The 144179-nt window shown below is 37.9% G+C and overlaps 3 protein-coding genes across 8 annotated transcripts; all 3 read right to left on the bottom strand.

The window, feature by feature from the left end:
* Positions 1-300: 300 nt before the first annotated feature.
* Positions 301-15627, bottom strand: myzap (myocardial zonula adherens protein). 2 transcript variants are annotated; one of them, XM_030129870.1, is made up of 14 exons: positions 15197-15627; positions 14395-14475; positions 10188-10280; positions 8961-9125; positions 8749-8841; positions 8557-8670; positions 8316-8468; positions 6235-6360; positions 5859-5987; positions 5685-5779; positions 5477-5582; positions 2618-2701; positions 2352-2458; positions 301-1928 (listed from the first exon to the last, which is right to left on the bottom strand). In XM_030129870.1, exons 1-14 carry the CDS (start codon positions 15272-15274, stop codon positions 1394-1396), a joined length of 1959 nt encoding a protein of 652 aa, XP_029985730.1. In that variant the 5' UTR covers positions 15275-15627; the 3' UTR covers positions 301-1393. The 2 variants fall into 2 exon arrangements, with proteins under 2 accessions (XP_029985730.1, XP_029985738.1); XM_030129878.1 differs by having other exon boundaries at positions 2352-2413.
* Positions 15628-20885: 5258 nt separating this feature from the next.
* Positions 20886-51924, bottom strand: cgnl1 (cingulin-like 1). 2 transcript variants are annotated; one of them, XM_030126441.1, is made up of 19 exons: positions 51792-51924; positions 47477-49178; positions 47150-47244; positions 45517-45622; positions 44975-45076; positions 44307-44443; positions 43073-43211; positions 42293-42505; positions 31548-31754; positions 31320-31424; positions 31082-31234; positions 30310-30480; positions 27769-27930; positions 26851-26940; positions 24330-24413; positions 23971-24095; positions 22766-22874; positions 22480-22643; positions 22215-22365 (listed from the first exon to the last, which is right to left on the bottom strand). In XM_030126441.1, exons 2-19 carry the CDS (start codon positions 49124-49126, stop codon positions 22215-22217), a joined length of 3963 nt encoding a protein of 1320 aa, XP_029982301.1. In that variant the 5' UTR covers positions 49127-49178; positions 51792-51924. The 2 variants fall into 2 exon arrangements, with proteins under 2 accessions (XP_029982310.1, XP_029982301.1); XM_030126450.1 differs by lacking the exon at positions 51792-51924 and having other exon boundaries at positions 20886-22365; positions 47477-49126.
* Positions 51925-56259: 4335 nt separating this feature from the next.
* Positions 56260-135300, bottom strand: tcf12 (transcription factor 12). Of its 4 annotated transcripts, none has more exons than XM_030162387.1 (21): positions 135129-135300; positions 134290-134378; positions 133996-134068; positions 123687-123760; positions 118292-118394; positions 98779-98840; positions 96747-96879; positions 96267-96319; positions 76348-76447; positions 75696-75835; positions 75107-75248; positions 74846-74916; positions 71580-71724; positions 67062-67132; positions 64408-64479; positions 63735-63926; positions 60767-60881; positions 60519-60684; positions 59665-59894; positions 58868-59021; positions 56260-58757 (listed from the first exon to the last, which is right to left on the bottom strand). In XM_030162387.1, exons 2-20 carry the CDS (start codon positions 134359-134361, stop codon positions 58879-58881), a joined length of 2157 nt encoding a protein of 718 aa, XP_030018247.1. In that variant the 5' UTR covers positions 134362-134378; positions 135129-135300; the 3' UTR covers positions 56260-58757; positions 58868-58878. The 4 variants fall into 4 exon arrangements, with proteins under 4 accessions (XP_030018247.1, XP_030018264.1, XP_030018255.1 ...); XM_030162404.1 differs by having other exon boundaries at positions 60519-60681; positions 60767-60878; XM_030162395.1 differs by having other exon boundaries at positions 60519-60681; positions 135129-135299.
* Between the last annotated feature and the right edge of the window lie 8879 nt (positions 135301-144179).

The raw sequence follows: 144179 nt of genomic DNA, 5'->3' as shown, positions 1-144179 counted from the left end.
AGTAAAGTAAAATAAATGTACCTCAAACAGCTGATTTTCCATCCTGATGTTTTCCAGCCAGTTCCATTTATCACTCAGCTCAAATATGACCCAACTCATCAGGCGGTTACAGCTGTGTGTCCCCTCATTCACCTCTCAGAGTTTAAGTCTGTCTGTTTATTCATTGTAATGAGGCATAAAACTTCCCAAAATTTCTGTTTTTTCATCTTTGGTCAATAATAACATCATTGTGTTGGCTTCAGTATATAATGCATGTATTGTATTTTGTGTGTAAAACAGAACATAAAAGACACTGAAGCATTCATGGCTTTCCTTTATTTAGCTCTTTTCTCCACTTGTTCTTTCGTCACTTCCTCTTATCAAATCACAATAAACTAGTCTGAAACTCGTATCTTTCTGTGATATAACATCTGTTTTCCATTGTGCACTTCAAAGTACAACCATCTGAAGGATCTTCTTCATGAATTTTAACAAAAAAAAAAAACTACGGTTCTAAAAATATCTGCACAGGATCCAGAAAACAGCTCCCCAGAATATACTCACTGGCATGACCTTTTGCATATGTATTTAGAGTTATCTGGGGTTTAAGCAAAACTATGAAATTGATATGAAACAGAAGGAATACAAACCAGTGATTGTTTCTTATCGGCTACTAGAAGCTCAAACACAGTAATCCACTGTTTCATAAATGAACAATGACGCACTCATGCATAGGCTTCAGGCTTTGGTAAATTCCTGGTTGTACGGGAGCGCTGGTGTCAATTGACCCAGTCGATGTAGTTTTGTTTTCTTTTTTTTTTTTTTTTTTTTTGCACAGTATATTCTTTATTTTGCAAAAACAGACTGGCCTTATGTCATTAGTTACAGTGTGATATGTAAGGTGTAGGAGAAGGCACATCATCAGGCTGTTTCTGTTACAAACACAGTTCTGGCAGTGCAGGCTCAAAATGGATAATAATACTCGCGCCTGTGGCTCAGGAATGGCAGTCACCTCAGTAATTCAGAAGTTTCATCATTAACATAGAAATTTACTTCATAGCTTACCCTGTTGCCAATTTAAGACATTTATCCCCACCACCAGCACCAGAGTTGATAGCTGTTCACAAAGGCACAAAGCATGTTAATAAATATTTTACAAATAATATGACAATAACAAAATAATATTCATTTAATTTGTACAGAGGCGATATAAAACTATAGGAAAAATACACACTTAAACCTTATAAACCTTCATTTAGTGCTCACATACACTGTAAACAAAACAAATCCTTCTGACATTATTTACAAGATTATTGGATTATTTACATCCTACAGTTTGCAACACTGTGTTATCATTAATAGTGCCATGTGCAGACATACACTGAGAACCTGCAGAAGACGTTTTAAGAACACATCACTCTATGTTCATCTTCGCTGTCATCTCCATCAGCTTCATAAACGGAGTATAAACTCGAGGTGATCTTGTCGGTGAGGATGATGAAGGTGAGGTCGCCGCGTCTCGACTCTTGTTTGTTTGTGCATCGACCTCGTCTCTGCCGGACCGCGGCGGACTCAGCGGGGGTTCAGACTCAGTCGGACGTGTTCGTGACAGCATCTCACCCGGGAAGCTGGACTGCAGGATGCGGCTGTACTGAACAGGAGTGTATCTTAGTAAACTGGTCTCCAACCTGCTGGGTGGAGGGTTGTTAGAGCTGAACGTCCGTGGTTTGGCTGGTGATGTCAGGTAGAGGGATGGGTGCTGGAGGGGGGGTGTGGGTGATGGAGGCTGTGTGGAGGATGAAGAAGGCTGGATGGGGGAGGAAGGCTGGGTGGGTGATGAGGGTTTAGTGGGAGATGGAGGTTGTGCAGGAGGTGGGGGTTGTTTGAGATGAAGAGGATGTAGTTCAGACTGAACAGAGGGTTCAACATCATGCCCTTTAACGTCACCTCTGTGAATGTACAGTGAATGTCAGTGTGAGACTCCAACCAAATGACACAACAAATATAACATGATGCTTCTACACATGACTGAGCAATACAATTATAATTATAGCAAAATAAATGCATTACTCTTTTCTTTTTTCTCGTTTATCTTGAGGATTTCATTTTTAGCTAAAATACATAGAAAACATTTCATTATCTAAGAGTATTTGACTTATTTCTTCCTCTAGATTTGTAAAATGTTCTTAAATAGCTGTCATGTTCTGAACATAAAGAATAATTTAAAACCCATTTCTTCAATTTTCAACCTCCTTTAAACTTAAAAGAAATAATAGTCTGACAGTTATCATGATGGTTATTGTTACCAACTGATTTTCATCCACATTGCCCAGCCCAGTTCATACACACCAATCATAAATGTTCATTCTTACCTGGGGAGCAGATCACAGCCTACTCCAATCTCCCTGGTTTCCAAAACCTCCCGTGGCCTATTCTGTGTGGACATAAAATACTTGAGCTTGTCTTCTAACTCATTATTCTAGGAAAAGGAAGACAGGAAACAGCAGTCATGCAAAGGGCTTAAGTCACGTGGTGAAATGTAAAGTGCAGTGACACAGAACTGACAGAGCACAGCAGCCCAGGCTGTAGCAATGCAGAAGATGAACACCGCACACCCAAACAAAAACACCCGACTTACCTCGCACTCCACGATCGCTATTCTGTCCAGAAGCTCCGAGATGAACATATCCTTCTGAGCAACCTGAGCTCGAAGTGATTCAACCTAAGTCATTTCAAAAACATAATTATTATTAAAGAAGAGATTTATTAACCCATAGAGATCCAAACGTCCACCATTGACCAAAACCATCTACTGATCTAAACTGTTTAATAACTGCTGATCCACTAATCCTATCAATACATGTAAATAATTTGTGTAAATACAGTTTGTCATCTTTTCATGGTCATCAGATATGACCCATTTGGATGTTCAGAGGCTCCGTAGTTACCATGGAAACACAGTCATCTTCTACAACATTGATTCACCAGTAAAACCGATGGAGCTGAATCAGTGACAGTGGATGGACACACTTGGTTTATGTTCAGTTAATGAGAGATTTTGCTGAAAAAGTCAGTTTTTCTTCAGTTTTCTCTGTTTCTGACATAATAACTGTTGAATTTATTATGAGCTTTTTTGGAACATCTACATGACCAGTAAATTAAATATAGAAAAATATTTGAGTTTTGCTAAAAAAAAAAAAAAGGAGGAAAATATTACAATAAATGGTGATAAGTCACTTAGGAAAGGTTAAATATAGAGGAAAAATTCACTTGGGAACTGCCACAAAAGTCACACTGGGTCTTTATGGGTTAATGCAATGAATGATGTTTTGTCATACACTCTCCTACATACACACATGCAGAACAACACACTATCTTTCTGTACATCAACTGTTTAAAATCCTCTGGTTTCCTGACTGTGATGTTTGAGCCCCAAATTGTTCCTACTGTGTATCTCTGTGCTCAACATTTTACATGGATCTGCCAACAACTACTGATGGGACATTGTAAAATACTGACTGCAAGTGCAAAATGTACATGTTGAAATGTGTACGCACATGTCTGATGTCCTTGTATGAGCTATTAAACTGACATAAAGTATAAGTTATTTTTAAAAAGAGAGAGAGATTTATTTAATACTTAAGTCTAATCTTCACTCTAAATGTAAAGAGTCCAGTTATACATCAAAAATCTATGATGTGTAATGCTGTTTAATCACTAAATCTTTCGGTGTTTGGATCATTTTTAGCCTTTATTAAACATGTCACAGAACAAACACAATCAACAGATTAATGATGGAATGGAACTGAGTATTTATTCTTAAGTACTGTGCTGATGTCCAAAGTAGTACTTACTTTGCTAAAGTATTTCCATTTTATGAAACTTTATATTTCTACCAGACATTATGAACTATTACTCTTTTCACTCATTCATCTTCATTTGTCTGATAGCTTTAGTTCCTTTTCAGTTTACCATTTTTTGTACCCTGTGTAAACCATGTGTCTACAAATGTGTTGAATCAATGTTGGTGATAAACGTTTTAGAATTTTTGGAGATACGTTTACAGGGTATCATCAATGTAAACATATACTGATCTTAAAGTGTGATTTTGCTGTAGATTAAAATAACTAACAGCCTCCAAAATAGTCTTTAAACTTCTACATGTTGATGCATAATTGATATAATATTTACCTGTTTTATTTAGGTTTCTGATACACAACTTGTACTTAAAGTGAAGGGTTTTCAGCTTTTACACAAGTATCTGAATACTTCCTCCATCACTGCAGGACATAATAAGACCTAAAAGGATGTGAAACCCAATAAAGGACTGGTCTTAAACTGGGAATGCTGTGGTTAGGTCATGGTATGTGTCCTAACCACAAAGCTGGAGAGATGCTCCACCCTTTATTTACTCTGGGTTACAGTAAGCTTCATATGTGCTCTCATTTGCATTGTGTTCATCCAGACTCTGAAGAGCAAACACTCCTCCACTACTGTTTCTGACGTGTGTATCTCCTCTCCACCCGTTATCAAAACACGAGTGGAGACTGAAAACCTTAATGCATGTGACTGTACAGACAAACAAACACCCTTCACATCATTAAATGTATGGTTGAAATGGGGAAAACGGGTGTGAACATTTCAGAGGAGGATCAGTCACATATTTGCAGAAGGCTTCACAGTGTCTTCACATACTTGGACAGACCACTATGGAAGAATTTTTAATGGATTCGTTACATTAAGAGCATTGGGGCGATGATACAGGGCGAAACAGAGGTCATTCTGATGTGTGTAGTTGTAGGATTGTTCATGTATGGGGAAATGTTATGATTATTAGTAAACGTCTGGGCTCTGATATACACTATTAAGATATAGCATTAATAAAAGAGAATAAAAAATAAAGAATGACATTTCAAAGAGATAACAGAAGGCAGCAGCAACACAAAATACAAAATGTGAATAGAAGAAGGGATTTGGAGCAAATAACTCAGAGAACAAGAGCTCAAATAAATAGATAGATAGAGATAAACTACTGTATGTCATTACAAAGAACATGTTCTACAGACATTATGCGTTTCCTATTTATATGTGAATATATGAAATACAACTATTCAAAAAAAAAAAAAAATCAAATTGTAAAATATTCAAATAGTGAAATACAACTATTCAAAAAAAATATTCAACTATAAAAAATTCAAATTACAAAATACGACTTTTCAAAAAAAAAATTCTTTCGAAATACAACTATTCAATATCTGATGGCACACGTTTCCTTCCATAATATGCAAAATTTGTGTGTAAGATGCTGTGATTGAGTTTGTATTTTTTTACAGTCTGATTTTATTTATGTAGTTGAGTTTTATATACTTAAAAAAAATCAGCTAAAAGCAGACATTGCATATGATCTTTGCTTTGGGCTCTGGCAATAATCTATGCATCTGACTTGCCCTGTACGAAAAAACACAACAATAAAATAAAATAAAAATAAAGTCCTCACCTCTTCGATCATTCCTTTTACTTTCCTTTGCTGACAGAACACCATGTCGTTGAGGTGTTTGATTCTTTCTCTGAGATCCACGGCTTCACCTTCCAGCTGTTTGGACCTAAAACCACAGAGTTAAACCAAAATATTCACACAAACTCATTACACTTGTGTCTCACCAAAACATATTACTTTGGTTTCTTTTGTTTATCTGAGCTTGTACCTTTTAGTGACGGTTGCATCAGTCGTGTCTGTCAGCTCCGTCAGCCGGAGGCGCTGCTCACATTCGTGGAGTTTCTTTTGCAGGTGACTCTTCTCCTATCGTAATAAAATCATGAGGTGTTTAATACCTGCTTGTAGTATGGATAGAATGGTAGTTTTTGGAATGACGTTGTACCTTGCCCATACAGTCCAGGAGTCGCTCCACCTCGCTGATCCTCTGGTCCCTCTCAGCAATCTTGGCCTCTGCTGTCCTGATGTTTCTCTCTGCTTCCTCAAGTCGTCTGATGTACTCGTCAATCTGAGCCTGAGTTTACACAAAAACAGGTTAAGTATGATGAACAGCTTTCAAAACATCCCATCAAATAAGAATTAAATGACCAAACATTTACAAATGAAAATAATATGACTTTCAATGAGCCGTTACAATCGCTCCGTATCATGTTTCACTTTATTCCCTGACATATCTTTTGGTTTCTGTTGGCAACAGATAAAGCTCATGGTATGTGGTTACAAGAACTAGAGTTAATGAATAAGAAGTAAAATATGCAGACCTGTAGGTTTTCAATCTCCTCCCTGTGCCTCTGTTGTTCCTCCTGCAGCTTTTCCTCATACTCTCTCTGTAGTTTTGCTGAGATCTCCTGCAGCGCCTGACTGTTGGCTTCCCGTGAAGACTCCACCTGGACGATTCACAGCACAGCAGAAATGACGACTGAGCCAGAGGATGATTAGTCCATATTGACACCGGTACATGAGATGCAGCTGATGCATTACCGCATCACAGAGAGACACTTTATTCAGCTCATCCACGATGCTTTTCATATTCCATATTAAATAAATTATGCCTATTTTGTCTGCATTGGAAGGTGAGGATTCTATGATGTTGTAGATAGTTTGAGCGCTAAAATGATTTGTATCTGTTTTCACAAACACTTATGGCAAAAACTTTTTCTGCATGAAGAAAGAACAGATGATGATGTTTCCTAAACCTTTTTGTTTTTTCTATCCTTTTTAAAAATGACATAAAATCATGATCCATTACCCGATAGCCTTCAAAAAACATGCACAAATCAAGATTCCTCATCATGTCTACATCCCATCTTATTCAAACATTGGTAAGATGGTAAACATAACCTCATGCATGTTATTGAAACATACAGTAAACTATATTAAGAGTAATATTCACAAATTCATTCATTCAATCCTTTTCTGAACCACTTCATCCTTAACCCATAAAGACCCAAACACCCACCGTCAACCAGAACCATCTACTGATGTAAACTGTTTAATAACTTCTGGATGACTAATCCTATCAATCCATGTAAATAATTAGCGCAAAATATAGTTTGTCATCTTTTCATGGTCATCAGATATGACCCATTTGGGCGTTCTGAGGCTCTGTAGAGAACATGGGAACACCGTCATCCTCTACAACATAGATTCACCAGTAAAACCCATGGAGTTGGATCAGTGACAGTGAATGCAGATGCTTGTTTTATGTTGTTGATATCTTTGCTGAAAAACTCACTTTTTCCTCAGTTTTCTCTGTTTGATATAAAAACCTTAATTTTAGTCCAAGGCTTTATGAACAGCTACATGATCAGTGAATTAAATATAGTAAACTAGAAGCACTCGGAGAGCGCAGACCTCAGCCAAGGCTGATCAGTGCCCCCCCCTGTGGGCCCCCCCACCCCCGATCACCACCAAAATGTAATCATTTCTTCCTTATCCCATTTCCAACAAACCCTGAAAAATTTCATCCAAATCTGTCCATAACTTTTTGAGTTATGTTGCACACTAACGATCAGTGGCCCCCCCCGTGGGCCCCCCCACCCCCGATCACCACCAAAATTTAATCATTTCTTCCTTATCCCATTTCCAACAAACCCTGAAAATTTCATCCAAATCTGTCCATAACTTTTTGAGTTATGTTGCACACTAACGGACAGACAAACAAACAAACAGACAGACAAACAAACAAACAAACCCTGGCAAAAACATAACATCCTTGGCGGAGGTAATTACCTGATTTCCACCGACAAAATGCAAACTAAAGAAGATAACATATCAATAAATGATGATAAATCACTTATGAAAGGTTAAATACAGAGAAAATAATAACAATTTGGGAGCTGCCACAAAAGTCGCACTGGGTTTTTAGGAGTTAAGATGGTTGGAGGGATGAGGGGCCTGGGCATGTTGTCAGTTCATCACAGAGCTGATAAACAGACAAACGACCTTTCACTGTCACAGTCACACCTATGGGGGATTTAGATTGACCAACTAACCAATAAGGTACATGTCTTTCAACACTGAGCTGCTCCACTAATAGTCACATTACTAATTATGAATACTTTACTTTACTTAGATAAATAAGAATGTACACTATCCTTTCATACAAATTTAATGTTATGAGTACAGTTATTAGAACTATATGAGTTCTCAGCATCATTAAAATACACTTTATTGAAATCTTTTTTTTTAGTGACCAAAATACTATCTCCTGTGGTCTTGCCTTCATGAGTAACTGGACTAGATGGTCAAAAAAAGTTTTCTGTTTTTGTGTTTCACTGGAACTTCCACAACAATGTTTTGTTTTGTAGATATATGAGGGTTTGTGTTGATGTGTGATTACCTGAAGCCTCAGAGTTTGGTTTTCGGCCTGTGCTGCTGCAAGCTCCTTCTCTGTCTCCTTAAGCTTCTCTTGTGTTTTTTCACAGGTGCTCCGCAGACTCTTCACCTCATCTCTCATGTCCACTCTGTTCTGACAGTTCTCTAGCAGTGATTTCTGCAAAAGACACTTCTTTTATTGTTCCGGCTAACAGCGTGACAGTATGCAGCTGTCTGTCATAGGCTCGGTTCCATTGATTTGTTACCTGCAGGCTGAGGTTTGCAGATATAAGCGAGCTGTTCATCTGATCAAAGCTCTCCATTGCTGTCGTCCGGATCCTCACCTCTGACTCCAGACTCCTGCGATGTGAGTTGGCAGTCTGCAACACATGGTACACAGATTTATTCACAGCTCCACAGCCTGGAGATCTATCACATGGTGTTGTGTCAGTCTTTACCCTGATTTCTTGTGTGAGCTTCTGCATTGACTGCTGCATTCCTCCAAACTGGCCGTACATCCGCTCCCTCACCTTCTCCAAAGAATCTCTCACCTGGAGGAAAAGCCAGATTTCATCCACAATAAACGTGTACTGATGATTCACTGCCTAAACAATGTGTGTATACCTGACAGGTTGTTTCTGTTCAGTCTGGATGTGTTTGTTCTACTCACCTCTCTGATGTATCTCATCTCATCCTGAAGGTGACTGACTGTCCACTCCCTCGCCATCACTTCCTGCTGTCTGTCCGAGCCCGTCCTCTGCACTACGCCGTACACTTTAGGCCCATGATGCTGCAGTGAGGTCTCTGGCACCCCATTGGCCCTGTCTCCGAGGTGCTGAGGGAGACAGGATCACACCGGTCAGGTTTCTGCAGCCACCCACCACTAAGGCTGCAATAAACTGTCATTGTGTTTGTGGATTTGTTTTCTCCCCTGTGTGCACACAGGCATGCGCGAAGGTGTTTGTGCATCACATGTGTTCATATGTTTGTATGGATGCACATGCCTGCATATGTGTGATCAGATATTTACAGCACTTCTGCTGAGCACTGGAAACAGGAGGATGGGAAACAGAAAAAGTGCAGGGAGTATTGAAGGTGTCATGTTTCTGCAACCCAGTACATGAGCTGCTATCGTTTCTGCCCATTGTGCCACTAGCAACCAGGCACCCACTGAAAACAGATGCACCCCAGCACGGAGCATTGTTTGACAATAACTAAAGAAATAATGACAATTATTATAGTTGGCCCTTACACATTACAGCTTAGAGTTTCAGTTTCAATGAGAACTATATTTCCTACACATTTGCCTCTGGACATTTTCATTTGTATTTATATATTTAAGAAAATAAGTTAAGAAAATATTTAGATATACATCACCTGATCCAATGCACAGAATAGAACAGAAACTTTATTCATCCTTAAAGTAAATTTATTTAATTACAACAGCCCTATTCATAGTCAAGACAACAAAAGCAGGACTGTAAATACATCTATAGACACATGTATATACATCGAAACATGTCTAGATAAAAATGTATCTATATATAAACATATATACATCAACATATACAAGTGTAAATTGTATTGCATAATAAATATTTGTTATGCTTACAAAAATACAAATAAACCTAATAATTACATCTGTGAATTAAACTTTTGTTGCATAATGGAGTAAGGGATAAATATATTCTGTTGTAACTGAAACATAAACACCTGAGACACTGTATTTGTTCCCGTCCTCCTCAACCATCTACTCTACCTGATATTATTAATGACAGCCTGAAAAATTCATGTACTGTGTAGAAACCTGCTTTACAGAGGATGTCTTTGACACACACTAAACCCCAGAGTGTGTATGTACAAATACACACTTCAGTGTCATGTCTATAACTCATACCTGCTGAGGTGACTCTCTGCCAGCTGGCCTCTCTCTTTGGATCAGCCCATTCTTCTTCTTCCATGTCTCATTGACATCTTTTTCTTTCTCGCTCTGTGAGTAAAAACAAACAAACAAACATTCAAGATTGCAGTGGTGATAATGCTTCCTTCCAGGTTAGGTCATTGCAAACTTGAAGGAATGTTTTCACAAAACCTTAACCCTAACCCTTCCTTCTAATGATCAGATAATTCAGTGGTTCCAATTTGTTATTATTTTCTGCTTAAATATAAAGATTGTGGTCTGAATTTTAGATGGTGGTCAGCTCCAACAGAAAGAGTCAATACATACATTTCTTCTACACAAGATAATTTGGATAGAGTAGATAGTGGGATGTTGGTGGTGTTTTGTCAGATCTTGCCAGAGGTCTTTACTGAACAGCGTCTCAGACATGGTTCAAAGCTGAGCCTCACGCTCAACATTCACCAGAGATGCACTGCCAGAGAAAGAGGCGTCATTCTCCACATCTAGCAAAGATAAGAGTGAGGAGGGCCTAGAACAAAGACACCAGTGTTGTCTCATGCACAAAGCCAAGCCTCACATTTCTTCTGCTTAATCTACAGAGAACATGCTGTTGAGAAATGCTGAAGGGCTGCTAATAGGCGGATGTGAATTCCAGCAGTTGAGGGAAGAACAGCCATCTTCATGCTTTAACTACACCACAGCCCATCTCTAATCAAATGCTGGGTGTCTATGTGTCTGTGACAATATTTGACAACACTGGTAGATGATGTTTGCCTGGTTCTTGTAGATGAAACTGCAGCCATGTCATTATGGTTGAAGGAAATGTGTGGAGGGCAAACAGGGTTTTCTTTTGTTGTTGCCATAAAGGACTTGACCTGCTCACTGCTGCCGCTGGCTACCTGAATTATGTAAGCATGTAAAACTACTTAAACAGTCCTCTTTGAGACACTTGTATGTCCACACATGGTCAAATACTATACTGTGTCTTTTGTTTGCCACACATGAACTGTCTGCTCTATCATATGACTGCATTGTGAACGATTTGACTCATTGGATTAGAATCTCATTTCCGACACAAACAAAAACATTATATTTGAAGTCACAACACAAAAAACATCTCATGTAGCTCATTGGCCTGAATCATGCTCACTTTAAAAAGGACTTTCAGCTATTGTGGCAATGAAATCCAACGCTGTAGGTATAGAAACATCCATATCTAACAACTGTGCATCTCAGTCCTGTATGTGTGTGTCATGGTGCAGATGTATTACATCTCAACTAGGCCGCTTGGATTGTGTCCATGATGTGTCAGGTTGCCGGACACACCCTTTCTAATTTTATCATGAATAATCACTTTAGGTTTAGCGTTCTTTCGGGTTCCTACTGAAACACGATCCATCTCTGGATATCACTCAGAGGATGTTGTGGTCACTTCCTTCCTTCTTGATTAACTGCATATTTTCCTTTTCCTTCTTTAATCACAAAATGTGAAAAATACACATGACCTTTACTTCACCTTCCTTACAGATTAAAGATCTAAAACTGACCTGCAGTGACTTAACAAAGGCAATGGGGGCTCCATGTGTAAATAATTGGAATAAAAAAGGTTCAGCTCTGTGCAAAAACTTGAAGTGGATGTTATTTGTAACAACAGACTTGGAGCGACAGCAGCACCTGAACTCAGGTCTGAGCTCAGCACTGAATACTTAATGAGCTGAGCAGGACAACACAGGCAGGTGAGTTCTTAAATTCTTGAACCCTCACATCCCCTCTTATTTGAAACAGGTCTGAAAGCAGGTTTTTCCACATTGTATCTCAATGCAACACTGAGTATGTAAAGAATGTGCCTTGTGAGAGTATTTTAAGTTGTTTTTAACTTTCAGAGTCATTCTTTACTGAGTTTCTAGTGGGTTATTGGCAGGTTGATGTGCTTCAAACAGTGGTTCTTTCTATTCAGAACAGTTTTGTACATCACACCTCTGGGAGCTGGGAGGCTCTAATACCTGCAACATATTATTGTCCACTGTGCTGATCTGCTGTCACAGAGGAATAAGCTGAACAGCTGCAGAGGTTTTGTGTCTTGTGAAACATGATTATTGTGTTTTCAGGTTTAAAAAAATCCTTTATTAATGTTGTTGAGTATAACAGTACATCATCTGTTTTCACTTTTCAATTTCAAAATGATTAATAAATTCCCCCTATATTTTTAAAGAGGTCCTCATTTTCGCTTCGATAGCACAATTCTGTTAAGTTTCAGGTATCTCATTGCTCCACAGTGCAGAGTTCAGACTGAATTGAGCACAAAATTTCATAAAATGTGTTTTATAAAATATATGCAAACACAAATCCATTGACAGACACCAAAACACACATACAGAGGGGCTCTCAATAACAGAATCTGCATAAAGTTATTGATTGGATTTTTATAGTATGTAGGAAAAAATGTGATCCAGACTAGGGATATGCGCAAATAATCGATGAGTCGATTAGTGAAAATGCTGAGCACAGTCGGCTTGGTTTTTTTTGAAGAGTTGACTGAGTTTTGTTTGGCGTGGAGGTGGGAGGAGCATTCTGTATATGTCACATAAAGTTGGAAAAAGTGTTTAAAATGTTATTTGTACTAAGTATAAGTACTAAGTATAGAAAATTATAGAGTATATTTGTGTCAAGGTTTGTCTGGGCATTTGGAATCCTTCATGGACTCTTTTCTTACTTAAATACTAAAAATGCAACCTGTTTGCCTCTTGTAATGTATTAATCAAAATCAGCTTTGTTGGCCAAGTTAGTGCACACAAACAAGGAATCTGACTCCAGTTTAATCTTTGCTCACACATGTTGTAGAATAAATATATGTACAAAAATATAGAATTAAGGATACAAATTTTTCACAAAAAACTGTACAAGTAGCGTGAGACAAAACAGTAAACAGAACAATAATACAAGTATAAAAACCAATAGTGCAGTACACGAGGACTGTTAAAGTGTTTCTCCACTCATATACCACACAGATTTTGAAAGGTAAGAGTTGTCTTTGATCCTGTTTTTTAAAATAATAAATCATCCATAGCATTGAAAAAGAAACAAGATCATTCTCAGATGATCCAATTCTACATCCAGTTAATCTTTTTATTTGCACCTGACTGTCTGAATCCACAGAAAAATGCCAGAGGAATAATATTAATATAATGACACAGTTTGTACATCCTTTTCCAGAGCTGTCACTTCACTGAACACACACAGAGGAGTGTGTCATATGTGAGCACATGTGAGTTACTTTGCACTGTGTATTACTCTAACTCTTGACCAGACTGTCCTCTGTCATCAGTCAATAGTTGCAGTCACACCCTCCCAAAGGGAAGCACATACACAGATTACGCCGTCGTGTTATCAGTGGAGTGTGTGGACCCATGTGTGAGGGGATGAAACATCAGACTCCCAGGCCAAGGTTCAGATACAACCTGCACCTACAATGATTTATTCCACACTACATTACGTTTGACACACAGATCTCTCAGTGTGAGTCTTGCATCAGTCTCTGGTCCTCAGATCCTGAACACAAACAAAAGGCAGGGGCAGAGCCTCCTACAGCAAACACCCACACAGCCTGCAGCGTGTACTCACAATCAGAATTCACACGGGTACAATGTGCAAAAACAGACATCGACACCGTTCAGAGCGTATTCCAGCACTGCCAAAAATAAACGCTGATCTACTGACTAATGCTTTTATAGTTGCAGTGTTTATTTTAAAACTCAATGAAACTAATAAAGCGCTGAGGTGTCAGCTCTCAGTGAGGGGTGGAGATATCAGATGTATTGTCTGTTCAGCAAAAGCACTTTAAATATTTTCTATTGCATAGAAGATATTTACATGAGAGTCTGAGTGGAGCTTTGAAGTAAATGTGAAACAGCTGTGTAGGCATTATCACATGCACACACCCTCCTGTCATGATTGTGTAACTTGTCCAGATGATAAAAACCACATAAATCTTCTCATTTGCTCTATATGATGAACCTTTTAATGCCTGTATGGCTGCACATTTCAATCCACACAGAGAGTTTCAGTTGGACTTAATGACATTTGGGTTAATTTAAGGCTATTCATTACACTCTCAACTATCTAAATGAGGCTGTCCAACACGATTTATTGGCTGGATGTACAATGGTTAATTGTAAAATTTCAGCCAAGGAGATAAAGGACTTACTTTGTCTGGGTTTGCATTTTGCACCTCATTTTTTCCTTTATCTCCTGCATGTAGAGTTAACCGGAGGCGTCTGATTCTCCTCTGAAAAAAAAAAAGTAGACAAAAGATAAATGAGTGATTAGTGCAAACAGAGTGTGTTTTGTGTTCTGTCACTGTGAGAACATCTGGAGGAACTTACATTAAACAACGAAGTAGTAAAAAATTCATCTTTATTGAATCTCACATTGACAGTGCCCACTAGTTTATTTATTTATAGACAATTGCAGCAGAACTGCAAACAAACTTTATGTAAATGTGAGCCTGGTTACAGGTACACAGACCTAATGTTTACAGTACATTGGGTGCTTTGTTCCGGTGTAACAAAGTACAAACACTACACTGAAATAATAAGTTAAAGAACAATATGTTTCCTAAATTTAATAGCGGATTTCTCTGATAACAAACAGAAGAAATATGTAATAATAAGGCCAGTTTAGAACAAAGGTCTGTTTTATCAGAGAGCTGTTCAAATAAACATGACAGCCCGCCTCCTGCACACTCAGCTCCCATTACATACAAGTGTAAGTGAACACATCCTTTAATAACAACACAGACTGGTTAACTGGTATATATGCATACAGATGGAAAAAAATGAATGTCTACGCTGTGTTAATGTACACAGACAAAAAAGAACTATCCACAGAGCTCAAAGCAACAGGAGACAAACAGAAGAGGGAGGAAAAAAACACTGGAGTGTTTGCAAAACACAGAGAAAAAAAGGGAGAGACTGAGTGAGAGTCAGAGTTTTCCCTGGACTTCTTACCTCACTTAGAGACTCTGGAGAGTCCTCTGTGGTGGTGGTGGTGGTGGAAACTGTTCGTCCTGATCCGTAGCGAAGCATGTCTCCTCTTGTGTCCACTCCACGGTTCTCTTCCTCTCCCTGTCCGACCCTCCCACCCTTCCTCTCCTCTCACTCTCCTTCCTGAGTTCTGCTCAGACTCTCAGAGACCATCTGCCCTCGGCCCCGGCCTGGGAACAACAACAAGAGGAGGGGGATTCCACTCTGTCACACAGCAATGGAGTCGTGGGAGTGGGAGTGGGGTGTCCACAGTGGCTGAGGTCCTGTCTGTTTGAGTGGATGACCAGGTTCAACACTGCAGTCTCTATGTCATTGTGTGACTCCTGTGGATCCACTTCGGTCTGCGTGTGTGTGTGACTCCCATTGGACCTGTCGGGCCACATTTCACCTGCTCCTGTGTGGACTCAGCCTCTTACCTGCAGGGCGTGTCCTCCTGCCGGGACAGGTGGGGCACTCCGTATCCACAGGGAGGAGCTACTCATATTTATATACCTCACATTCAGGTTATGTAATGACTTCCTTTCATTTATCAGCAGAATGACTAAATAGTCACAAAAGAGAGTAAAAGTAATGCATGTGTGGAAACATAAGAGCAAAACAGATTATATCCATAACAATTCATTCATTCGTTATAGTCAGGAAAATAGGAATTGTTATGTGTTTTTATGTGTTTTTATCTACAGTGAAGCAGGTCGCCTCCACAGAGTGTTTGTGGAGGCGAGTGTTTTCCATGTTTAAGGAAAATAAAAAATAAGAATAAAAAAAAAAAAAAGAAAGAAAATAATCAACAAAATGCACAAAAATTAAGAAAATAATCAACTAATTTAATAAAAATGGAGAATATAATTAACAAAATCCACAAAAATTAAGAAAATAATCAACTAATATAACAAAAATGGAGAATGTAATTAACAAATTGCACAAAAATTAAGAAAATAATCAACTAATTTAATAAATATTGAGAATATAATCAACAAAATGCACAAAAAAAAAATCAACTCATTTAACAAAAATGGAGAATATAATCAACAAAATGCACAAAAATTAAAGAAATAATCAACTCATTTAACAAAAATGGAGAATATAATCAAGAGATGTAAGACAATGATCAAGAAAATTAACAAAAACTGAAAAAATAATCTACAAAACTAACAAAAGTGAACAAAATAAACACCTTTAAAAAAAATGGACAATATAGTTAAGAAATTTTAAGAAAATAATAAAGAAAATTATATATATATTAAAAAAAATGACAAAATGATAAAGAAAATGAACAAAATAATCAGAAACATGAACAAAAATGAACAAAACTATTAAAAAAGGAAATATTACTGGAAAACAAATCAAGAACATGAACAAAAATGAAGGAAGTAGTCAAGAAAATTAGCATAAATGAACACAATAATCAGGAGCAACAAAAATCAAGGAAATAATCAAGAAAATGAACAAAAATGAAGAATGCCAAAATTGAAACAAAAGTCACAAAACAATAAACAAATTGGCAGCTTGAAAAAAAGGCACCACAACCTTTTCTGGGTCCTCACCTTAAGTCTGCAGAAGACGGTTCTGCAGCAATCTGAATGGACTTCCTTTTTTTTTTTTTTTTTTTTTTTTTTTTACATTTTATAACAAATAACATCCAGTGTTTAAGGCGCATTACTTACGCCTACTACTGTACATTTGAGTGTAGACCTTTAACTAAACAGCCCATAACAGAGAAAACAAATCACCTCTACCCTTTGGATTTTTAACCCACTGAAGGTGCAACTTCATAATTTGGAATCACTAAATATGTATTATTTGGCATAATGAAGCAAATTCATCAAAACAAATGGATCCTGAAATTATTTTGCACTTTCTTTAACATCTAAAACCCTCAAGCTATCAGAGAACCAAAACCTAACACATATATTTTTTATATGTATAATATCCTGTTATACATGTATGAATCTATGTCATCAGCCAGCAGCCAAATAATGGCTCAGACCTCTGTCAGAAAAACCATAAAACAGAGTTCCTAATTTATGGTTTGTTTGTAGTTCAATATTATTGTGGTACAGTAGGAGGAATGGATTGTTGCCTTGCCTTAGCTTTTATTTCAACTGTCAAGTCATTAAGAGCAACTTCTTATTTACACTGATGGCCTGGCAATGAGAAAACACTCATATGGGGAAAGGAAATGAGGAAAGAAAAACAATGGACAATAGTACAACATGGCAACACAATCATTCATCACACACGAGTAAAACATTTGCTTGTAACATTAAATATATTCATAGCAGTGATCAATGCAATTTTTTTTCATTTTTAGTGTCAAATTCCACTCATTAGCAGCAAAAACTGGAATCACAACAGGTCAAATGATGTGTTTTGAGCCTTAAAACTGGTTTATAATAAGTGCCAAATATACTTATACTTGATGAAACTGTTTGCTTTTATTGTACTCATGAGGAAAATAAACACCAAAACTATGTTTGCATCTCTTCTGTCCACTGTTTGGATGACCACAGTGTAAGTGAAAAGCATTTAATACATTTATCCTGCAGGTACACTAGGAGCCATATGTAAAACAGCAGTCACAGAAGCTGATAAATTATTGATACAGTTGATAGTGGATAGTGATGAAAAGGAGGCAGCGCAGTAACATGATTTTTTAATGTTTTTGTCACCTTATATCATGCTCAGCTTTACCTTTACGCTGCCTCACATGATGATAGGAAGTCATACTTATGTGTTTACACTGAACATACCAGCTCGTCCTGTCAAATATCTTTAAGGAACAGACACACAATCATCCCGACAGGCAGATCACATTCCTCATATGAATGGACTACAGTCACTCCCTTTTAAAAGAAACTGGAGACACTGACAAATAGAGACGTTTACAACAATACTGTACGTTGTTTAGCAATAGCCTACATTATTCTTCAGTACACATTTTGTTTGCTAATGTCAAAATATATCAGTAAATATGAAAAGAAAGTTCTCTGGACAATATAAGGTATTTCTACAGGGTCTAAGTGGTTAATTAGTAACCAGACATCAAACAAATGGTGTTTCTTTACTTCTGCAATCACTGAGCTGGGCCTCTATCCAAATCATGTGGAAATCCACGTGGAAATCGTCTCCCATAAACCTCTGATGTGTCTGATATGTTAGTTCCTGCTGTGATTATTTTTCACATCAGATCCTAAAATAGTGTTATACTAATTCCACTGTTTCTGGATTCCATTCAGCTACAAGATACTAGAATAAAAACTAATATGACAACTTACTTACCTCCAAGACACTGTGTTTATGCACAAAGATCACCAGGACTTCAGTGTGTCTCAGTGCATGTATTGTTTATGTGTGTAGTTTCCAGGACTTTGTCTTAGCAGGATTTTGTTGTTGCAACCAACAATGAGAGAGGTTGTCTGTGACACTGAAATTCAGCTTGACCTGTGTTTTAGTTATTGCTTGACAGAAGAGCACCATGACAGCTGCTGACAGATAAATGAGCTTTGTTTCACAATGCTGCACTGTTTTCAGAAATGTGTGTCAACCTTATGAAACCAAGTAAAGCCTTTCAACTATAAGGAACCTGCAAACAAGTCTCATCAGAAACTACATATCAGATTGGATTTACTGTAACATTTATGAAGGTCATTTAAAATAAAATTCTCTTTCATATTTATTAATTGATTTTAACATTTACTTTAAATAAATGCAGGTAAAATAAAGAAATATTAACTGATGATCATAAAAAGAAATCCCTAAGACTCTTAAAAAACAAACCCAAAAAGCAGGTTTGTCCTGCTTCGCTGACACCTCCACCGGGTGGATACTTTTTGTCCAGAACCTGAATCAAGGTGTTAGTTATGTTCAAAACAATGAACCTCCTGGGTGTTGGCCCTGAAGATAACCCTATGATCAAATCTCAGGCCGAAGCATTTAATGGTCCTCTAAGTGTAGAATGTGCTATTTAATAAACCTGCAATCCCCCACCTCACTCCAACCCAAGTATTCACTATCAGGACAGTTGTTATTTTGAGATAAATGGGCTGATAGAGCAGGAGAGACTCCCTTTTAGTCCCTGTGAGTCTGCTGAGGTTTGACAGCTGATGAAGACCAGAACACCCCCTCAAATGGTACTCTGATACCCCTTCAACATTAATTCATGTCTGTAGAAATATACACAAAAGGAAATTACCCATAAAGACCTAGTGCTACTTTGGTGGCACTTCCAAAATTATTTTTTCTCTATATTTTACTTTCTTAAGTAATTTATCACCATTTATTATAATATTATCCTCTGTATTTTAAGTTTTCTCAGTGTAAATCATATATTTTCCTATATTTAATTTACTGATCGTGTAGATGTTCATAGAAGCTCAGATTAAAGTTGAGTATTATATTTAAAAAAAACAGAGAAAACTGAAGAAAAAGTGACTTTTTCAGTAAAATCTATCATTAACTGAAAATAAACCAAGTGTCTCCATCCACTGTCATTGATCCAACTCCATGTGTTTTACTGGTGAGTCAATGTAGAAGATCATGGTGTTTCCACGTTCACTATGGCGCCTCTGAACGTCCAAATGGGTCATATCTGATGACCGTGAAAAGATGAATAATTGTATTCTACACCAATTTACATGTATTGATAGAATTAGTGGATCAACAGGTATTAAACAATTACATCAGTAGATGGTTTAAGTCAATGGTGGATGTTTGGGTCTTTATGGGTTAAAAATGTCTCTAGTCATACACATTAGCAGACTTTAAAACATTTTATTAAAAAGTAAACACCTTTATGTAATGTGTGTTTACCAAATAAAAATAAAATCCAGTATATTATTGATACACATTTGCTACTGTATTTATGATCTATCTTCTCCTTTTTTTAATGACAAAGCAAGGGTCTATGCCCTCACTACAGCTAGGGGGCAGCAAGGCACTGCGAGCATTTTTACAGATACCAACACAAGTTTGCTTTTTTTCTTTCTTTCTTTTTTCCTCCAGGAGTTGTTTCTGTATCAGTAGGACCTGTAAAACTTGTATGTTTTCTATTTGAAACTGTAAAATAGTGGGGTTCTGTGAAGAATCTGATGGTACTCTAAACTTCTCTCTAAACATCCACATCCAAGATCCCTTGAGGACCACTTTCCCAGCTGTCTCACCTTTTTATTTCCCAGCGGACCTTGCGGTTGAAGTCACTCAAGCACATGAAGGAATCTCAAGAATGATCACCTTGTTAAGCGTACACAAAGTTTCCTTCTTAAGCCGTGTGGGCTGCAGCCCCTATTAGTTTACTGCTTGGCTTGACACAGAAGACAGATAATACTGTGGCACTTCAGAGGTTGATTTGTTTGTTGCACACAGAAAAGCAGCAAATGAAGGTCATGACCCTGCAACAAAGCCAGTCAGTAGTCCTTTCTGTGGCAATAAGAAAGACCAGTCTACTTAACTTGAGATTTATTTGCAAAGCGTCATTAGTTAGATGAGTCACATAAACACTTCAAGACTGAAGTCAGACCCAAAAACAGGACACACACATCTCATATATTCTAGAAGATAAAGGTGACTATTGATACAGCTGCAGATCTTATGTATAGCAACTGTATCTTAATATTTGTCCACAAATCCTGAAGAATCAGTCATCATGCGCGCAAGATTGACAGGAAGTAACTTTATTTTAGTCTCAGCAGGATTTCTGAAAATAAAAATGTATACAGAGAGGTAGTGGCAGCCATTCATCTCGATCCACTCTCCCTCCACAAGCATCAGGACGTATTCAGCACGGAGGCGACAGAGAGTGCAAATCATCACATTGTAGCAAAACATCGATTGTCAAATTCCCTCATTATAAGTACATGTTCAGAAAATTAACAGGCGGCCCATACATGTCATTACAAAGTAAATGCATGGCCATATGTACACAGTGATACAGTTCAAACACACATGCATCAGGTCAAGGAAAGAGGCATTCATTAATTCATGTTTCTGGTATAAAAATAACATAAGAGATGAAATGGTACTGATATCTGCTGCTTTGTTTCATGACTGTAACTAACTGTATCTAAAAGTCTGATTCAGAATCAAGCCACACAAAGGAAGACACATTTAGGCACTGTTGTATTAAGAGCACATCTTCCCAGTAAAATATTGGGATGTCGCTATTACTGTCAGAAAGTATTAGAAAATGTCTTTATTATTAGTTATCAAACTGTATAAAAACATGTAGTGTACAAAGTCCCTCACTTATTGGTCCCTAAAATCCTCACTGAGCCAATATTTCATTAACCATGAATAAATACATGTTTTTTTTCCCCACTCTTGCTTCATGTATTCGGATTTAAGCTTCATTCTTTGAAAAGGGTAAATATAGTTTCTTTAAATGCGCAATACAAAATTCATGTAAAGATAATAAAAGCAGACAAGTGATACTGCACTTAAATGTAACATATATGACAGGAGTAAAAAGAAACAGGGGTTAATAACTTCATATAGGTCACAAAGGCAGTACAGGTTGTGTTACTTTACAGTGCATTTAAGAGTGTTTTCAAGTTCACTAAAGCTAAAATAATCATGAACAAACATGAGTAATCCATTTGCAAACATCAGAGAATCCACTCAGAACAACAATAAATGAGAAAGTTCAGACTTTGTGAGGGAATGTGGACTAATTTCAACAAAAAGGGACGGGTTACAGCATGAAAACTTTTAGAAAGTGGTCCAATAAACCCAAAACATTTCAAGTAATACTGAGCACATTTCACAAAGAGATTGTTCTCCAGGATAATTATGTGAGTCTGTTTGGATTTTCACTTATTACACAATTAATATTTAGGCTGGTAAGTCCCTGAATTCTCACACAGCTGTTTCAGTGTAAAATCCCCAGTATTTAGTGATCACATGAAACGACTGTGTTAATTTCGGAGGGAAACTGTTTGGTCCGACAGTGATTCATACAAAGCAGCTTTACTCTCAGCCTAAGTATCATTTACAGAGTGAATGTGGATAACATGTTGTCCTGACTTGAGGAGCGCTTGTATCCTGAGGATGAGCTGAAGTAGGTCTCTCCGTCAGTGCTGATGTCGTCATCGTCATCGTCATCCAGGGTATTGAGAAGAGGAGCAGAAGAACTCTTGCGTCTGTGAGACATAGATTACTCCTATTAAACACATTCTGATAACGCCAGTGTGATCTTTAAGCCTGTTTCTGTATATTGTGTATCTACAGGAGGACGTACAGTCTGATGTGTTTACCTCATCTCACTCCGCAGGGCTTTGATTTGACTCTGGAGCTGCTCGTTGGCCTCCTGTTGCTCATCCAGGTCTCTCTGCATCTTCTTCTTGCTGTGTTCCAGTCGGTCGATCTCCTCCTCAGCCTCATCCATCTGACGCTTCAACGCTTTAAGGCGTAGGTTCAACTGAAAAGTGACACAAATATTTTCATCATGTGTGTGAAAAAAGGATGTAACTACATTTCTGAGGGTATAGAGTCTTGATGATTGTTATGCATCTATTAGTTAGAGTTTATAAATGTACATACTTGGTCCTTCTGGTCTTGCATCGTGTTATGTTCTTCTTCGACTTGCATCATCATTTCTTTTACTTTCCTCTCCAGCCTGCGATTCACAAGCTGCAGATTTGCACGATCCCTGCAATACATGAATAAGGATATATCATCATACCTTCATCATTATCGTCATCATACTGGAATTAAGCATTTAAATGAACATCTAGACTCCACTATTACTCGTATTTTGATACAGGCCACGTAAACAGCATATTGTGTTGGGAGGTGTCGGGAAACCCACAAAAATTTGACAGTATATGGAAGCCCATCTTGGAGCACCTACAACTTTAGATGACCCCCAATAAGCACCTACTCTTTTGTGACTGGCATGTTTTGGTGGACATTTAACTGTAACACTAATAGCCTCATTGTTTGTATTTGTATGTATTTTACTTTGTGTGATGAAGTTTTGTGTGTGGGTTTTTTTTTTTTTTTTCTTTTTTAAAGTGTGTGTTCATGTTTATCTTTGGACTCTATAAGTACTTTGTATAAACCTTGTGTTAGTTTTTTTAATGCTAGTTTGTTTTATGCATTTTTGTCTTACTGTGTGATATGTAAAATGCTAAAATTTAGAAATAAAGTTAAAAAACAGAACAAAAAAAAATAAACGCATGTTGTGTTCGGACATTCCAGATTTGATTTTACATGTCATTTTCTGGTTAAGGGGGGTAAAAGCTGAGAATTTCCCAGTTTGAACACTATTGAGAGAACATGTGTTTCAGTGGGTTTAACATGGTTTTTGAAGGATGGCCTGTTCCCTGTTGGGAAAATAGAAATCTAGGTGTTAACTTTAAGACCAACTCCAACACACTTAGACAATATTTACATTTTCAGAATAATAATAAAGAGAAGATTTAAAGTAAAACTATGAGTAAAATTCTGGTTGCTGTCTCTTCGAGGTCCATCAACAACTGAAAATATCTATTTACTCAAACTTTAGATTAAATCCAGAATTGTATGAGCTTTAAAAATGTCTGTTCCTCCGTTAAAAGAACAATGTTTGCAGCATAAATGCAGCTGTGTCTCGGTAGAAGCTAACTTTAACCTTTGAAGTCTCTGATGAGCTGTTGTACAAACTTCTCTACACTTTAGTCAACATCTCCCCTAAAAGCTTCCTCCTCCATCACTCTTCCCACTGCACATCTCATCTCTATTCCTGGTCCATGTGTTCAGCTCACCTTTCCTCCCCCTCGAGCCGCTCCTCCAGCTCCTGGATGCGACCCTCCAGCTGAGATATCAGGCCCTCTTTGTTGGACTTCTGGGAGCCCTCTAAATGAGACACTCTGCTTTTCAGGTCTTTGTTCTGAAGGTCAGAGAGAGAAAAGTAGTGAAATGCTTTATTGCACATCATAAGCATAACTCTGAACCAGCAAAACAAAGTCAAATGTTTATAGGGCTGGATAAAACTGACTGAGAAGAAGAATGATGATGATGATGATGATGATGAAGAGACATATGGATGAAATGAGCTGATGCTTGTGTGTGTTTGTGGAGTAACTCTGTGTAGCTGGTTTCCTCCAGACAGGAGAGTGTGTACCTGTCTCTCCAGAGCCATCTTGTCACACTCCAGGTCCTGTCTGCTAGCCCTCTCCTGCAGGAGTTCATTCCTCATCTGCTCCACCTGTCAAGCCGAGTCCAGACACTGTCATCTCTACTGTCCCACACAGTCTGATGACAATTATTATCGCTCACAACAGAAACCACTGTAGCCACAGTGAGTCAAAGTGCTAAACAATAGAAGACTTAGTACTGAAAGGACAGGAGTTCATTTAAAAGCTGGTTTTTCTTGTAGGGCTTCATTCCAGTTTTGGTTTCCACGTTCATACAACATCTCAATGAGACAAGATTATAGTAAAAAATGACACCAGTTTCTGTGAAAATAATATAGCTGGTGGCTTGCACTGGGCTGAATTTCCTATCATGGTAAAGGTATACTGTTCTGTTAATCCGCTGAAGAATGGTTAAAATAACCCTACTGTACTTCAGTAAATCAGAGTAGATTTTGTTCTCAATTTTGAAAACAGAAGAGGCAACAGTAGAGTTAAAAACAAAAGACTACAGACAGTAATCATTTAAGTTTAACAGGTGCAAATAAATACCTGACATCAGTCAGTGCAAAAGAAAAAAAAAAAAAAAATCACACATCTGTACACTTCAGTTTACCAAAAGACAAGACAACTTCTCTTTCATTTTAAAAGCTGATAAACTCGATTTTTGGTTTCACTATTCTCTTCTGTGTTTTCTTGTCACTCATTTTTCTGGTGCAGTTGGCCAACCAACTGGGGGGTGCATAAATGTCACCAACAAGCAGCGCTGCCAAATCACACTACCTTGTGAGGCAGCAGATTTGTCAAATCAAGCAGCCCCAGCAGTAGAAACTGCAAAGCACAATCTATATTTCTATTGTCACAATTTACACCATCACATCATCCAAGTGTAGAAATGTGATTAAACAACATTTACATTCAACTCACATCAAACCAAACCAAACACTACATGAACATGACTGTTCAGCCAAGTTCAAAGGAAGGGAAGATGAAAACTAATCGATAGACCAGTGATGGTTCTTTCTTTGTGAAAGGAGCTAAGAATTGGTGATATTTTATGCCAATTAGTGGGTGACAGTGGGCTGCTCTGATGAACGATGGCCCCTATAACTTGTGCACCCAGCACAGTGCTTGAGGGAGCTGAATCAGCAGACTGGAACATACAGCGAAACTAATCTGCTTTGTGAGAGACGGCAGGAGAGGAGAGGGGAGATTACTCTCATTTAGACAGGAGAGGAGCACCTGGTGCCAGGAGAGACGCAGGTGTTCTTCCTGCTGCCTCTGCTGCAACTCCACCACCCCACCCCACCCCCATAGCCATACACCCCACCCCTTCCCCACAGACAGTAAAATGCACACACACATACCCACATGCATGTCTGTGTGTACTCACACACCAACAGCACTACTCCATTCTGACGGCACAGAGCTCGAATGTTACCAAGACAACCGACCTCAGCCTCATGCTGAACCAATGGCACTTTGTCACAACGCCACTTTTTTTTTCCTCTGCCAGAAATTCTTTAAAAGGGAAACCATTTAAGGAGATTTAAATACTTGACTCAAGCACAATAAGCCTCTCTTCACGTCTCTATGACATTTACAAAAAAATATCGGTCATTTCCTTTGAATACGTGTCAGATCCAGAGTGAGAGGAGCCTGTTCCAAGGCCAAATCTTGCAGGCCTTTCTTTAATTAATTTAATCCAAGTACCATGAGTCTGACTAATGATGATATTTAACACTACGTACGTACAAACCCTTTGGGTGGCTATACATCAGCATTATTTTTAAAAATTTCAAACATCCTCCCTCTGTGATTAGTCAGCCCTCTCCAGTGAACAAACAGTACTAAAAGCACATGTACTTTATCTAAATCTGTGTTCACAGTGCCTCCGTTAGCAGCTTTATCAGAGGAAGGAAAACTGGAGCATTTGCTTTTGCAAACTGAGATTGTGCACAAGAGCTGGATTTGTTCTCAAGATGATGTTACTGAGAATAATTTCCAAGTGAACTCCACAACCTGAACACTTGAGACATTTGGCAGTGTGCATATTTTGGCTCAGGCAGTGCATTAAGAAGGGTCTTTTGTGACTGACGCATGAAAATTGGATAGGTGCTCTTAAACCATGCTGGCAGAGTGCCAGTCTGAATGATTATGCAAGATCATCTTACTCAGTAATAACTTGTACACTTTATCCACATTAGAAATAAACTGGGAGTGTTGATATTATATGTAAAGATATACATAAAACTCAGGGTAAACCAGGATCAAAGCATAGTTACAACACATAAACCATCATATGAATCATGTGAACTGTTTAGGTCCTCTCATTTAGAGATTAGTGGTTGCAGTCATGATGTTAGAGGTGGAAGACAAAGCAACAGGAGTTCTGGATATCATTTACAAGTTGAAATGAAACAGAGACACATCTGTGTGGACTAAAGTGAACATGGACAGATCACTGACACAGGTGAGCGCTGATAATGAGAATGTGTTGAGCGTGTGTACCTGCTCTCTTCCTCGGTCTATCCTGTCCATCAGCTGGTCTCCACTCTGACGCTCCTCATCCAGGTCCAACTCCAGCTGGGCAACCCGGTCCTGAACAACACAGCAGTAAGACCCATGAGCCTGATCCCTAACTGAGGTCTAATCAACGAATACAGTCTTTACACATCCCTGTAATAATGTAAAATGTAAATACACAGTATTATGTAATAACTTAACAGAATGTCATAAATATTCACTTATCCATTAACACTTATATTGTGTACCCTATTTTGTAACATTGTGCAATGAATTCCTACTTTTGTAGTTGTTTTTGCGAATTATAAGTATACCAAGTGTTGTGTTTATTAAGATGCATGCAGCCTTACCAGTGTGGCCGCTGTGGAAGTTTTTTTTTTTTTAATTTAATTTTTAAATTTAATGTAATCTATTGGGTGCCTTGCTCTTCAACGGATATGCATTGGCCATTGAAAACCCTGTATAAGTCAGCCATCTCTGCACTTTCAGCAGCTGCATTCTGAATATTCTGAAGCTTTTTGGTGGTCTCTTTGGGTGTCTTGTCAAAAGGCAATTGCAGTTAAAGTTCAGTAGTCTCTGAATCTGGCTATGTTTGTAAGATTATGACAAAAGCTGTGACGGCTGTGGTCAGGCATTTAGACTGTGGCAGAGTCAACTATAAAAAGGTAGAATTATGGCATCTATTTTGGCTGATTATTACAAAATGCAACATATTAAATTTTCATCCTAAAAATGTGTAAAATGCAATAATGTCTTAACAACTGTACAAGATTATTTCAAAATGAATTTTCATAATGCTTAGTTTTAATTCTGAATATCACACTATGCTATTTTTTGCAATGATTCCAGTTGTCCCCCTGTCACTAACATTTACTGATAACAGTATTTTACTTGTCAGTTTACCTCCATAAGTTTAATATGCCGGGACTTTTCCTCTTTAGTGCTGGTGTACGTCTGAGCTTCCACCTCCAGATCATGAACCTTCATCTCCAGTGACTTCTGCTTGAGCACAGCCTCGTCTCGTTCCCTCTGACACTGACGCAGGTCTTCCTCCCGATGTGACAACTACAAGAGACGACCAAATCCATCAACACAAAGTATCTCAACACCTGAGCATTGTTGCCAAGGTTATATAACGTTATATAAATAATTCATTAAGATCATTAAATTCAGTGTAGCAGGAGATCAGAGGCTTACTAATAAGGGATGTTAAAAATACTTCCTCATCTGCTTCTTATGTAAATATTATTGTTGTACCAATGACCAACAGTTTGGTGGCTGCTTATGGAAATGATTATTAATTCCCTTGTGTGACTAATGAAGCCACGCAGCTAGTGTTTCCCTTGTGTTCATTCAGCAGCCGTGCCCCTCACAGCTGGAAAACTGCCCCCACTGCTTAAAGCTAAGATCAAATTTATCATCTGCCCTTATTTCACACCTAGAACAAATATTTGGCCATTAGTGTGAAATTATTCCATATTTTATCAGGTAAACACCTAAGTAAGACCTAATTTAAATCTTGAAATTAATACTGTTCATGCAAACACTTAATAAGTGTAATGGGATAATCGTCCATCCTCTGTCAAGCCCTGACATCCCTGACTGTTTAAATTAATTAGTGCTATGGAATGAAAACAGCAGTGATTATTGCTGGTTTTATACTTGGAAAAATGCATTGATTAGATGTCAACTATTAATTTACCAACTATTCCTCAACTACTTTATTAATGTATTAACTGGTTTTAGGATTTCTTTTAAGAAAGAAAACTCAAAATACTCTGGTTCCACCTTCTTAATTTTGAATATTTTCTGGTTCTGGTTACATTTATGCTGTGGACCAAACAAGGCATTTGTTGTTTTCTTAGACTTTGGGAAACACTAACACTGGCCTTTTTTCAAATTTGTCTGATATTTTGTAGACCAAACAACAAATTGATGAAGAAAATAATAGAAAATTAATGAAGAAGAATAATAATCATTAGTTTAATCCTTAAAATTACACATCTGGCTAAACATAGTACAAATATGGTTATATTAAAAGAAGAAGATGAATGTACGCAGTTGTAATTTCAGGGAAGGCCTGCTAAACCCATATGGGTGGGGGCTGAAGGGGCATTTGAGAGTAGTTGGAAAACTGGAGTCACTAGGCCCAGTCCACAGAAACAAGTTCCTCTGGAGAAGTGGAGGAGGAGGATGTGAATCCAGCCAGCGCAGCTTTCACAACAATGATATCACAGCACCGACATCCTCCTCTTCCTGCGCACCAGCTGCACAAAGAAACATCAGCATGGATGTCGACAGAAAGAAGGAACTACCTGGACAATGACCTTGTCTTTACATGTGCACTTACTGCTTGGTAGCATGTTTTACTTAGAACTATTGTATTAAGATGAAAAGACAAGTTTTTAGCCCAAAGAAGGATTTACCAGAACTGTTTCTTTATTCATACTCATGAGGTAAAAATCAAAGAAGTGCATTCCTAAACCTTTTAAAAGGTACCAGTGAAGTTTTCATGATAAACAGACATGTTTTTATTTACTGGATTAGAGTCAGGGTACATTTTGTGAATCCTTGAGGCCTAAACATGCTGAATGCATTTGCTATAACAGAAAACATTTGCAAAGCGAATTTAAGTGTTTTGAAATCTGCATTGTACTGTATCTATTAACTTCTTTTTTATTTCTCCTTTGGGTAAAACAAAGTGAAGCCAAGATTCTTCTCCTACACATGCTGCCTCCTGACTCCAACTAGAAATTACACCCATTATAGTCCATTTCTTCCTTTTCTTTCTAATGCAATCTTTTCAATAAATGGTAAAATGGTTTTGGTTTCTGTAAATGTGTTCTGAGCTGCTTTACTAGGTTAAATAAACAAAGCAAAAAAGCTAAAAAAAAAAACAAAAAAAAAAAACACCCTTTTCAAAAATAAATTATTCACATCAGTCTATACCTACTTTCAATGAAAACATTCCTAACATTCCAAAGTGCTGAGGAGAGTAAATTGCAAACAAATGCACACAATGCAGAGTGGTCAAAGGTTATTAAAACACATGAACAGATTATAGAACTGATCATGTCTCTCTTTTAATTGTAACACTGATGTTTAAACTCTAAGCATGCACTTTAAGAAGGAGCAGATGTTTTTATGGTATTGCTCAACTCTGCATCTTCACTTTGATACTGCACATTCAGTTTAAAGGAGCAGCGGGGAGCAGAGATGCCTAAGTGATGACATAGCTCTGTGAGAGGGGAGGATGATGTTCATGGGAGGGGTCAAACTGGTTGAGTCAGAACAATGGCTCATCATCTGCTGTTCTGCATGGGAGAGCTCAGTTGGCCTGACTAATGATGGCCCTGATTTGACCACTCACCACGAAAGCAGGGTCAGCACTCAAATCTGTCTCTCCTCAGACAACCTAACCACATTAGAGGAGACACACTGTACCTCTTCTTGAAGGGTTTTTGTCGTCAGGAGGTATTTATCCAGCTCTTGTCCACGCTCCTTCAGAAGCCTCTGCAGCTCAGTCAGCTCCCGACGGTTCTTCTCTTTATAAATATCAATCTGCTCCTGCAGCTCCCGCGTGGATGTCTGGGACGCCTCGACTATATCATTCATCTGCAGGCAGAGTTAAAGACAAGAAAATGTGAAGAAGAGTAGAGGTCAAGGCTGCATGGGAAGAATTTTGAGATGATATCATATTTATCTGAATACCTAAATGAACTGAATACCTCATTTTGCCTTTTTATTAAATCTGAATGAACAATTTAGATTACCCCTTTCACAGTTACTATGAGTATTAATGCAACTATTGTTTTTTAACTTTCCTTCTAATCGTATTTATTGTACCCTGCCTGTAGCACTTCGAGGTTTTTAGCTAAAAATGTAAAGTGCATTATAAATAAAATGTATTATTATTGTTATAGGTAACTTATTAACAGATGAGTGTGAACAATTGAGTTGATGTTACCTAATTTCAAAGGATGAACAATAAAAACTTTGGAGTGATTTGTGAATAATTTTGGCAGTGCATTCAATTTATTTATTCATATCATCATTAAGAGCACCTTAAGGCTCCCTGAACACTTAATTCATACTATGACTGTAGTCTTACAATACTGTAGTATTTAAGACACTTGGAAAAAAAAAAAGACTCAAACCCTGCTCTGAACTCATGAGGTTTCTGCTGATATTGTTCCTCAGGCTGAAGTGTACTCACCTCCTTCTGAAGTTTCTCTACTGTACGGTCCAGCAGCCGCCTCTCATCCTCTATGTCGTTCTTCATGTTCTTGAACTGTTCCTTTTGGTTCCGCTCTTCTTGTAACCTCTCCTCCAGGTCCTTGTGTTCACTGCTCAGTTTTGCCAAGTTCCTCTGTAGAGGGACACAGCAGGGGTCAAAAGAAATACTTTTAAAAGAAATCTAAAATTGTCTCAGTTTGCAGTGTTCTAATCCTTACTTGTACATCTTCAAGCCGAATGGTTAATGCTCGGTTTGCACGTGACATCTCCTCTTCTTGCTCCTTAATTTCAGCCAAAGACTCATCCAACTGCTTCTTTTCTCTCTGTTAAGTGACATGATAATGTATAAGACTTTCATACAGTATAATATGCTACCGTGGCAGTGTGGAAAAAACACAGTTCTGTGATTAAGTCAGACTCTCCCTTCATGTATTTTCACATCTCACCTCCAGTCGACTGGCTCTGTCCCCTAGCCTGCTCTCTTGCAGCTTGGCCTCATCGATGATGCGGTTCAGTTTAGCCACCTCATTTTCCAGCTCCTGTGCCCGCCTGCGCAGCCGATCGGACTCCTGAGTCAGACGGCCTGCTTGGCCTTCCACTGCGCCTTTAGCTGCCTCCACCTCAGCCTTCTCACGGACCACAGCTGCACTGCTCTGGTGATCAGGAGAAAGCACAACACTTTAGAACAAACTAAGCAACAGTATGTGATGGATGAATAATGAACATTTCAAACTTATCCAGCAAAAGGCTCATGTAGGACTTAATGTTTCACTTTTTTTTTTGCTGTGGAATAAAAAAGTGATATTCTGCTCTTAGCACCTAATGAACCTTCAGACAAATCAAAAAGAATTTTCATTTAACTGATGACTAAGGCCCACGTTTCATTACATGAAAATGGGCTGAGTAAGACAGACCCACTAGTCTACAATCAGAGTTGTTTTATTTGATTCATATCTACTTTCGTGTGAAAAGTCCTCTAAGTACAGATTCAATAGATTAGATTCAACTTGACTAACCCAAGACAAGTACAACTACACAGACCATGAAATCCATCCATTCTGTAACATGCAAATAGTAAAAGGCAGTAGTGTAAGGAGTGAAAAAGCATAATAGAAAACGTTTGTGAGGAGGGCTCTAAACTCTTCCTCTAGCCACATTTATGAATGAAGAGTCTGCTTGGCTGATGTTTCAGGGTGGAGTACTGCATAACCGAGAAAGAGCGGGAAACTGACAGAAATGGGTTTGTGTTGACGCAGACAAAGAACTCCGTCAACAACTACACAGTTCAACTGGCATGACAGATAATAGGTTTCAACTGTGTTGACATCCTTCCAGAGTGACAGCTTCCGCAGACAGCAGATTTGACAAAGTTTGTTTGGCATGAAGTTGGAATGTCAGTAAACAGGTTTCACAGTTATTCTTTATCTCAACACAGTGCACCAGAGGTGCAGATGGATGACAAGCTGAAGGAAACCCCGACAGAAAGTGTCTTCTTCTGTATGTATGTGGACACGCTGATCCTAGAAGAGACCATTCCCATCAGGTTTTAATTTAATTTGTCACCTGTTTGTCTGCCCAAGTACCTGTAAACACACAATCTACAGTTACTGTTTCACTATATAAGAGAGCTGAAGCAAGCTATTTTCTGTACAGGCAGGTCGGTTACACTGTGGTGACATCCTAGCACGTCACTCCATGTGCGAGTGCACAAAAGCATCAAAGCAGACACACACCCATCTGTCTTGATGAAACAAATCACTCATTTGTAACATATGTGTTGAAAGGTGGCACCACGCATCAACACAAACAGTGGAAATAAAATGACTTTGACATTATGTTAAAGTATTGCAAGAATCCCTAGAAAGGAAACAATAAAATACAGGAGCTGTGAATAAGCCTGGTGAATACTGCACAATTCATACACAGGAAACTAGTAATAATGGATTAAACAAAACTTCACTTATTAAATTAAAACTGCAGCTGGTGTCACTTGGCATCATAGTTGTTAATTAGTAACTCACTCATTTACAAAAACAAAAGGTTAGTTTTTGATGGAATCCAAAGTCTAATTTTTGTGTTATTACTCTGAAAGGCTCAGCTCTTCTTGCTGTCATTGTGTGTGAACAGTGGCACCTCCTGTACTTGAAAGGTGATGGTGCCTCCCTGCTTCAGTGTGGGCAGGCCAGTCAGACCTGTTTCCCATGTCACTGCAGAGTCACCCACATCGCTGCTTCACTGGAATAGTTTAGAGTTTGGTCACAGTAACGAGGAGCCCTGTACATGTGAGGTCAACACCAACAGCAGAACTCAAATCATGAGCTGCAAATATTTCTACTAGTAATAATGGTCTGCTTGGTTCCATCCATCCACTCACAAAAAGACTACATTTTAAAATGAGCACTTACATGTACAATTTTATTACCCATGATCTATTTTTATCACCTGTGTTTTTATTATTTATTTATTGACCATTTAATGTATTATTCATGGTCCTTGTTAGTCTACATTAATGTCTTTCTATGAACGGAAACACACAAAAATGACAAATGAAAGCAATTTGAAAAGTGGGTCATAACACAGTTAGATTTCAACTTTTGACCCTTTTGGTCTACGGTGATAAACTTCTATATTTCAGATATCCAACAAAAATAGACAAGACTGCTACCTACAATATATTAAATAATTCTGCAGATTAGGTTCACTGGATTCTTTCATACAACAGCTATATTTTGAAATAAAAAAATACAAAAGGACAACTATAAACAACTATAAAATACGCACCAGTATTCGTGTTTTATTTTCATTTTTATGATCTCTATCATCCAAACATTCTGCTCACTGCACTGCTTTGCTTATTTTGCTTGTGGAAGCTGATGAGAGAGTCTAGGGTTGGGGGTTGTAACACAGCTTTCACTACAATAATAAAGCTTTAATGATGTGTGTTTTGTCAGTGCTCCCCACACACCACAAGTTCAGGCTTCACACTTCTCTGCTTGTCCCACTTCCCACACTGGGTCACAGGAGTTAAAAACATGGGCAAAACCACCCAGTCAGGGAAAGAGAGAAACACTGCTGCTGTCTGGGAAGGAAAGGAAAGGAAAGCAGGTGGGACACACTGACACGAGGCTCATGTTTGATATGTTATTGTCAGAACTCAAGCTATGCAAGATGGGTTTTTTCAGCAATGTCTGCAAAGTATTAATAAAACTACTCTTAAGATCATGTCTTTTGCAACTGAAAGCCTTTTCTTTGGTTCTGCAACAAAGATCTGCATGTTAGATTAAGGCTCATGGTAAGCTTTAGTTTTAGCAGTTAGCCAAATACTGTCTTTTTGCATTTTTATTCCATTTTTTAAAAGGCACAACTCACTTCATTTTGTTGTCATCTACTACTCCAGTGTGTTAATAATTTATTTCAAGTGTTAAAATTTAATTAAAGTTCACCTAATAATCACTCAGGAATAGAAGCTTACAGGTCAGTTTTTCAGATTTGTTTACTTTGTCAATAGTGTCACCTTTTCAACACGCAACAAATAATTGCAGTGTATTAATACAATATCACAGAACATAATGTGACAACATTGTACCACTGACATTTTTTCTCCTCCTTAGAAAGTTTGACGTTTAGACCTTTTATGTACTCACACTGTTTGTCTAAAGTTGCACATTAACTAACTTTGAGCAGTCTTTGAAGCATGACACAAATGTTGCACTGAATTATATGTCCCATATCGTGTGCTGAGGTGAAATCTTGACTCTCCAATTTATTTTTACAAAATTAGATTGCACCAAAACAAAAGAGCTGATGTTTCAAGATAAAAGCTGCTCCAACAGAAATGTGCACATCAGCAGAGAATTGGCCGCCTTTCTGTAGTTGTTTATAAAACATCTCTGAGAACACAGACATCTAACACAAAGAGAGTTCTCTTCTGAAAACATGAGGTCAAAGGAAAAGTGAGAATTAAACACTCAATTTCAATGTCCTGTAAACAAACATTTTCCTTTAAATTAAGACATTGTTCATAAATGTAGCTGCCAATGTGTTGTCATTTCCCCCTTCCCATTTCCTGATGCTGCCAAGCCTGTCTTCTTTTGTGAAGAAACATTTTCCCATATGTTTTTCACACAGTTCACCATCTGGCCAACACTGACAACATTTGTTTCTCAAAACCAAACAAATGGATTAAACCTGTACTGCATGTTCCATTGTCCCTATTAATGCTTCCATTCAAGGTTTTTACTTAATTTCAAATGAAAGTGATGCTAAAAAACTACATATAATACTTGTTAAGGTAAAATGTATTATATTTACTATTTACCAACAAATATCTTTCAACAATTATAAATTCATTAGACATCTCTTTTCATTTATACCCCAAATGCCACATGCTGCTGGACATGTAAAAATGTGTTATATTCTGTGATAGACTGCCGAATGTCAAATTATGATAAGCGTTTTCCCGTGCGCTCAGCTGCAGGTAGTCCGGCCAGGATACACAGTGAAACACATCATTTCCTTTCACCACAGCTGTAAAAATATGCTTACTGAGCTTTCACTCACACAGAATGATCCACTACACCGACTAACAAAGATACGATACCTTTAAGACAAATAACACTTCTGTAAAACTCCACAAGGAAGACATTGTCTCTTGCGCTTCCTCTTTGTTGTGCTATGCTACTGAACCTCTTCCTGTAGTAAATCAACACTTAATTTCCCTCTGAGTCAATTCCACTCCCCTCTGCTGTCATTCATAAATTGTGTGTCATTAAAACTATTAACATGCCTTCTTCCCACATTCTGTAAACCAATCATTAATTCTTTTTTTTTTTTTTCCAGGCCTAATACTTTGTTAAAATTCGACAACACCCAATATCTCCTGACATATTACACATCATCTTAAGCATTGTGTGCTCTCTCTGTACAAGTATTTATATGCAACAATGAGATCTTATTCTTATGTAGCAAAGATGTTACATACAATGTTAACATTTTTTAAACATATGTATTTGTAACTCATATTTCATGGAAATAAATAAATATTACTTCATGCCCTAACAACTTCAAAAGTTTTATAAGCAAGCATGTTGGGCAGATTATAATATAAGTAACCTTACCTGGAAATTCACAAAAACATGTAAGCACTGATAAAAAAATATATAGTGTTTAACAGGCCAGTCAGCTGACTTTTGACATATTATAGATTTTAGCATGCTGCTGTGTTATGTACTGAAAAATTACTGGCTCAAATATAAAAAAGGTAAGAAATTGTTAAATAAGTAGCTGGATCTGTATCCCAACAGCTCTGATACAGTATAAGTACAGTACAACTAATTTTCTTCATGGTATCACAACTATCTAGATTTCATGTTTATTTTAAGTAAAGAAGTAAGACACACACTTCACTGGCAAATGTACAGCAGCAGCCTTGATTTGCTTTGCCAGCACGAAGTGTGTGTTACAAATAGTTCAGGATCCATCGAAAGAAGGCCTCCCCGACCTGAGGTTAACTGGAACAGAGGGCCTGTCATGGAGTGAAAGGAAGGACGGAGGGAGAAATTAAAATGTAACAGCTAAGACGCACTGGCATCTCTTTGGTGAAATGAGGAAAGTAATCAAATCGTGTCTCGTCTTTGGAGAAACAGAAACTTACACCGTCTTAAAAAAGGAGCCTCTGTGCTGAGATACAGTAGACAGGGTTTTAGGGCATAAAATGCAATTACAGAGACCAGACCAGTTCAAGAGCAACCAAACAACACACTGATGTTTTAATGGGCACGAGTGAACTTATCACATTAACGAGAAACAATGTGAAACATAAAAATGCAATAAAAAATATTAATTAATTGGAAAAGTGGACGCCTAAACTAAACTTAAGCCTAAACCAGAGACTATGACACCCAAACTGACTAGTGAAGTAGATAATCTCTGTGGTAATAAAAGGTACTGAGGAAAATGGAATGTCAGTATAGTGACTTAGTGCGACCTCATTAAACATGGCAGGGTCACATCTATCACCACAACTGTATTTAAAGTGACATTTCAGTTTTAGAATTTATAATTCTTTGTTTAACACTTCAGTTTACAGTATTTAAAATACAAATCTGGATGTCCTGTGTTAAAACCAATTACAAGCAACAAAATTAAGAATATTAGTTAAGTGTGATTCAGACTGTGAATCACAAGCCTTGTACTGCCAGTTTAATCACGCACCACCACCTCAGCCAAGACAGAATCAAAGTCTCTGCAAAAAGACAAAGAGGGGAGAAAACATCATGTTCCAGTTTTCCAGGCCAAAGGCCAAAAAAGACACGGTTTGAATAAACCTATGTGCAAAGGAAGAGGAACGCCCAAAATCCACATCCCACAATAGTCCAAGTCACAAGACTCAAAGATGCAGATGTCAACTCACATTTATAAGTAGGTAGTGATCTAAACCAGTCAGCATGAGAACAAAAAAAAGATGAAAATTGGTTTTTAAGATGCTAATAGATTCAAATTCTACTATAGCTGCAAAAGAAAACACACTGACTGTCTTCAAAAGCACTGCATGATAAATGTAAACCCAATAGTCTCAAATCTTCTGGGTCATCTCAACAGGAGGTGTATTTAATTCCTCCAAGCTGTTTTGGCAGGTTTGGCTCTGACCACAGCAGCTCAAACAGGCAGCGAAGTCAAAAAAAAAACAAAAAACAAGGAACATAAAAATCCTCACACTATGTTCACATGGATCTAGACCTTTACAACTGTTCAGCTACATTTCCTAAACTGAATCTTTCTTAACTGAATAACTGAGAATTTGGAGTTAATGTTATCCGTCTATAAAGTAATCGTGAAAACTATTTATAGCCCTAGAAGATGTGATATTCCTACAGGTATAAACAGTTAATTCCTTGACGTCTCTGTCAAGATCCAGAAATGCTCCATCATTTCCTTCCTCACTCTTCTTTCTAGCATCCTGCTAAATCAGCTCCTAAAGCTATGCCAGGAAATATTCTGCTATCATCAAACACACAGACTCATGCAGGAGTCTTTACCTTCAAAACAAGCCTAAGGGGGAACTCTTCTCCGGGCTACGTAAGTTTGATGATCAGACAGTAAGGCTTCAGTTCACACACCAACAGATTACTTAAGAGGAGGGTGGAGATAGGGAGAATGGCACAGGCCTAAAAATGAACTGCATTTAGCTGAGCAGGAGATCACTGCAGAGGCTTGTGTGGAAACTGTGGAGTTTGGAAATTAAAAAATACAGCATTCGGGATTGAGGTTACAGATGAGAGTGTGATAACAATGTGGCTGTGTTACATACTGAGACTCAGGGGTGTAGGTGAAACTTAACATGAGCTGGAAATGGTGTGATAAGCACAACGCTCTGTCTTTACAGTTAGAAAGGCAGAGTATGGCTGAGACCTATTAAAGACACTAACACTGAGAATCCAGTGTGCTGCAGAGAGAGAGAGATGCAACTGCAGCACCCTGAAGAGGAATAAATGAAAAGATCTGAGCCTTTTCTGCAGGTTGGAGCGGCTCCACTGTAACAGAGCTGCAGCTGAGTTGAGAGGAGGGCTTGTGGGGTGTGCATTCTCCACCCTGACCCCGACATTCCTGGAAACAAACACTTCTCTTTTCTCGCTGCACCTCATCTTTCCACATTTTTTGCATACCAGCACATGCTGACATGAAAGATCAAATCTACGCCTAAATCTGCAGCCGCCTTTTGTTACAGAACATTTAGAACAAAAACAACTAACATAAGCACATTTTTTTATCTTGTCAACAAAGTATGACCAGGACTTCTGATGAAATGCTGCCGATTTCAGCTCATTGAAAACACAATGCAGCTTTCAATTTAAGACACAAAACAGGCCCCTCGCTTCTTTCAGGGGTCAGCAGCGCATCCCCTTTTCTACAGCATACTGACCCACTTATTCAGCATGTCCCAACCCCCGCTGCTATTATTGTGTGAAACAAACTCATCATTCATCACCAACTGAGGTCCACATTTACCCCTGCTCTTTCAGTCCACAGAAAGAAGAGGGGAGACGATGCAACTTAGGCACTGCAGCTCATTAGATTAGTGATGGCTTGCCACTGCAATTAACTAGTATACAGAGCAATTTAGTGCTCCAGTTTCCAGCATTCTTCTCTGCATGAGCCGCTCTATGTCGCAGCAAACATCAGGGCCACACAAAGGAGGAAGCAGGGCAGGGTGGAAAAATAAAACGATGCACAGTTTTGCTCGAAATCTACTCTTTCTCTCCAACACCTTCAAACAAAGTAGACATACACACAAGATCATGAGCAGTCTGTTCTAATATTTGTGTTTGTCCTAACCAGTAGTTCTGGCACATGCTGTGAACATTTGAACTTAAACAGGTTGTGGTTTAAGTGATGAAAGGAGGACATAAAGGAAAGCTTGACAAGTACTTTTTTATCTTAGGAGAAACAAACAATGACTTCATAATGCCATGTGTTTACAAAACACAGATGACATACTCCCTCAGGGGAGCAGTACCTCTGTTCCACAAAAGGAAATGCACTCCTACTGCTGTGGACCCCAACAGGCCTGCAGGAAGCCAAGAACAAGGACAACTTCCACTCTTTGAGACAAACAGGACACATGTGAGTCACACAGAGACCTACTGAACAATATGACCTTAGTTCTTTCAGCGTGCTGCCTTCCTCCATGCACTGCTGTTCATCTCCACCTAAAGCATCATCCTCTATTTTGGAAAGCTGATGTAGTAATGTGCAAAAACCACACCACACAAACCAGCTAAGCAGTGGAGCTGGAAATGTAGCTGTTTCTTTCTTGCACTTAATTGTTTTGCAAATACTACGGCTGGGTACTAACTAGAATCTGGTAATAAAATACTTATCATGAGGAGGAAGATGATTCAATATATGGTAATATATCGCAATGCTGCAAGCAAGACCATATATTCTGTTCAATGTAATTTCAAGAAAACTGTCACAGCATAAAGAACAATCTGCCATTTGCATAAAATCTGACTGAAAACAGAGTATGTTTTTGTAATCAGAGCTGTCTACACTTGCCTTTATAACTGTCTCTGTAACATCTAACATCAAAGACAACACAAACTGACAAGGGACAGACAGACCACCACACAAGGTCAATAGTCCACTCTTCTTTTTATGTCACAATATTCTTTAAGCTTAAGCACAAACAAACCACAAATTATGACCCAGGTTTTCCTGCTTTTTGTTGGTTTGTACAACCAACAATGTTCTAACTAAAGAGGGAAGATTCTAATCATTAGGTATAAACACATCACGTCTTTGGAGTCTTTAAACGTTACCAGAGGTTTTTCTGTGTGAGTGGAGTCGTATGGGAGAAGTGGATCAGGACCCTGAACAAACTCCTATTTTGTGACAGCAGGTTTCATAACAATCAGATGACCTCTGTGATGATCTTTAACATCTTGTCCATAGACTAGCAAATTATGACTCTACTTGATAAGATCTTTTAGATAAGATCTTAATTTAGTGGCAGGTTAACCCTTTATGTTTTCATCAGTGGTGAAATGGCTGAGAGTGGAATCTTTCCTCTTTAACGTAACAATCATTTTGTTCACTTTAGGTCTTATCATATCATATTATCTTATCTTGTCTTTGGATAAATGGATAAGATGTTAAAGACCATCACAAAGGCTATGTGATTGTTATGAAACCAATTCTTCCTCACAATATAGAGATTGTTAAGGGTCTGGCCCCACTTCTCCCAAACAGGACAGCCTCTGGTCTCCCTTCAAAGACTGGAATATCCCCTCTTTGATTAAAGAAAAATACATCTGACTCAATGCATAAGGGGTTCATCCTTGGCTTGTACTCTAAGTTTCAAGAAAAATGTTTTTTTTTGTTCATCTTACCCACAGGCAGAAGTAATCATAAAGCCACATGGGAGTGGTAGTGAATCATGAACCACAAATCTTTGCAAGTAAACTGTTACTTAAAATTTGATACAGTCTGTCTGAGAATCAATTTAGTACCATAAAACAGAATACTTTGTCACAGTCTTACAGTAAATGCTAAACTTCTGCTCATTTAGTTGTTTCTTACTGACCAACGATAAGCTACAACGGTGACCTTGCCAGTAAACTTTTAAAACACACTCACAGAAATGTGTCATTTCTACAGTAAATGTCATCCATTGCTATTCTCATAAAATGTTTCTCCCAATGGAAAAACGCTTAGATAAGAACACACCTCCACAGTTAACTGCCTAAAAAGGCTTACTATGAAAAGTGATGAGGAACTAACTTTAAAAAGTTACACTGTGTTTCATTTTCATTTTATCAGTTTGTTGACACAGCTGAAGTGTGTGAACTCAAGCTGTGTTCAATTTACACTTATGTAAAAAAGCTAAAACAACTTCTCCCTGCTGTAAATGAATATCCTATCCTGCTGATTTAGCATATTTAAATTAGTTTGTTTAGGCAGTGCTATTCAATCATCATTAAAACCTAGGGTGTTAAAGCTCTTAATCATGAGCATTTCTCTGTCAACCAGCAAACACAAAGGATATCAATAATCAAAAACCAACACTGCAGGGATCAACAAAACCTTTTGCATCTGCTCATATCACCAAAATGGATTTATGTATGCAAAATTATAACCAGACTGAAGGGTTAAAGTGTGGGGAACATGTATTGAAGGTTTTAGAAGTACTACAGGAGCATCTAATATGATGAGAAAGCCATCATCCATCTGTCCATCCATCTTTTTTGTAGCTTGTTGATAAAAATGTTTTACCAACAAGTAACAAAAACTACCCAGTAAACATCTTCCTCCTCTTCTCCCTGCATTACCTTTGCTATGAAATAGACTCGCTGACATAATTCAAGATGACAATCCTTTATGTATATGTCCCCTTGTGACACTCAGTGCCACAGCTGTGAAAGTAGAGGAAAGGTGTAAATAACATCACTTCAAAGCAGCGCCTCAACCTCTAAAGTCCAACATATGGTTCAACTTGCAATGCAAAACAGACACATGCATAAACAGAGTTACAGCTCCCCTGATGTGCTGCTTATCTCCACACTGCTCTCTGTCCGGGTGTGTTTCTGGACTGGGGGAGGTAAAGAGATGAGGAGGAGGGGATGCAGGGAGAGTCAAACTGAAGGAGAGTGGGAGGAAGAGGAGGAGGGGTGACAAAGGGAAGGCTGATTACCTGCTTGGCCTCCTCCAAAGCTGTCTGCAGTCTGCTTATCTCCTTCTCATACTGCTCCCTCATCTTGTCCACCTCCTGATCATGAGCGGCCACTTCCTCCTTCAGGGCTCCTTTCAGAGCCGTCAGCTCCCTCTCTCGTCTCCTCAGCACATCCTCCTGCTCCTCCTTCGCCAGCAGGACCTCCTGCATCTCCACCTTCAGCTGCATCATGTCCTGCAGGAAAACATGAGTATTTATTCATAGCATATAATTAATTATATCACAGAATATCAAACTCACACTGAAGTTGACATGTCAAGTGTATCCATGATCTTCACTGTTGACTGATTTTACTCGTACACTATTATGTGACACAAGAAGTTTATCATAAAAAACAAACAGATTCTAACCAAGCAATGAAAATATCTTCTGTATCAAAACATGAAGAGCAAAAACAACAATGTTATTGCAAATTTCATTTAAAATTATGTTCTTCTATTGTATACATAAGTCCTACCCAGACCTCTGAAAGCTCCTGTTGTTTTTTTCTTTACAGTTTTAGTTTTAAAATACTGCACACTTATTTGACTGCTTTAAAAACAAAAATGTGAAGCAGTAAAGTTAAACATGAAAAAAAGATTGCTCACTCAGTGTAAATATTTTACTTGCATGCTTGTGCAAAATAATTTATACCTTGTGGAACAGCCCTAAATGTTATGGAGCATTTAGGGTTTTAATCTTGATTGTAAAAATAGACATCTTTTTCTCTTTTCTCTTAGAATAATAAATATTATGCTCTACCGCCATAATCATGTCTTTCTCGCTGTCAGCAGCTGACTTCTTAGCCGTGTCAAGCTCATCATGCATCTCTGACAGCTGGTCCTGCAGGTCTCTGATCTCTGTCTGGTACTGCTCTCTCTCCATCTTCACCTGGAACAGCCTGACAGACCACACCACATGTCAAAACACAGAGCCAATACTCTGCATAATGTGTGAGTGCACATGCACACCTGCATCTCAATTCGCACATACAAATGGTAACACCTGTACTGGGTCTGAATATGTGGCCTACAGAGCACCGGGGTTAAAACCAATAGCTGAACCTTGACAGTAATATCTAAACTGCCTCCACATGGCAACACTGAGGGGAGGGTGATAAGTGATGTGAGGCACCTTAAACAAACCACCGCAGTCATGTAGAGAAGAGCTACATGACCTCTGTAAGGAAAGACTTAGGAGATTAGAGATCTATGGAATTACACTGAAAGAAATACAGTGAAGCTCAAACAACAAGTGACAGCTAAGGAATGAAACTTCTATTAAAACTGATTAAAGGAAAAAAAAAAAAATCCAACACAGAGAAATAGGATGAAACAAGCATTGAGATTCACAATTTACTTTCAAAACGTAAAACCTTATAGCTTCAATAAAATACATTCCAAATAAAAGTACAATAGGGATAATGACAGATTTAGATTTTTTATGTTTTAAGCAAATGAATTTGTTATGAGAATGGAAGGAAATAAAGGTGGATAATTTACGGTCAAAACAAATTCTAAATTGGTCTCCCAACAAACAGTAAAATATAGAGCTAAAATAAATCTAACCAATGGAGGAAATGCAAAAGAGATCATATAGTACAAGATGTTTAAAAATGACATGGTAACGTAACTCAACTGTGAGTGGTTTAATCAGCAGATATCCTACACTGGTATCAGTATGACAGTACATAGAAACCATTCTGCAAAGCAACAGGTGATAAATACCTTGTGAAGCTAATTATTATTGTCTTGTTCTCATTCACTTTATACTGTACATCCCCCTCTGCAAGACAGCCAACCAAATAAATGAAGTAAACAGTGACCCAACTGTTTGACTGATAGACAAATAAAAGTACTCACAAACAGGAGTATAACCCAGATACACCTGTAAATTTGATGTAAGAATCTCAGCATTTACAAATAAGATGATTAACCGAGACTTTGTGATCCATTCTGCTCAGTGACGTCCTCCGGTCATGTTACTGTACACTTACTCTTCCACTGTGGTCTGGAGCTCAGCCTCGGTTTTGGACAGTTTCTCTTTCAGACGTCTGCATTCCTCCATGCTTTTCTCCAGCTCCTGCTGTAGTTCCTTGAGACCTGCTATGGTTTTCTTTTCAGCCTGGTTTTTCTGATAATGAAAACAATAATGAAAAAAAAAAAAAAATTAAATTAAAAATAATTTATATTTTCATTGGTTTATTTTTTAATGAAAAGCTAAAAAAAATAGTAAAGGACTTGATTTCCGCATGTAACAATGTGTATATTGTTTAAAAATGACATTTATAAAAAAAAAAAAAAAGTGCACCCAATTATTAAAGTTGTTGTGCAAAAACAAATGCAACAATTTTTCAAATCCGACTTAACTTATGTAGACATCACTACATGGTGCAATTACAGGTTTTCAACAAAGTTGCTCATAGCGCTCTGTTTACATTACTACTCCATTCAAAAAAGTGTCCCTTTGTTTTGAGCTTAGACAAGCTTATACTCAAACAATAACTTTCTTTAAATGTTCAATTTAATAAGTTTAACTATAAACACTTGGTTCTCTTTTCCAACAAAATCCTTCATTAAAAGATATTGTAAAACAACAACAAGCTCAACAGATCATCATATATAATGTGGTATAAAGTCACAGCTGAGTTTATATTGTGTTTACCATAGTTTGTTCATCAACTTGTTTCTTCAGTTTGGTGATTTCTTTCTCAAGCTCAGCATTCTGCCCCTGCAACTCTTTAGTCTGTGCAGCAAAGTCCACAGACTGACAAAAGAACACAAACTTTTCAGATTTAATCATGTCCTACCAATCTATTATGAGTAAATGTACAACAAACATTTTAACAACTGTTTAAGTTTCTAACACTTCATGATAGCTGACACGTGAGTTTCACATCTGATCTTAACCATCTTCTTTCTATTTAACAAAAGAGTACATATTCATAGTCAAAGTGTCTGCCCGGCAAAAAAAAAAACAGCCAAAGCGCTGTTGAAAAGCTGAGTAAAAACTAATGAAACATTAGACTGCACATTAGGAGCATAATATACAGGGCAAGCTTTCATTTGTTCTGCTGGATGGCAGTAAAATTATACTTTTATGTACAAAATATATCAGTGGATGAGCTGATAACACAAATATAATTTTAATCTCATGTGACCTTCAGTCGGTTGTGGTGCAGTTACAATGATACAACAATGTCTCACTTTGTTGTCGCCTTGAGCTCCTGCTGTGGCCCGTGACTTTAACGTCTGAATCTTCTCAAAGACGAGGTTGACCTTTCTTTTAGTAGTTTCATCATTATCGCTGCTTCTGCAGACATATACACACATAACACAACACATAAGAAAAGTTTACAGTTGATTACTAAAGGTTAAAAACTCAGCATTTAGGGGATTGGGAAGTAATTTCCAACTGTTCTAGGAGTGGAACTCATTCCCAGCTTAGAGAGGGTCAGGAAAGATCATGCTGCTTTGATGTGTCACCTCACAGAATGAACAGTTTCAACCGGTCAACCATGAGGAACATGTGCCAAAGAACAAAACACACAGCTTGTATAACTGCTGTTCAGCCCTGTTTAAAAACCCAATGAAATCACAAGGTAAAAATGCAAAAAACACATATTAAATAGAATCTTGATATGTTATATACAGCAAATATTAATATTTGGGGATTTTTTTTCATATAATCTTAGGAATTTACTTCTTCTAATTTTCAACTAACTCATAAAAACTGGGAGAGGAAACATTATAATATATATATATATATATATATATATATATATATATATGATTGATGAAACACAAGTAGTATTGTTCTGACCAAAATCATTGTTTTTTCAGTGTTTTTTTCCTAAACTTCTAGTTGTCAGGAGCTGAGAAAAGTAGCTTTGGTGTTACCCACTGAGTATTTAAGTTTGAAAGCCCAAAGATGGTTGGATTTTCTCAGCCTAGAAGAACACAAAATCCCCAGTAAAAGTGAAAACATTAGAATCAACAATGACAACAGTGATATATTATTTCAGTAAATTACAAGGCTGACACAGAGAGCCAAACCCCCTAATCTCCCTTCTTCTCGTGCAGATGATATTCATTAAACCTTTATAAACTCTGTTGGTGAATGTTTGTCTTCTAGGCCTTGGGAATGTAGCTCAGTTTCAGCCTCAACACTTCCATCTGGGTTTCCTTTCCTTTGTCCTGTGACTCCTGACCTGTAGCCCGACACACCCAAACAGTTTCCTGTTCTATTTCTACATTAGCCTGCAGAAGCCTAAAAACGCTGCCTCCTGATGAAATCACACACAACTCAAGCAACTGCTGCAGATGACAGTCGATATAGAAGCAGTGCTATATTTTCTAAAAACAGTCACGGAATTGCTCCTGTAAACATTAAACTCCACTTAGCCTTTTAATCCAACTTGCTTTTTCTATGACAGTCAGTATCTGATTACACAAACAATAAGAATGTTTTCTCCTCATTTCACACCACAGCTAAGAGAGAGCAGTGAGGGAGGGAGTGAGATTTAGCAAGAAAATAAACTCCAGACAGCAGGATTTTTTGCAGTCTGATGGGAGGGTAAGAGGAGCACATTCCTTCACTTTTATCACAAACAGTCCAACTCTGATAAAAACCATTTATGTGCTCCCACAGCACAGTTTCTCCTTTCATGGTACATTACTCTATGGTGTAACATGGATGAGGCTTTATGTTTAGTTTATGATTCAACTAAACACTACAACTTCTTCACAACTTATGATGTTTTTTGTCATTTTTATAATATTAATAATATGTAGGTGGTATAAAACACTGATAAAGAACACAAAATTACACATAACTCACCCATCCTTAAGGTAATTAAACAAAATTTGTTTTGCTGTCTCTTCATGTGTTTGTTGTGAAAGCTCTTGTTGACCTTTCAGAAGATCAGGTGTCACCTGGAAATGACAGGAAATGAAAAATCTTTATTAAACCGTGAGGACCTTTAATGTAGCAGTGGGGATTGGGAAGTATGTGTCTCACGGAGCCTCAATACAACAAAACTCACTGAGCACCATTTGTTGAATAATAGGCTAATATTTGCAGGAGAAAAGTCCACAATCAATTCAGGTTTCTGTCATAAGATCCTATTTTGGCACCACTTAGAGGAAGACAAAGTTGACTTCTCACCTGAACGTCGGCTTCTGTGCTTGTTTTTTTGTCTGCAGTTGAAGAGGGTTTGGGTAGTGATGTTGACAGTGATGTTGCTGAAGGCTTTGTAGCTGAAGAGGAGCGGTCTTCACTCTCTTTACTCTTAAATATTAGCGAAGAGGTGTGGGTCTGTGAAGTTTTGTATCCCTTGATGGAGCCCACACTTTTAGAGATGGTGTTCTGGGGGGAACAGGGTTCACTGGTGGCACATGAAGCCCTGGAATCCACTTTTCCATCTACAACAGTGAGCCAGGAGTCCTGACCACTGGCTGCTCTCTGCAGTCGCAGCTGTGATGGTCGCAGGACATGCTCCATCGATGTGCCCCGAGTGCGACTAAACTCACTCATATAGCTAGATCCATCTCGAAGGCCAAGGGCACTATCCACACTGCGTGAGCGTTTCCTGTCCTCTGGATTGATCCTGTTCCTACGCCCAGCTCGACCCCTCCTCTGATGGCTGCCATCTTTGCCATCAAATTTTTCAATGAGCTCATCGACACCAGGAATAGAACCAGTGTCAATGTCTCTGCCTGAACCTGGGAGAAAAGGAATGTAGCGGCGGTTCTCATGACGGTTGATCGTGTCTGCATAAAGGGCCTCCATCTGTTCATCCACCAGAGCCTTTGATGTGTTGGTAGAAGAGGAAGAAGAGTGGCGGGAGCGGGAAGAGGACTGAAGAACGGGCCCACTGGAGTCCGTTCTGCGTAGAGGAAGAACATCAGGCTCACGATGTGTGCGTTCAAGGCTGGAGTTGGTGCTGCTCATGGTGCTGGGGGATCTGCATGAGGTCTTGCTTTGTTCACTTGTTGGACTTGAGACAGAGAAGGACTGAGGCAGGGATGAAGGCAGTGGTTGGTGCTGAGTTTTAGAGGAGTACTTGGTCTGCATTGGATTCAGGTTTGTGAGGTGTGGTTTGGACTGAGGCTGAGCCATTTGTGGTTGAGCCTTTGTCTGAGGATGAGCAGGCTGGGTTGAAGGCAGAGACTTAGACTTAGCTGCCTCCACTGTGCTCTGGGACTGAAGCTGCCTTTTGTCTTGCTGTGCAGGAGCTGCATTTTGGTCCAGGCTTGATGACTCGGCATGTGACACTGCAGGTACAGCAGGTTTGGGGGAAGAACTCTGACGGCGTTTTCCAGTCTCAGGGAGAGACAGAGGCCTGGACGGCAGGCTGTGAAAGCCTTCAAGGTTCAGGGAGTTGGTCTCTGGGTCATACGGCTGCAGTATCTCAGGGTGCTTCTGAAAGTTCAGAAGGCTCGATGCCTTCTTTCCTTGTGAATCTGTGACACCATTGTGAGAACCAGAATAATGCATCATCTTCTGAGATCTGTACTCCATGAAGGGGCTGTTGGAGCCAGCCTCTTTGCCTCCTCTAAAATCATACTCATGGTAGTTCTCAATAAATGAGCCATCTGTATCAATATACCCGTTGCTGTTAGGGTCAGTATAGGACTGAGGACCACTGTCCTGGTTGTTAAGCACTACGTAGGGGTGCCCATCTATGCCCTGGACACGAATGCTAAGACCATAAGAACCAGCACCATTACTGTTAGACCTGGAAGAACGGGATGGCTGAGTGTAGCCCCGCTGTGATCCACTGTTAGGAATGCCAGTAACTCTGTACGACTCCATCAGGAATGCATAAGGAAAATAAATCCCTCTCCTTGGATCCGGTGGCCCACCTCTGCAAACAAAGATTCAGACAAGCTGTGTAAGTCAGAAAAGAGACGCTAATAATTCAACAATGTCACTAAAGGGTTTTTATCTAATTATCTAATTGAATCATTCTTGATACTTCGGAAATATTTAAAATATGCAAACAATGACTCATAAAGGGAAGTTAAAAGTTTATCATGGCCACCCTCAACTTCTAACTAAACATTTATCCTCCTTTTTTAACAGGATGAGCTGCTTTCATTTTCTCTTTTGCACATTAACAAATGCATCTGCTTGTATTACACATTAACACCATTACCAAGTGAAAAGTAAGACAATAAGCTCCTCAAACACCTCAGAACCAACACTATCCATGAAAATCTGAGCCAGCATCAACCACTTTTGTGTGACGTTTAAATATGATCCGGTGCTATTTAAAGAGGCCTTACAGGTGTGTGACTAACAGCTATGGCATAACAAAATGACTGTTTACACTGCGTGACGAAGGATAGGATAAGTTAAACTGGTTAAAAGAACATTAACAGAAAGAAAAACACCCAAACATGAGTCACTCAGACCTGGGAAAAGTTTGAGAGCTCTGTCATCTCTACATAACTTTGGAGAGTGTTGGACTTGGTGTGTATATGAAGGATAAATTTGATCCTTGTAAATCACATTGTAATTTATAGCCTGCTCTCATGGGGAAAACAAGAAAAAACAATTTTGTCAGTTTTACAATAACGTCAGCAGGGTTGTCAAAGCTGACAGATTTGCAGCATGAGAACGCAGCTGGCAATAAATACGAAACTGTGTACAAATATTAAAGTAAGCCATGCAGAGTTCTTCAGACACATTTACGCCTGGGAAGCCAGTGAAGACAAAGCCATCAGCAGCCACCATGTGTTTCACTGGACAATAGGCTTTTAACCTTTAACAGGTTCCTGTTTGCCTTGCTGACAGTGTCCCATTCTACAAGACAAAGACAGATGAGATGAGCCTGAAAGAGCGACGCAGATAACACGGACAACAAATGCTCAAGCAGGATATACAGTATCACAATCAACACAATTGAAGAAGAGGAGGATGAAAGGCTCCCATGGAGGGCACAGTGTAGGCGCTATTAGTGAGGTAATATGACTACGTGTGCTTAGAGAAGATTACGAGACACCTCAGATTTACCCATACCAGTTTAAATCAGTGAGCAAGACACCTTGATGGTAATGCTGGGTGTTTTTTTTCCCCATTCTTACAAATAAATAAATTATTTATGCATCATACAGCCAAAATAGAGATTCTTGTGTATTTCATCCATAAAATTTTGCTGTACTAATTTTCCAGGAAATGCCTCAGAAAAGTGTGTAAATCCTACTGATATCACAGTATCATGTTGCAAGATCCATAATAACAGACTTCCAGATTTGTTTATCTGAGATGGTATGCCACCCATATCCTGAAGAATCTTGTCTCATGAACAAATTCTGTTACACTTACAAAATCATTGAAATTAGCTGCATATTAAAGCATAAAAGGTGTTGTAACAGAGACTATGATCAAATGGATTTGTCCATTTTAGCCACTGTTGGCACCACATGAGGAACAGAATGATAATGTGACATAAATTAGTCCGCTTCACTCTTTGGCACCTGTGAAGAAGGCATGAATGACTAAGCCAAGGTAGAGTGTCCCATCTTGGACAAGCTAATACTAAAGGCAACACAATAGACTCTTTCATGCTGCTGTCACATGTATCCGACACACAAGTACTCCAAGTGTGCAACCTTTTTCCTCTCTCATTGTATTTTTCTCTGCATAAGGGGAAATCCTCACTGTGTTGGCCCACTGTCTTTCATAGTGGTCATGCTGCCTTCACTGACCCCTGTGTTGCAGTGGAGGGGTCAGGACCGAGCACAGGTTAGGATGTCAAGGCCCAGGCTTTGATCTGTGCAGAGGGGCGAAGAAAAGACTGCAAAGACTTAACAAAGCTGATTTTATCTCCTCTTGTGGACTCATTAGTTTTCTGTGTCAGACAGGGAATCCCTCCCGACAGTGTGTCTGCAGATGTAATACCTCACATGACCACAGGAAACGAACAAATCAGTAAAGATCGGACAAACCTTAAAAAGTTCAAGTAAAAGTTAACTGTGTCGCTCAAACAGCAAAGAATTAAATATTGAAAACAAGAGCTGTGGGAAAAACTGTAGTTACGCAATGTGAATGGGGCCGCAAAGAGAGCGTCAGGTAAACGAGACATGATGGGATTACAGAGTTTATTTGCAAACAAAAAGGTACTTTTTACTATAAATGCCGGGATTATAAACTCCAAACCCAGCTTCTGAGTAAATCTTGAAGTGAGTAAATTGCGGCAGGTTTATTTGACGCAGTTTCATCGCTGCTCAGAGCAACAGGTGTCATCAAACACACCACCAAGATTTACAGAACACAAACACGGAGACTTTCTTATTAACTTTTTTTTTTTTAATCAATTTAGTGAAAAAACACTTTTAGGTCAAGATAACATCAGCACATATTAAGTGCTTTTTGGTGATAAATGTTGCGCCTTTTCTGTTTTTGCGTGTAGCGGCTGTTTTAACGTTTGCGCATTCATTAACTGTCAACAATGAAAACTCTTTGCGTTACTCACCAGCGTCGTTTCTCTGTTGTTCAGTTACCGCAGATTTATGGGGTTTCAGGGCTGTTTTTTTAAGGAGATATACAGTAGAACAAGGGCCCCTCGCCACAGTTTACTAAGTTATTGAGAGCTGTGTTGTTTTCTGAGGCAGACTAGGACACTTTAGGAAGGACGTCCGACCCTCCGGGCAGCTCCGCCCACTCCGACACTCCTGACCCCGCCCACCCGCTCAAGACCCGCCGCAGGTCCAAGATCCCGCGTCCAGACCCACTTAAACCTGATAAGACCTCTAGCACAACCACGGATCAGCTGCGTACGAACTTCAAAGTTGACACTGATTAAAATAAATGATACTAATATTTAATCTCATTCTAAAGTTGAAGTGATTTTTACTCTAGGTGACAGATAAATAAAAACAGTACAGAGTGTACTCTTATTTGGCTGCATAACAAACCTTATTACGAACAGATTATCTGAGTTCATCAAGTTTGGGCTGTGACTCACTTCGTTCATGTGAAAAAGTACATGGGTGGACCGAATAGTTGTAAATCTCAGAAATGTCAGGGGAAAACTCCCTATTTCCAAAGGGAAGAATCAAAATAAAGAGTTGCACAAAGTGCTTTATGAGGCCTAACTAATTTAAACTCATCATCAAATCCTCTTTTTTAATGTTCGAAGAAAATAACGTGTCCTCTCGGTTGAAGTTGTTAAAACTTCACTTATTTGCACTTTGCATGCATGCAATTTGCAGCTGCATGTCTTTAAAAACCGAGAGCGTCATCTAGTGGAAAGTGAGCTGATCTGAATGCACTGAGTTAATGAGAGTGTCCTGGTGGCACTGATGGAGCAGACAGAGTGGAGTTGAACACCTTCACACCTAGGGTCAAGGTGAGATCTGAGATGGGGAGAGCTCACCACTGCATTATGGGAACATAACATGAAGCAGGTATAATTCAAGTGGGGTGAAAAACGAGGGAGTGCATATTATTTCTGTAAAGTGTCTAGTGTAAGAACTGCAAGACTAAGCAAACAACAGTAAGCAGTGATGAATTATACCTACGATGGACTAAAAAAGGACCACAGTGGTGTGATCCTCTACATTTTATAAATTTTATTTTGGAAGAAACCACACAGGTCAGAATAGTGATACAGTAGTTTATGCCAGTTTTTAATATAACAATTTCAGATGTGTCAAGTAAAAAAGTACAAATACTTTACTTACGTAGAAATTTTGGTTATCTATACTTCACTGGAGTAATTATTTTTCAGCTGACTTTTTACTTCTACTCCTTACACTTTCACCCAATTACCTGTACTTTCTACTCCTTACATTTTAAAAATTGCCTCATTACTCCTTATTTCATTTCAGTTTGTTTTCATTCTGGCGTGTTCAAATTTAAAAAAAACAAAACAAAACACACACACACAAAAAAACAACTATCCAAATAAATCGTGCCATCCGGATAGAGTGAATTTGATTGTGGTTGGATGAGAAATATAAACATATACCATTCCAACACTCTATTGGTTTGTACCTGCACATGATACAAATCATGTCACACTCCATCAAGGGCATAGGTAGTGAACTATAGGCCCCTGCAGCATGGCCTAAGCTTTTGTCCTATTGGGTTTTTTTTGTTTTTGTTTTTTTTAAATTTCTCCTTACATTTATTTTATACTTTAAGTAGTTTTGAAACCAGTACATTTACTCTTTTAATGAGTAAAAAGCTTGAGTTGATACTTCAACTTTTACAGAAGACTTTTTAAACCCCAGTATCTGTACTTCTGAGTAATAAATGTGAATACTTTTGACACCTGAACAATTTCTTGTTGATATCATTTATTATTAATCTATTATTAATTGTTCTTCGTTATAAAATATAACTAAGTGTACCAAGTTTTTTAGTCTTTCATCAGTATAATCAAATGAGCACAGGTGATCATACAAATATGAAAAAAATCCCCAACTTTCATACAACATAGCAGGTTAACACTGGCCACATCCATTTATGAAATGATTAAAATCTAATAGCTGATGTCAGTTATTAAGGCTGATCCAGTTGTTCTATGCTTCCATATAAAACAAACTGACAGTTGCTTTTCCAGCTACTCCATTGAGTCATAGTATATTTAACCCATAAAGACCCAAACCTCTGCCGTTGACCAAAACCATCTACTGATCCATAATGTTTAATAATTGCTGATCCTCTAATCTTATGAAAACACGTCAGTAATTAGTGTAAAATACAGTTTGTCATCTTTTCATGGTCATCAGATTTCACCCATTTGGACATTCAGAGGCTCCGTAGTTACCGTGGAAACAGTCACCTTCTACAACATTGATTCACCAGTAAAACCCATGGAGTTGGACCGATGACAATGGATGGACACACTGGGTTTGTGTTCTGTTAATGATATCTTTGCTGAAAAAGTCAACTTTACTCTGTGCTTTAATGAACATCTACAGGTTCAGTGTATTAAATATAGGAAAATACATGATTTACACTTAAAAAAAATGCATAAAGAAAAAAAGAAAGTTAATATTACAATCAATGGTAATAAATCACTTAAGAAAGGTTAAATATAGAGAAAAAAAATCATTAGGGAACTGGCACAAAAATAGCACTGGGTCTTTATGGGTTAAACAAATCACAAGTTCACTTTTCTGGTCATTCAGTACATGATACTCAAAGGTATTTTGACAACCACTGGAAAAAAATATCTCATATAATCCTCACTATGAATCACTTAAGTGGACATTATAAACATAATTCTTTATGCACGGTAAAGTTTGCCACTGCAGTGTAAACAGCAGTGTAGTGGAGGCCTAGTTGCCCCTTTGCCTTTGGAGTGGCCCACTGTTTTTGTTTGTGTACGCAGAGAGACTGTGCAGCAGCAGAGCCTTTAATCTGAGCTCTGTGCCACTGTGTTGGGTTACAGCAGCACACAATAAGAGCTCTGTTCTCTGTTGAGGTGCCACAGCTGGGACCTCTGGGCATGCTCAGTACACAGCTCCGTCTTGTCCTGATTAAGAGTGACTGCAGGCTTTCCAGTGGCAAATCAACCTAATTGACATGTACCAGAGATGCCAGAGCAGCACACACTTAGCTCCTTTGATTTCATCTTTTCCATTGTTGAGATTTTTGACAGAAAACACGCTGCAAAACCTTCAAGGAACCTAATTATCTGTACAGCAAAGTGATGAGCAGAAACTACCATGACGACAACCTGGTGAGGATCTGAGATGAGGCACCCAAAGTGAAGAAAACAAACTCGTTTCAGTGCAGCATGTGTGCAGAAAGTTGAAGGCAGATGATGGAACTGAAGAAGCAGGAGGAGCAGCAGGCTTTTTGGTCAGGCTTCAAGGGTGTGAGCCAAGGACTGTCAGCTGGCCCAGCAGCCATAACAGGAAGTCAGCCTTCAGTCATGGTGGTCCCACTCCTACAGAAAGCATGAACATCCACCATCACCACCAGCCCAATACACTTATATTTTCCCTCTTCAGAGAATATTGAAAGATGACAGCCATGATTTAGGTTGCATCACTGAGCTCACCGCAGACCGAACAGCAGTCAGCACTTTTCCTCAGAGTGTCACCTCCGTCAGAAAAACTGAAATGGGATTAGACCTCTCAGGATGTGATGAGTACTCTCATGCTCACATCTGCAGTGGGATAATTTTGTGCAGATGTACTGGGCCTAAGATTTACAGCCCAACAGTCCTCCAGGTTTAGAGCAGCATTTTCACAGCACTATTGGGATTCATTAACTTCAGTCACAGCACAAGTAGCAGATTGAGTACCGCAGCCGACAGCATTCATGAGAAAATACAGTTCAGGCTGGTACTCCTTTCCTCACAATGGTTGTATCCATTTATCTTCACTTCATCGGTTTTTAGATTAATTTCATACAGTTGGACTTACTGTGCACACAAATAGCAAGTGAAATCATCAATAAGTAAAATAACATTAAATTAAAAAAAAAAATCCTGGTATTTATTATTTCTTTTTGGCGACAATCACTTTCACACACAATTGCCGCCTCCTTTTTCTTAATTCTGCATACATGTTAATATCTGAAATGGGAAAAAATAGGATCACAGCACATGTACGGTACGCTGCTATCACACTTTATTAAAAAATAGAAACATATATTCATAATACTTTTCATACAGACTACAATGGTCCACTGGTATTACTTTCAAAAATGAGTTACATACTATAAAACACTCATTTGGCCTAAATCCACTGTAGAAATGTCTCAGAACACAAAAAATTATAAACAATAGGATTAACCTAAATGAAGCCCCCTGTCTCAGAGCTCATCCTGCTTGACTCTTCCTCTGTCCTATATTCTCTCTTTTTTTTTTTTTTTTTAATATAAAACAAAAACTGCATGGAGAGGAGAAAATGTGAATATGGAGAAGAAACAGAAACAAATGTCTTTGCTCAGTGAGAGAAATAAATGCACATACAATTGAGTTTAAAAAAAGATGGCACATTTATTGCAACATAAATGTTATATACATTGTTTTTTTTTCTGTTGAAAAAGACAGAAAATTCAAATTCTCGTTGCCGCTTTTTTTGATGTGCATCGACAATACCTTTTGACACAAGAACAAATCTGTTATCAATCAACAACGGAGACTGAAGAATTATGGAGGTCGCACTTTTAGGAATCTGGAGCTCGTACAAAGCCTTTTAAATACTAGACTACGAGCAACAATTGATCTATGTTCTTGAGATACCCTTTGTAAATTTCTGGTAATAATGGACAGGTCATGGTAAATAACCGTACATTTTACTATCTAATATAGTAAAATAAAGTAAGAAACTTTTTACTCAAAACTTTTGCTTTCAAAAATCTAGAAAGAGTAATATTTAGACTTCAAGAAATATTCTTACAGTATTATTGTATAAAAGACTAACTACAGTGAAAAATAAGCCAAATGTTTTTTTTTTCCTTTTGATTTTCTTTTTTTTCATATACTATACAAGGGAAAGCATCTGGGAATACAGCAAAGTCTAACTTGGCAAACAGAGGAGCAAAGAAATATAGGAGGAAGAGGAAATAACAAAAAAGAAGGGAAGAGAGCAGGAAGTGACATACGTTATAGCCTCAATCAAAGTCTGCCACATGAATACAAGTTTATGAATACTGAAATGAAGAACAAGGCCACATTCAGTCAGAGAATACACAAAAACTGTTTGGATTTCTTCACTAAAAGATATCAAATTGTATTTTTTTTAATGTAAACTCTTGGTGTGGCATCCATAATTCTAACTGGATTCCCTTTTTGTACAGAATACTCATTCTGAATGTGGCAGCCTTGTTTAAGGTGTAGATTATGATAGAAGACAATATACAAAGAAATAAATGGAATATAAAGCAAGTCTTAAGACCAAAGACTTAATAAAGGAGAAAATGTAAAGCATGCACACTGATATGGAAAACAAAATAAAGCCATGATCATGTCTTTAAACATAAACGAGAAATCTGTTAACTGCTTTTGTTCATTACTGTGCTACACTTCAACCAATCCAACTATTTTTGATATCCAACAAAATCCATGAAATATCTGTACTGAGTAAATCACTGCTTGGATCGTTGAAAAATAACTTAGATGCTCTCTGTGCTAATTCAAAATGGACATTTATCTGCTGGAAGCCAAGAGAAAAAAATGACTTGTTACGACACAAATAAGCATAACTAAATTTTACTCAGAATAACTGCTTTTGAAATTTAATATTTTGAGAGAGTAACAGAAATATATGTGATATGTTCATCAGGCCAGGAGAAAGTGTGGTCGTCGTTTATACTACTTCTTCATTAAGCAATCTCTGATTAGCTGGTGGCGGAAAATGACAAAAACAAGCCACTTCTGCGCTGATATCAGGAGCATGTAATTGTCAGGCTAAACATAGACAAGAATCTGCAAAAATATGTCACTGCTTACATTAAACACTATATGGCAAAGGAACTGAAGGGCAGTGAAGTCCCCTTTTCCTCAGTTAAGACACTAAAATATGCAGGGAATGCTAAGGTTTGCAAATAGTTTGCTCTCTGTATTATCTCTGCTCACTACTGAGGAAAAAAACAACTAAATTTGAGCTTTCAGTAAAACTAGAGTTTGCCATTCACCTTTGTAGACAGCATATTTCAAACTAATGCAGTCGGGTCTATTATGTCGCTGCAGAACGTAAAAAATAAACTTGTGTGATTTCAGTCAGTAGCACAGAAACTGGTCTAAACTACAAAGAAAAAAACATAGGTAGTTTTGGTTACAGATGCGGCCAGTGGCAGAATTAATAAAATATAAATATAAATAATATATCTTTTCTTAAAATGGGGCGCTAGTGTGAATTTTCAGTTTGGTATAAATATGACTCTAAACTGGCCAATAAATTAATCTCAGTCTTTCCTTCTTAGTGCCCAAATATTTGTTCCCCTCATCGTGGACTTACCAGACTTGCCAGGGTGGAGTGCTCATTTTTAATGGTGACACTGGCAAACTATAGGTCAACTGAAAAGCTGCATACTTCTCTTTGAAATTACTTAACTTTCCCTTTAGACATACACTTTATCGCTCAATAACATAATAAATAGAAAAAAAAAGAAACAAACAAAAACAATTGCTGTTACAATGCATTCGTCAATTCAGTTTAGGCACAAGGCAATTTCCACATACAGTTGGAGGAGATTGCGAAGTCTCTGATTGTTCAGAAGCGACACACTTCTTGCAGACAGTGATATGTGCTTAAGATTTTTCTGTGGGGAAAAATTTGCAGATGGAAACTGATCACAGGGAGCTGGACTCTAGGCTCATCTTCAATCTTAGGATTGGATTGTGTTAGTCTTGTAGTTTTGCTTCAAGTGGTCTGTCTCCTCCAATTGGTGTCACAAACTGTGAGTCCTGTCTGTCACTGGGAAGCAAGGTCACCGACTCAAACCGGACAGAAATTATCTGCATCATTTTGATCTGAAGAGAGGAACAGAGAAATGCACTGATAAGACATGAGCACAAAGTAACAGAGCTTTAATTGTGTTTATTTAACTGCGTGTTGTCCACATTGCAGTGGGTGGGTGTACCTGTCTGCTGCTCAGAGGTGGCCCATGGGATTAGATGTGTCAGTCAGACCTGGATGGACCCCTGCGTGGGCTTGTTGAGCTTCACCGGAGCCTCCGGACACTTTTTCTTCCTCCCTTCTCTTAAGGCAGGCTGCTTTGGGGTTCAAATTCCTTTCTGTTGTTCCAGGGAGACAAAAAAAACACCTTTCATCAATTTTAACAAAAATAAACAGTCTTGACCATGTTTGTTTTTAAGACAAAAGTGAAAGAAGAACATAGTTTTCAATATTATTAAGTTTGTGAGCAAAACACACAGGAAAATCATCAGCTAGTCCATCAGTGCAATGCATTTAAATAGCTTCTAAACAGGTAAGGGTAGGCAAACCTGATCATTTTATGTCATAATTAACATCTTTTATATTCGTAGATTGTAGAGATTGTGATCTTTTTTACTGTCCTAGTCCGCTTTCCAAACTTCAGATGCTTTTAAGTATATATAGTGGAAATAGTTTGCATATGTGGATGACTGTGATTAAAATCATTGTGATCTGATCTTCTGGTCAGATCACCCACAATAACCCAAAGGCTTTTCATATTCTGGCTGAATGTTCATGATTGTCTGCTCCATTAGTTAATCTATTTGCTATAATTTCAAGTGCAACTCTCTTTACAACAGTTTTCTGATTTTAACAATATGCAAGTCAAATATATATATTTAAACTGTAAGACGACACCAATCAAAATTAATAAAGGATTAATACTGATGTAGCACTGACATTTCAGTCATGTAATGCTCACATAACATCACTGACACTGACCTCTAACTTGCTGCTCCAAGCTAAGTATGACAGCCACTGCCTGATGGAGGATGAGCAGCTTAGTCTGGGGCTTCTCGCTTTTCAGGTGCAGCTGGCACATGCGACCGAGCTCCTTGAAGGCCTCGTTGATGTCTCGCACCCTTAGGCGCTCACGGGCGTTGTTGGCCATCCTTCTCTCACGCTCGCGCTCAGCCTTCTGCTCTGGATTCAGATCCTCATCTTCAGTCATACTGAGGGAGAAAAAGGAAACACAACGGAGGTCAAGACTGTATTTGATGCAAGTATAAGTAAAATCCCCAAAAGCATTAAAAAAAGAGCGAATCTTCATCTTTAATATGTACGTACTAATAAAAGAAACTTCTTGGACTCTTGAATGACATTAGTCAAATAAAATTACAGCGTGTTGTTGGATGCAGGCCTGGCAGGTAATTTGGCAGGTTCATTTGTAATTATCTCATTAGGTACTGTGGATGTTGTTACACCTGGAAACTAATATTGTCTAAGAGTATTATATTGTTTTTTTTAATGGCGTTAATTCACACATTGTTGAGTTGATTTATGTGCTTTAAATGTGTTTATTAAGTTTTTATCTTTACAGTGCCCACATCATTTTTGTGATAATAACTTTCTGAAGTACCTCACATTCTGTGCAGCATATAAAACATGCTACGTAAGTTGTAACATTTTTGCTTTTTTTTTTTTTTTTTTACTATTAATAACATTTATTTGGGCATGTGAGATCATTTTCAGTACAAATAATAATTTTTCTCACATCTTACCACACCATTAGTTAAACCCAACTTTTCTCACCTCTGGTAAAAATTATCTTTGTGTGATTGTGTGTGTGTCCTTACCTTGTGCGTGTGCCTGGTCGAGGTGTCTTCATATCTCTTCTATCACTTTCATCATCTGATTTATCGTCGTTGGAAAGACTATCGTGCATGTCGTCCTTGTCCTGTTTTTCCACTTTTAGCTCCAGAGTGGGGGGAACCTGTCCACTCAGGGCTGCAGTAAGACCTGGTAGAGACAGTGGAAACGTTAAGCAAGATGCGACAATGACATATCAGCCATTTAATTTACACAATAAAAAGGTGCATCACACCTCTGAATGTTTCCACTTGGTGGTTGAGTTCTGTGCTTGATGTGGAGCCAGCACTGGGAAGGCCTCCGTGGCTGTTGTTCAGACTGGCAGCATCGTCAGCGTGGGCACCACCCTGCTGCAACACACATGGAGAGGACACTGTTAGATAATAAAGTAAAAAAGTTCAGTCTCTGTGTGTAAAACCGGACAAAACATCTAAATAAGACAAGAGCACTTGGCCAGTCCCATGTGTTTCAAACAAAAACAATAACCTGAGTATCTATAACTGTCAGTACACAAAGACAGTTTGATGGTAAATAAATTAGGGTTTATTTATTTTCATTTGTAAATCCCAAGTAATATTTCTGCGCACAGATGGAGATCTAAGTGTGTTTTGATGATTTAACTCACAGGTGCATGTTACATGGCTATATTTATCACTTTTAGAGGTTTTTTTTTACACAATTACTAAGATATATGTAATGATGACCATCAGCACAAACACAGCTTTATTTTTTGACAAGCTGTCATAAATCTGACAAACCAAGTGGTCCAATATAAAACATCTTGTCCCTTCCAGAGTGATAGGTTTAGTGTCATCAGAATGAGTGAACATGGTTTGAAACAGATGACTTGTGTCTTTGTTTTAAATGATGGATGTTTAGTTTTCATGTGTGAAGTCCAGACCGCCTCCACTTTTAATGTTAGGGTAGATCCAAATGTCTAGAGGTCACGTACATTTATAAAAGTAATACCAATTATTACAAATCAAAAAATTAATATTAACTGATTCAAAAGATGAATTTCACAATATCAACCAATTTTTTAAAACTGTATTTACAGTATTTTTGAAATTCTAATGATTGAGTTTTAGTCTATTTAAAAACCTGCAGAAACCCTATGTTCCAAATAATCACAATAACACAAAACAAAACTCAAAAAATGCATGTCTGTAACAACAACTATATTTAAAAAACATTCCAAAAAACTTTGAGAGCCCTCTTTATTTGTGATCCATTATGATTCACTGCTAACCACTGTGACATTCTCAGGCCTGGCTCTGTTAACCACAACTAAAACCATGTCTGCTTTTCGTGTTTTAAATAAGATAAAACCTTCTGTGTTCTGTTCCAAAAGATGTTGAGGTAAACCCACTCCACAGTCTGGCCATTTCCTTGTTATTTTGCCCATATTCATGTCGGAAAAAACGGCAAACTCCCACCGTGTTGTACCGCTAAGTCCCTCCTCACCACATGTTTTGAAGTTATTTGATTTGCCTTCTGAGAAGTAGGGAAAAGGCGGGGACGTCGTCACTGAGAGTTGAGGGTATCTCCCCCTTTTCTCATGGAATGTGATCCCCAGTCACTGTTGGCCTCTGTTAACCCCACCGCCCCAGGACCCTCCCCTTCCTCAGCACTACGCTAATCTTTGCTGTGCTCTCAACAGGTGTCCAAACAAGTCTTTGTCTGAAGGAGGAGGAGGGAGTCCAGAGCTCTGGCAAGAAAAGAACGCTGCCATTTTCATGGCTGGGCCTGATTACCATACAGCTGAGGAGCTCTATTTGGGTGGAGGCCGTGGGTTCAGACACACGTTTCCAACGATTCAGATTTCCTGGGTTGTTAAAAAGAAGTGATGAAAAGGGGTGGAAGGGGGTAGAGGGTGGGGCGTCAGCCAGAGTAAAAGCCTGTGGCTGTGCTGTGCTGAGGCTGGTGAGTCTGTCTGAGGGGACCTCTTCCCACACAGGAAGTACTGTGTTAGTGCAGACACAGTATGCTCTATCTCAGTCGCAGTCGGTCAACATCACTGCTACAACCCAGCTCTCTGTAACAAATACATCACACTGAACTCTTCTGACAACCAAAAACAGTCTTTTCAAAGGACAAAACAGCCTCGCTTTCAAGATCCAACAGCTACAGCATCAGTACAACATAACAGAGCCTTGTTACAAAGCTACAAATCTGAACAGCAAACTTATCCTCAGAAAAAGAGACTCAAGACCACAGAGCAGACAGTGACATAACGAGTCCTGATAAATGGCAGGAATAAAATACCGAGTAGCTGTGATGATCAAAGCAGCTAAATGTTTGTCTCTAAATTAAGTTCTCTGCGGCCCAAGTAAATATACAAACATCAGCACTAATGAAAACATTAAACAAATCAGACTTTTCTCCGTTTCCAAAACAACTGGACAGGATAATCTTTTTCAATGAAATGCAAATTTGTTTAATTATAGAGTTTCTCTCGTAAAGATAAACCAAGATCCATCTCAGGTCTGTATCTGATAGTAAAATCTTTCAGATGTTGATTATAGGGGACTACCTTGTTTCTGAACTTGGTTGAATACAGTATTTTTCCAAAATAAACCCAACTTTGCACCCGCATCAGAACCAATTCAACATGGATTTGTCCTGTTTTTATTCTTTTTGTTTTGTGACCCAAAGTATTTTTAAACACCTATGGATTGCAGTTGGATGAGCCACACCATTTTAATTTGCACTGCAGATGTGTTCAAATCTCTTGGCGCTTAAAAATGAAATACCTTGGATGGAGGATGGGTGAACACATCATGATTTATACTCAGACCTGCATTCCCCCATTTCTCAAGAGACTTCAACTTTAACTCTAACAGGACTGCAACACACACAAACATGTCCTACACCAAAGCACAACTCCACTCCATTAGGCCTGTTTTTCTCATTCCTCTTTCACTCTTGTGTATACAGCCGCTCTCCAGAGGAGGGTGAGCCTTCAGCCAGCCATTATACTTTTGGAAAATATGTCAGGAAAACTGTTAACTATTCTTCATGGAAAATGTCCAGCTTTTACATATGGCAGCTAACACATTTTGAACAGGTGGCCAAGATCCCAAAAGTTTGAAAAAGACATTAAAAAACTATGTAAATAGTGTATGTTTTGCTTCCCTTACATTCCGAATACCTTTTACCAAATCTTAAAAGCTACAAAAATTAAGATAGTTCTGTGGATTTACCATCGCTGCTGTCCGACTTGGAACCAACGCAGAGGCGGGGAAGTTTGCGCCAATAGCTGCTATTGGCCCATTTTGCGCCTGTCCCAGCAGACTGTGTATGTCGCTGGGCAGATTGGCGGTGGAGCCCACTGCATGGTTCCTCAGAACAAGGATTGCATCATCCAGTCTGTCCAGACGATCCTCCATTCGAGACTGAGAGGACCAGAGGGATTGGAGAGTGAGGGGTTAGGGAAAGACAGGAGAGAAGAAAAGAAGGACAGAGCAGCTTAGTATAAGCACATTAGGCCAAAATCTGAAAACACTGATTGTATGGTGTGGACTTAAAAAGAAAAAAAATCATCTTGAACATAAGATTAAGGCAATTCAAATGCAAGACCAACAGAGCCATTTCAGCTTGAGTTTTAAAAGTCAACAAATGCCTTCATTTGTGTTCAACAGTCAGATGAACTACAACCACTTGGAGCACTTCAACAATAAATTTTTGCATTTATGCCGATAACTACAAGCTGGAGTGGATAAAAAAAAAAAAATGACATGACAATATGGCAATAAATGCAAGAAAATCAAACATATTCCACTGTGAGGAATATCACTGCAAAGCTCATGAAAAAAGGAATGCAAAGATGCATGAGACACATAATGGATAAAGATGATATCTGAAGGGAAGGAGTACCTCGCAGACATCCTTTAAGAAAGACATGGCATCCTGGAGATGCTCATGTAACTGCTGATGAACTCTGTTTTTCTGGCAAAGTCAAATAAGAATAAGACAGGATTAAGAAAAAAGATCAGTATCTAAGAATACCAGAAACACACAATGAATAGAGAATGTTTATAAAAAGGCACAGAAGAAGGGCAGGATTTAGAGGAAAGCACACAGCTGCTGACTATTCACTTTGAAAAGATGAAAATGTGGTGTTGTTTGCACAATTAATAACCCCTGCTTCAAAACTGGTCTTTTCCCCCCAACTTTTGGTGTTAATGTTGTCTATATTTACCACAACGCACAAACTTTTTTTTAGATTTTTTACTCCAAATTCAGTGTTAATTACAATTTGATTAATTCTTTCAGCTTTGGTTGACCTTTCTCAGGCTTACAGGAATGTTTTATAGATTGTAAAAGTTTTTCGTTTTGCAGAAATGGAAAAAGAAAAATTAGACTAATGGAGATAAACGACTGCTGTTGATAACCCAAATAACCATATAAGTAATTTCATTTGCAACCTTGTTTTCTACAAACTCATGGGACTACAAAGTAGTCTCTGACTCATTCATAAAATCTAAGACTTTGTTAAATGAAAACTGAAAACAATGACCCACAGTCATCTGCGGTTCAGACTGAACATTAAGAGTTACTCATCTTTTCCACTGTGGCCCCCTGACTCTGAAACAGCCAGCCAAATGACATCAGACTGAGTAAATCAATATCCTCCTTTACCTTTGTCACCCCTGCATAAAACTCTCAACATACTGAAAGTATCACATCAAAAACTAAGAGCCTATTGTAACAATTAACACTGAAGACCTTAGTGTTTTTAGCTTACCGGCCGACAGGCCATAAGCTATTGTTGTCATGCGGCGTCCGTCGTTGTCGTCTGTTGTCGTCTGTTACAGAATTTTCAATCGTCTTCTTCTCTGAAACTACAACTCTGATTGACTTCAAACTTGGTATACAGCTTCTTTATGATCATGTCAACAAAAGTTAGTGAAATTATTTGGATCTGGATCTCATTCTGGATTTGGTGCGACTTTAAAAAATTTCCCCATTATAAGAGATAGGAAGTGAATCGATGCAATAACTCAGTAAATATAAATAATATCAACTTGAAATTTCTACAGTCCAGCCCTGATGGGGAGATGACCAAAACATAATGGCCACATGCTGATCAGGATCTTCTTCTGGATCCGGGAATTTATGGAAAATTTAACATGGGCTCTTATAGGGAAACATTTCAATCGTCTTCTTCTCCCAAACTACAGTTCTGATTGACTTCAAACTTGGTATACAGCTTCTTTATGATGATGTCAACACAAGGTATTGAAATTATTTCGATCCGTATCTGATTCTGGATTTGGTGCAACTTTGAAAAATTTACCCTTTCTAAGATAAAGGAAGTGGACTGATCCAATAAATCAGTAAGTATCAATGATGTCAACTTGGAATTTTAATTTTTTACAGACCTCATTGGAATATGACCAAAACATGGGCTATTTCTGTAATATAATACATACACATAACTGGGTGATAATAAATGGCATCTGGATACATTTCCCAAAGCTTTTAATTTGGCCAGTAAGCTACAGGGCCATTGGTCCTATTTTTCATTTATGTACCAGGTTATCTTTTATTTCAAAATTCAAACCTTTTCCTCAAATTTCTAGAATTCCCTGTATATCTGATGTCCACAAATAAATAGATAGGTGTTTATTATTTAAATAAATGGTTTGAAATCCATCTGTCATGATCTGAATATAACTTATATATCATATGTTACATTCTGACGATGTATACTATTGTACTGGCAAATAAGAACGTTGTTGCTACTGTAGCTTATGCAAGTCAATTAACACTGAACTGGATGACATACCAGGCATAGCAAATGCTTACAGTCACACTATGCCATACCTTCTTCCTTGCTCACTGTAACCCATGCTCTGCTACACTGTTATGAACATTTCTCTGCTTGCTCCAAACACAATGAAAACTGATTACATGATTAACTAATTTTTAGATTTTTTTATTCTGAAAGAACACAAATATGGGCACTAGTCTGGAAACACAAATATTTAACTATACTGACGTTCCTTTTTCTATACATACCCAGACCTGGAAATGACTAAAATATTTTCCCTACTGTTTCAGAGCCCTTTTTACTTGCGTGCAGGACTTTCTGTTTGTTTGTTGGCTATCAAAGTTTAAAGCTGGAGGCAGAGTGGGAGGCAACACGTAAAATGTGAGTGCATGGCATGTGCATCAGGTAGTATGCTGGATGAAAGGTGATCCGTAGCTTTGGTCACATGGCAGCAAAGGAATCCCAGAGAAGTGGTTGAGACAGCTGCCGTCCCCACGCCAGCCCCTTAACTAAACCCAACCCCCAACTGTCATCTCTGTCCTGGCCCACGGAGTAGAGGACAGATGGCAAGTCCCGAGGGACAGGTATTGTTCGGTTTGGTTATCCGTCTACCCCCACCTTTCTCAGCAAAAACATTTGTCATACAGGAATCTCCACGTAATGCTAGTTCAGTCCGTCATGGATAACTTCATCTAAAGTGCACATCCATCATACACTGCAGTCTCTGGCAGGAGGAGGCGGATGGGGAGCTTACCAGTGAGTGGAGGGAGTTCTCGTAATTCGGTGAGGAGGGGGTCTGTCCACCAGCACGGGGCCATTGGTTACCTGATGAATACAAGTGAAAGAGGTGTACTTGAGGTCAGTGTTACCAATCATCAGCTGATTCCGCTTCATATCAACATGTCTGGTCGCTCTATTCATCATTCCACCGACTACATAATCCAAAAGCTAACTGACACACACAATAACACATGGCTGTAACACACTGACATCCTGATTTTTTGGTTTCTTGTTGTTCTATATGAGGTATTTTTATCTTTTAGGACTCAACTGCATCACTTCCTGATGGCTGGACTGCATCCTGACACACAAGCCAGCGAAGGGATTGTCTAACGCCCACTTCCACCATGAAATATTCACTGTTTGCACATTAATAAGCAGAGCTAAGAAAAGCTGGAAGACAATATTAGCAATGATAAATCTGATTTTAACTTGTGTTTTCCTTCACATTGGATCCCAAGGTGACGAAAAATCCAGTGCAATTAAACATTACATGTGAACATTGCCTTGATCTGGGTCTAAACATGTTTTAAATCAGGTTCAAGTACATTAGTTGGTGCTGCTGACTTATCTTTTCATTTGTAATTCCTTTGAGTTTTACAGGATAAAAATCTGAAAAAGTCTGATTCCAATTGTTTCATTTTTATTTTATGCTGCAGTCAAATGTTTTATTTCAGAAATGATTTTTATTCTCAAGTAAAACATTTGATCAGGTAATCTAAATAAGGAAACATTTAGATACTCTACAGATTATAATTTACCTTTGTTTGGAAGAAGTTATCAATGAGCTTTGTACAATTTGCTTGAGCCAAAATGTTAAACAGGCCAATACAGGAAGGCAAATCAAGCTGATTTGATCTGCTGTAAATTAAGGAGAAGGAAAAGAATCCACATCTGCTCATCACATTTCCAGATACAGTACAATATTTCTTCGCTTTTTCTGAAGCACAATCATCTGAGTAACATCCCGGCCATGTGCAACAGGAGGCAATGTATCATGCAATCAAATAACCTTAATGGACTCTGACAATAATGAACCCTTCCAGGTTATTTACAGTATAGGGTGTCTGAGGGTCTTTCCAGCTCATGACTCTCATAGCTCTTCTGGTGTCTATTATGGTGGGTAGATGCCAAACTCAGCCCTCATTCTGGTAAATGGAGTTCACTGTAGCCTGATCTACATTGTGACTTTGTTTTGGTTATCTATCATTTAGGATGATTTTTGGATACTATGTTCCACCTCTTATAATAGAAAGAGAATGAAAAACACAGACCATGGTGAGAGGAATCATTTACAGCTGAAGGGCCTGGGGAAGGCTGACTGGGATCAAATTTTATTCATCCTTAATTTAAACAGTAATTTGAAAGCTACAAAGTGCAGAAAAACAGCATGAGTCTTCTCTGTGGTTTTATTCCATTTGCTTGTTTTTATAAATCATGGCTTATGTGGTCAGATCAAAGACATATTAAACCCCTGAGTGTAACACACTACAGTCACGCAGTGTGAGGATAAGCACCTTACTTTATTTTGTGACAAACACAAAAAACACACCTCCCGTAAACTTGAAAACTTTCTGAAAATAACATTTTCCATTGATTCACTCCTATTAAATGTCTCAGAAAACTTCAGTGGTACTTGGGTTTTCATGTTTCTCACGCACAGCCTTGAAAAAGCAGACTTTAATTAACTGACTATTAAAAGTGACTTTGGAAGAGGAAATGAAAAAGTCTCTGTTCTGCCTCAGCTTTCTCCCAGGTGAGTGAGACAGGAACTCCACATGAGCCTCTGCTGGCTGGCGGCAATGAAAAATTAGCCTGGGGCTCTGGTCCCCACGTGCACCAGAGAGGGCTAATTGAACAAACCAGTCTTGAGTAATGTGCTGTGTATTGGTGTAATCCTAATGATGAATGGATTTTGTGGTTAACATCAACAGCGAGCCAAATTTTGTGCCAATTTCAAAGTATTGTTCTTTTTCTAACTCCAGAAGTGCATTAAGCATGAAAAATTAGTGTAACAGTGTGATGCCTTTACTACAGTCCCTGTTGTCATTATTATGCAGGAACATTTATTATTTCTTATGCAGAACATAAAAGACATTAATTAAGGCTAAAAATCGTCACTGATTTCCTCAGTCAACTCATTTTCAATTCACAAGGGTCCACCACAATTTGATTCCTGTTTCATTTTCATTTAACTCAATGTCAATTCTGTTACCGATATTTCAGTTATACTAACTTTGCTTTTTGCTATTAATGCTGTAACTTGTACAACAAACCCTCTTAGCAGAAGTGTGCTCAAAGATATTAATGTTAATATTAAAATTTGTCCACAAAGAATGCCCTCATCAAACTAATCTAAAGATCGATTTGAATCTGAAAAATCTATTCATCCACTTTTCTGAACTGCTTAATCCTTGTGAGGGTCGTGGGGGTGCTGGGGCCTATCCCGGCTTGGATCTGAAAAATAATTTCTAAAACATATTTTGTGCGACATGGCATCTCTCAATCACAACAATGGCTGAAAATACCAGTGGCTGTGTGCTATTGTTACTACCTTTCACAAAAAAAACCTACACATGTGTACTATATGAACAAATGCACTGGAACACACTGAATTCAGGTTTTTCATTGCTAAGGGGGCTGGGCTACAAAAGGATCGATCTTGCAGTTAACTCACATCGTATTAAATGATGCATATTCAAGCTACATCATTTCATTCTTGTGAAAAAGTTTCAAGTAACATCAAATGTTAATGTTATCCTAACAAAGTCGATAAAATACAATTGATCATCACTGTTCAATCAATTACAGATTTCTTTAAAACTTGCCAACATAAACTATGACCGTACTGTTGTAGTGTCCTGTAAAGCAAAGTCTGACTGCTCTTCTAATGCTGTTGTTGTATTGTCAGGTGTGTCATGCTGCAATGTAAACAAGATAACAGAGGGGATCTCCCTATGTGAGGGTATCATAGTCTTCCTCATCAGCTGAGTCACAGCCACCCTCCCTCACCCACTGGCAGATAAATGAGGCCTTTTGCAGCCTGCTCTATGTGTGTGTTGTGGGGAACAGCTGTCCGTGGGGCAGGGCAACAGCTGAGGACGAGGGGGGCATACGTAGAGACAGCTGTCGCCACTCCATTACCACACATGACACAACTGCCCGGTTAAAAACAACACAGAGGGCTTTCCCGCACTGTCTCCCCTCATTCACTTTCCATTACGCCCTCACTCCTGTCAACATGTCTGAAAACCTCCATATCATTCTCACACATTTTTACTGTATGTGAAATCCAAGTGTATTAAAAACGAGTGTTCAACTGGCTCAACCAACTGGAGGCTGTGAAAAAAAAGATGTTATTTGATTACATTCCTGATTTTTTTCCCTCTACATTTGCTGCACTAAAAGATTTGAATAAAATTCAGAAACTGGTTTATCTGTCCATTCTACACAAAAAAGAGAGAAAAAAACAGCTGATGAAAAAACACAAACTGCCAAGCGCTTTTCTGGAAAAAAAAAAAGAAAGAATTATGTAACATTGATTCTACTTCCCAAGATTGTGTCTTATTATGAAGTAGGGTAAATGCTCTGACTCGCTATTATAAACCATAAAAAACCTGGACAGCTCTGCAAAAAGAAAAACAAAATATGAAAAGCCTTTCAACAGTGTAACTCAACACCCCATCAAATACAACTAAAGCTGCAACCTCCATGTTTTTCATTTACACTGTAATTCCAAGGCTTGCAATTAAAATTTCCATCATATAAAAAACACAATCTGAAACAAAACTGAAATGGTACTTAATACTTGTCAGTGCAGTCTATATTTACAACTACGGAGAAATACTCTCCTAAAGACCAGAGTCAAAACAAGTCTCTGATGTCACCATGAGTTTATCTCTGTCACCTATGAAAATAAAAGAAAATAAAGACTATGATGTGGGCACTGGAAAACCAGCAGCTCAATCTGGTGTAAAGCATCTCTTCTGGTTGAGATTAAAGGTTTACATTCTACATTTATTCAAAATGGTGTAAAAACTTCAAATACTTTTAATTGCTGTTGGGATGCAGCCTTATCCCAGACTAAACTTAGCTTTCTTTTAAAATGGATTATTGTAAAATGGCATTAACTGGCCTGTCATAGATAAAGCACAGAGAATGAGTAGAAAATGATTAGAGCAACTCCACAGCTAAAAGGGGTATTAAATTAAATTTAAAGGAAACTTTGCACACATCGCTCAGCTTTGGCTTTGATTAATCCAACTAATGCACTACACAGTAAAAGTAATTATACTATTTCAGTCTCAGCCATGGTCATGAAAGCACCTTTAATTAGCTTGTAGATTCCAGGTCAAGTTATAGGTCTAACACAAAACTGATGTGTCTGCCTCTTAGAAACACATTTAATAGAGTAGTTTCAGCTTTGCCTGCTGTCTGTGGCTGAAGTGAATAGTATGGGTGTATAAGATTGAGATCAAGACTGGTGAACTACCTGGCCTTCCAGATGGGGTGCCGGCAGCGGTCACCACAGTTCCTGCTGAGGCAGCACCTGCTGTGGCTGTCAGGGGTGAAGGAGAGCCTACAGGTGTCGACGGGTTTGATGGAAAACTACTGCTAGTATGGTCAGGTGAGTAAATCTGTGGGAGAAGAGAAAGAAAAACCATGAGTAACACAAAACGAGCAAGATTTAAAAGTACAAACTGCAGGTAGCCCTAAGGAATTAATCTCAGAATAGGACATTTAAAGCATCAAGAAAATTACCACCAGTTCAAATATATGTAGAAACTTTGTAAATGGTATTTATTTTGTTGTATTATGATGAGTCTGGAAACTTTAGAAGTAGTCACTTTATAATCATTAATAAAATTTGAACATTATAACTCTCAACTTTAAATACTGCCAAGACCCCAATAGTAACAGATATGAGACAAGCCTAGAATTAAGGATCACTGGTGTATTATTTTATATTATTTTTATCTATTATTACAGAGGAAAAACTGAAACTCATTCACTACATTTTCATTGCCTCCTTGTCTTTCTTAATGGTGACAGCACATTTGAGAGGAGATAAATACACTTCTGTTGGTAAATTAAGTTAACCTATTTTAAAACAATTCAGAATTCAAGGGCCAACGCTAAATTTGACTCTTAGGCGGATAAGCCACAATTGAGAGGTATCCTGGATTTTAATTACTACACATTTTAGAAAGTGTTACTGCAGAAACATACATCTTAAAGATATTTGTTTTGCATGAGCAAAGTTTTTCCCTTATAGAAAAACTTAGAGCCCGGGTCTCTCTAGATATTATTCCACTGTGACTTTAAAAAATACAAATGCCCAACCTGGAAACCATGTGAAGCCAAGAGAAGTAAATCTCCAGGGCTACGTTTCAGCCAGCAGCCAGATATTGTTGTAAACCATATATCAAAACCTGATATTCTCCAACTTTTATTTTTGTATCGTTCTAAATTTCCTAATATATACAAGCCTCTACGAAGAAGAATGCAACTGGAACAAATTCATTTGTTTTCTGCAAGATGCCACAAATTAAGTTTGACGTAGCTCAACTTTATTGCTGTGGTAAACAGTTCACCGTAGCTTTATTGTGTCAGTGAAGGGTTACACTGAGGTCACTGAGTTTTAGGATGACATGTCAATCACAAGGGAATGGGGAGATTACGTCTTCAGAACTTCCACTGGGATTTGATTTGTCTAAACAAATGCTGGATTAAATCACAAACACGTCCCTGCTTTTCCCCTTTAATAAGAGGATGTTGTACTATAATGGAACATGTCTCAGAGAACTCAGGGTATTAGTGGTGGATCCTCACTAATTAGCAGAAAAAACAGCAGATCTACAGAGATTTCTACTCCAAGTTAAGATCAAACTGAGCTTGCAGGAAACCGTTTGACTTCTGTGGGGATGATAGAATGCACTCATTATTAATAATCTCCTTATTCAATCTTGATCTCTGGGCTTTAGTTTTTCAATCAACTTGGAGTATCAGGATAGAGGTTTCACTGAAGTGTGTCACTGAGTGCAGAGGAGGAAGGATCCGCTGTTCTCCAAACAGAGAGATGCAATGGCTATTTATGATTATCTGCTCTCTGCGAGCACAGTGTTTCTTCCTGCTCAGCATTTTCACCACAGACAAGTAATTCAGTCAAAAACTAAGGATTAATAGTGTGGTCATAACTGTGCCAGAAGCCAATAAGAATCTAAACAAATCTCTCAACATTTCTAAGTTTCTCACAACCGACCACTTTATAAGCGTGACTTCTGACCCAACAATATATGACTTTCTATTCTTTTCACTCACTGGCGACTAACGGTACATTCAAAGTGAAACATGGCTCATTTTACTGGAATAAATGAAGCCCCGCCTCATCATCAGTTACGCTCCCCCAGGCGGCATGGGGCCAATAAGCACGGCCAATTTAAAAGGGTGGAGAACAAAAGCCCTACAAAGGGCGGCCCGTGGAGTTGAGCCACAGCAGTTATAAACTCCCCTGTGCCCCTGCCCAAACCACCCACCCCCACCCCAGTTCAACCGTGTCCATTTCACTCCAGCTTTGTCATGCTAATAGAATTGAGTCTGCAAATATAAAGGACTTAATTTGTTATTACCATCTCTAAACTCCATATTTTGGTTTAACACCACTAAGAAATATTCTTCCTAAATGTGCAGCTTTACCAAGAATGTGTGAAAATAAAATATGAAAAGATCTAATGTAAGTGAGTCAATTCACACATTATGCAATGTATCAAATACTTTTTATTGAAAACCTTATGAAATGACAAGGCCAAGACTTCTGAAAGTGACAATACTGTGTCTAAAATTGGATTTTAAAACTAAGTTTTATGTTATATTATATTGTTGAAGCAGACATATTCACAGAGGACGGATATTAAGTGATACACATTAATACAATAAGAAGTCAGAGGGAATTAGAGGTAAAACTCTTGAATAAGAATTGTCTTCATAATTCATGGTGTGGCAAAAAAGTCATGGTTTTGCTTATCACACCTCTTACTAGAGTGCTTTCTCAGTCATGGTCAATTTTAAACTTAAAGCTTCTCTTGCATGATAGCTTGTGATATGATGAGTCTTTACTGCCTTTATGTCCAGAGTAAAGAGTGAGTTTAATTGCATCTGATGCTCTATACATCAGTTAAAGGATTCACAAGAGGATACAAGACATTTTCTTATGCATCTCTGTGAGCTTCATCAAGTTTAACACGCAGTATGAAGCTTTATAAAAGGTCACAGATACTCAGGAACAGTTTTTCAAAATAAAGTGCTTCAGATCATTTTTAATGTAAGATTCTCCTTCTTGAATACATTTAGTTTAAGCCCACAATTATCCAGGCTTAAGCCCAAAAACAACTGCAAACATGCCCTCTGAGCTTTTTTTAATCAGGCTTCACTATAGCCCTTAATTCCCCAGCACGATTACTAAGGTCATCTTCTGTAGAAACAGAAATGGACCATTTTTACTTTTCTGAAAAAAAGTACAAAAATTATCTCAACTAACGACTACACAAAGGTTGGACATGGGAAAATCCAACATACTTGAGGCTTTCTGTGGAACTGAGAGCAAATGCTTATATCATATTTGTGCTATCCTGAATATAACATAGTATTTTATACGAGACAGTGACTCATGTCAGTGTTCAGACCCTGTATGAGTAAATTTATTTAGCGAGTATGATGAGCTAAAGCAATTTCATAGCTAAATGTTGGGCTGTGACTCACCGAGGCTAAAGCCTTGCCCAGTGCATCTCCAGTCTGTGAGCTTCCAGTGGCGTTCCCCCGATTTGCAGCAGCTAAGAAAACACAGAGGGAGGCTTTGTAACAGCAAACTCAGACAAATGAAGAGCGGTCACGGTACACAAAGCAGCTGTCCAACTGCCTGACTCAATACCTTTACAGAATGAATGTTCAGCAGTGAGTACATGTGGAACTTTCAATCAGTGATTCTGAGCAGGTAGTGAAATGGTTAAAATCATATCATACCCATAACCCCATCGGCTGTGTTGACGGATGGGGTGTGTGCTGCAGTAACGAATGGTGAAGTGCTGGTGTTGCTTCTGTGGAAGCTGGACATGGGAGGAAGACTGGCATTGATGTCTGGAGACACTGAGTGTGCGGGGTAATTCTGGAAGATAAAAAAAAAACAAAGACAGTCTATTTTAAGTCTCAAGCATGTACGTGTGTGAGAGAAAGAGAGAGGTTTTTTATTCTCTGAATTCTATATTCTCCTTTGACATCTCCCAGGACGTGATGAAGCAAAAAGTTATAGTGGAGGAGGGGCAGAGATAAAGAGAGGGCAGGCAGCATCTGCAGGCTCCCTGTGATGCCCAGCCAGCTGAAGCAGACAAGAACACATCAAACACTGACATAAAGAGGGTCAGCAGTGTCTTCACTGATAATAACCAGACAAAAACTCAAGACGCACACACCCACTGAGGCAGGAAAATTTACGAGCTGAAGCTTCAAATCAACAAACCTACATCTTTGAAGTGTGTCATAAATAAAGTTTTTCTAATCACTGATTTAGATTTTGTTCTCTTCATGTGCAGGTAAAATGAGACAAACAGCTTACCAAACGGTCGTGTGAGTGCAGGCTGCTGTAGTTTCCTGACTGTGGCATGTGAGATGAAGATCCTGCGAGCATTCCTCCATAGCCGGGCTGAGTGATCCCATTGGACGAATTCCACGGATCAGACGAACTGTGGGTACCGTCTAATCATAAAAAATTATAATTTTAGCACAAACTTAGTGGCAGGGTACCCTCAATCCCCATTTGACACGGTTTCACAGAAGGAGTAATGTTTCTTTTCTTTTTTTTCCTCTTTCTCTTGGGACTGAACATGACTCTCAATCTGAACACAGCTGAGATAACACAAGCCTAAAACCAACAATGAAGTCTCCTTTTGTCTAAATCAGGAAGTCTGTCATTGTGAAAGAAAAACTGCATAACGACTAAATATTATTTACAAGCTGCCTGACACAACATGACCTTCTTGGCAACATACAACAATATTGGATTTTACTCACAAATGATGATGACAAAATACCAAATTATATTCTTGTAAGTAAAAACAAAATGAGTTGAATGAAAAAAATTTGAGAGGACAAACTAAATTAATTTTGAATAGTAAAGGATAAAAACAATTACTTTCTATATATAAAAACTAAACAAAAGTAATAATATAATCCTTAACACTAAACATGTTGACTTGATGTAAACTCACCAAAAAAAGTGCTTGCAAACATACTGCTGGAGGGCTTAGGAGAGGAGTAGGAGGGCGAATCTCTGTTGAAGTCTTCTGAGTTTGGAGATGGTGCGTACACCTGCCATGAAGACATAAACGTTAGTAAGAGAGGATGAAGCTCACTTTATAATAAGCTGCTGTGGTGTCTAACAGTTTTTCATAGTGTAGAATAAAGGGGCATGTCAGTGACACACTTTACTGTCAAGTATCACAACATTGAAAGCTTTAAAAATCTGTCAGTCACACTTTTGACACACAAGTATAATCACAGCCAAACACTGTTGGGTACATAAAAGTATGCCGTCTTTCACACTCTTGAACATGCACAAGTAAAAACACATGTACTGCAGATATGGCCCTAAAACCACAAACACACGCACACACTTTAATGACTCGCAAGCAATCAAGCTCATGAAGGGAGGAGTGGATTATCAGGGGTATTTGCATTTCAGATCAACTCAACCTCTAATGGAAGTATAATGATACCCGCTTACATGCATAGACTAAATGCCTGGCAAATTACAGCATTCCCAGAGAGGCAGAAATCAAATAAATGGTACAAAAACAGCCTGTTTTGCTGTCTTTATATGTGTACCTGCAAGCTGGTGGTTGAGTGAAAGGAGAAGCACAATGAGCATGCTGTTGTACAGCTGTGTGTGTGCCAAGCGAGGCGGGAGGATCAAAGAAACTCGAGGCCAAACACCAGTGATGTGGTTTCTGACTTCATCCACTCCAGATGGAGGGAGAGTGGGTGAGGGAGAAAGACAGCGCGTAAGAGAGGCAAGACGGGAGAGGAGGTTGGAACAAATTCTTCCTCCCACAGACAACACTAGATGACCCCACTATCGTGTAACGTTAATCGGATCCAGACCTGCCAACTAGATTCCACCTGCCCATTTCCAGCACATCCCATACTCTGCAAACCAACACATACATTCATCCTCCAATGGTTTCACATTGAGGGTTGCAAATAATTTGTTTCCTCTGCTTAATGTGCAGATTGTTTTCTTGATTAATATCTTAATTCATAAAATGCAAAAAAAAAAAAAAAAAAAAGAAAAAACCCCCCTGATAATTTCACAGTGAAGCTTTTAAGCCTTTCAAGCGATTATTTTCACCGCACCCCAAAAAAAAAAATCTTCACATTTAAGAAGGTAAAACCAGCAAATGTCTGGCATTCATTCACGAAATAATTACACAATATTCCAATTAATTTTTCAGTTAAAGAAGTGATTAATTGTTGTTGATCATTCCAATGTTTTAAAACTCACTCCTAAAAAAAGTCAGTTTTCTAATGCCTGCGGATGTCGTAAAAGGTTGTTTACTTGCTGTGTTTTTTTCCCTGAGTTTATGACACAGTGCTGATGGAAAATATTCAGCCCATCCAAAGTACATAAATTAAATTCACTCACTGGCTGGCTCACACATACAACACACACGTGAATGTAATATCAATGCCGAGTGAAGCTTAAGTGAGACTCAGGGTTGTTGGGCTTTGCTGAGTGAGCAGGACTCTGGTGTGTTGTTGTCTGGGTGTGTAATTAAAGTGCTGAGGGAGGGGTGCAGCTCTCATGGGTCCTCTGGCTTACACATGTGACCAGGGTTGATAGTGGTTCCATGGAGATCTCAGGTTAGCCTCACACAGGAGCCAAGCTTTTGTCTTTTGCCTGTCAGATGCTCAATGGGCAGCATATGGCAGTGAATAATGCTAATTGTCCTTTTTTTTTTACCCAGGGCTAACCAGTCAAAGCGTTAATAAACCATTCCAAACACTGGGTGCCTCATTCCGCTGGCCTGCAGGAGAGACGCCCGCCTGGGTTTCCTTTTACAAGGCCATTAATTAAAACCTGTCACTCACTTGGATCAGCACATCAACACAGACCTACACTGGTGGCTTGAGCATCATTTTTATTAAGAAATAAATTATACAATCACACTGTGAGAGTCATTAATGTTGCGTCTATGTGTCGCCCATAAAAGATCCACGATGCATAAAAAAATATCAGTAAGTTGAAAATATTTAAGTGCAATGACCAACTAAATTATAAATTAAACTGCAACTATTGTACTGAGTACTTTTTTTAAGAAAAAAAAATGTGATTGCAGTTCCTTACAATTTAATATATTCACACTTCTAGTTTATGTCATAAAAGTGAATCAGAATCTGTGAACTAAACAACATATCTGAAGAAGTTTTAGCTGATAGATATCTTTCTCCATTTTCTGAGATTTTACAGACCAAAACGTGCATCTATTAACACAGAAAACAATCAACCAATTAATCCGCAATGAAAATAATCATTAGTTCCATAATCCTTTTTTTAAAACTTGTACATAGGATGACTACAGTTAAAAAAAAAAAACTGTAGGGAAAATAAAGTAAATTTGCACTGTTCATGTTGTGACAGTGTGACTAAACTTTCTTAAGTGCTGGTGAGAAATATTGTGTTTCAGATCAAAGATGTCGTGTTGAGTTTTTGGTTGAGACTTGATGATGCTTTTCAACAATACTTTGCTGACAAGTCAATCTTTGCTGCTCACCTTCCCTCATGTCTTCAACACGGTGGTGCTTTGAAGTTCATGCCACACCAATCAAAATATCCCATGTTAAAACACAGACTGTCAACCAACACTAAGGACTTAAAATAATAACAGGAAGGGAAAGGAAAGTTAAATAATAAAACTGAGGGAAAAAATCAGGCAAATCGCCAACAAGCTCAAAGAGAAGAGTTCAAACGCCCTCTTAATGGCTTGTCCTGTTTTTGTGCTTTTGCCATTACTTGGAATCAAACCATATCTCTGGGGCATTTTGTTTCAAGTCCAACTCTTACGAGGCTTAGTGTGCATGCCAGATACAATGCCTCTTCAAACTACTGCTCAGCCTGCTTTTAGGGTGTAGCTCAACATTTGTGCATGATACCTGCCAGTGCTTTGAGGGAAATAAAAGGCTCAGTATTTTTATGTGTACAACTGTGACATTAAAACTGCCATCTCACACATATTCACTGAAAAGAAATCCTGATAAATGAGACTAGCTCGAGGCCTTAAAAAGTTTTTAAGAAAAAAGCGGACATGTTCAAGCATATGAATGTCAAAGAACATGAAAGAGATTAATAAAATGTCCTGATAACATCTTATTATTTATAAAAGACATAAGCAGCCAAGACCTAAGATGATGACAAAAACTCTCAAGTGTGAGAAAATATCAATACTCTTGAAGTTTTGTGCTACTGTATCAAACACCAAAAACACAGACTCAATGTTTAATTAATAGATTATGTGCAAAGACTATGACTGCTTTACAAAAATACACTTTTTAACTCAGATTTTATGCATATTATGGTGGGTTATAAAGACAGTTTTTCTAAAATTAGATTAGGAAAAATCACAATGTATCACCTTGCTTACACTATCATAACACATTTTAGTATTATTTAGTCATCACGCCTGTGTTGTGATACTGTACAAACTGTATTACAAGATTCTTTACAGTACCCAGCTCTACCCTTTTCTGTCTGTGTAATATGTTTATATGAAAAATGTAAACAAGGCAACGCTATCAGAAATTAGTGAATATTTCCATCTGAAATTCATAAGGGTAATAAAATAAACAGGATACAATAGAATAATCACTTATCTATTAAGGAATAATATCTATAATCTGCCACCAATCTCATCAGCCACCTCAAAATTGTTTAAAAACAAATATCAAAACACACAAATAAGGATTTGAGTAAAGATGAGAGTAGATATATAATAAAAGAAATGTAACAGGGAGGAGTTGGTTGAATTTTGTGCCAGTTAACAAGTCTGCGAAAGCTTTTATTCAAGCACACATTCTGACAGCAGAGCAGCCGATTGGGAGTCAGGTCCGCTAAAAATAGAGCAGTAACCACACTGCAGAAAGAAAACTACCAATCATTAGTGCCACAAAAATTTGGTTTTGGCAACATGCAACTGTATTAACTCCTCACAACATTTGTGTTGTATGAGTACTGTCTATAGGATAGGCCAACACACAAAGGGACACCAAACACGCTTCAGTGCATGTGCAACACGTGTACTTCTGGGAGACATAAGGATTAGCTTGTGGCATACTGGAAAGCATCGCGTAACCTGTTGCATTATATAAGAGAACAACAAGCGTGTCCCACCATGAAATATTAATTATTTATGAGAACATTCTTGTGACATTCCTCTTGTGTAAGGATGAATTCTGTGAAACAAAACAAAGAAAAAGGTCTGCCAAACGCTGCAGGGCTTTTGCTTGAAAAATTTCTTTTTCACTAACAGGCGACGGAAGAAAGATCAGTGAGCTGCTCCATCTGTATTGGTTCCGTGCCACCAGCTCACAAGCCAATGGCCCACTGTGAATTCTCCCAGTGCTCCAGATGGTGAGACTGCCATGCAACTCTGCATTATAACAAATTAATATGGATCAAGTTGATGCAAAGAATGAGCTCCATCTTTCATTTTCCTCGCAAGGAAAGCTGAAAAAGAGTCGGTGCTTTTGATCATAAAGTTTGCCCGTTCTGTCCACATGCTATCAATTTTCTCCCCATCACCAAATGTAACACAAGCCTGTTAATACTTAATATCACAAAGATCAAAGTCATCTTTCGTGCTTGTTGGAACCAAGAGGAAATGCTGTAATGGCTTAGAATGAAAGTTGAAACACAAGCTTGAGCATGATGACGTTTTCAAGACAATATTATTTTTAAAAAAAAGTTTCTTTAGTTTTCCTCTAATTTAACATGTATTTTTTCTAAAAATAAAAATAGCAAAGGCAATGGCAGGTGGAAATCTGTATGTATAACTTACTTATGATGACAAGATCATTACCTAAGGATTAGTGAAAAGCACTACAGATCTCATTCATCCATTGTTAAGGAGACTATGCCCTTGAGAAGACTCAAAAACTCCTCTTGATTATTTTTAAGACAACTTCAAACCATAAAAACAGGACACATAAACAAATGAAAACATGAAGATTTCATTCTAGCAAAACCACTTCTATTAGGTCCATGCAACACATGTCCAACCAACTCTGACAAAGCCTGTAAGAATACTCAAAACAAACAGTGAAACTCAGATCCTTTGAGTCCAAGTATAGTAAACACTTGCAAGCGCACAATGATGCGTGTACTAAAAAAAGTGCATTCACAAAAAAATGTTTTCAAAGTAACAAAAATCAAAGAGGTCATTACAGAGTAGTTCAGAAATCACATTAGGCTCCCTGTGGCGTCAAGAATGCCAATGTGATTAAAAACAGATGGAATAACAGCAACACTGGTGCTTGGAGCTCAATCTGCAAACAGGAAAGTCTAACCTCAACAGGCAGCCTCTTTCCCCTAATCATTCCCAGACTCCCACTTGTTATTATTTCAACCAGTCTCAGAGCTGGAGCAACCAGCCAGTAAAAATAAATTCAAGGCTGCAAAAAGTTTTTTCTGCCAAGCTCTTTCATTCTATGAGAAAAAGTTTGGAAAAATGCACAATTATTTTATGTGTAGCTTAAAATACTGACCTGTTTATACACAGCTGTGGTACAAAGACGAAAAGTTTGCTAAACTAAGTTTTTAACAAAGCTAGGACTCTTGAGCTGTATTACTATAAGCGTACTGTCACAGCTTTAACTGATGTAATGGAAACTCAGGGAGAGCAGCCTCCGACTCACACATGCATTCACATGCAAACACACACTGAGCTTTTATCTTTAAATACACACCGCAGAAAAGAAAAGCAAGTATATTCTGATGGACAGACCGGCTGAGAGACTCAACCAGAGGGACACAAACACACACATGCACACACACTTTTTTCCAGCTTTCCTCAGTCTCTAATACACAGACATTCCCAAAGAGATTACTCACCGATTTCCCGTTGTAGTAATACATTAAAGAGTTACTGCCCATTCCAGGGACAGGGTAGGCGCAATACATTATAGCTTTAACAATTTAAGTAATAAAGGTAGACTATAGCAGGACACTACTTTTTCTCAAGACATACATCCAAAGGCTTCAAACAGGACTAATAATTCTTTCAGTACTGGCCTCCACAGACGACCCACTCAGAGGAAACTTATGCAAAGCAGGACTGTACCAATCTGCACAATGAAAGGGGTGTCTGTCAGAAGGGAGTGGCTAGTATGGTACGTCCCACTCTTAAGCCTCTAAGTGCTGAGGCAAAGAGGAAAAGGACGAGGGGGAAGGGAGCGAATGGGGAGGTGGGTATAGAAAAGATAAAGGGAAGAGGGTGGGACAGAAAACAAATGTGTGAGCGGATTTAGACAGAGAGAAAAAATGCTTAATTCCAGGCATAAAAATGAAGATTTTCTGCAGGGAAACCCCGACAAGCTGGAATCATGACTTCAGGACTTCATTAATATGTTTAATTCAAATGCAACCAAATGAGAGCAGCTAACCAGTTTTCTTCCGCACGTTTTAATCCTGTTTAATCTTTTTGTTTGTGTGATGATTAAATGAGTCTAGAGGCAGCAAGGTAAAATATGGCTTTTGAAAGAACACAACCATCTGGCAACACATTTTACCTGTTTCCACACATAGCTCACACACCAATTAAGAGTCATTAGGAGGGAAAAGTGAACACTTAAAATGTAAGAGTAGAAAACAAAGTCAGTCCAAATCCATGTAATAAGAGAGAAAAAAGGATGAACTAATGGTCTATTTATGAATGTAAAATATGAGGCTTTTGGCAGAATGAGACCATAAGTTGAGAAGTGCCAGTAAACACAGAGTTGTAAAGCATGCAACAGCTGCAAAAGGGGCTGGCTTGTGACGTCTGAACAGGAAAATAATGCTCCATTTCCTAAACCCTGGGGGCCGCAGACGGGGAGCATAGGGGGGAAAGCAAAACATCGACAGCCATTTTACTGTGGTTTACTGTCACTGCGAACCACACAGTTCCCCATTACCTTTATCATGTGGGAAGGGGGAGGAGGGAAGAGCAAAGGAGAGGAGAAGAAAGCAGAGTAGGAGAGGATAGATACCATATTCTGCTGAGAGCCCGGTCTGCAGAGCCCGACTAGAGCCTTTCATGTCTACCACTCGAAGCTTCCTGGACTAAACACAGGCCTGTAGACTCATTGAGAACATTATTGTTATAGAAAGATGAAAGCTCCCACTTCCCTAAGAAAACTAGGCCTTTATTATGCTTTTCCTTTAGTACTGTTATTATTTATCCCCCTTTCTTCTCGGGGACTCTTTTAAACTCTTCCAAAACACTGGCTCTACATGCTGTTACCGCTTTATATCTGGCCCTGTTTCAAGTTGATGCTTTAAGGAATAAATGGTCATGATAGAACTGCCTGAAGCATCCAAAACAAGTCCAGACACGGGGCACAAGTATCATGAGGAAAACACATGAGAGCAGTGGGAGATACGTCGACATTATTTTACAGCCAATTTCATTTCATAATAACTCTGCAGGAAACATAGTAAATATGATTTAAGCTTTGGCAACACATCAAATTTGATTGATTTCTTAAGTTTCTGCTTTGATAAACATCTAAATTACAAAATCCAAATTAATAGCAACCTGTTTCTGTGTTATAATTTCTTCAATAGAGGTACAACATGTACACAATTAATCAGTTGGTTGTTGGCAATTAGAAATAAGTTATACATAAATATCTATTTAAAACAAATCACTGAGTATTTGGTTGGTTAATTGTTTTTTTTATTTTTTTATTTTTAAGAAAAAGTGTCAAGATTTTCTGATTCTACATTCTTAAAATGTGTATGTTTTCTAGTTTGACAAATGCTTGACATTTTCATGGACAAGGGTGTATAATAACTTGACAGTAAAGTTGTATCATTAGCACTAATTAAATGGTACTTTATATACTGTAGATTTCAAGCACCTAGGTTTTCAAAAATGACAAAGCACACTTCACGCAAAGGCAAAAAAACTCTTTTAGGTGGCTGTAAATTTGTGAAGTAAAGGTTTACAGGTTTTCTCACAATTTTCTCCACAATCTACTTGGAAAACCTAATGATTTGAGCTTTCCCAGAAACAGGTTGCTTTCTTGATAATCTTGTGTTAATTATAGCTTGTGGATCAAACGATCATGACATTATGGAAATGAATGGGCCGCAGTATGGGGGATGAGGATGCAGCTCCTCCCACCTGTTCACACCAGCCTCTAATGACACTGGAGTCATCGCAAGGTGCTTTTCCTGGGATTTGTTTGGGTGTTGAAAAACACCGAGCAAATCCATGGGCTGAGGTCACCCCCCATCTCACGCATGGATTTAGCAATGATGTCACCAGACAGGAAGATTGTTTCCTGTAAGAAGCTCTGGTTCTAATTAGGGCGGGCTGACTGGGGAGTAGGGGGTGCACGGGGAGATTCTGACCCCCACCCTCCCAAACGCCAGGCTCAGTGATGAATGGGACGATTATATGCTTAAAAAAATAGTATGAGCCTTAAAGCTTCTATTTGTCAGTGCTACAAAATTAAAGGACTTCCTGTTACATAATAGGCAGTTTTTTCATCCCCTAAAATAGAGTTGTGTCAAAGCAAACCACCATACTGGTTTTAGCAATATTATATTCATAATTATTATTATTGTTATATTAATATAATCAAATACTTGTTCAATTATATATAAAATGATGTGTATAAAAAACATTTATTTATACAACTATCCCCCTATAATAACTAAAATAGCTGTGTGTAGCAGTAGGTGTGTTCAGGCATTATAGGAAAACTCCAGTGCCTCTCTAGGACAAGCATTCAGATACACATATGAACATGCTGCAGACATGATCCAGGATTGGACAATTGCAACTGCCACAAATTCAATTAATGCTCATTTACTTTCTAGGTTAGTACAAAAGTAGCTTGCACAATTTTTTGCTGTATTTTTACGTCACTTTTAGCAAGACAGAGTTCACTGCAGAGTTCATGTAAAGCAGGAGAAGAACCTGCAAATGTCACAGGTTATTCTCGTTCAGCTCCTTTACTGCAGACTATCATGGCAGATACGTTTGCCGTGTCTTGTATCACGTGTTTGAATCCTGCTGACATCACAATAAAGCTGTTCTCTGCTCAATGAAAAACTAAATTACGCACAGAATAAAAAGATTCTATTAACCAGCAGCCACTTCAAAGCCATGATAAAAATCTTTTTAAAACTGTGACATCATCTGATAAAACAACAGGTTATAGAAATCCTGCCCAATATTCAAATAATCATTTTCAAATAACACATTTGCCTGAAATGTTCATTCATATGTTTGCAAAAGAAAATACATAATTATTAAACTAATGAAGACAAGCCCTGTGAAAAACTGGTGACAAGTCCAGAGTGTACCCTGCCTCTGTCACTGGCAGCCCAAATACACTTACTCTATGATTGATGGAGGGTTTGATGGCAACACAGGTCTTCCACAGAACTACAGACCATGGATGAAACTAACTGTGTTATCAGTGTATATGTCCACAGGCCTGCAATGAACTGGGCGTACCCCCGCCTCTGCCCATTGGTAGCCTGGATAGGCTCGAGTGTCATGAGACAGAAAGTTACCACTGATACCTATTAAAGGATATTTACAATCATGCTTAAAAGAAAAAAAGCTTTTGAAATGTCTGTCAGCTGTATGACTGAAATAAACCTTCTAACTCCATTGTCCTGCTTTCCAGAATTTTCAGAGAACATTTGTTCAACATCTGCTGTAAACAATCTGCTGGAAAAACTAAAAAAAAAACATGAAATCTAAAAATATTATTTTTTCCAGAAACAACACTTTGTTGTTAATCTTGTGTCAACACAAGCAGATTTAAACTGTTTCACATTTTTAACTGAATGTGACATAAAAGCAAGATGTGATGTAGAAAAGATGCAAACCATTGTTTTACTTAGAACGACAAGTGGTGAGAAAAGACTATAAATCTTGGAAGGATTATTTTAGGTTATCATTTCTGGTTGTGCCAGGAGGCCAATGTTACAGATTTGTCATTAATAGCATTAGGGAAAGTCATTTTACCATAACATCATCACTAAGTTTGTTAAATTGACAAAATTTGAAATTAACTATTTATCAAACTCAAACACCCTCTTCAAGCAAAAATAATAATTGATAGTCACTGGGAATTATTTGACTGGTCACTGAGGATCTTTGACTTTGATTTTTACTCCTCGGCCAACTTCTGGTCGAAAGAGTAATCGTTTTGTCGTCTGTCTGTCTGTCCGTCCATCTGTCCATTCAACTACATAATTGCATTATCTAAAGAATGCACTTAGATATCTGTACCAAATTTATACTGTGGATGCATCTTGGCATGGAGCAGAAGCCTACTGAAAATAGGTCACCTTGACCTACTTTTTCAAGGTCAAATGGCCTTGTGCCTTGTGCAGTTATAATATCTGAGTACTTTCAAACATAAATATGTATGTAGTAAGTTTTGCACACAGACAATCAAATCTAAATTATAGGGCAGTAACTTTCAACAGAATCTTACACGATATTTGGCCAAGGGGTATTAAAAGTGCACAGCATGTTATGTTCTACATTACAATCCCATTGCACACCCAAGCCTGGTCATAACATGTTGTTCTTTTAATTGTTTGATGTCTGGTGGCAGCGCTTTACCTCCACCTCTTGGTGGTAGTTACATGCCAGTAGGACTTTCCCTGTCATTTACTACCAAGTAGCCAGTAAAGACAATGGCTGAATAAATTATTTGAACTTTTTCTTGCATTGGACAATTTTAGCTCATTCCTGTTATAAGTAATTATCCCACCCCCTGAAGGGGAAGCAAGGGGTATTGTTTTTGGTTCGGTTTGTTTCTTTGTTTGTTAACACTCTAGCGGCAAAATTGTTGGTTGAATTCATACCAAATTGGGTTTATAGATTGCCAGTGACCCAGGATAGACGTGATTATATTTTGGGAAAAGCAGGTCAAAGTTGACATTTTTTATGAATTTTTAAAATCTTTTATTTTTCCCATTTACTTATAATCGCTGAAATTTGTCTCTGCTGTCTATGTCCATGCTGACATCAGCACATGCATAGACATGATGACATCAGCTGGATCAATGCCGAAATAAGCTACAATGCATGCGAAGGGTGGGATTTGTTGTGCCTGGCACCACGTGTTGTCATTGTGTTGCACTCTCCTTTTTAAACACTTTTCTTTTATTCAAATTTATATGATTGTTTGTTATATGTGTATGTTTATGTGTATGTTTTATGCTGCTGTAAACACTGTGAATTTCCCCATTGTGGGATCAATAAAGGAATATCTTATCTTATCTTATCTTGTACGAGGGCTGTTCAATAAGTTCATGGCCTCACCCAGAAATACTGGTTGTTATAATACAGGATGTTACATTCTTTCGTGATGGGATAGTGATGCTTGAACATCGATGGACCAAGTGCATTGCTGTAAATGGAGATTATGTTGAAAAATAAAATATAAATTATCAGTCTGTGTTGTTCTGTTCTGGGTGAGGCCATGAACTTATTGAACGGCCCTCGTATGTGTGTATGTTGTGGACTCACTAGCATACATATGTGTATACTATTGTATACTTAATCTTTTTTACACTGAGGATAAAGTCATGTAAGAGCAAATAAACATCATGCACAGTTATACAAATATGGTACTGCATTTGTCCTCACATAATCTGCGAGTTATGGACTCGGCTACAACATGAACTTCGTGTGTTTCATTCATGTACTGTTTGGGACACAGCAGCCAGTCTAAGATCGTCTCCAAATAACAAACACTGTACCTTAGTGATTGTTGACAGACTGTGTTCTTGAGCCTGCCAGCGATCTAAAATCAAGGTTTGCATTAATGCTGTACACTCACGCAAGCTCTACATGAATAATTTACAACAGGCCAGAATGTGAGTAATGACTTTAATCTGTGCATTATTTTGTATCCTTTGTCCTTTTAACTCTTTGTTGTCTTTGCAGATGAAAGAGGGCAGGCCTCTGGCTTGTTTGCCTGTTCCATTATCTTCAGCCACTAATGTCAGTGGTAAATTTCACCAACCCAAACAAAGATAAACACAAAGGCCATGGTCCCAGAGGTGGCTGCGACTGTTTAGCATCATCCCCGTAAAACCAAGGGTGTCTATCTAATCAGCCATCTGATGAGGCCATCTCTGGGGAGCGGACAAACTGGGGTCAGGTCAAAGCCTCAAATATTGTCCCCAGACACAAGTTAAACTTATCACCTACAGATAAAACATAGGAGCAGTAAACAATTCTACGTTTTGGACCACGAATATTCTATCTGTAATGGACTGTTGTAATACACACTAAAACTACACAATTCACATTTAAACAAGAAAAAAACAAATGACTATACAAATAAATGCATTCAAATCCAATCTATATTTTAAATTACTCACACTTGTGTTCCAGTATGCAAAGTGTGAATTATTAAAAATAAATGTCTGCATATGGCCTTCTTGTACAAATGGTGAGCTATGTAACAGCTAATGTACACTATCTGAAACATTGCTGCCCACACACAGACACGCCTGACTCATACATTTAGTCATTTTCAAAGATGAGAGTAACACAGCTCAGATGACGATTACCTCCAGCTGCTTTTATATGGGCCCTAATATTGTATTAAATCGAATCATACTCCAAATCATACTAAAAATGCATGTAACCACCTCATTCTGAAGAAACTGGTCCCATTGGTCAAGTTAAAAAACGTTTGGTGCAAATATTTTAATAATCTGTTCAATATTACCACTTAATAACCATGTCAACTATTAATCCAGTTATTTCTCTCTGGTTGGAACAGTTATATTCTTTATTGTGCTTGTTTGCACCATGTGGGGTAACAATACTAATGAAAACTGCCTGTGAGTAACAGAATCATGGAGATCATATGTGGTTGGCACAACTTTTTTAACTGAAGATCTGGAGAGATTTAAAGGGGCTGGTATTAAAACTAAAAATAGGACCAATGGCCCTGTATCTTACCGGCCAAATTTAAAGCTTTGGGAAATGTACCCAGATGCCATTTATTATCAGCCAGTTATGTTTATGTATTATATTATAAAAACAGCCTATGTTTTGGTCATATTCCAATCAGATCTGTAAAAAATTCAAATTCCAACTTGATATCATTGATACTTACTGATTCAATCCACTTCCTATCTCTTATAATGGGAACATTTTTCAAAGTCGCACCAAATCCAGAATCAGATACGGATCGAAATAATTTCAATACCTTGTGTTGACATCATCATAAAGAAGCTGTATACCAACTTTGAAGTCAATCAGAACCGTAGTTTGGGAGAAGAAGATGATTGAAATGTTTTCCCTATAAGAGCCCATGTTAAATTTTCCGTAAGTTCCCGGATCCAGAAGAAGATCCTGATCAGCATGTGGCCATTATGTTTTGGTCATCTCCCTATCAGGGCTGGACTGTAGAAATTTCAACTTGATATCATTTATATTTACTGAGTTATTGCATCGATCCACTTCCTATGTCTTATAATTAGGAAATTTTTCAAAGTCGCACCAAATCCAGAATGAGATCCAGATCCAAATAATTTCACTAACTTTTGTTGACATGATCATAAAGAAGCTGTATACCAAGTTTGAAGTCAATCGTAATTGTAGTTTCGGAGAAGAAGACGATTGAAATTTTTGTAATGGACGACAGATGATGACAGATGACGACAGACGACGACGACGGATGCCGCATGACGACAATAGCTTACGACCTGTCAGCCGGCAAGCTAAAAACTAAAATGGCCATAAAGTATCATTACAGTGTTTATATATTATGTCAAAGTTAATGTATGTAACTGAATTTATTCACAGCCACAGGTCGACGTGTCACTGTGAATGTATGTGACCACTGAAGGAGTAATGAGTCTCCCATACCGATGAAAATTCATGCTCAGGCTAAGATAAGGAACATTTTTCAGGGTAACTAGAAGCATTGCTGTTGTCCTCTCAACTGGACACAGCAAAAGTCTAAAGTCTGATGCTAAAATCACAGCATCTCTTCTTTACTGGTGAGTTTGATAATGAAGTTTATGAAGGTATAAAGCTACTATGTTATGTTGTTAGGTCTGCCACTGTTTGTTGATCCACGGTTCAGACTAAATGGTAACAGTTCTGACCTTGTTTGGATGATTCCAAACAGGTCTTTTGCGCAGCTATTGACAACGCAAACAGAACAGAAAACAGGAGTGATTTGTGGTTTTATTGTGGCTGTTTTCTTGTATAAAAACAGAGATAAGCATTCAGAGTTATAATGTAAACTATCCCCTAACATTATTTTGACTGACTATCTCAGTTTATGTTTGGAGGAGAAAACTCAATGATACCATATTACAGATGTATGTAAACTGACCTTCAGACTTTATTCAGTGAGTGATACAGTCTGTTGAGATGTAGCATTAATTCACTGGTTTTGGTAGCTATGAAGGAATTGTAGTGTGCAAAGTCCCCTTGCTGTTGAGAAGTTTGGAATATCAATACTATAGAGTAGTACTAGTATAGTACCAAGGGTTTTTCTTAACCGGGGAACAGGGGCGCTGTGCCCTCATACTTTCAGCTAGCACTCCCTTACTGAAATTCCGATTTTATTTATTTATTTATTTTTTTACCCCGAAGCTCACAGTTACGCCGTACACTTATAGTTACATGCAGCACAGTTCTTACACAACATGCAATGCAATCTTACCAAAAACGATCTTTTCCTGGAGAAACTACCACAGTAACAACACATGACAATGTGCCTGGTCATCAAAAATGATATAATTATTCCAAAACTATCATAAACACAGTAGGTAGACCGTCTGACAGTTCAAAATGACATGAATTGGCATCTTTTCAGACCGCAGCGCCCTCTTACTATTTTTTTCTAGAAAAACCCCTAAGTACTATACTATATATACCCTTTAAAGTATAATGTTGAATACTTCACACTGTGCTTGAAAAGATAGCCCAAGCTGGAATCTGATGAGTGCACTGTTGTTGTTCTTTTGTTATATTTCAGCAGAGTAGATGCTTCATAGAGGCTGAAACACTTTGTCAATGTCAAAAAAAAATGTATGTTTCCAATTTAAAATACTTTGGGTCTTTGACACTAACATCTTCTTCCAAATTAGCTCTCTTGTTCCAAGGCCAGTTCTATAATCAGAAGGATTTCAAGGATTTCAGGTTAAATTAATATTCCCAATGTAACCACAGTTGCTTGGTCTGGATGATGGCAAGTTCCCTCTCTCTTTTGTAATACCAGTTCACCAAATATATATATTGCATTACTGTGTGTAATATTATTACTTAAATGATTAAATAAACAAATTGCTTCAAAAAACATTAGCTGTCCTGTTCACCATCCATGACAGAAAGGTAAAAAAAACAAAAAAACCCCAGCACACAATAAAATATTACGGGTAGCCTGAATGTTAAGGTTAGGCTCAAGTAGGCCCCAAAATCTAATTTAGCCTAGAGACATGTAGGGGCCAGTGGTGTCATGTATGTTTACACAGGGCTTTACTGATGTGTTTAATCTCAGGTCTTTTCACCAAGCTCTATTTAACAAATCCTGACCTGCTGTGGTCCAAAAGAAGAAACAGACATGAGTTGCTTTCCCAGTAACAGAGACGTTAGGTTACCGACTGCTGAGGTACAATATTATGATCTATTGTCTTTGAGCTGTTAACGACAGATGGATAGAGAGAGACAAGAGAAAATATATCTTTTGAATGTCATGCGCCAGACAGCACCACAAGGAATATTTCTGGGTCTTAAGATTCACAGCCTACAGCAGACTTCCTTTCTTACAGCTCGCACAGTACAAATCTCTCAGAAACAAGGGTGCCTGAGTGATCTGTCAAAAGCAAATGTCAATCTTTTTTGTCATCCACACTCAGGGTTCTCGCTTGCAAAAGTCCCTGAGGAGAGCTGAATAAGCCCACCACTTTCTTTCTCTCATCCTGCAGCCATACCGCCACCAAAGCCAGGGAGGAAGTGTCACATCGAGCCACCGTGCCTCTGACAAGGGTTTGTTGGGGGGGGTGATGGTAAAAAAAACACTATTTACACAAGCAAGCTGACATGCATACACACACACACACACACACACACACACACACACACACACACACACACACACACCATGCCCTTGCAGCTTCCCATAAATATCCTACAAGATGCAACTTTCCTGCTACCAGCCAATGCACTCTCTCTTTCTCTGTCTTCAGTACTTGTGTCAGACAGGTGCCCACGCAGATGCCCCTCAGCGTCCCTGAGCATCGCAGCCTGTCGGTCCAATGACAACAAGCTCTGTCCTGCGCTCTTAGCGCTTAGTTTATACAGTTAAACAATGCAAGGAGCCAATTATAGCCAAGGTGTCTACTGTAAAAAAAAAAAAAGAAAAAAAAAAAAAGAAAGAGGTGGAGCTCTCTCGCTGAAACCTTCAGCACTTAAAAGGTGTTAATCTGACACATACCAGGCTTGTATACTCTCCCCGACTGAGAAGCTGAGGATTTTGTCAGTCAAATCAAGGCTTAATTTTGAGTACTATTTATTTTTTTATGGTATTTTTTTTTTTTTTTATCTTTGGCAATCCATAGATGATTTTCAGTGACGATTTCAACCACATTAAAAGCAAAGTCACTGATCATCTAATATATATATATATATATATATATATATATATATATATATATATATATATATATATGTATGTGTGTGTGTGTATGTATGTGTATGTATGTATATATATATATATATATATATATATATATATATATATGTATATATATATATATATATGTATATATATATATATATATATATATATATATATATATATATATATATATATATATATATATGTATATATATATATAACAATATTAAGACAAATAGAAGCTGTCTATCTGAGGGAAATTAGGAGAAACCTCTATACACTATCTCCATCTCTATCTCCATACATTACAGGCTTAGAAACAGTCCACATAATTGTGCCTTGGTGAGTTTGCAACATGACAATGCCATGAGAAAGCTCAGTTTTCATGCTGTGTTCAGATGTTCTTTGTGAGCCTCTGTTTATTATGAAGAACTGACATGCTTTTGTACAAACAAACACACATGAATATTCAGTTTCATCACTCTCCATTGACAAAGGGGTCTCATGACGTGAGGTGGCTAATTTTCATAATATATAGGATTTTTTTTATCACAGTAAAAGTTGATATCACAATGCAGGACTTGTTCTGTAGATTAAATTAAGAATTGGTTTAAAAAACGATATTGTACTTCATTGTATTTGCATTCCTGTTTGAAATTGCCAGATTCTGTGTTACCTAAACTCTGCTCTGTTTGTTTTGGCTGCTTTCATTACATTGATTGAACTATAAAAACTGCCATGAGGAGTTTGTGGTCCAATAAATGTGTGCCAGAGAATAATGTAAAACTATGCGGCATTTTTCAATTCTTGTATAATACACAATGAAATCACACAGTTCTATTACATATTATTCCAGTTAATGACTTTCAGGGGAGATGTACAAAAAGTAATTACACATAATAATGATTTGTAAGGAATACAAGTCTCACAATTTCAGCCACATCTACAATGGTCCATTTCTGGAAGCCCAAATCTAGCAGAGCACAGAGGAAAGTATGTGCGTGGCTGGGGGAGGAGGGTGTCTGTATATAAGACGAAAAAGGTCTATAAACATTTAAATGTTTGCAATCACCAGCTGTCCTGTCTAGATAGCCTTCACATCCTGGTGCAGTGCAGTGTCAAAACCTAAATGCACAGAGGATGTGCTCCCGTAAATATTTTGATTGAGCTCCATCATGTAGTGTACACACACAGCATGCTTGGACTTGCAACTTACATTGCCCATCTGATTTAAAACTCCTAAATTTATTTTTAGACTGTGGGGCAAGAATACAAGCTGAAGGAAAAAGGGGATTTGAGTAAGAAATAAATAAATAAGAAAATTCCCAGCAGTAGACATAATGATAGGAAGCACTGTGTTGATTTTTTTTTTTTTTTTTTTTTTTTTAAATCAAGCATCTATTCAGGTCTCTGGTGAGGCTCTTGCGCTTGCTTACACAAGCAAAAGCTTTCAGCGGCATCTGCAGCTGCATTCATGCTTTACAGGTACGCTGCAGGCTCTTCATACAGCTGCTGCCTCTGGCAAAGTACGTAGCTCTGACTCCAGGTGTGCCTTCCCCTCAACACTTCTCATCAGCACCCTCACTACTTCCAGTGTTAGTGCCAGCAATATAAACACAGGTTTGGCTGATAACCACCCTTAGACATACAGCAATTGCATTCTATAACAGTCACTTTACACATTTTAAGGGCCACAAGTAGCCTTTTACACCATCCGATAGTTCACGCCATCATACCTCACCTATGCTTCCTTTCAGTCCAATAACAATATCAACACCTCCTGAAAGATGCCAGACAACCTCCCACTCAACCACTTTCCTTATATACCACCTATCAAAAAACTGGTTTTATGTTTTTCTTTCTCTGTCAGCAGGTTATAAGGGACCTATAGCCCTTTTTTCAACACTGCCATCTTTATTCTTTCAAATGGGATCAAAGACTAACTGGGATAATTCCTCCAAGCTCCCGGCTTTATCTTCTGAGCAGTACTGAGTGACAAGAAGAAGCTGTATTTTATCCCATGCTCTGTCACTGTTTTTCCCCATCTAGCATTGTACTGCTTGATTGTACTCTTATGAGTCACAGAACTGCACCTGCGCCCATGTGTTAAGTACTGACAAATAAAAGCCCAGCGTCCATTTACACAACAAAGAGATGTAACCTGTGAGGCAACCATTCTTTGTTGCCCCCCCCCCCCCGAGTCTGACAAGACCTCAAATATATCACTTACTTAAGAAGAAGAAGGCAGCACACCATCTTTCCAGAGACTCATTCTCTCCCTTATGCTCTGGCAAACTTCTTTTCAAATACAAATCCAGAAACACATGCCAGCCTTTTATGTTACACGGCCTGTTCCATATTTGATTTCAGAGGTGACGATTATCAAAGCTCTGAAAGGCAAATCCAGTCTCAGACTCCCTCACGCCCCCAAAAAACCTTTTATTGTTTAAGAAAAGGCTTGGATTTTGGTAAACCAGTTGCTTCTTATTAAGAAGAAAGAAAACACTGACTTGTACCAGTTCAAGGAATTTAAGGCAAGGCTTAATGGGACTTTTGCCAATCCACTAGGGTTTTAACAATGAACATCTGACTTACTGATTTATGCATATTAATGAACTCAAACACCCCCTGTCTAAGCAAATGCAAGCTGAGCTCCACACTTCTCTGCATCCTAATGGTTTCTGCTCCACCGGGATCATTACCAATAGAAATTTCAGATATTCTGTGCTATTAATCTCTGTCTGTCCTCCTGTTCGGCTACGTAATGACTAATTAAACATCAAAAGAGCAGAGCTGGGGATCCGCTCTGACAGCCCCTCTCTCTCCCTGGAGAGGCTGTGAGGAGGCCAGACTGTGACAGGGCAGCGCTGAAAATCAATCACATCGAGGTACACACGTGTCTGCTCTCTCACAAACACACACACACTCACACACACAAATTCAGGGGCATATTACACTAAGAAAACACATAGATGTAACCTACAGAGACACTTCTGTGCTAACATTTTACAAAAAGCGTGTAAACAACAAACACGAAAAGTCAGAACTTTGTTTTGTAAATTAACATGCAGCAGTGGTGACAAACAAAAAAAAAAACCTGAATTCCCATCCAAGAAGTGCGGGGATGATGTCAAGAGCGCTCTTTGTGTGCAAGTGAGAGGGAGGGTATGTGTGTGTGTGTGTCTGGTTAAGCAAGCTCACTGTGAAATCTATTTATATGAGAGGTAGATGATCTTCCACTCACAGATGAAGGCAGGCCAGGAGGGACCTTGCGAACCTTTTTTGTTTGTAGAGGATCTGTGGAAAGATGAAAGCGCATCTACTCATTCACAGGCAAAAAGAAGCAACAGTGAATGTCTTACAAACAAGCTAGTTTTTACAGGCAATGGTTCCCCAACAAATTCAAGCTTTATTTACAAATAAATAAACACTTCCATGTAAATATTCTTTAAATAGCTAAATAAAATATAATTATAATCTGATTTTATTAGGAAATGTGGACAGAGTACCATTATGTGGAAACAAAATACATAGTCTCCCCTTACTTACAATTACAATACAGTTTGGAAGTAGGGCCACACCGTGACCATCTTTTCATTACCATTCATTAAAACAAACGTTATTTTCTCCTTCCATAGACTTCAGCGTAATTTTATCACCAATGGTAAGTGTTTAGTTGGAGTTGTTTATTTTCATGTTTGGTAATTATTGAGACACTGCTCACCAATTGCTGGAGCGTCTTGTAGAGAACGTCTTCTGGGATTGGGCCCTGTGAAGGAGTAGAACGGAGCAGTGGATTTCCCTGATGTAGTCACTGAACTAGGACTCGCTAGTCCGATGTCTGTCCGATTAGAGGACTGAAAGAAAAAGCAATCACATGCTCAACTCAGAAAACAGCAGATTTTATTCTGAGAAGTTAGTGTTTAATCCAGTTGTTGGAAATTAAAAACACCTTTCAGTAGCTTCCATTTATTTAGTAATTTCATGCATCACCAACCAACCTTTTTTTATTTGTATCTACTAATACTATACAAACTGCTCTGAAGAGTGAACAAAAAAGTATGAATACATCTACGGGCGGTTTACTGTACAATTCCAACAATATAGTTCTGCAGAGATTAAAAAGAAGTAGATTATCATTTTAAGAAAAAAAGTCAAAACTCTCTGATACAGGTTCTTAATAAATAATATAATAGTAAATATATTGGGGTTGTAGATCAAAGAATTCATTTGAGGAAAGACTGATAACCATTTTTTTTTAAGTTTTCTGAAACAACATCAAACAGCTACATCAAACAACTAATGGATAATGCCATTCCAGATTAAATGACAGTGAAAATGTGTATTAATGCTAACTCGACAGTTTTATTTTTATTTTCCAGTTTACACAAGCAGGGAGTATGTTAATAGTGAAAAGAAGCAACTACCTTTAAAAAGATATAAAGGAGTCAATTTTGTCAATTACATCAACTGCTGAAAACTCTATTCGACCTAGTCGACCCATCAAACTGGGTTAAGAGGCCAATTATGAGCTTGGTCTAATTAGAGTAATTGGCTGCAGACCTCAAGTAGCAGGTCAGAGATCACGTGAGTGAGTACACCTCTGAGCGGTGTGTAGTACTGGCTCGAAAAGCCGCCCTCACGTGCCCCTTAAATCCCATTTAGAGGATTGACGTAGTACACACCAAACGCTGTGAGCTTTGATTTTTAATTGAAAAATCTAATACGTTCTGTCATGTCTAATTAAACAAATGAGGACATGTGGGATGTATTATTTATTATTTTATTCAGAAATAAATAATTGGCCTGAAATGTGGATCATAGAATTGGTAAGAGATAACACAAATAATCAAAATGAGGTTCTGTAAAATGACAACCTGTCACTGAAGCACAGCATTAATCACAACACAGCAACAGCTGCAAATCTAGCCTTGGCAATTTTTACATAAGCAGTTGAAGTCAAATTTGGATGTGTTCATCCACTAAATAGTTTGTGAAGGCCTTAGCATGTAAAACATTGAATGGATGTCATGAGTAAAAGCTTTTTAAAGATACAATATGTAATATGTCTATATCAAAATACCTATAATTAACTAGGTCTAAGTTTATTTATGCTATTGCTCTATATCAAATGTTTCCAAATATATTAAAATTCAGAAAACATGTCACTTTCTTAGTGTAACTGTCCATTATATCAGATATTCTGTCACAATGAATAGACATAAAGTGATCATACATCATATAATGCAATGTGAAGACTTCATTTCTGGGTCACATAACACAAATGTTTATCGGCAGTGGTGGTGAAAACAAATCTCATGACCCAACACCTCACAATGTTTTCTATGTCTTTTATTATTTGGATTGAAAGCCACCAGAATATACCATGAAATTATAACCTGTACATTGGGAGACGGTACAAATGTGATATATTAAACATTCATAGCATAGTAGGCCATGTTAGGACACGTAGATTACAATTTTAATATTTAACAAAACTATTTGAGCCTGGTAAGTCTGAATCAATACCACATCCCTGAATCTCACACATCACACGCCTTGTTGCACAGTTTGTACATTATAACCTACACTAATCTGCATTTGATATGGAGTTTGTTACCATTCCTTCAAGATATATTTTAACTTGGAGAAGATTCGTAACCAATAAGATGGTCTGTACTTGTATAAAATCTAAATTGTAGTAGATTTGCTTTAATAGATACTACAGCAAAGGTATCAGGTGACAATAAACTCACCTGGCAGCCAGATGCTCCAGGATCCCTCCCATATCCAACAAATGGAGCTCTCTCTGATTTACCTGTAAAGGCAAAGAAAAGACAGTGATAAGGACAGCTGTACCATCTGAAAACTGTAAACATGACAGCATTAACACATCATATATGGAAATGCCCCAACTGTAAATGGACAGTAGAATGTTATGGTCTAAAGCTAAGTGCAGAATGATCATGAATTTGCAGCCACAAAAAACATTTGCCTTCTTAACAAAAATGTTTTTTAGAGCCAATGAGGTACAAATGTGGAAGCTGGGAGCTTTCTAGGACACAGACAGTTATAGTCACAGCAACACTGAATAGACACAGTAAAACACTAAAATATAAAACCCACCAGCTGCAAATTCAGCCACTAAATCCATTCTACATATTCTACATGTCACTATTATCAGGTAATTTAAACAAATCATAACTTAAATTTACAATATTTATACTGCTGTTGTTGGTATAATGCCTGCATGATACACCATATTGTTATGAAAAAACTGAAACTGAGCAGATATCTACAGGATGTGATACAAAATCTAAGTGTACAACTTTTCACAATGTATTGAATTACTTCCATTCATTTCATAGTGACTTTATTATCTATATTTGTCGGACATTTCAGTGTTGGCAATGTGCAGCACAGATGATGAAATGCAGAAAACATTTATACACAAAAAACTAAAAAATGAAAGACTAATGTAAAAAGATTTCTACTCAGGGTGAAGGGGTAATTTTTGGCTGACTTTCTTTTCTTTGTAGAATTTTGTGTATTTTAATCCTGTAAAACGATATAGAGGATTTTAAATTGCAACACAAAAACATCATAAAGTTAAGCAGGAGAATGATTTCCAATTCTTTTTTTTTTTTTTTTTTTAACTTTATTTGTTATTAAACATGTAAAAACACAATACAGAACATTCCTTGACAGCATCACAGACTGTGTATGACAGTTTGAGTAAACAAGACAAAACAAAAACAAAAAAAAAAGGAAAGCCTTTAGGGTCCAAAAAGCCGGATATTAATAATAAAGACTGAAAACGTAATAGACAGTTAAGACAATGATTTCCAATTCTAACAAGACTCTTAAGAAAATCTAGTAAGAAAACCAGACAATCAAAAAACAGAAGGAATGATCAGTGACTCAATTACTGATCGAGTGATAATTGTCAGAGGTCTTTCATCAGTGTCACATCAGGTGTTCAGATCTCAAGGGCAGGTTTCCGCACTGCTGTCGGGAAAAATAAAACTTAGAGGACACAACACACATGAATCATACACATCACAATATCCAAACTCAGCAGTTTCACTCCCCTGGAAAAACAAACAAACAAACAAATGAGAGCTCCTACAGGAGAATGATGAATAACTTTAACAGCATCATGTATTATTTTTGTCAGACTTCCAAATATTACAGGCACAGACACAAGCACTGGAACTAAATTCTGTTTACTCTGGGGAAAAGGTAAATATGTTTTTTGTAAGTTAAAAACTTGCATAGCCTGGATCTTTTGTTACACAATGACTGATCTGAACATTGCTTTCACAAGCGCAGGTGAACAGAGGCACATCTAAGAGAATTCACTTGTGCTTATCTGAGCAGTCCTGCAGGAGATGGTTGTACTGCATCTGTGCAGACTGTCTCAGGAGACTAAGGAGGCTGTGAAAATCTGGAAAGATGGTTTAACTGGCAAAGCTGCTTCTCTTCTAACAATAATGTGATACAGTTCTGAGCCATCGCTCTTGCAAAAGGGAAATAGGATTAACTTGTCGGTTACCACCAACGTTCAGTAACACAGGGGGATGATGAAATATCTCCTCTGACAGTGAATTTTAATTTCTTTATTTTCTTTTAGGATGATTTAGGATGAAAATAATTATCCAAAAATGCCTCTGAGGAAAAGGTTTGGTCAAGTGCAAGAGTTAAATATTTAGTGGCAGCATGTGTTTTGTCACACACACTGAGTCTGGTGTGAATAATTAATAAATCTGAATCTCACAGACAAAAACTATGACATGGAGAAGTAACCGCACAGATGACATAGCTAAAACAGCTCCCTCTTGGATCACCCATATGCTGTTTTCACAGATGATACAACCATATTATTGGTCACAATGGAGACTTGGGATGGGTATTTTGTTAAGATTTTCTCAATACCACTACTGTGACCGATAATGCTTATCAAAACAGTATTTTAATATTATTGGTTCTTTTTCAGGTTAGGGTTACATTTCAAATTGAGAAAATAATCATTTGCTTTGTTTTTGTCCCCATTAGTGGAATGATTAATATATAATTAATATTCTCTAGAAGGAAAGTGTAACAGTATCAAACTAGTTACTATCATAGATGCTGATTTTATAATAATGTGAAACAAATAATTATTCACAGCAAAAGCAAACAGTGTTTCACTCATCAATATTATAAGAATAAAACTGAATTAATGAATGTTCCTCAAATGTTTTGGCAGTACTGTATTTTGTCTCCAGATCTTTAATTTCAACTGCTCTCATCTCTGAAACTATGAACAACAGATCAGATGATGCTATGACTGTTTTAGATTAAAGATAAAGAATGGATCCATAGTGAAACTAGAAAAGCACTCAGAGAGCGCAGACCTCCGCCAAGGCAGATCACCCCGCCCCAGGATCACCACCAAAATTTAATCAGCAAACAAATCAAATCAACAAACAGACAAACCCCAATGACCCTGGCGGAGGTAAAAATCAGCTGCCTGTCGGTCACTTAAACATTAATCATTATCTTGTGTTGGTATTTGGGCAAGCAGTCTTTAATATACTGTATAACGCAGGACAGCAACAGAGTAACTATATCCACAACAGATATACAGTACATTTAGCAAACTTCAACACAAACCTTTGCTCAAATGCCTCAATCAAATAAAGAAACAACACTGCAGTTATATTTACTTAATAGTTTCTATGTGTACTAGTGAATAAATAAATGTTCTTCAGAAGTAATATGTTATTATTACTCAGGAAATGTAAGTAATCAGATAATTCTGTGGGCAGGTCATTAAGAGACACCGTACAGTGTGATGACTGCATAGAAACAGCTGCATTAGAGCCAAATTTACAACATCAGATACAAGAAATAAAATATATAGATAATGATAAACATAAAAATGTGACTCTGAGATCTGATAATTGCCATGCCAATAATCGGTCTATGCCTACAAAGATGTTTGCTCATTTTACAGAGATAGAGAACATAAGACAAGCAGAGTTTAGTTTGCACATGGCTCTCAGGATGTTTTTAAATAAGACATTTTATATAAACCTTCTGTGTGTATTATTCAGTGAAATCCAGCAGCTATTTTGTTTAATGCAAAGCTCTACCCTCACCTTGCTCTTTCCTACAGTTGAATAAAAACGTAAGGAGCCAGTGTTTGTTTTGTCTGTTCTGAGCTTTTTAGTTAAGGGGATATTAACTGTGGTCCAAAGGAGACCAAGAAGGTGATGCTAATACACTTTAACAATGAATGCTGAGAAGAAAGGGAACAAAGAAGAAGAGGTCTGTTCTGAGGCACTGTAGAAAAATGACTGCCTCTGTAGAAATAAGTGGGCCATTTTAAGGTAATGAAAACACACTGATTCCTATTTTCACTTGATTAAACACAAACGAAAACATAATTATGACTATTATAGTGCATTTCTGTGGTTAGGTACCCCTAAATCTTACATAGTGAAACTTAGGGTGACTTTATTTAAGCAACGTTATGATAAAATTGTTGGGATCTCTTGGAACTGTCTAAACTTTTTGTCTGGTTCCTGCTTTTTCCAGTGGAAAAAGTGGAAGTAGTACTGTCTGGTTCATGCATTTCCAAACCTTCAACTGGCTCAAGCTTTTTCTAAGCAGCTTGTTTCAGAAGTTCTAATAGTTGCATGATTAAAAAGAAAAAATAATAGTCACCAGTTGATGATGATATGATAATCAGTTTTATTAAATCAGCGTGCCTTTGCCATCCCATAAGTAACATTAAAAATGTCATTTCTACACCAATAAAGTAATATTGGGTAAGAAATCTTTTTTAAAAAAATCATAGTGCCCCCACATGTAATACTGCAACTGCATTTACAAACAACAGAAATCCATTGTGTGCAATGCTTGGAATAACGTAGTGTTTTCCATTAAGACCCCATCAAGAGCTGAAGGTGACAAAATATTTGACAGAGGTGACTCTTAATTCGCTGTTCACGAAAAACCCTGTATGACACGCTGAATATATGGTAACATGTACAGTAAGTAACTGTCTTTGTTGTCCTTGATAACAGACAGAGTCACATGTTTAATGGAATTGCTTTATCAGTAGTACAGGCAATTTTATTTGTGATGTTGAATTTCTGTAGATAAAATGAGAAAACAATCACAAAGCTGTTCAACACCTGTAGAGTACAAAGCACAAAATCACAAACAATGGCAGCTGAAAGTGTCATCAGCTGTCACTGCAAACAGCATCAATATCTTTAAAAACCCAGAAGCCACCTGATGCACCTCAAAAGGAAAAAGATACAGCAACGCTACGGAAGCAAAACTAGATCAGGATGTGTGGTGGGGTCAGTTCCAAGTCTGCATTTCATCTTCCTTTAAAAACCAGCATCAATTAAAAGAACAAGAAATAACATCTAGATAATCTCTTTGTAGTTTGTTTAACAGTGTCTTAAACTCCTTAAAAAATTAAGCAGTAAACCCCTGAAACATCCATGTTTATAAAAGAATGCATATTTATGATGTTGGAGTAAAGTAGAACAAAGTCATATATCAAGGAGAGCATACTGCTGGCTTGGCCAGTTCCAAATCCAGGAGCTTAAATTAGCTGAATAAAATATATCCTTATCATACAAGCAGTGACACAATCTTGTGTCTGACGCACCAATACTGTAACTCATTTTCAGGAAAATAGGTCACCGCAATAATCTGTATTTCCAAATAAAAAAAAAAAAGTTGTTAAATTCCCTGAGTGAACTATTAGAGTTTGAAAAGCTACCTCGTGAATCAAAAAAGGTTCCTACTCTGTGAAGGAGACACAAGCTGAATAAATCTGTTGTCGTCTCCCTCCTCTGAGCGGCCCATGTGATCCCAGCCTCATAACAAGAGCAACACTAATATTGTTATCATTATTTCTTGAGTAGGGCCATTTGTACCGTACAAGATGAAGTTAAGTGTGTGGGGTTTCTTTTGTCTTGTAGCCCCAATAATGACTGTAAAGTGAAGTGATTGATAGCAAGCAAAATTCATTATATGCCTTAAAACAGCACAGATGCATAAGATACTAAAAGCAAAATGTAACATGAGTAAAGTGGCTTAATTAGGGCCATCACCATCAATAATATCAATTTAAACATGCAGCATGCCATCCCACAGTACATCACTAATGTGATGAAAAGTCAATCTTCTGAGGAAAAAATCCATCACAGCTGATTTAAATATTCTGCAAGGCTGCTCATTAGCATATCACTCTGAGGTCTGATGGTGTAACACTGAATCTGATAAATGTGACTGCAGCGATGAGTCTTTACCAAACAGAATGTATGCTGGCACACAGATTAATACAGGAATACAATCTAAAATGAAAAATGTATGTAACACTTCCACAGTTTTGCGGCAAATATAAATGATCAAACCAGACCATAATTTCCCCCCTGGGCTAACTGCAATTAGATTAGCAGCTTTAAATGGTCAAAACCAAAACTCTTACAGCTATGCATCCATTCTGAAAATGGGTTTGCCATGCATGATTTTAAGCATGTAAGCATTTTTTAGTAAACAGATGATATTGTTAAAACCAATAACAGCTTTAGGTCTTTCTCTGTCTACTACTACTTTTATTTTCTGTGGAATATGTTTACTCTCTCCTACTGTAACTGTGTAATTTACAGAACTTGGACAACAAGCATCTGTGAACAACATCACATTGTCATTCCATAAAATTCTGAATGCATTCAAGCATTGCTGTACGTAATAGTGTCACTCAAACGCTTTCACACACTTGTTGTGAAGCCAATCAAGTGCTGATTCCACTATAAACTAAGGATGTCTGGGCTAAAGGTTTAGACAGAATATGTCTTAAAGTTTAGAGGCTTTGGCACATTGAAGCAGGATATCCTGAATAATATCCTGGTATCTGGCTAATTATCAGGCCTCCACAGCCGAAGGCACGGTATCTGAGTGGTGGGCTGTGCCCAGTCTCCGCTAAAAATAGCACTTTGTATTATTAGTTCAACTATTGTTAAGCCAAACCCAAGAATCTCTGTTTTCAATCTTCTGCTGTTTTTTCTATGTTTTATCAGGAGTAGCTTCTATTGCTGCCATAATGATCACATTTTAGTCGTTCCATACCAATTGTTTTCCTTTTGCAGGTCTTTCATTGCAGCAAAGGCACCCCAGGTCCTTTTTTCCTTTCCTAATGATTTAGCCGGCTGTGTTCCAAGACTCATATAAAACTGTTTATATACAGATTTACTCAAAATATTACCCTTCAAAATTGTGCCTCACTGAAAAGCTCTAAAATAAACATAAAACCCAGAGAAAGCATCACCAAATGTTTAAATAAAATATCTTTTTCAAGGGAAAGGACTGACACTTTCTTCTGTCCCAGGCACACATTCAGTTGATGAGTCTTCTACAGCAGTGTTTATAAGAGGCAAAATCCTTCACTTTAATCAAAGAATATTTGCTATTGCATAAGTCAGACCACAAACATTACAAACTGTTGCACAGTTACTTAATTAGAGTTAAAATGTGAAAGAGCCTCATGTAAATTTTAAGTAGAAAACTGAATAAATACAAATTAAATCTGGATAAATAACTTTACGAGCCAAATCTATTTAGAACTCAAACTTTTGATCCATTGAAACCCCTCAACACTGGACAAGCCGAGAGGTAAATAAACATTATGTACTGAAGGTATTGGCTGCTTAATGCTTCTGAAAGGAAAGGCAGGCTCTCCAGTCATCCATAGTGTGGCTCCTTATTGATCACAGGTCTGCAGAACAGCACAGCGTGGCACTGTGTTGAGTCCCTTATTTTGATAATGTGAGAGGTAGTGACCTAAGTGTCTCCAGGGATCAATTCAAAACCCTTGCCACAAAAACAGCCAATTAGTGAGCGTGCTTCACTGCCTCTGAGATGCATTCCAAGGGCCTTTTTTTTTCCATCCAGAAAATGAGTCCATTTTCCTTGCTCCAAGGAAAGCCAAGACCATGAAAACAAACACATAATACAGGATGAGGAAATGTTGTTAATGCAGAAACTAAACGAACGTATCACACCCTAGTTTCACTTGATTAGTTGTTTTTTTTCTGAGCATATGTTTGCTGTTGGTATTAAGTCACATTCCTATATGAAGGTACCTCAACATAAAATATTATTACGAGACCTGCAAGATTAATAGAATTGCAATGTCAGCCTGTGTAATTACATAAACAGAAAATAGTGAAATTTACAAAGGGTTCAGTGTGTGTATGGTGATATTCTGGACTCAGTGACACTAAGCAGGGTGTAAAATATACAAGGCAAAATTTTTAATAAGTTTGGGTTTATATGTTTACAAAGCAGATAAGAATAAAAAACGTAACAGCATCCACACAATTTGACTGAATTGTGAATTTTTACCATAAAGTCATTAGAAGTTGGACCCAGTGGAAGGTTTCATTCATGTAAAAATGAATGTCTTGTCTGGTTTTTCAAAACAAAATCAGTGATGACACAAATTGCATTTTCATCACCATCACAATGTAAATACAGACAATAAACATATAACAAAAGACTACTTGAAACGCAATGAGCAAGACAAATAATTTTATTTAGACATGCTATGCTTTCAGACTCAGCATGCAAATATGTCACATATAAGATGAGGGCCCAGCGAGCCATCAGATACCCTCAGATTAACTGGTGTCAATTTGGTTATGACTACTGGGTGAATTTTGCCTCACATCAGGCAGGCCTTTTTATTTTTCTGTTTGTTTCCATGACAAAAAAGGAAGATTTGGAGTACAAGGACCTGACTCTATGAAAGCAAATGTAGGACACAGTGACATGATACCCTACTTCAAAGATTATGCCTCTCAGGACACCTTGGAAATAAGTTAAGCAGGTTCACTGGTTAATAAGATATTCTACTGGCAACAAGAGACAGTCAAGGACAAATCAGATGTACACTCAGCCCCCATCCCCCCACCCCCGACATTTTTTAAGTGCCTCCTTTTATTTCTCTCTCCCAAGATTTTGTGCACATCCATCCTGTCAAAACCGTTTGATGCCAGCATTGGGTTGTGTTTTACAGTAAATAAAAGCTGTCTGTGTGCAGGTTGGGTTAGAGGTTAGATCAGTGTAGATGAGGAAACAGAGTAGGGAAGTAGTGCACCAAATCAGTTTTCACCCAGACTGGAGACAGAACATCTGTAGCAGAGTATCAGGAACAATGGATGGAGACAGAAATATGTCAGAGACACCAAACACTGAGAACATGCGTCTGCGTTGCCCTGAGCTCGACATCATTTTATGTGTACGGCTTTGTCAGCAGAGACATTATTCAAAACAGCAAGAGCAAATGTTAATGAGTTCTTATTTGCATATTTATTTTTTTCTTTGTTGAAATGTCACTGATTATTATGTACTATGATGATAAATGCATCTGCTCATGCAGGCTGATGTGTAATTAGCCATTAGGTGAAATGAATAGATCAATTAAAGGAGAGGAACCAGGATTAAGAAAAATCAGAGCAGGGGGAATGTAGGCACAGGAGAAAATAACTTGCCAGGTTTAGCAAAAAGGTTAGATTAGGCAAAGAATCCATAAACTAATTGTAATCATGTAAACTTGTTTGAATTATCCGCTAGATCAAAGATATTTTTCATTTTCTAGCACATTCTTTAGCTCTAGAGTATGACTTTAAAAATGAGGAGCTGGTGCCCTTTGCAATAGCGCTGCACAACTGTTTATTTTCTCCTAAAATCCATCTCTGTGTGAGAGAGGAGATGTGGATTTCCTGATTGTATTTATTCCCTCCCGGGATAATCAGGTGCCATGGCTCAGTCTATATAATTTTTTTCTAACTCGGTAAAAAGGAAAAAGGGGAGGTGGAAAGGGGAAAATGTTTTCGCTTGGCCTTTGCCTTTTTCCGAGCCCAACTATTCTCCTGCCAGTGCTTGTTATTCACAAATGAGGAAAAAAATGCATTACTGCGGACCAGATGGGAACATTCCACATGACCAAACCAATCAATCACCTTGGTGGGACGCAGGTGTGACACAGCCGTGCAGCAACACACCATTTCACAGTCTATCAGGCACAAACACATGGTCACCAATCAATGGCACCCTGAGGACCCATGAGGAGGGGTGCTTCTCCCCAGCCTCACTGGTTCACGGCTGATGACTTCATAATCACACATCCATTCTCTCAGAGGAGAAAGGCGATGAGTTCCCTAATAACGTCTCCCACCATGTGAACACCAACACTGTAATGGATGCTGCTTTGCTGGAGATACTAACACACTCCCATGCATCACACGTTTGCATCGCCCTCCATGTCAGGTTAGGAGAGCACTACCCAGGGAAACATGAGCACATTCAACAAGCTGAAGAAAATGTCCCCCACTTGAGTTCAGAATCAAGGCAGTGTGTAACATCAAAGTATGTGTCGATGTTTGGTATTAGATGCCAAACAACTGTTGAACAGTGAAACAACAGAGAGCCGAGGTGAAGGACAAGGAAGGATACACATATGGGTTAGGAATGTTGATCCAGCTCCAGGAGCTGTTGGTATATTTCCTTTCACAGAAAACCCCTGCAAACCCTGAGCAGTCCTCAATTTAAGATGCAAGTCTGCACTAAATAAAACAAGAGCACAGCCCAAAGGGGATAAATCTTTTTGATGAGCTCTCTGTGGGAATGACATTGTACAAGGAAGACTTTAACAGCCATGTAAAAGAGTTTTGTTTCAAGTTTTAGTAATTTTAAGTTGGAAAAAAAATACATTCCCACCCCCAGAATCCTGGCAGTAAAGAAAAAGTCTCACAGAGCTGTGCTTCTCTCTACACTTCCCACACTTCAAACTGCCAGGGCTGTGCAAGAGCAGCAGAAAATGTCAGCCATTGTCAAGTGGGAGTAAAGGCAAAACAAATGTTTGCATTTTATTAACCAATCATAATACACTACATTCTGACAAGAGGGGAGTGTAACACTATCTGTTTGCCAGCACACCTAGCGTGGACACAGGGTTCCGGGACAAGCACTTGTAACTGTGGATATAATGGTGGTGGGCATGTGTTGAGCAGCACCAGAGGGCTTAGACCTACATCTCACGATTTGTATTTCTAAATTAGTTGATTTATGGTGACAGAAACCCAACACCTAAAAGGCCTGATCATGAATTATGATTCATATTGAGGAATGAGGGGTTGTCAACTTCATGTATTCTTCTGTTTGCAGTGGTAGAATTTTTCCTTTTCAAGAGAACTTCAGATAAAATAATCCTCCATCTGTGCTCAACCTGGGTTCATCCACTGATTTTGCTGGGCTGACTCGCCCAAAATTAATCCTGAAGCTGATCCGCTTTGAAATAAATGCAAGCAGATCAGTGCTTTCTTTAAAAAAAAACACTTCTGGGTTTAGTTTTGACATCCACATTCATTACACTGACACAAAAATTAACTTCTTTCATACTGGATAACTAAGTAATAGACAACAGTTGGTATGCAGGGGCTACAGTGTATACTTTTTATATATGTGAGCATTTATGTGTCACTTAAACTCACTTCAACCTGCTGCTTTACTACATGCAATTAAGTACATCTTTATATAGATAACTTGTATCTACATGGTTGAACACTTTTACATTTTTTTTTGCATAGAAGTCTGCAGGACAGAGGCCAAGTTTATGACTGTCAAATGTAAAGTATTAGTGACAGATGCATGCAACAGGTGCAAACACTCTGTCATGTTAGATCTTGAACACCTGACTATAAATTTAGTCGATTTGTTTGCATTTATGTTTGCAGCTCTACAATTAAAACATAAAAGGCTGGAAATAATTGGAAACCTACAATTAAAGTTAAAACATATTCTATAAGTTACATTTACCGCCATCTAAAATAGCAATCTGTATGCAATATGGTTTGTGTCCACAGTATTAAATATACATATGATTACTGTGATGGCCATTACAGTCACTAAATGTTGACTTAATCATCAGGGCTGTTTTTTTGTATTTCATAGCTACAGAGTGATAAGATGTTCAGTGTTGCTGGCAATGGTCACAGCAGGCTCTAAAGTCAGCAGACGTTAATTGTTAAACTAACAGTAATTCTTCTGAATGAATAATTTCCCTTTTAGCTTTACTGCATGTATTTAATAATCTCTAACATTCTTCTTGGCATCAGCTGCAGGCAGCATGAGGCGAGAGAGAAATAGAAGAAAGGGGGGAGGGGACAAAAGCAAAAGGAGTCGAGTGGAAAGAGAAGGAGACGTTAGATACACAAAAGTGGAAGAAGCACAATAAACTACAATGACAAGGATTTATTAGAACTATGAAAGAAACTGTGTTTTTAAGGCAGCATTTGACAGGACAAAGATATTTCAGTTTAACAATTAACACTGGAGGAAAGCAAAAATAAAGCTGATTTTACCTGCAGTTCTATTTCATTTGTAGTTTGTGTTACATTGTTCATTGTACTCTTCCTGTTTGTAGAAAATTGACAATTTGGTCTTGTTTAAGTTAAAAATATTTGTTCTTCACTGCTGTATTCTGCTGCTGATGTAAGTGCTCTAGTATAATTTTGGCTGACCAAGCTGCATGGTCTGTAAGAAGCATTTCCCCATAAAAAAGTGAGTCAAACAGGCAACATGAAGACACCTTTTTTACTGATTATAAATTTAATCATAGCTCTCTGACCCCTGCAGCTGCTTCCTAGAGACTTGTTATGTCATCATACTCTGGCCATAGCCCAGCTCTTCTTTCCTCTTTGGAGAGACGGCCCTCCAGGCCTCCTGAGACTACAGCTGATCCTCTGCAGCTGGGCAGCCTCACCAGTCACATGCTGGGGGCCAGGGCCCAAGGAAGGCAAAGCGGAGGCCTGGCGGGGCCAAGATGGGCTGGGACAAGCACCAGGATGGGGAGGGTTTGGATGGGGAGATGTGGGCGGCATGGGGACAGAGAAAAAGGATTTGCACCCTTTCAGCTCGTCTTCAGCTCTTCATGCTCCACTGACCACAGTAATAGATAAGCACACCCTGCAGCTCTGCATAATGACCGGCTACATCAACTAAACTGTACTGCACCACGTCTCCGCATCTTCCCTGCTCTTCTCTCTGTTCTTGTCATATATACAGCAGATACACTGTGTGTAATTTACAGTTATAATTTGGCTTATTTGACTATTTAAAGCCAAGTAGAAACAGACAAAATAGGCAGAAAGAAAGGGGAATGATATGCAAACATGTTGTGGTTCATGTTCATTAATCACTTAACTACTAATCACACAGGAACCATTTTTTGATCAAACAATTCCTTTAAGATGATAATTCAACAAAGTATAGTGAGTTTTTGCTGTGAAAGCCATCTCTGAGTACAGTGTATGTGAATGTGTGTGTGTGTGTGTGTGTGTGTGTGTGTGTGTGTGTGTGTGTGTGTGTGTGTGTGTGTGTGTGTGTGTGTGTGTGTGTGTGTGTGTGTGTGTGTGTGTGTGTGTGAATATGGGTGTGAATGACAAGAGGGGGAGGGAAAGCAGCACTGGCAGCACCTGTGACCCACACTGCTGTGGAAACTGAGTGCACACCTGAACAGCACCTGGCCACAATCACAGCCTGGGTCTGAACAGGGTCTCCCATGGGACACAGCATTAGCACATGACACCTGCCCCAGGAAAAACACACTGGGGATGCCAGTGTGATGTGGGACTTGACACTTCATGAAAAGCCTTGAGGGAAAAATTCTAAATGAAAAGGAAAGACTGGAACTGATTCATTTTTTTCTACTCAAGGCAAAAACTATCATCAAACACTTGAGAATGTTATCCACATTATACTCTCTGTTCAAATATTATTGTTTTTAATAACAGCTGTAGTAGGGTAAATTTAAAATAAAATGGCAGCATGGACTATAAAAGGATGTTTCTTTTAATGAGACGTATTTTAATTGTCTATGCCGTAAATTAGATTATTTTAGACACATAGAAGATGATTTAACTGTTCTGCCAGGTACTAATTAAATTAACTACAGGGTTCCTCAAACACAGGCCATCAGATGATGAAGATGCCTTACAGAAGGGTGACACCTCTATAACACATTAATGCAGTGACTCCTAAATATTTTCTACTCGAGACCCAAAATATCAGTTTGATGTGTCAAGACCCCGTACGTCATGAGCTGCCATAATGTCTTCATTTCTACTGACTCTTCCACCAGTAAAAATGTGGAATAAATGCACAACATCTGTTTTCTTGTTTTCTGTTTGTTTTTGTCTTGATACATCCTTTATCCTGTTTTAGTCTTGTTCAGACTTTTCTTTTTTGCTGTGCCTTTCACGTCATTCTCATTTTCTTTCGTCTTTTATGTTGTTCGTTTTCCAGAAAGCACTTTTATTTTTTTGTAATTTGAAGAATGAACTCATATCAGGAGTATTATTAGGAACATTGTTATTTTACTAGCACTTGGTGTTCCCACTCTAACTTTGAGAAGGGCAATGCCAATAACCTGTAGTACCACCAGCTCTGAGGAAACTGTGTCTAGGAAACAAATTAATTATGACCAATACTGCAAATGTAAAAGTGTCTAAATGTGTTGATGAAAATAAATAACAAAATTAATTTTAAATCTTCTGTTACTGTAATGTTTAATCATTCATTTGTGGGTGACAGAAACCTGCAATGAAACTCTGCTGGAGCTGAGGTCGAAGGACGAGGTCAGTGATGAACTCAGGCAGGTGAAATAAAATGGGACATCTACACAAGTGCTCAATCACATGCAAGTAGTTACATTAAGGTCACATGTTTATGGAGACAAGTTGGGTGCAGGATACATGCGGCTGCAAGCGTGTGTTGATGACAGCATTAAGCTGATTAGTTTTTATGCCGAGCCAAAGCTGTATGTGTAATATGTCTGAAGCACACAGGAGAAACGTGAGCATGAAATTACAACTCAGCAGTTGTGATATTATGCCCACAGGCACATAGCTGGAAATAATGAGAGCCAATGAGAACCTCAGTTTCAATTCACTCCCTCGGAAGAAAGCCAGCTTTATACAAAATATACAAGGTATTCTAAGGAAATACAGGGGGAGTACAATTAATTTATAATCAAAGATATATCAAATGTATCAGTGGGAACTTGGGTATCAGTCAATATGTGCAAAAACAACAGCGTTGACAACAGTCTAATTGTTACTTTAATTCCTTTAAATTAATACAGTAAATATAGATTATACAGTGTATACAGCACAGGAGAGACCTCCAAGTCCAGGATTTTTGTGTTTCTGTGTTTTTCAGTCTCTATGTATCCAAGTTGGATTTTTGGGAACAGGGAAAGTACCAAACTATAAACATCGATGCAGACAGGGGCAGTTCACAGAATTCAATAATGAGAACCCAAAACAAAGGTTTGTAAAAAGATAAAGGTTAGGAGAAGGTAAAGGATTCTGAAGGGGTCAGAAAACCAGAAACCAAATACAAAAGAACAGGTGAGCATGGACACAGACTGAGACAGGATGCAACAAATACATATATAAGGTACCATGATGGACTGGCTGAGACTGATTTGTAAACATATTGATGGGTGGCCTGTTTTGGGCCAAAAAATAAATAAATAAATATTAAATCACAGTCCAGGCTAAACCACTCCAACATGGTTGACAGTGGATGGCAGATTTCAAGGGAGTAGTGTGGCCAGGAAGGTGGAAATCTTCTGTGGGAAAAACTGTCACTTGGGTACAAGGAGGGAAAAAGTTGGAATAAAAAGGAATTCATTTATAGGGGACAGAAAGTGTAAAAAAAAATATACGAACAACACTCCAAACAATTGGATGCTTTTCTGCACATAAACAATTCAAACACAAAAATAAACAGCCACATTTTTCTTGTACTGGGAGCTAATGAATGGCATTCTAGAGTACAAGACTGAAGACAAGCCTGAGATGAAAAATAAACACAAAGAAGCGGTAATAGTCTGGGGTAATTCCTAACCATTTCAGAAAACATATTTTTTAATTCCAATAAACAGCCACAAACTGTGGCCAGTGACAGCTGTAACTGGTTTTATCAACTAAGTGCAGCTACTTTAAGGTACGATCTGAGGTTAAGCACCAGAATAAAAAGGCTTTCTGCACGCAGTGGAAACAATCTCAGTCCATTAAGTAAATAATGACAAAAAGGCAAACATTAAGTAGCTTACACACATACACATCCAATCACAATGCAGCGTGAAAAGAGGGAGCAGAGTGCAGCTTTTTCAGTTGTAGCTCATCGCTTATGGTAATTGCCCAGATTGCTTGAAATCAACCTCCCCCACTGACTTCCCCTCATTGGGCTGACACCATAAGAATAAAACTCACCAGGTAATTAGATCTAACCATTCCTTGTCAGTGCTATAAACTGTTGGCTATCAATGTGGCTAAACAATTAGAACAACTGAATGAGAGCCAAGCCTTTATTACTATATTTACCAAAGACTTAAATTTCTACATTTGGTGGAAAAATGTCATGTATTTAACCAATGGGCTGCATAGGAACATGACATCCAGGAATAATACATTTGTACATTTTAAAAAAAAAATTAAATGCTAGGGGTTTGTGTTCAGCATGCATTCATGTCCCAGCACTAGTCTTTTTGCAGTGTTCAGATCCAGACTGTGCAATAAAGTCTGAATGAGAGCAACTGTATGTGATGGTAGATGCTTATTATGATCAACACACATGTCTATGTGTGTGTGTGTGTGTGTGTGTGTGTGTGTGTGAGGGTGTGTGTGTGTGTGTGTGTATAAATATATATACATACATGTACACACACATTATATGTGTGTGTGTATGTATATGTGTGTGTATATATATATATATATATATATATATATATATATATATATATATATATGTATATATATATGTGTGTGTGTGAGTGTGTGTGTATATATATATATATGTGTGTGTGTGTGTATATATATATATATATATATATATATATATATATATGATTTGAAAATTCTAATTATCTTTTTTTTATCACTGGTGGCACTATGTTTTAGTATAAAACAATATATTCTGCAACTTATGTTAAATAGTGAGTTTTCCCATATTTTATTCCATATCCCACAACTTATTATCACTACAGCTGGGAATTGATTCAATTCTGATTCACAAGTCCAACTTCAATTCCATATCGATTAATTTGGGGATCTTGTAACTATATTAATATACTTAGATAAGACAAGGATTCTCAGAGAAATAATGCTGTAAATTGTACAAGGAACCATCTAACCAGGTGCATTATCAAATATAATCGTGTTTAAATTAAGATATGACCAGAAAACAGTTACATTAATGTTTTATTAAACATGACCAACAAAGGCCACATTTTCTAAGGCAACAGGATAAATTAACATTAAAGCTCAAACTTTATTCATCAATGAAAAAAGGCATTATGAAAAATTATTTGGACATTTTGTTCACTGACATGAGATCATTTAAATGGAAGTTGACTGAATAAGAAAATCAGTTATTTAAGCCTCGACTTAAGTGTTCAGCAGATTTACATTTGTGTGCCAGAGAATTGTTTGTCCAGATTCAGCAGACTGAGGGTGGCCATTTGTGATGCATGTGACAAGTGGGTGAGTCAGAGGGACTCACATGGACCAGGACCAGAGTTTGTCTACACTGCCCTACAAGTATGAACAACGTGGCTACCACCTGCTAAGCGGCGTGCAGTGGATGACAGGTACAGGTTAGTAAGAGGATTGTGGCACAGGAGGGAGGGGCTCAGATGCATGTGATGCCCAGACCAAAGGATCGTTAGCCTGCCCTAACATGGGAGTCTGCCCCTGGGGAGCGCTGTGAGTAGTCAGTGCCTTCCTGGCATTCAGCAAACCCCCATTCTTCATCTTTAAACCAATACACACTATTCTCCGGAGACAAAGGTATGACCCACGCATGAGTTCAGAGGAAACTGTCTGACCTGTTTGTGTTTTTACGTCAGGTAAACGTAGTACGGTTTATCTCACTGGGCAAAGACAATGCAGCCATTGTTTATAAAGAGGCAGTAAATCAGTTTACAGTTCAGTTTTACAATATTTTTTTTTTCAGACAAGGTCATACAAAAAGCAACAACAACCTCTAAAACAAAAGCATTGGATGTAAATTGCAAAACATGAAAACATAAGAAAAGGAAATGTATCAGAGCAGTGATGCAGTGTTCATCTCTTTCAATGAGTGACACTGTTTTCCATGCATCATTATGTTAATTCTACACTAGAAGCAACAAAATCCACTTAGTCAAAATGTTAACCAAGTTGTACGCATCCATGTGTGTTATGACGGTCACACACATATGAGAAAAACACAAAAGCCTCTTGAGTCATCAAACACCCATGTTTTTAAGGAAGTTTCTAATTAGTGTCACATTTTCCAACACAAAGTATGTTTTCAATCAGTGATAATGAACTAAACATATTCACGTAAACATGGAAAGTATGTCATCAGGGTTATGAACTGAGCACTTCCCATTAGGAACAATACATTGAATAAGAGGCAGGAAACGTGTAGAGGGCCTGACTACCCAAAGTGACCGTCTGCAGCTCAGGCTGTTTGTTGAGCCTCTGTAGTCGGCCCTTACCCACAGTTTCTCCTGCAGTTTGTCTGACACACTTTGCTCTACACGGACATCACAGCAGCAGTTCGGCTGACTCAGCACCTTTAACGGTCGAGGACAACGGTGACAAAACAGTCTTTCTAGAAAATCCATGATTCTCCCAGAGGACTCTAATGTTCCTACTTGATGATGATTGTTAAGTAAACTGCACAATAACCGCATTCACATTACACAGTTATTGGCTTGTACACTTGTGTATATTTTAATGCCTGACACACTGCACTGCTGGTCTGGATTCAATGCAACTAAACACCTCATCAAAGAAATTCACAAACCTCCTGGAAATAACATTGCTAACACAGCAAAATGAAGAGATAGATCTGCAAGCTCTGAACCAATAACCAGAAAATATTAAGAAACAGTTTATTCGACAGTTCAGAATACTGCTGACCACTAAACCATATTTTCATCGTCATCACAATATGAACATGGGTAATAAACACATAGCAAAGGACTGCTTGCAACATAATTTACACACACCATGCATTCACACTCAGCATGTTAACATGTGACCTGTCGGATGGAACCCCAAGACCGGTGAACCCCTAAAGCTTAAATGCATTATATTTTATTTGCATAATTGTTCCACCCACCCTTTGAAGAGGAATAACCCTTCAGACATGATCTAATGAGAATACCAAAAACTCCATATATCAATGTAAGTCAGAGCTATTACTGGGAAAAAAAAAACAATTTAATACCATCTTGATTTCCTGGACTGAGATAAGCAGGCAATACTGAGTATACAATCGCACTGTCTAAATCTGACATATCACTGCAGCAGATTGCGTCCATATCCTGCATGCAGCTTGTAAGCATAATTGCAGGCGTAGTTCAAAGGGGAGCGATACGGAGTGTGTGTGAAATAGTCATGTGATCAATTACAAGAAAGATAACATTTTGTTTCGATTCAGCAGCACCCATTTGTGGACTAATCGCTTTAGTTGGAAACCAGTCTCCAGGGCCATTACATAATGAGCTGAGATGTAGTTAGCCATAAAACTGTCAAGTGGTTACACATCACAACGATGCCAGGCCAAAGAGCTGGATAACACACAGCTTTTAATTGTTACAGTATAATGGGAGATCAGTGATACATAATGTAGAGACAAAATGATGATTTTTTTCTGTTATTATTACTGTTTAATTCTATCTATTACCCTTACCCAACGCAGCCAAGGATCCCAAAAGAAAAAAGTATATTTGACCAAAAAAAAAGAATAATGAGCCTTCAAAGGTTTTCTACCTCTGTGCGACAGTCTTTGATTCGACTGTCTGTTAACCCCACACCCACAAATCACCTCCCTGCTGCCAATGAAAGTTGCTAAGGGCGGTTTTGATGGCTAGGGGACAGCTTCTTATGACAGAAAGCTATACTGATGGCGTGACTTCTAGCCTGGGGGAGGGTCATCACAGGAGGAGGAAAAGGAAGATAGAGAAGGGGAGGGGGATTAAGGGAGCAAATAAAGACAGCAGGAGACGGAAAAAAAATAGCCCTGCAGCCCTCCAGATGCATGATGTGCCTTAACCCCAACCAGACAATTTTTTTACAGAATGTCTTTCCACGACCAAAGGGCATGTACAGGGTGAGATGACAAGAATCACTTACTTACCCATTATGTTCGAGTTCATAAAAGGTGTTGGGGACAATCCTTCATGGGACACTAATCGACTGTCACTCAAATGATCGCCATAATGAGGGCTGTCAGCAAAACCCTGGGGGAAGAGATCAGAATATTAAGCACATTACCGGCCAACTTCACTAATTGAGTGCTATGGCATACCACTAATTAGTACAGAGGAGAGCGCAACTGGACAGTTATGCAAATCGACTCGTTGGTTTCTTTTGCATATATGTAAAAGAAAAATGTAAAGGCGATAACAACATTATATGATTAAATACTATTGCACAGAAGGGCTGCAAATAAAGTTGACATTTCAATACTGATTGACCTGAACATTATTTTCTATCAGTTTAACAAGATCTTACACAATAATGCTACATAAAATGGAAAACCCCTGTTAATCTTCCACAACCCAAAGTGATTTCTTTAGAACATTAAAAGATTTCAGCATATAAACTATATTTTGTTGCATACAGTGTTATGATAAACATCAAAAATCGTAGTACTGTAAACAATTGTACTCTGGTCTCATGCATCGGAGTGATTCAAGGTTTGCTTGAAGTCTTGCTAGCACTGTAAACAATCTATTTAACAGATTTTTCTGTATTTCAGAATTTTCTTACACATTTCAATGTAATGGACACTTTTGAGCCAGGGATGATCTGTTCTACCTGCTAAGAAAAAAGAAAAACACCAAAGACTAAAATAGCTGTGAAAAAACTAAAAATGACAATGACCAATGTGACACAAACACAACTATCAGGTAAAATGAGTTTGGCTTTTTCTCCATGATCTGCACTGTGGTTGCTGATAAAAAGCAATGAACATTAATGGATTAGTTAGAACATGAACGAAATGGCTTTGGCAAAATTAAGAATCTGTTAAAACACTTTGTTTGGTAAATTATTATTCAACATCAAACACTGTTTCATTGTACCTTTAAAGCTTCTATAAATGAAGCCCTTCCTAAAAAAAAAAACCTGAAAACAGAATAAAAACAAGCCAAAAGTAACCGTTCCTCAAAATAAAAATACAAATAAAATGATGTGGCACTTGTAAAACAAACTGAAGCTGACAGAATAAAAACAGAAACGAAATACAATAAGTTATATACCTGCAGTTCATAGAAGCTGTTGTTTAATAGAAGGGGATGAAACAGAAGGATGCATTCCTACATCATTTCCAGGTACCCGCAGCTTAAAAAAATTGCCTTTTTCTCCTGCAGCTTAACAGTGCCTTTTCATGACAGTTATCAGCTTCAGGGCTTAGGTCTAAATATCGGTCACAGTATGGTTTTTGAAAACTCGGGGTCCCGTGTAATAAAAGATACTCCGTTACAGTGCTAATCCCAAGCCCTGTGAAAATCCTCCTGTGCTCCAGTCAAATACATCTCCCCAAACTACATTAACTCCCAGCAGAGGGACCGAGCAGCAGAGGGCCTGCATTTCTATAGAGCTATTTTCACCAACTCATACCCTTTGCATTCAACGTACAGTCAAAAAAGTAAATCTTATTATCCATCTTTTTTTTGTGCGTGGATGGTGATGGAGTAATTTCAAAGGCAGTGGAGTGTTGTGCTGTGTCGAGGGAATCCTCAGAGATTCCCTATTGTGCTCCTGCCAGGCCGCACACACTGTTAATCACACCATGAACAGACTCAATAACAACAGCAGCCTCCTGAGAGGCTCCAGCAAACTAACCACGCACCGAATTACACATACACAGCAAGCGAGCAAAAAACATTTCCTCTCTTCTGCAGTAAAATGATGAAATGGCTTGAAAATACAGACATAATTTAACGAAGGAAAGCACTTGCTGGTAATTAGCAATCTGATCATTACTGTTATATAAGTCCCAGTTTGTTTTTCCTGTCTTGTTTGTTATGACTTTGTCTGTAAAGGAGGAAATGGTCAGAAGGGCTACGGGGGGTCGTTAAGAAAAAGAAGCAGTGGGACGGACCATTTCGATCTTCAGTGTAGGGTTCAGCTATAAAACAACCTCAAATCAGGACGCAATGTAATTTAAGATGACAATATTAAGCTTTGGACAATTTCACTTCACACAGATAGATCTAGCAACACTTCATACAGAGGAAATAAATACACCGCCCATGAAGCACAACATGCAGGTAGATTGTCAGAGGGCTGCTCAGCGCACTGGCAGGTAAATGTCTGTGCTAATGTAGTCATGCGGTAACAAATTCTGCTGAGATTCTGAACTATGTCTGGCCTCTTTTATAGATGCGCTGCTTCTGTTCCTGCTGCTGTTTGTGTTGGAGTTTGACAAACACAGTCATGGCACATTCAGTGTACCTTGTAAACTCTGAAATCTTCATGGATTTGAAAGGCAAAATGTGTGGGCTCGGGCAGTTAAAATGTTGCATTCAAGTACATCTCTTTAATTTGAAAACCTATTCTGAAAACACCACAAACTTTGTACGGAAACTTTATATATTTTTCCATATTTTCCATTCTTTAAACACATAATATGTCTATCATTACATTGAGAGGACGAAAATGCAGCCCATATTCTTAAATTTACTGTCTTTCATCAGGCTTCAGGATAGTCTTCCAGTCAGCTGTCTTATCAAAGTATACATCATGATACAAAAAAATACTGTGAACATATTGTTGCCAGCCATACTTTATTGTTTTAGTGTACTGATGCAACAATACTGTGTTTTCTAATCTGGAGCCGTTGGATCATCAATCACAGATCCCTCGTCGTAAACACTGGTGGCCTACATCTATGTGAGACGCTAACACACGCTGTCATTGCGGCCACAGGGCCATGTTAGCACTACTGGCTAAATAACTGTCAGCTAACAGTGGCGACATGTGGGCCAGAGCTCACGCCTCATCCCTGATCACTCGCCACAGCATTTAAAAATTCATCACTTCCATGCTCAGTGCTGCATCCCAGGTGAACGTGTGGATGCATGTGGCAGCTTGGGAAGTGATGATGTGGTCATGATGGATGCATGTGGGGTCGAGTATCAAGTTGGGGCAGGGCACTGGGGAGGTGGGGGTTGTCGTGAGGTGGCAGTGGGCACAGCCCTGACTGTCAGACCACCAGCCTACAGCCACAGCTGCCCAGGATGCAGCGGCTGGCTGGGAGCCAAGGTCAGCACGGCAGGGCCCAGGACTGTTCACAGTCCACTGATCACACACTCGTAGCTCAGCAGCTCAAACAAGCTCAGGGACAAGATGAATCCCCTTTGTAAGATGTGCTGAGAAGTGCTGAGAATTTCTTTTAAAAAGGTTAGACCGATACTCAAAGTGTCTATTTTTAGAGAACATCTCTAATTTCTTTGCACAGGTTTTGAAAAATAATTCAGAATATACAGCCCTTCCTGTTAAACGTAACTTTTATAACACAAAAAGCACAAAATGACACCAGTTGACAAGTTTTTTTCTCTCCCAAATGAAGAGTCAACAACAGGAATAAGCATTTGTGTTTGTCTAGTTATAACAGAATGTGTGTATTCCTGTATGTATCGAAATGTCTCAAAAATCATATTTACAGATGATGTAATCTATGACAGCCTTCATTTTATTACCTTTAGTCAAATGTATTCACATTATGTCACTTCATTGTAATGAAAGATTCCCAAGTTATATGACAAGCAAGCATTAACCTTCATTATATTGTACAAAATCATGTATTTATTTGAATATTATGGGAAATATTTAATACAATGGCAGAACAGAAACTCAACAAAATGTAAGACAGGCCTAGTCATTTTCAGATATTTTAATGTCGAAATATTACATAACATAGCTCTAATGCAGCAATAGCTTTACACACAATAAGTTGTTATTATACATACAAGAATCATTAAATAATGATAAAAATTTTCATCTTCTGACGCTATTAATAGTTACCATATAAATAGCACAGTTTGAATAATTATATTTTCCAGGGATTACTATAGGATTACTATAGACTACTGAGGTTGCCAAGAAATGTCACTCCCTGGGATGCAATATTTTTCTACGCTATATAAATCAAGTGTGTGCCAATCTGAGGTGCGTATGCAGCTGTGTCTGAGTGGCATGTGAGTGTTTGCATGCACGCCTTGTGGAGGTGCAAACAGCTGTCTGCTGGCTGATGCTGTGCCTTGCAATGTCAGAAACACTCATTTATATGCACCTGGAGCAAAGATATCTCAAGCGTCTCTGTCTTATAATTCAAATCAAGCTGCCTATGTTACCATAGCCTGTAGATGTTCATTCGGGAAGGGCACAGAAAAATAAACAAGGTAACGCAGCCCGAGTGGCTCTGACATTTAACTGAATTCTAATAGAAAGTGACAGGAGATTGACATTAAATGAAATTCATACAGGGCATCTAGAACAACCAATGTGTGAGGGACAAACAAACAGGAGGAGAGCTGTTCACACTTGCTCACACTAACAGTGAAATGTTCTCGCATAAACAAACAACAGAGTTTAAACAGGCAGCCTAACAGAGGTGGTTAATTCTTTATTACTGTCACACAAGCAAATTCAATTTTATACACTGATATTTAACAATTGCCAGTTTCAAGTAGATAAAATATAACATATTAGGAGGCAAACAAGTATTGTGCTACATGACTAATCAATTTCTGACAAAAAATGTAAGACTATGAGACTATTTACTTTGATGTAGATCTGTAATCTTAAATAAAATGTCCTACTTAAAAGCTAATTATTTCATTGATTAACTAATCAACTGATTTGGCTTCCATAGTAAAGATTTAATTTGTAGTTCGGCACAGAAACAACAATACAAGACAAATAATCTAACTACAATTATTTGGATACACTAAAGAGTACAACAGATTTCACCATAAAGGTGACAGTTTTACTTATTGATCACAAACCAAGAATAACTTTCATTGCAGCTGCCCGGAACAGTTTTGTTGATGCAAAGTCAAAGGGAGGAGACATGTTTGATGGTTGACGTTTTGAAACTGGACACACTTGACTAGGTTTTAAAAGGGAAGTGAGATGAAATTTAGGGATTTAAGGCCTGAAAAAGAACAAGGTAATTTCTTTCACTTGTCTCTTTCAGACACATTTCTTCATCTATTTAAGTGTTCTCCTAAGAGGCACTATTGTTTTTAGAGTTCACATTTCTAAATAGGTCTCTCTTCCAAAATAGCAGGTCAATTTTAAAGTAATACCTGGGTGTGGTAAATGGTTTGCACCAACACGATATTAACCCATGCTTTCTGTCAGAGGAGTAGCTCAGTTACAGGTCAGACGACCTGACAGATCCTATGTAACAGGTTGAGACTAAAATGCTGTAAATGAACTGGTTTGATATTACAAGAGTTAAATGATGTGCTGTGGAGCAGAAAGGCCATTCAGTGGCATTAAGGTGTGGGTCGTCTTACCCGGGAGGACTCATAGGAAGGGCTGGACTCGCCACCTGGGGCCCAAGATGCTTGGTTGGTCCGCTCATCCATACCTGTCAGAGAGAGACAAGCACAACTCAGTCAGCAAGTCAACATTACTTACATAGATAGTTGAATGTACATGTCTACAGTCTGTCTCTCTCACAGGCATGCTAGAATAAACAAGGAAAGAAAAGGGTCATTTTTTTTAAGTAACTCTATTCAGTCCTCAAAGTGAGAAATGTGGTAAAATTAATTTAAACTAAAATTGTTTTTCATTGTTCTATGGCATTATATCACTGATATTGAACTGTTAGGATATTTGACAGAGTTTTTTCATTGTGTCTGTTCAGATTGATTCTTCAGAGTCTAAAGGAGTTCAGTTAGTTCACATTAAACTGCTGTATTCTAGTCTTGTCTATGTCTTTGTCTTACAACAGAAAACCTACACCACTCCAGAGCAAATACAAAAATATAAATTGTGCATCTTTCAGAATTTTTTTTTTAATCAATATATGATATTCAGTGTGAACTCTTGGTAGGAAATACTGGCAATAATATAAAAATGCTGTACTTTGCAATACTAAATTATTTGTACAACAGGTTCTAACAAAATGCAAAACCATCCCTCCTTAAGACTGTAATGATTAAAGAAACCCTTTATATTTATAAGAAAAAAGATCTTCTCCAGGGCATAGTTTTGTGAGGCAAAAATGACCCTCCTTCCACTGTATCAGTTTTTCAGCTTTAAATACTGAAAATACAGCCAAAAACAGGCAGACCTTTAGCTGCTCCAGTGGAAAAAAAAACATAATATACTGAATTTGGCATTGATGTATGCCAGAGCACTTCCAAACAGCTGAGCTCTGAAACTTGATAAAACTCATTTTTAAATGAAAGAAAACCTCTATGTTTCAAAAGTCAAACAGATAAACAAATAAAATCAATAACTTCAACTAAACTGCAAAGCTAGACCATCTGGCATATGTTGAAAAATATATTATCTGATCTTCTGAATCCAATTTATGAGATATAGTCAGTAAAATATTTGATGCCTCGATTGTTCTTGCTGTTTGAAACAATGTTGTGTAGCAGTAACAGCCAAAGACCCACCAACGAAACATAATTGCAGAGAGGCTAAAGAATCAACCTGTTCCAAGTTATTGATTGTTCTAGTTGAAATTTCATCTGACTCAGTAAAATGTAATACCATTTGTTCATTTTCAACTTCATATCAAAAATATCAGATTTAAAGAGATTGGATTCCTTCAGAAAAATGATAATAATGGAAGCAATAAAGAAAACTTTTTAAAATCAAGTGAATTTTCAACTTTACAATTTAGCAAATGATATGTGCTATATTGCCCCCACGCAGCACATATAATCCAAAACACAGCATTTATTTAAGTGAAACAAACCACTCAAGTAAAAGCAGAAGTGGATTTTACTGCAAAGAGCAAAGTTTGTAATCACAGATTAATACGTATGGGCTAGTTTTCTGATTCACCAAAATAAGCAGCAAAACAATGATAATAAGTTAGTAAATTAAGCATACACCAATAATGCATCAGCTTCATTGCAAACTTAAAGCTACAGTAATAAAAATGTTATAATATAGCTGGAAGAGCCTGCGTATAAGAAATAAAACAATACCTAATCTGAGATACACATTTTGTAGACACAGTTATTTAAGCCCTGTCCATACGAAGATGGTTTTGTTTCCGCAAAAGTTTTGTATCAGATAGGCCTTTCGTCCACACAAAACCGGCATTTTCAGTCACTGAAACAGCAACTTTTTGAAACCTGGTCCCAGAGTGGATAAATTTGAAAATGCCAGTTTCGCATCTGCATCTGTACAATTTAACCACAACTTTCATAAAATGATGATGTCATAGACCCACCTCTCTAACCTTTCACCTTGGAAACAAGACGCCACTTTACAACAACAACAATGGTGGACTACAGAGTAGTGCTCGTGCTACAACAGCTACTGAGCTTATTGGAAATATTGAATCAAAATCTCCAGCTACTCTTTCATTACAATGAGCAACAACAACCATAGCTAACAGTATTCATGACATGCTCTTGGATCTACCGTGGAGAGGGAAAACCAGAAGGAAACATGGGATCAGACCCGGTAGAACCAAGCAAGCTTTATGCGCATGCTCCATGTCTTCTTCTCTGTTTTTTTGCTAGAGAATTACAAGGCCACATACAGGCCTGGCATTTGTACTACATCGTTTTCAGTTGTTTTCAGTGGTTTCATGTAGACGCAGATATTTCCTGAAACAACTCCATGTTTATGGAGCACTTTTTTGAAAACGACAAAGAAAAAGATCAGATAGGAAAAGATGCTGTTTCATGTGGACACGGCCTTATTCTAAGGGCAAATGTCTCCAACATGTCTCACTTTTAAGTCTAATTATATCTTTAAACAGAAAGTCAGTGACATCTCTCTGACCAGAAATCACGCTCCACTGAGCAGAGCTGTAGATAAGTTTCATCCTGACAAACATGATGTTTTGCTGTTTGCCCACGACAGATTCATTTCCTCTTCTTTAAAAGTGTAATGGTGGGAAAAATGTAGTCATCTGTCTCACTTTTGATGACATGTTCACATTAATAACTGTGTAACTAGTTTAACTACAAGTACATGTTTAAATAATGAAACATAGGTCCAAACTTCAGCAGCATGATAACACCAATGTGACATATTGTAGCCCAACTGAGACCATTACACAGTGAATATAACAATAGTCAGTGTTTACTCTATGGGCTAGTGGCTGTCATCTAGTCTGATTACCATCTCCTACCAGGGCTCAAGGGTCCCCTCCTCTTGTCTCCTCACACCGACAGCCAGCACAACAAGATTAGTCACTGACACAAGAGGCAGAACGAAAACACACAAATGCACTGGCTGTAACGGAAGTGCATGAACTGGGAGAACAATGCAACTCTGAATAATTAACACAAAACCTACAACTTGTCTCACACCTTATGCTTAAGGCTGTTCATAGAGCACCCAATGAATTACACAGGTAGTTCTGCAGGGCTACACATTAACAAACCACAGAAAACGCTATATAGCTTTTAAGCCCATTTTAGGTCATAGTATCAGTAACATAGTTGAACATTCAATTTATGCTCTGCATTAGCCACTCCAGCAGGTGGCAATTTTAGAAAAAAACTAAACAGAAATACTCAAAAACCTGAACGCACAATCTCTGCTCAACACAAAAATAAGCTGGGGAACATATGACATCTTGATAAATTAAAACATTACACATACAGTCCAATACAGTAGTCACATGATAAATGCAAACTTTAGCACCATTTCTGTTTAGACAGTTACAACTGTCTTGTAGAATACATTTAAACAATATAATTCAGAGTATCACCAGTGAGCCAGGTATGGAGTAAGACATCTTTTTCAAAGCTCCATTAATAAGTGACAATATTGTATAACAGTACTCTACAGAAGTGACCCAGAGCAACTTCTCCAAATCAGATCAAAAATTCAGGTATGATTTCAAAGAAATTGAAACATAGCTCATATCCTTACTGAGAGAAGAGTTTTAAAACCATAACTTGAGTTAAAAGAGTGTTAGCAGAGGATTTTCCAGATCTCAAATATGATTTATAAACAACATGGTCCAAAATTGCAAATGAATGAGGTGGGTTAACATTCAGATTGTTGGTACAGTGCTCCAGTTCCACTTCAGCCGTTTTTTTAGGTTATTTTTGACTGAAAATCAATCACATATCAAAGCATTTTTATATTTTTCTAACAAAAGATGAACATTAAATCAACAACAATGACAAACATAATGAACAAAGTAAGCATTAAAACAACAAAACAAATGCAAAAATTAAGGAAATAATGAAGATATTTAAGAAACTGATTACAATGATGATGAGTAAAAACATCAAAATGAACGAACATGAACAAAATAATCACAAATAAATTGGTGACCCAATAAAAACAGTTCCACGACCCATTTTGGGTCTTGACCCTAAGTTTGGGTAAAGCAGGTCGAGACAGTTACAGAATGTGGCAATTTCAAAAGATGGGGAAAAATAGAGACAAAAAGGAAAAAAGGAAAATACATTCTATCAAGAGAATGTGGCAACAGCTATTTTACTATCATATGGGATTCCAGTTTAACATACTCTACTGGGGAGTGTCATTCATAAACAGCTGCAGTCTCCCAGAGCTCCAAAGAAGACAAACAAAGAATGTAAAATAGTCCTGATGTGAGATCATTTAATACACTACAGTACTGACAAGCCTGTAGTTAATGGCTGATATGACAAGAAATATATATATTGCACGATCAGACCTGTGTAATAAGATCGCTGAAATGTCACAAAAAACCCTTATAAAAATTCAAACATTCTCACTTTGACAAGTTTAATTGACCATCAGGTTAATATAAACAAATGCAAAACACAGTTCTACTTTGTTTAATTTCAGTGAGCCTTCAGCTCCATTCAGCATAATGGTTTCCTGTATAAATGAACTGAGAGCAGCATTAAAGTTAAACTGATGACTGCACCAAATTCATGTATACAAATAATGAATGCCAAGCAAAATGTGGACTGAGTAGAAATAAACACTTCTCAGTGTGACGCGGGTCTGACGGGGTTGATGTTTCAGCCTTCCTTACATTATACAAACTGCACTAACTCTCGTCAGTTCCAGAAACATAGAAATATTCAGCACAAGTACATACTCAATTCCAAAATAAAAACCTTTCCACTGAGAGAACGAGTCAGCCTCCTCATATGGAGACTCGTTTGAAGAGGGATGAGAATAAGAGGAAAATTAACAGCCACTATAAAAAAGGAAAGGAAAATGTCATTTTTTAAAAGGAAGACAGTTTTAAAGAGATGAATATAGATACTGTTTAATGAACTGAACTTCCTCTATATTTGCATTTAATTAACTTATTCATTTACATTCACTGACAAAAGGGGATTCTGTCAGCTTAAACCATCAATGAAGACATTTAGAGCGATATAAATCTTGTGTTTTATAATTTTATTAGCTGTAGCCATTTTTTAATATTGACTCACATGGAAGTACAGATCAGGGAGTCATACTGTCATGTGTTCTGTATCCAAGTGCAGTCCCTTTTTCTACTCAGGGACCTATTGATATGCTCCTCTTTACAGTCAAAAAACTAACCACTACACACCACAAAATGAGAATCACCCACTCAAAAACACCCATCAACTGCCCGACTACACTAAACAGTCAATGGCTTCATCAAATTTGCATCATCAACACAGCTGGAAGGAAGAAATGATGAATCTCGGTCAGAGCCACTTTGGCTATTTTTTCCTATCCATCTTCCTCTGGCACACTTTTGAAGGGTCTTGCCAGTCCCACTCTACCTCAATTATCTGGCTATGCCCAGCTGAGATGCAATAATCCAAACTCTCATTCCCAGCAATTTCCACACTTGTGTCTGCACAGTCACTTGCCGTATGTTCACAATCACTTATGTAGGTGCTTCTTCCCTACCTTGAGGATCAGAGACACGAGCACATATAGCAGACCAAGGGGAGGAGGGATTAACCCACTACAGGCCTGTATATGCACTTCAAGAGAGAACAGTTCATAGTGATTTGTAGTTTTACAACATTTGCTATGAAATTTTAAGAAATGATCCTATTCTAGGGCTGAGCAATATGGTTAAATCCCAAAATCTCAATCTGCACTGGATCTGTACTGCAGCATACAGCATATAGTAAATATATAACTGTATGCCAGAGGTGTAGGTCAGTTGTTTCCAACATGAACCCTTTTGTACGTTAAGAAAACAAATTACCACAAAAATATACACAGCCTAGCCAAAAAAAGCCCTGCATGCTAATATTTGTTCAAAAACTTTCAGATTTGATTATGCCATGCATTTATTTTGGCATTGTTTCAAATAAACTTACAGAATGTAACAACGTTTCTTTCTGTAATTTTCTGAGCACATGATGTTGCTGAACCTAGACCTGACCAACATTAGCAATTGTCACACTTGGGCTGACTCCTGGCTAGCCTCAGCCCTTTTCCCTGTTTGGGATCAATAAAGTACATTTTTCTAGCTATCTGAATCACCCCAGATCATAACACTGCCCCCACAAACTTGCACTGTAGGCACTAGGCATGATGGGTTATCACTTCATCTGCCTCTCGTCATCCATCACTCCTGGGTCAATCTAGATTCACAAAACCACATTCCACTGAAACATAGTCAAATCTTTATACTTTCTATCAAACTGATGGTTGTTTAAGAAATGAGAAGTGACTCACTGCATCAATTACAGTTACAGAACCTTTTGGAGCTGAAACATACATATCACTGCATTAATTATCCAGTGTAAGCATTTTACCACTTTGCTCAGTTAAATCCAGGTGAGTGGGGAGTGAATAGAAAATGTTTATGCGTGTTAAAATTTATACTAGGTGCACCTGAATGCACCACCAAGGCTCTTACTGTGGTGCTGTGTGTCAAACTCAAACACAGATAAAGTAGAGAACAGAGGAAGCAAACTGAGAAATGACACTAAAACACAGTAGACACAAAGCATACTTGTTTACCCCATGGGTATTTTGTTCCAAATATTTATCCAATTATGGGGCAAACAGTTTTCTGAGATTTACACAATAAAACAGACTCAATTAACAAGACTGAGACAGTGAAAGAGTGCTGTACTCTTCTTTCCTGTTAAAATATGATCAATTTAAACATATGTAGATGGTAACATTGAAGCCAATTCATAGCATATTACATAAATTGATAGTGTAAATGTGGTCATCTCTTATATTCTGTGTAAAATACTAAAACAAATATATCAAAATTTCAATATTTTGCCCTGTGATCAAAATTGAGAAGATATTTATTTATTTATTTATTTATTTATTTATATTTATAACTTGCTATTATTTCACACTGAATGGTGGCTGTACCAAATATAGAAGAAACAAAAGGGCATTATAACCAAATACATGTAATACCAACACATGTTGTTCAAAAATTTCTAAAAAATGTATCCCCATTGTCCCAAAGCAAAATGCCAAGTTATGTTTATCCATCTAAAAGTAACCTGGTACCAGTGAAGGTTAAATGGCTGATAAACCACTGGAGCCTGACAAAGAGTTTATATTTGGTTTTTAGTATTTTCATTATTGACAGAAAAGAAACAGGAAACAGGCACAAAGGGGAATGATGTATGATGTCACCTGAACAGTTTATGGTCAGAACCCATAACCATCCTACGGTGGACCACCCCCAGAGTCTATTTCTAATACTGTTATAGATTATTCTAAAAAATCTATAACATTTTATTTAACATAACAACATTGTTTTAATACCACTATTATACTCTATATCTTGTTAATGTCTGTCACAGCTGAGCTGACCTTGAATAATCAAGGAAGACATAAGATAATCATTGTAAAAAAAAAAAAAAAAGGTCTACACAGAAAAATGACATGCATGAATAAAAGGTAAAAGTGACAGAACGCTCAGACTGTATTATGGTTTAAAAGACAAAGCTGAATGGACACTGGACAACACAGAGACTATTGCAGTCTCCAATTCTTTTCTGTTCCAAACAAAAGCAGCATGCTGATGCTCGTCAGTTTTAGAGTCACAGAGTGCACGGTCCAGCCTAAAGGAGGCTGTCCACATCATGTCCACATCATACTCCATAAAATCATACAACACAGCACAGCCTCCACCTGACCACGACAGAAGATAGGCTCAGAGGACACACAGTTGTGTTATACATGACCTACAAATAAAAAATACATTTACTGAATATTTGGTTTGTCTATAAAATGTCAGAAAACAGTGGATTAAAGGTTGATTGCTGTTTCTCAAGGCGAACGATAACATCCTCAAATATCTTGTTTGGTCCACAGTGACAATCAGTTCATTGTTGTAGAGAAGGAATCACAAAATAATCTAATTCAAGAATTACATTAATAAATCGGTCATCAGAATCGCTGTCCATTAACTAGATTGACAACTAATCGATTGATTGAGTAATCTCTGTCGCTATAAGATCTCAAAATGTGTAAAGAAAAAAAAATTTTTTTTTGCATAATTTTATTAATTACAAATGTGAATTTGATTTTTTACTATTTTTACATGTTTCCACATACCTCCATAAGAAGTTCTTAAATCAGCCCTCTTATGTTTCAGTATTTAATATCTCAGGAATGGCTCAATAAAATTTGGTAGAAACATTCACGTAGAGTAGTGTTTCTCAGCATCACCGAGAAAGGTGAGAGGGGGGCACTGAGACAGAAATGGGAGGCGTTAGTCTGTTTAAGTATCAATATCAAGCAGCATGTTATGTACATGGCAAATTTCAGCCCCCCTGTTGTGGAACCCCCCCGTGGTGTTCGGTGGTAATGTCCGTTGCACACATACACACTCCACCCCCCCACCCGCATGAGGGGGGCTCTAGCTATGCAATGTATATAAGCTCTGTTAGACCCACTCCCCTAAACCCCACCACCACCACCACCACCACTGAACAACTCTTTACAGATCACTATCCCCCCCGACTTGTTACGGAGCACTAACTAAAAATTAAGTTTGTTCTTTTTTTTGGGTGAGGGGTGGAGGGAGGCTCATGATGATGTAAAGGGGCGTTTGTTCCAAAAAAGCTGAGAAACACTGACATAGAGTCAAGGTAGAAGTGATTAGATTGTGGTGACAGTGGACACATCTAATTCAACTAACAGTGCTTGTTTGAGCATTATTTTTCACTGAAAGTAATTCAGTTCAGAAGACTAATAATAGCTATTGGCTGCTATTACTGGCAACCTCTGCCAAAACTGATGGCTTGTAAAATGTTCAATCACTTCCTGCCAAACTGATTACTTTATCTCCTCTGCACAGTGTCTATGGCTGGTAAATGTATGTGGCAATTATCGGCATTAATACTGTAAATGATCAATAATGAATGCATTCTAGGTTTTGTTTCTTTTTTATTAAAGTATTGTTATAGTATCATGGGGCCTTGGCAGAGGTATGTGCTCTTCTACTTTCACATGTCATCAAATTGCTTGGTATTTGCTTGTGGATTCTGACACACATTTGTGCATACCACAAATTACACAAAGACCACTGTAACCATTTGTAAAAGCTATGTGAAGATCATGTTATACACATTGTGTCCATCCCGAAACTATTTTCCCTCCCTAATTCTTTGTCATTTCTGTAACTGAAGTGGACACACAAAGAAGTTCCTCCTTGCATGAATGATAAGGTTGTATAAAACTCATTCTTATTCTTGTTTCTTTGTCTTTTCCTTCATTTTCCACGCAATGTGTGTCTTTCCTTTCACAGATAACTGAAGACAACGCAGCTTTGTGGACACACACAAAACATGCTTTCAGAAAACATAATGCTTGATTGTTGACTTACTCTAGCAGCACATCAGACAATAGATGTGCTTCGGATTAATGTCCCGTAGCATTTATGGCTCGGAAGTGATCCAAAGCAGACAATCTGAGCTCATTACAGAAAAAACAAAACAAAACAAAAAAACCCAAAAAACACCAAAGCACGCTCACCATTTTTATCAATAAAAAGAGTAAGAGATAAACAAAGAGACAACAAAGAAAAGTGACTTGTGGAAGAGACTGAACTGCATCATAATTAAACAAAATACAGCAGAGCACAGATCAGATTATGTCTTATGATCCAATTAAAATACATACAATTTACAAACAACTCCAGATTTAGCTGTTTTCACTAAAATATTAAAACACATGCTTAAACTGCTCCTTCCAGCACAACAACTCATATCAAACCATGATACATGTATTGCTCCAGGTTTTTGTTACTGCCTGCACTGCCACTTACCAACACATCTTTATCAAAGCAGCCACTAAATGCCTGAGTTATTCATGCTTATGACAGCTGGGTAAAATATGACCACTGTCTTCTGTACTACACGATGATGGTAATTGGATCAATAAAACAGTCACACATGTTACCACGCTTTGTTCTACATCTTTACTACAGCTTTGCACTACAATTCCAGGTGGGCAGCTCATGTTTCAAGCTCCAGATGAGAAGAAAGCCTCTGAAATTGGTGGAGAAAGAATCGCATGTGTCTCTTCTCCTTAAGCCTGTATTTTAAACACACCTAAACCTTATTCAAACAAAAGCAGAAGTGTGCAAACAACAACTGATTTCGATGAGCAGGTTTACACATCATGCAAGCGGGGATATAGGGGGACTACATAGCACAGCATTTCCTGAAAGAGATGTGATGGATCAGATCCTACCTGATGCACTAAACTGGCTGCTTCCAAGTGTGGTGGGTCTGTTTTTCCCTCCACTTACAGGTGGAGAGAACATCTGAAAAAAAGAGTACAAACAAATATGGACAATCAGAACAACTAGGTTATGAAATGAACATTGTCACCTCAAAATCAATGATGGTGTTAAGCCACATGTATACTGAAATGGCAGAATCACTATTTTGCACTACAGATGTTTTAGTCTGTTTAGTGACTGGACCTTTAAGGCTCAGAGCTATATGACACCAAAAGAGTGAAAAGTGTAAAAAGCCGCCGTACCGCACTAAAATCCAGCAAGTCACTTAATTCCTTGTCTGTTCCGAGAGCGGCAATCCGCTGCTGAGGATTCATCCTGACGATCTAGAAATCTGGAAAAACACATCAGGTCACATCTCTGTTGGTTTATTTGACAGAGGATGAGTGGCACAGGAAATGACTGCCATGAGAGGAGGCGTTTGTTATGGATATAGGATAAAGACCATCACTCTAAAGTAAAGTTGGTTTTACAACATACAGAGACAGTGACAGCGCTCTCATGTTATAATTCATCAAAACATGCAAACATTGCGTCCTTTACTTTTGTCCTCCACATCTGTCTGATTAAACGTGAAGTGTAACACCGCTGTGAATGGATGGAGCCGGACCTGCAGCATCGCATTATTACACAAACATTGTTTCTCTGTAATAACAGTGCATACTCCCGGTAAGACATTTATGTAACCGGCTGATAAAGCTTCAACTAACGATATTACTGTCAGTGATTAATGCGGTAAATATTAGCACATATCGATGGTTATCGTTGCTGTTAGCTGAGGCACCTAATGTCACTTAGCTAGCTGCTAACGCTAGCTGCAGTTACTGGCTCATTTGGATTGAAAATAGCCAGCAAGCCGCACCGCTTTGGGTCCATGAGGACACGGGCACAGAGAAGACCCTGCGGTCCAAACGAGTCAAACACAAACTAGAAACATATTCAACATATGAGCACATTAACATATATTGCAAATGACAATCTCAATCCCCTGCTCGTGAATACAAAATGCAGTGATGGTCTTTCTCAACTCCCAACTTCTTTCACAGGTCCGAAAGCTTTCTGCAAACTCCCACTAATATTTTACCTTTTCCCGGTTAAAATCCCGACTAGGGTGATCTGGTGAAGGCTCACTTTCTTGAAATATGCCACAAAACAGCGAAATATGGGTTAAAGCGCCAATACCTGGGAAAAATATCCTCTATATATATCAGTTACGAGTTTCCCTTAGGCAGACATTTTTGCTTTGCAAAAGCCTCAGCACCACGATGACATTGGTTATTGTATCCCTCCGCTGAGCACGGTGACATGACGGTCCCACACAGCGGGAGATGCTGCGGGATGTGCACACACTGTCCTGGGCCACACCGATGCACCACACCAGCAGCCCCGCATTATTACCTGAGGACACAGTATGGAGCTCAGCAGCACACACAGCCTGTCAGCTTTTCAACGCCCCGACCAATGCAGTCAGTTTGTTTTAGTTGGTGAAATCCAACACACCCACACAGGCTATGTTATTTAAATCCCATTATGACACTTTTACTGTACAATGAATTGATTCCAAGATAGGAGAAGAAATAAATGTAGCGTTCCATGCAGATGAGAAGCAAAATGAACTTGTCATGAATTATCAACTGCACAAATTGTAACTGAAAAGGCCAGGTCAAATAAATAGAATAAAGTAACTGGCTCAGCCTGCATTAGGGTATGAGACCCTCATGATGCTGTTAAAAGGACTGTACTCAAGTTAAAATACACTTTCACTGTAAAAATCAATCCACTTTATTACACAAGAATAGGTTTTTTGCTGCAGTTTACATATGAGGAACCACAAAAACACATGCTTATTGTCTGCACATACAATAAATTACTAAAAATCCTCGTTATATATGACATTATATATTGCACATAGGCTACTTGAGTAATAGTTAATACTACAGAGTGAAGATGTAATATCTGGCCAGGATGTGGTGCAGTGATTGCAGCTGTAATTAAAATACCACAAAATTATTCCACTTTGTGACTTAAACCCTCTGGGCCTATTCTAAATGTTGGCCCATTACCAGTCACTTGCCATATAGAAATAAAAGACGACGTTTACGTTTTTTTTTTTTTTTTTTTTGTTTGTTTGTTTGTTTGTTTGTTTTTTAATTTGTATCTTTACCGTGTACACACACACTTTTTTAATGTCAGTTGAAATATTGAAAAGACAAAAACACACATCGTACAAAAATCTCTCATTATTATGTTTGATGCTTCAGGTTACAGTATGAGAGGACCGACAGTTGAGCGCGTCCACAGGTGTGTTTAGGTCACTAACATTTAGCTTCCTCAGCTTTCACAGCTCGATTTTAGAACAGTCTGATGAAAACTGCGTTGTTGCATTTAATATGTACCGTGCTTATATTACTGGAGTAGATTAAAGGATGATCTACTATAACACCACCCTTTCTCGGTGACTCCTCTTTGAAGACACAGGATTACAGTAGGCTACAGAGCAGTCCTTCCACTCGGGTGGAACTACTTTTTCCTCCGCGCTGTTGGGAGCCGAGGCTGGAGCAGTGCAGTAAAGTGTGGTTCATATTGGTTATACGAGACGCGCAAGGTGTGTTAATAAATAAAATGCACTCCCTCCAGCAAGATATTGCATAACGTGCATCTTAAATGATTCAGTATTTAACATCAATAATTTCAAAAAATTAATACGTGAAATGCGTTATTTTTTTCTCTTCTCACTAAAGTCAAGCTATTGTTAATCACCCAGGTCCTGTTATATGCGGAAGACTAAGAAAACTATCAAAGCATCTTCAACAATATTCAAGTCCAGATATCCAGTTGTAGCAGGTTTTGGATTTTTATTTAGAATTATTCATAAACTACATAAAATGTACGGAATATAGGAGCTGAGCTGCAAGTCTCAATGAGAGGTGATGTCCTTGTAAGTCAGAGACATTAGGACTGCATACATACATTAAACATGCATCCTTTTCACTTAACTGCATATATTTAAGGATAAATACAATACACTACAATGCTTTCCCTTATCTGAGGAAAGACACAGTTGTATTAAAAAGTGAATAATGGAAAATATGTAAATGGGACATTTCTTCTAAAACCTGCAGGTCAGAGAAGGGAAGAGGAGTGTGGTATCTAATTCATGCATACACAGCAAAACAAAGTAAAAGAGGAGACTTTAAGAGTGAAAATGTACAGAAGATATATGAAGTTATTGTGAGTGACAGTCATAAATTAGTTTGTACCTGTTACCGATTCAATTTGGCTTTAAACAAAACTTTAATCAATTACCAGCAAGTTCTACTATTTGCAAAACAGAAAGAAAAGGAAGATGTCATTATGGCCAGATTTATTCCTGACCTTAAGTCGAACCAGTGTGTTAAGTGCAGGTCAACAACTGGAATAGAATAGCATACCAAACACAGATAAAAATTGGAATTAAAACCATGTGAACCTTATGAGAAAGGTGTTGGTTCATCACTAGGGGCACGACGTCTGACCTCATCCAGATGTTTGTGTGGGAGTCTAAGGAGCTTCAGTGAGGCCAAGAACCACCAACACTTCTGGCACAGTTCAGGTCATCATCATCATCATCATTGACTCAGGTTCATCGCTCATCAACACACACAGGACAAAATGTGCTTTACATGAGAGATCACTGTTTTGTTTTTATAGCTATGATTTTAATTCATACTGGTTTAATCCCATCACTCATAACATTTTAGTGCAATCAATGTCAAACAAGACTTCAAATGGTCCATGTATTGAATTTAACTATATGTATGTACAATTTACATGGCTGATGACAATAAAGAAAACAATATCTAGCAGGCAAATATACAATTATTCACACAGCTAACAGTAACTTCATTGTGACATGAAGACTTGAACTTGAACAATATCAAATATAAAACTGACTTCACTGAAAGGACTGTAAGAGAACAGTTATTATATTGATTACAAATCCACTCACTGAATATATCAGTGTCATCACATTTTTCACTGCTGTTTATCTCTCTCCAAACCTTTCCAATCACTTATGGTAGAACATTTAAGTACAGTGTCACATTGGGTAGGAGCTGTTGATGGACAGAAGAGTCAACAGCTTTTTCAGACTGCACAGGTTTTTCTTAAAAAGTAGCTTTTGAGTCAAATCATGAGCATCCTATATGTCTATGTGTGTTAGCTGTTATAACTGAATCATTTTATAGGACAGTAGTGTGAAAATCCTGCAAGACGCCACTGCTCTTTTCAAACAACCACACAAAGTGCAGAAAATTAGTTGAAATGCACAATCAAGTCTGATTTAAAATGTAGAATAGATGTAAGATCCTGTCTGTACTGAAAAGAATACACAATGTATTAAAAATAAATAAATACTCTAATCCCTCGAAAACGGTAAGGCTTAACAATCATGTGCTCTTGGTCCTTTCCATTATTTACTTCTACATGTTATCGTAGTTACAAACATGACAAAGTTTTTGACTGAAATAAAAAAGTAATTCAAGAGAATGATAGATTTTGTCAAAGTGAAAGTCATGTTTTTCCTATAGCTTGTGGTCCTTAACACTGATCTGTGGGCGGCACCTCTGCCCTCTATTGTTAAATCCAGACTGCCACCTGTTGGACAAAACCAGACAACCTCAGCATCACCCAAGGAACATAATGGATAATCACATGGAAAATGCAACATGGCCTACTGTTTAGGCCTATTTTGAAGAAAATGTATTCATATGAATTTTGAACTCAATAATCTTTGATGTTATGAATTTAATTAACGTCAGTCTCATCTTATAATCCTATTTATCATTTTCAGGGGATGTTTTCACTAAGACAGACCTAAATGCACTTTATGTAACCAGTGGCAGCACCAGAAAAATATTATTGGGAGGCATGGGGGGGGGGGGGGGGGGGGGGGTCTGATTGTTTATAGGAGGTGCTAGTGAAGTCTGATACAACAAAGACCAACAAATAATTCAATAATACTGTATTAGCCCTGAAGTCGATGACACCCGAGACAGAGTATAGTTCCACTGGATTCAGGCTTTATTAAGGGACTAAGCAGTCAGGAACAGAAGTTGTTGTTACTGCCACAACTTACGCTGCTAAAAAATTAACAACTGAACAGCCACACACCCGTGCATCTCTTTTCTTTTTCTCCCCACTCTCTCTGCACATGCACACACACAGCCAAGGCACACGAACAGAACAGTCACTGCATGAACATGAATACCCACATAATGCAGAAACTCAAAAACACTCTTAACACCCTTAACACAGGGTATCACAATACATATAGATTTACTGTACAGTCTGAAACTAGTGGTCCAACTTACCATACTCTAGTTAAATGCATCGTGCTGTTTATCTTAGGTTCTTAGGTTCATACTCTAGTTCTCTATGGTCTTTGCCTTAAACACAATCTAAATTAATACTTTTTTTCCAAACTAAAAAGCATAACATAAAATTCAATACAACATAAAAAATTATATACACTTCAAATAAAATATTTTTTCCTCATGTCATGAAATAATTGTGCAAGTATGATTTATTCTTGATAGATAAAGTGTAACTAGGACTCAACATGTAATCATTGCACCTGGCCAAAGGTGATTACTGATGCGTATAAACAGGAATAAAAAGAGGAATGTGTTTGAAAACAAAATTATTCCAACTTTATGGGCAACAGTATACATTACTCTTCTCCAAAATATATGTATGTTTTTTTAACTAATATTTTAATAGATGTAATATAATATTACTTACAATGGACATACTCAACTGACCAATTATAAATATCTTTTGGAAGATTGTCCTTATTTTTCACAGCAATATCTATCTGATGAACTTGAAGAGGACACAGTGATTGATAATAATTGTATTGCCACCAAATACTAAATTAAAAAAAAAAAAAAAAAAGTTTTTAAATCATATTTATTATCAAAAAAAATCTGTAAATGTTCAAAATGAAATCTGATGAGATTAAAGAAATAAACTTTCAACTATTTTACATGTGCTCAGAATGTTTGTTTGTGTAGAGCATTCTGTGTTCATGTTATAGTTTCTTATGTTTTATGATTTAAACATTAAGATTCCCAGTCCACTTGGATGGACATAAACTTTTTTCTTTTTCAGTCCTGTGCTTCACATTTTTTCATTTATAAATTTTCTTCAAATACTTTCACTTGGTCAAATACAAATTACAACCAGTTTAAGGTATAAGGCAGGTTTGATGGGTTGAGGAATTCACAAAAGTTGGGACACCTGTAGGAATTGGTAGCACCAACTTTTGAGGCTTGATCAACCTCTATTGCTGCAGAACTGCTTTAAGTTGTTAACCCATTTCTTGTTCGCCCTTTTGTATAATTCTGAAATGTACATTATTTTTCAGCTTTGTTTAACCTTACCTTTTTTTTTTTTTTTTTTACTTCTGGCAGTTCACCGCTTACCTTAGTACCATTTCAAGCTGTTCTTTGGACTTGAACTGCTTGAATTTCAATATAAAACTGGAAAAATTGGGATGTTCTAAAACTTTTGACAGGTAGTGTATATTTATTTATTTATTTATTTATTTAACATCCACTATTGAGGCTACCATATTCTGAAGACAATTTGTATGAGCAACTGTGTAATAGTGAGCAAACTTAGTGTCATTACCAGTTATTGTGTACAAACTCATAAATGCTTTTTTTTTTTTTTTTTTTTTTTTTACTGTGACAGCAGCAGCCACCTAGTTGTTAACAAAGGTTCCTCAAGAACCTGGCATTGACAGACTCTCAGTTTTTGATCTCCAAGGAGTATTGTTAATGGACTTAGACCAAATGACTATGAAAGCAACTGGATAGTCCAACAGCCAATCAAAGAAACCTTCGCAGACAAAAGCTAGTGCTGGACAGGGAACAGTCACAGGTGGAATCCAACACTGTATGAATCCATATCTGACCCACTCCGTATCCCATAAGTGGTTGTGATTGGCTCTACCCACTCTGGGCTCAGTGGAAATCAGTTTGAATGGGACCAGTACTAGACTGATCTGCCTGAACAAATGAACATTTGCTCCCTGACAGATGTGTCTGCTTCACTGATTTTTCCTCTGTCGGTTACCATACTCCATTCTGGAATAGGGAAATATTCTCTGGGCTGTTTGGGTAGTTTGTAACACAGTGGATAAAGGCCTGTGTCATTGACATAAATTCCCATTTTCTGTAGGGATACATCAATAGCTGATGCTATTGTTCAGTATCAACATAGAAGATGTTTATATGATTGTGTTTGTGCAATGTCAGTGTAATAAATAGCCAGTGACAGTTTACCTTTCTCTGTATATAAAAATGAAGATTTCCCGGGCAAAAACAACATTGGTATTGGCATTTGCCAAATTATACTTTGAAATATTTATATCAATTTCAGCTCAGAAATTTGTAAGTGGTAGACCTGTGATTTTCAGTGTTTAGTTGAAGTTTTGAGATTGCTCTTTGAAAACAGCAACTTACTGATAACGTTGTGGAAGAAAATGCAGACTAAAATAGTCTCCCAGTGGCAGTCTTATTCTAATGGATTGAGCCAGTCCTTTGCAGCATCAGTGGTTCCTGAGTGAACACTTCCACCAAGAGACTGAATTAAACTAAACATCAGAGTCTAAATCAGATGAGAACAAAGACAAGACTAGTGTGTATGACAAGTGTTTGATGGAGCTGTTTTAAAATTGTAGGATGTGTGGAATATATTTGTAAAAAAAACAAAAACAAAACAAAACAAAAAAACTACTGTTTCCCACAGTGGAATGGAAAAAAAGGGTGAGATAAAACTGTCTTGGTAGACACAGGGGTATATGGGTGTCCAAGACTGAGAGCAAGATCTTTGCAGATATGGTCTAAATTAGCCAAAAGCCTCTACCTGTCACATTTTAGGTGACAGATGTTATGATTCTATTGGATGCAGAAACAACATGGAAACAGTATTAGAATTAAACTTTTTGATTTTTTATGCAATAAAAACATCACAAATATTTTTTGGTGAATGACACAAATATGAAATGCATATTTCTGATGATAGTATTTTTGTAACATTTTTATTTTTTACATCATAGATCATCTTAAGAAAATAAAAAACAGTCATAGGGAGTGGTGGTCTGCTATCACGTTCAAGGTGAAAGGAGTGTGTGCAGTCCATGATAATCGACGAATGGATGCACTGGACATTGTCTGTGTGATTAGATCAGGACTAAACATGCCAATCCAGTACATTTATTAATGTGATTTCTCATAACATAAGTTCAACTATTCTGTTTATTAAGTTCACTAACATCTTGTCTGCAGAGATATTCAGCAGCAGCAAGCTCATATTTAACACTGGAGGGAACCAACACACATGGCTGTGGGGGGGTGGGGGGTGGCTGGCAGAACAGGTCAGCCTAGGTCTTAATGAGAGAATATAAATTTATATTTTTAGATTTCCGTCAATTCTTTATCAGTGCTTTATGACATTTTACATGTTTTCCCACGTTGTCACTTCCCATCTGGTCGCCATTGAGGAGGACAAATACAATAATTTGAAGAACAAAGTGTAAATTTGTATTTTTGTATTTACAGGTATAGTGTCTTCATTTTGTTTTGCAGTTTATTTGGGTTTTTTTTTTTTCCATCTTTTTCAAAACTCCTCAATGTGACTTGGATAGTAATATAGAAAACGTCACAGAAACAATCGAAGTGGCTGCTCCAGGATCATGTATCAGCTGTGATGAAGGAATATATGTTACTCTAATTCCTCAAAGTTATCTTAATTACCTCCCATCTTTGACTTATTTCTGCTCAAATCTGTAGTCATAGCGATATACCTAGCCAATAGAGACATGAACTGGACTTACGGCATTGAAGAAGGACTCTAAAGAACTCTACTCAGTCATGAAACCTTTTGTTAACCTGACAGAAGTATCAATACCAGTGGCAGTGGCAACAGCAATACAAATGTCAGTGTTAATATTGTCATATATTTATTTGTTCCTGTCTGAAAAGAAAACTCTGTACAAGAGCAGCAGCAGTTTGAGTACTTAAACTGAATTTATACAAAGTTCACAAATTCTTCATAGCTGCATTTTTTTTTTCAATAAGGATTGATGAAGTGAAAAAAGTGAACATCTGTGTTTTTTTTTGGTTTTTTTTGTATCTTAAAATTGTCACAAAATGTCATGTTCGGTTGAGGTCCAAAGTGTCCAAGTGTGTTCTTGAATGTGATAAAGAGGAGCTTTAAGATCTAAAAGGTTATTAGTCTAATTTAAAAGGTATCTTATTGATAAGTGACTTATTTGACATTTTCTCTGTGTTTCCATGTTTTATGTTACAGCTCGGCACCAATCAGATATTAAGCCAACACTTTTACTTCTTCAAAGAAATACATTTAAGCTGTAAAGAGAATTTCCACCCCCTGTGAACATCAATAGTCAAGTAATATTAGTTGGACTTTTATTTGATCCACAATCATATTTATCAGCTAATATTGGCCTTGTTTCATCTGTTGTGTTATGTTAAAGATTATTTCATAATTAGTTATGACTGAATTTGTGCTCATTCATAAAATAAATACAGACAAATGGAAAATAAACAACATAAAATAGCATTGGCTATCAGTAAAATTCAACCTAAACATCAGTATTGATTCAGAATTTTACAATTTGTGGCTGCCTAGCCATAATTTTGTAAATGACTTGTTATGAAATGTTTAAAACATGAATATCAGTATTAATACTCTATTTTCAGAGTGTTGTTGCAACTTCTCCCCAACTGAAAAGTGATATCCAGTTTGTCAGCTCTACTGGGACACAAAGCCCTTCTTAATTACAATAATACCAGGTAAAGCCAGAGAAAACATGCTTGTTTCTTTTAGATTGTCTATTGCAGTTGATAATCTTTACCACATCTTTATGGTAATGCATACACATATTAGGTACGTAGTCTCTCAGCTGGTTAGCTTTAGTCTCTTCAGAACCTGGCACCAGGCATAGCAACACCTGAAGGCCAAACCAGCGTCCAAATGTCTGCAATGCAGGTAGTCAGCGACAGCTTCCTGTCAGTATCTGACACACACAGCCCTGCTCCATATTCAACAACATCTAACCAGCTGC

This window comes from Sphaeramia orbicularis, chromosome 3 (assembly GCF_902148855.1).
Source record: "Sphaeramia orbicularis chromosome 3, fSphaOr1.1, whole genome shotgun sequence".
Taxonomy (NCBI): domain Eukaryota; kingdom Metazoa; phylum Chordata; class Actinopteri; order Kurtiformes; family Apogonidae; genus Sphaeramia; species Sphaeramia orbicularis.
Note: the sequence above shows the minus strand (reverse complement) of the source record. Positions and strands in the feature narration are given on the sequence as shown.

Bases quoted from the DNA above. Each gene is read 5' to 3' on its own strand.
- tcf12 (XM_030162387.1), bottom strand. From the start codon at position 134,361: ATGAATCCTCAGCAGCGGATTGCCGCTCTCGGAACAGACAAGGAATTA. The intron at 75,836-76,347 runs GTGAGTTTACAT...TTTTATGATTAG, and splicing joins GTTTGCAAGCACTTTTTTTG to ACGGTACCCACAGTTCGTCT. The intron at 64,480-67,061 runs GTAAGCTCCCCA...TGACTTTGCCAG, and splicing joins AGAACTCCCTCCACTCACTG to AAAAACAGAGTTCATCAGCA.
- myzap (XM_030129870.1), bottom strand. From the start codon at position 15,274: ATGCTTCGCTACGGATCAGGACGAACAGTTTCCACCACCACCACCACC. The intron at 9,126-10,187 runs GTATGAGTTATA...TGTCTCCCTCAG, and splicing joins GCAGAGAGTCACCTCAGCAG to CACCTCGGAGACAGGGCCAA. The intron at 1,929-2,351 runs GTAAGAATGAAC...GTACATTCACAG, and splicing joins GGCTGTGATCTGCTCCCCAG to AGGTGACGTTAAAGGGCATG.
- cgnl1 (XM_030126441.1), bottom strand. From the start codon at position 49,126: ATGGAGTCGTACAGAGTTACTGGCATTCCTAACAGTGGATCACAGCGG. The intron at 27,931-30,309 runs GTACAGTGTGTC...CGTCTCTTGTAG, and splicing joins CAAAAACCCTTCAAGAAGAG to TTGTCACATCGGGAGGAAGA. The intron at 24,096-24,329 runs GTACACACTCTC...TCTGACCTTCAG, and splicing joins AGATGGCTCTGGAGAGACAG to AACAAAGACCTGAAAAGCAG.